The 134,342-nt window shown below is 63.7% G+C and overlaps 6 protein-coding genes and 1 long non-coding RNA gene across 45 annotated transcripts; 2 read left to right on the top strand and 5 right to left on the bottom strand.

Moving 5' to 3' along the window:
- Window positions 1-19,354: 19,354 nt before the first annotated feature.
- Window positions 19,355-25,412, bottom strand: MRPL23 (mitochondrial ribosomal protein L23). 2 transcript variants are annotated; one of them, XM_021082607.2, is made up of 5 exons: window positions 25,386-25,412; window positions 23,383-23,753; window positions 22,762-22,844; window positions 22,172-22,245; window positions 19,355-19,556 (listed from the first exon to the last, which is right to left on the bottom strand). In XM_021082607.2, the coding sequence occupies exons 3-5, from the start codon at window positions 22,841-22,843 to the stop codon at window positions 19,401-19,403; spliced, it is 312 nt and encodes a 103-aa protein (XP_020938266.2). In that variant the 5' UTR covers window position 22,844; window positions 23,383-23,753; window positions 25,386-25,412; the 3' UTR covers window positions 19,355-19,400. The 2 variants fall into 2 exon arrangements, with proteins under 2 accessions (XP_020938266.2, XP_020938267.1); XM_021082608.2 differs by having other exon boundaries at window positions 23,631-23,753.
- Window positions 25,413-29,822: 4,410 nt separating this feature from the next.
- On the top strand, window positions 29,823-38,073 carry LOC146405011 (uncharacterized). Its single transcript, XR_014836553.1, has 3 exons — window positions 29,823-30,047; window positions 34,379-34,423; window positions 34,735-38,073. It is a non-coding gene; the product is annotated as an uncharacterized LOC146405011 (long non-coding RNA).
- Window positions 38,074-53,968: 15,895 nt separating this feature from the next.
- On the bottom strand, window positions 53,969-71,043 carry TNNT3 (troponin T3, fast skeletal type). 32 transcript variants are annotated; one of them, XR_014836517.1, is made up of 18 exons: window positions 70,983-71,043; window positions 68,082-68,114; window positions 67,968-67,981; window positions 67,554-67,571; window positions 66,219-66,236; window positions 66,022-66,063; window positions 64,947-64,967; window positions 64,728-64,742; window positions 62,591-62,623; window positions 62,044-62,062; window positions 59,104-59,149; window positions 58,080-58,196; window positions 57,903-57,980; window positions 57,536-57,649; window positions 57,349-57,458; window positions 57,181-57,271; window positions 55,570-56,244; window positions 53,969-54,148 (listed from the first exon to the last, which is right to left on the bottom strand). XR_014836517.1 is itself a non-coding variant. In XM_085009732.1 (18 exons), the coding sequence occupies exons 2-18, from the start codon at window positions 68,096-68,098 to the stop codon at window positions 54,094-54,096; spliced, it is 849 nt and encodes a 282-aa protein (XP_084865858.1). In that variant the 5' UTR covers window positions 68,099-68,114; window positions 70,983-71,043; the 3' UTR covers window positions 53,969-54,093.
- A 1,879-nt stretch (window positions 71,044-72,922) lies between these two features.
- On the top strand, window positions 72,923-78,502 carry PRR33 (proline rich 33). The gene is made up of 2 exons (XM_021082606.2): window positions 72,923-72,989; window positions 76,177-78,502. Exon 2 carries the CDS (start codon window positions 76,186-76,188, stop codon window positions 77,572-77,574), a length of 1,389 nt encoding a protein of 462 aa, XP_020938265.2. The 5' UTR covers window positions 72,923-72,989; window positions 76,177-76,185; the 3' UTR covers window positions 77,575-78,502.
- Window positions 74,749-108,412, bottom strand: LSP1 (lymphocyte specific protein 1). Of its 4 annotated transcripts, none has more exons than XM_021082600.2 (11): window positions 108,303-108,412; window positions 84,823-84,960; window positions 83,212-83,721; window positions 81,729-81,903; window positions 81,317-81,406; window positions 81,058-81,101; window positions 80,849-80,930; window positions 79,563-79,697; window positions 79,190-79,267; window positions 78,975-79,077; window positions 74,749-75,145 (listed from the first exon to the last, which is right to left on the bottom strand). In XM_021082600.2, the coding sequence occupies exons 1-10, from the start codon at window positions 108,368-108,370 to the stop codon at window positions 78,988-78,990; spliced, it is 1,410 nt and encodes a 469-aa protein (XP_020938259.2). In that variant the 5' UTR covers window positions 108,371-108,412; the 3' UTR covers window positions 74,749-75,145; window positions 78,975-78,987. The 4 variants fall into 4 exon arrangements, with proteins under 4 accessions (XP_020938259.2, XP_020938262.2, XP_020938263.2 ...); XM_021082603.2 differs by having other exon boundaries at window positions 83,560-83,721; XM_021082604.2 differs by lacking the exon at window positions 108,303-108,412 and adding an exon at window positions 97,406-97,820 and having other exon boundaries at window positions 83,560-83,721.
- An 8,157-nt stretch (window positions 108,413-116,569) lies between these two features.
- Window positions 116,570-118,907, bottom strand: TNNI2 (troponin I2, fast skeletal type). Of its 2 annotated transcripts, NM_001032359.1 has the most exon segments (8): window positions 116,581-116,760; window positions 116,904-117,080; window positions 117,167-117,256; window positions 117,343-117,471; window positions 117,551-117,592; window positions 118,049-118,055; window positions 118,253-118,282; window positions 118,885-118,907. In NM_001032359.1, coding segments are annotated over 7 exon segments (549 nt in total). In that variant the 5' UTR covers window positions 118,261-118,282; window positions 118,885-118,907; the 3' UTR covers window positions 116,581-116,664.
- Window positions 118,908-120,281: 1,374 nt separating this feature from the next.
- Window positions 120,282-125,393, bottom strand: SYT8 (synaptotagmin 8). 3 transcript variants are annotated; one of them, XM_085009849.1, is made up of 9 exons: window positions 125,280-125,393; window positions 122,275-122,384; window positions 122,003-122,169; window positions 121,621-121,719; window positions 121,329-121,496; window positions 121,089-121,256; window positions 120,904-121,009; window positions 120,675-120,808; window positions 120,282-120,577 (listed from the first exon to the last, which is right to left on the bottom strand). In XM_085009849.1, the coding sequence occupies exons 2-9, from the start codon at window positions 122,366-122,368 to the stop codon at window positions 120,344-120,346; spliced, it is 1,170 nt and encodes a 389-aa protein (XP_084865975.1). In that variant the 5' UTR covers window positions 122,369-122,384; window positions 125,280-125,393; the 3' UTR covers window positions 120,282-120,343. The 3 variants fall into 3 exon arrangements, with proteins under 3 accessions (XP_084865975.1, XP_084865973.1, XP_084865974.1); XM_085009847.1 differs by having other exon boundaries at window positions 120,282-120,808; XM_085009848.1 differs by having other exon boundaries at window positions 120,282-120,808; window positions 122,275-122,380.
- Between the last annotated feature and the right edge of the window lie 8,949 nt (window positions 125,394-134,342).

The following is a 134,342-nucleotide window of genomic DNA, read 5'->3' as shown; positions in this document are numbered from 1 at the left end:
ACAGCTGCCCCTCCCCAGAGCCTGCACGGCCCTCCGGGTGGGGGAGGAGCAGGGGGCACCCCTGGGACCGGGCCGCACGCTGTCAGGGCACGGAACGTGTCTCTGGGCCCTGTCCTCAATTCCCGGTGCCCAGTGGCCCCAACTTCCCAGCAGACCCAGCAGGGCCCCAGCTTGTCTTGGCCTGGCCGCTGGCCCTGTCACCCCAGGCCTGGAGTTCTGGAAGATTCTGCTCCTGCTCCCGTGTGCACATACCACTCCCCGGGGCAGCCCTGCACTTCTGTTCCTGCTGGGCTCCCTGCCTGCATCCGTGAGGCCTGCAGCCCGCCTGATCTTCCAGGTCCTCCTCCGAGCCCCCGCCTCCAGGAAGCCCTCCAGGAGAGCTCAGGAGGGTCGGGTCCCTGCGCGCAGCTGTCAGACCCCTGGGCCCACCCCGCCGGCTGCTAGGGTCCAGGTTCCCCACAAGCCCTCGGGCAGAGGCTGGGCCGCTGGGTCCCTCGGAGACAACTGGCTCCGAGGCCTTGCCCTAGACGGGTTTCCGGGAGCCCGTCCCCAGCGGCACCCACTGAGTTTTGAACACTTGGCGCCACCCCCACACCCCAGGCGGTGGCCAGGAGGCCTCCTGGGCAGCAGACAGTCCGTGAGGTGGCCCTGGGGCGGCTCCTGACCTGGGCGCTGGCCCAGCCCTGGGCACAGCTTTCCAGATCTTGCCTGCCGCTTCCTCCAGGCTGCCTCGGCCCCTCCCGCCTGGGGGTGCCCAGCTTTTCCTGGAGGATGCCCACCCTTGCCCATGGTCAGGGAGGGGCTGAGAAACCCCACCTCGTGCCTCTGCCCGGCCTATGCCAGGGGAACCAGGTTCCCTCCCGCAGGAGGGGACCGAGTCCCTGACAGCCCACTGCAGAGGGGAGGAGGTGCCTGGCTCTGCCCCCAGCCCCACCAACCCCGTGGCTTCCTGTTTCGCAGCCCACAAAGCACTAAAGGCCGCAGGTCCTGGAACATCAAAGACCCGGGAAGTCCATTGTATTGAATTGAGTGTAAATGAGCCTGAGGCCTGTGGCTTGCGTTTCCCACAATTACCGCTGCCCGGGGAGGGCTCCAGAACCGACACAGCCCCCAGGGCCCCTTGCCCATGTGGGGAGCCCAGGCTGGCCTGAAGAAGCCCCATAAGGTGGACCCCACTTTGAGCCCCCACGAGAGTGGGCCAAGGACCAGGTCAGGGGCTGCCCAGGCTCTGGGCCTCCTCTGCCTGCCAGGTGGGCTCCCTCGGGGCCCAGCCTGGCCTGCAGGACCTTCCCACGCTGAGTTCCCCAGCCTGGTATGAGCGTAGTGGACGGCAGCCATGCCCAGCACTCAGGGGCCTGAGGGACAGAGCGGGAACTCCAGCCCCCGGGTCCTCGGCCCCTAGGATCCTTCTAGGTGGGGAAGCCCAGGGGAGCAGAGGGGTGAACGCAGCTGTGTGGGGCCCCAGGCTGCCGAGCAGACCCCTCCTGCTCCACTCCTCGGCCGAGTGGGCGCCGAGATGCCGGGGCAGTGCCATTTCCCAGGCGCCACCGGAGGCTCCCAGAGGGAGTGAGGCACGAGCTGGGAGGGAGGGCGGGGGGGCTGGGGAGGCAGAGAGCGGAGGCCGGAGGCCGGTGAGGAGGCCCGGAGGGGGCCTGGAGTCAATGACCCAGGGATTATCGTGCTGGGTCTTTGCAAAGTTGGCTGAGCAAACGCCGGAGCCAAGGGTCAGGGAGACGGGACTGGCGGGGCCCCGCGGCCCCCTTTCCCCTTTCTGGAAAAAGCCTGTTTCCCAGGTCAAAATCCAGCTCATGATCCGCCCCCTTTGGGACTGATGTTCAGAGGCCCAGTGGTCCCAGCACCTCTGTCCACCGCCCCCCCCACGCTCCCGGGGCCGCCAACCCCTGTGGGCTGCGAGGTGCGGGCACCTCTCCCTTCGAAGCAAAGCCCTGCCCTGCGTGGGCAGCGTGATTTCCTGCTTCTCTGGGGCTGCACTTTGACTGGGGTTGGGGGGTGGGCAGCTGCCACCTCATCATCTCCAATTAAGCCTCGGCCGGGCCAGGGAGGACCTGGTTATTCCAAGGTCACCAAAGCTCTGGCCGCCAGGCCTGGTTGGTCTACTTTGGGGGGCCCCTCCCTTGAGACCCCAGAGGGAGGATGGAGCGGGCCCAGCCAAGCCGGGTGAAGCCAACACCGGCAGGCAGGGTGGGAGGGAGGGAGGGGTGGGGGCTGGAGGAGGCGCCCCGAGCCCCTCAGCCCCTCAGCCCCTCCGAGCAGCTGCTGGGCTCAGCGGGCTCGCCCCCCGATGTGCGACCCTCCATAATCAATCATGGAGGGCCGGGCCCGGGGGGGGCGGGCCGACCTGTCAGCCAGCTCCAAGGGCAGGGACAGCTGCTGTTCCGGAGGGTTCCCAGGGGCCAGCCCCACCAGACAGCGGCCTCGGCCCCCCTTCCCCGAGGGGCACCCCCACGGAGGGCCCAGACCGGAGGGACTCGGGGCCCAGAGGCCAGGGCAAGAGTGAAGGCAGCGCCGGTGGGAGAGGCGGTCAGCGGGGTCCAGGCTTCAGTTCCCAAGGAGCCCCATGCCCTGAGCCCGCACTGGGCCCTGTGCAGCCTGTGGGTGCCGCCGAGGCCCGCCACCCTGCCCCCCACCAGCCTGGGGTCGAAGGAGGGAGGGGGTGGCCTGACGGATGGTAACAGCTGCTCCCCCCACCTCGCCGGCGTGGACAGGGCTCGCTTCTCCTGCCCGAGCCCCCGGCTGCCCCATCCGTCACGGCCCACCCAGGACTGTGCGTCCAGCCTCCCTCCCTCCTAATCCCCCCGCATTTTCCGAATTCTCGGGCCACTGCTGCTTCCTCCTCAAATTCCTGGCCCCCCTCGCCCCATCCCCGCCATGGGAAAGGGCCGCGATGCCAGGACACTTGCTCGTCTCGGCCGGGCGGGGGGAGGAGCAGCTGGCTGGGCCCGGCAGCTGTGAGGTGCGGGGGTGCCAGGGAGAAGGGCCCAGATTAGGGGGCGTCATGGGAAAGCTGGGAGGGAACGCTACCCAGAGCCCCTCCTGCCGCAGCCTGTGCTGCTCCCTCTCCGCATTTCTGGCCTCTGAGTGCTCCCTGGAGGGAAGGGACCACTGTGTCCTGCTGGCCTCAGGCTCTGCCAGGAATGTCCATCTGTCCGGGCCGGGTTACCTGGCTCAGAGCGTGGGTACCAGCTCATCCAGCCCTGACGCCTGCTCTCGGGAACAGTGGATGGGCCAGGCGCCCCCGTCACACCCCGCAGCTGGGCTCCACAGACGGGCCCGGGATGGCCACGGAGGTGGGGGGCGGCCCCAGGGCGAGGCTCCCTCCTGGAAGGGCTAGAGTGTGGGCTGCGCGGAGAGGGAGGCCGGACGGCCAGGCCAGGTGCAGCCCGGGGCAGGCGCTGGTGGGGGCTGTGACCCACGTGTGCAGCTCAAGGGTCCAGGAGCCCCAGGGACAGAGCCTCAGGGACAGACCCTCAGAGCCACAGCAGGAAGCCTGGTGGCAGTAGCTGGCGGGGCCGTGGGGTGCTCGGCCCTGCAGACAGAGGCAGAGGCAGGCTCCCTGCTGATGACAGGGGCTTTCTCTGTCCCCTGGGGGGCGGAGGGGGCCCGACCATGGACCCCGGGCCTCCTCTCGCACGATTCCCAGGCCAGCCTGGTCTCAGGCAGTCCAAGGTTGCACAATGGTCTCCATCGTCCAGAGTTGCAGAGCCAGCACTCTCCCACTGGACGGCGGCCCGGGGTGGGCTGCACCGCCGCTCAGGGCTCAGGGCCGCGGCCGGCCAGCCCCCCGCAGGCCTTGACCCTGGGCCTGGCTCAGCTGCGCGCCCTCCTCCTTGCAGCTCCGCCTCGACCCCATCCATCAGCCATTTTCCTACCCTTCCTGTAATAAAAAACCCGAAGCGGCGTGGCCCCGTGTCCGCTGGGGTGACTGCGGCCTGCCTGCTGGTGGCTCCCACCTGGGCCCGGCCCCCTGAAAACACACACCCGGCGATGGCTTGCCCGGGGCCCTGGTGGAGGGGCGGGGGGCCTCGCCTGCCGCTTGTCTGAAATTTTCGGTCCCACACGCCCAGACTCCTCTCCCGGCCCACCCTGCAGGCCCGGCCGGTGCCCCGGCCACTTTCCCGAAGGACGGACTCAGCATTTCCCAGGGCACCTGCTGATGGTGCCCAGACCCCGGGGGCCTTCCCGCCGGGCGCGGCCCCACGTCGCCCCTCCAGTGGCCACAGTGGGCCTGGGCCAAGGCTGGGAGTTCTGCACGGGCCTGGGGGAGGAAGGCGGGGGAGAGGGGACAGTCTCCTGGCGGGGACGAGGGTGGGGGCAGCAGGTGGGGAGTTCCCACAGCCGGGGCAGCGGGACGCCGCTTGGCTGCCCTGGGTCTCAGCCGGGGACAGTGCCCACCAGGAGAGAGACGGCAGACAGTACAGCCCACCCGTTTTATATCCTCTCAGGCGGTCTGTGCTTTATTGGGGTAAATATGCAGGACATAGAAACTCTGCCACTGGACCCCTCGGCCGGGGGACACAGCAGCAGCGTTGCATGCTTTCTGGGTGCAGCGCAGCCAGCACCACCGGCCAGAGCACCCCATCTTCCCGATCAACCGGACACCCCTTGGCTCATTGGCCCTGTCGGCCCTCCGTCCTGGGGGCAGATGGATGGCCGTCACCTCCTCAGGCTGCCTCCTGAGATGCAGAAACATTCACGGGTCTCGCGAGTCCCGGTGGTGGGTGTCGCGGCAGCCAGCCCCGGCTGGACAGACGAGGCTCGGGCCCTGCTGCCCACCTGCCGGCCGCAGCCCTGACAGCCAAGGGGGCTCTCACCCCCCAGCCTCTGGTTGTCATTAGCTGCTCCCGGGCGGGAGGTGGGTGCTGCAGCCAGCAAGGATCCAGGCTCACGCGGGGCCACCTGGGCCTCATTACTCTTAAGTGGTCGGGTCTGAGAGTGCCGGGGGGGGGGGGCTGCCCCCACTCTGGGCTAGCACCGTGGGGGCTTTGCCAGAGTGGAACTGAACTGGGTCCACCCCGGAGCCCAGAGGGCGGTGAATGGGAGGCAGAGCCCATCCTGGGAATGGACCAGAAGAAAGGGAGCGGGGGTGGGGGAAGGGGCATCAGATCCTGGTCCTTCCTTGTCGCCTGCGGTCCCTCTGCCACCACTCCCTGAAGCTGATCTGGAGCACACGCGTCGTTAAAGCCGCCATCGAGGCCCCACTTCTGACAGACGGAAGGGGGCAGAGTGCCTTCCTCACCGGCCTCGCCCTGGGAAGGCCCCTCCCTGCAGCCCAGGAAGCCAGCAGCAGGTGACAGAGCCAGGGGCCCAGGGCCCCAGGGACGGGCTCGCGCGCCCGAGCCGGGGGTCCCTTGGCGTCCCCATCCTCTCGTCCTGGAGCCCTCCTGGGTGACCACAGGAATGTGCAAGGCGGCAGCCGGGTGGCGGCCGGGAGGCGGGTGGGAGGCGGGCGGGGTGGCCTCTTCACGGGCGGGCCTGAGAGATGGGCGCCCGTCCGGCCCTGGCGTCATCGTCTCCGCGTCTCTACCCACTGAGCAAAGACACACGAAATGAAGCTCGAACGAGCACAGCCAAAGAACGGCCGTTTCTGTCCTTTCTTCTTAATCCCTTTGGCTTAGGGTTTCCCGGCCTGGACAGCCTGCCCAAGGGCACATGGGCATCCGTCCGGGGACATTCAGGCAGTGACCAATCCCAGGCCACCCAGGCTGCGCCCTGCGTCGTGGGCCATTTCCCAGCCGGCCAGAGATGGAGCAGCCACTGCGGGTCCCCGAGTCTCGGTGAGACAGTCAAGGATGGACCTTGGATGGAGACCGGCGTGCGGCCATGTCCGTGGGTGAAGGAGGCGTGCAGGCCGTGCTGGGGGACATGGTTGCTGTCCCCTCGGCCAAACCATGAAAAGCAGCCCTCTCCCCCAACCCCCAGCACCAACCCGGAGACCACCCTCGGCCGGAGCCCAGCACGGCCACCGTCACGTCTCGGTCGTCCAGCTTGGGACAGGTCAGTTCCCAGATGTCCAGGCTGGAGCTGGTCCTTGAAGATCCTAGGGGTCCAGCCCAGCACAGGAGGGCCAGGTGAGAGCCCCCTGTGGTTCTAAGGATGCAACCAGGGGCCGGCGGGGTGCCTGCCCTAGAGGGGGTAACTCGGCCCCCTGGGGACCAGTCACCCCAGGAGGTCCCCAGAGCCCAGCTCGGAGGGCCACAGGTGCCCAGAGTCCCACCTGGGGAAGGCTGCCCCTCCTGCCAGCCCCCGAGCCGGGCCCCTGGCGCCCGCGTCCAGCCGCGACCCCGGGGAGATATTCACCCCCTGCCCCCGTGAATCAGGAGGCCCCGAGCCCATGTTTTCAGTCCTTTTCCTCCCATCCCAGCCCCCAAGGAGAAGAGGTGCTGAACTGGGTCCCCTGGAGGCTCCTGAGCCCCAGAACAGTGCCCTCTGAGCAGACGGGCACTCTCAGACCAGCTCACGCTGGACAAGTCAGCTCCTGCCTGCCGCCTGATGGGCCCTTGGGAGAAGCAGACATGGTGAGGAAAAGGCCCCTGTGCCCTTCACCCTAATTCCCCAGCCCCAAGTCCCACTGGGTTGCCAGCTTCAACCTAAGCAAATAATTCGTGCCCTCTAAACAAACGCGCGGGAATCCCACCTGCCCTTCCCCCGCCCGCCCCCCCACCCCTGGCCTTGACCTCCAAAAGCACTTGAGGGGGCTTTCTCCAGACACCCTCCAACCCCGACCCCATGAAGAAGGGGTGATGGGGCTGTTACCCCAACAAGCAAGAGAACGAAGCCCAGAGAGGAGTTGGCGTGGACAGCAGGGGTCAGGCCCCTTTGCCCCGAGGGCAGGGCTGGTGCCACCTGGGTCAGGCGGCAGGCCCTGGAAAAGCACCGGAAATGAGCACACCTGGGTCTCTAGAAGGTTCTTCCAGACCTCTGGGGGCTGAGTCATTTCAACACTCCTGGGCCGGGCAGGGCTTCTTCTTGGCCCCGAGGGACAAGGTCCCCTTCGTCCGGGGGGTACGGCCCCTGGACCCCTGGACCCCTGTCCCCCGCACCCCACCCTCCGCCTGGTGAGGGCCGCGGCCAGCTCTGGACACAGATCCCTCAGAGCCCCTTCTCCCTCCCTGCTCCCTCGTCTTCCCAAGATGCCCCGGCCTCCAGGTGGGGCAGCCAGGCGGCAGAATGTGGTCCAGGCCTCTCGGCCCCACCCACACCCCCCTGCTCTGCCCTGACAGCCTCCAAGACGCATTCACGTCGCTGCGTTCTGCGTCCTGTCTCCTCATGGCACAAAACGGTGCCCGCCTAGCTTCCCCCAGAGAAGGGAGATCGTGCTCCCCGGACGGACCCTGCTCTGCCTGTCCTCCCGCCCGGCCTTCAGGGCCTCTCCCCAAGGGTGGCAGCGAGGAGGCCCTCGCCTCCGGCCACGGGGGCTCCATCCTCCCGAGCCCGACAGGCCTCCGCCTGGTGGTCCGACCTCTTCCCCAAGGCCCCGCCCACCCTCCTCGCGCTCCCCCAAACCCTGCCTCTTTCCCCAGCGCCCTCGTCCCCACGGAAGACCCTCCACCCGTGCCATTACACGCTCTCGCCCCACCCTCCCAGCCACCCCCCCTTCCCCATCCTCCTGGAAGCTCCCACTTCCTTCCCGTCTCCCACGGCAGCAGAGGGTCAGCAGCTCAGGGGTCCTGGGGCCGTGGAGATGGCCTGCCCGGGGGTCTCGCTGACCGCCTCCTACGGAAGCTGTGCCGGGGGGTGGGGGTGTCTCTGCCCGAACGGCTGGAGGACGAGCCACATCCCAGGGCAGCCGGAACCTGCGTCCTGGTCTGAGACGGAGAGGCTGGGTGCAGGTGGCTGAGGGGCCTGCACACAGCTTGGCCTGGGGTCCCCTAGGTGACAACACTGGCTGAACACTCATTGCTGCTCCCCTTCCAGGGTGACCCTGGGGTCCCCGTGTGGCCCTCAGGGAACACGGGGGCCCCACCAGGCCTCACAGAACCCCAGTGGGACTGCACCCAGGGCCCACAGAAGTGCGGGGGCACTGGGGGTCCAGAAACAACCCCACAACCAGGCCAAGGTGGCCAAGGCCTTACTCGAGCGGGGCTGCCCGTCCCAAGAGACTCTGGCCAGTCGTCCGGATCCAGCTTCCCGGGGCCAGGCCGCCCGCTGGGCTCCAGGCGGTTCTGGGGGGCCCTCCCCCGGGGGTTCGCCCTCCGCTCTCAGCAGCAGGAAGAGGAGCGCGGCCAGCGGATGGGGAGAAGAGGGCGCCCTGGCCATCTTGCTCCCCCTGGGACTTGAGGAGGGTCTCGGGCCGGGCAGGCGGGACCGGGAGCCACAGAGACCCTGGAGGAGGCAGCATGGCGGGGAGGTGACCGGGGAAGAGGGCCGTGTCCCAGGCTCACAGCCCGGCCTGGCCGCCCGGCCCTCGGGAGGCGTGCCGCTGACCGCCTGGCCGGGAGGTTTGCTGCGTGTGGGGTTTGCAGAAAGTGCTGAGCTGCTGAGCCCACAGGCCAGGCTCAGAGGGGACAGGAAGGAGGTTGCTGCCCAGCCTCGGGCACTGCTGACCCATCTCCCGTTTCCAGGGCACCAGAGCCACCTAATCTGCCGGCTCTGTGCCCAGGGACAGGCTTGCCTGATCTCTCAAGGCCGGGCGCTTCGCCTTCCCTGGGAGAGGGTTAAACATCCAGCCCCAGCCAGCATCTCGGGCAGGTTCCTGGCTCCCCCCGCTCGTGCCTCCTCTGAGACCCTGGTCGGCACACCTTTCCCTTGAGAGGAGGAGGAGGAGGAAAGCGGATGGAACCAGTGACCCTGCAGCCCCTGAGGGCACCTTCCCACGTGCCCCCGCCCGCCCCGCGTCCTCCGCCCCCAGTTCTCACGGCCCCAGTCCTGATGGAGGGAGGGCGACCTCCGGGCTCCCTGGCTCCCGCCGGCTCCGGAAGACAGGGCCGCTCGGCTGGGGCTGCAGGGAGGGGCCCGAGACGCAGGAGAGCAGCCCGGAGGCAAACCCCGCGGGTCTTCCAGAAGGAGGCCTGGCAGGGGGAGGGGGGTGCCACCACTGCTGTCCCTCTCGTGCCACAGTGGAGGGTGTGGGTGGGCAGTGCCGGGGTGGGAAGTGCAGAAAGACCCTGGACCGTGGGGCTGGGCCGCCACGGGGGAGCGGGGTCTGTCAGGGACCCTGGGGGAGGGAGGCGAAGGGCTGGGGCAGAGGCCGGATCACTTCCAGATTTGCTGTGGGACCAAGGGCCGGACCTCGGGGTGACTTCTTTTGTGTGCTGGCCACGTCAGGGGGGCCCCGGCGAGGTCACACGGAAGGGGGCTTCGGACCTGGCCTAACAAGCCCACTCCCGAGGAAGATGCAAGGGGAGGCAGACGGAAGGGCCGAAGGGGGCGATCGGGGGACACCGCGGCAGGGCCGGGGCAGGGCAGAGAAGGGAGGCAGAGGGGCCACATGCTTGGAGGGCCAGGGAGGAGCGGGAACGGCGTCCGGCGTCCAGCGCTGAATCAGGCCCGTCAGGCGGAGGGTGCGTGGACCTGCCTGGCCTTCACGAGCACAGTCAGCAGGTCCGGGAGCCCAGCTGGACTCGGGCGTGGAGGCCCAGGCTGGCTGCGCGGCGGCAGCAGCGGCCGAGGGGCCCATGTGCAGAGTGTGGGGCTGGAGGGATGCAGCAGCTTGCAGCCCCCCAGCTGCGCCCCGCCCCCACCTCCAGCCCCGAGCAGGCCTTCTGGGTTCCCTCTGGTGTCGCAGCAATGGGGCCGTGACCTAAGGAGGCAGGCCCAGGTCAGTGGGGTGACCTCTCGTGGCCCCGATGTTTGGAAATCCCCAAATCAAAATGACCCATCCGACAAGCTTGAGACCAGATTTTCCAAGTGGGCCCTTCCGTCACCCAAAGACACACGTGAACGGGCCCCTTCGATTCCTGCTCCCGCAGACAAGAATGCAGCCGGGTCCACAGGACCATCGGACACAGAGCAGGGTGGGGGTCCCAGCCCGGCCCCCTTGGCTGCCCTCTCCCGGGGGCGGCCGTGGGACAGCTGGCCATCCGCTCCCGCAGCTGTGAGAGGGTGGCCTGGGGCCGGCGCACGAGACAAAGACCAACATGTGACAGAGCACAAAGCGCAGTGACCACCTCACGCCACGCTCCACACCCGCCACGAGGTCCGGGGGCCGTGCAGACCCGGCCCGCTGGAGGGGGCCTGGCCGCAGCCGGGCCCAGGAAGAGGCTCGCGTGGCCGGAATCCGTAACTGCGTTTGGGGAGGGGGAGGCGCTGGCCTGGGCCTTGGGCGGTGGGCAGGGGGGTGGCGGGGGGCCCGGGACAGAACGCTCCCTCCCACCCCCAGGGTCACAGCCTGTGTGAGCAGACCTGACATCCTCCTTCTCTCTCCAGGTGTTGTTTGGAACAAAGCACTTTCCAAAGTCCATGCTGAAAACTTCAGCATGAAAATTTAACATCAGAAACCCGTAATCTCTTTCCCAGAGATAAGACGCAGCCCCGTGAGGTGGGGGGAACCCGATCCCTCGGCCTGGGGCGCAGCCGCTGGGCCGGAAGGCAGGGGCAGGGGGTCTGCTTAGGCTGGGGAGGGGGCTGGGCTGGACCCTCCCCGGCCGGGCGTCCACAGGGTGGGCACCCTCGAGCTTCCCGTAGATGCTTGTCGCCAGCCACCCTCTAGACAGACGGGCCCCTCCGGCTCCGGGACCGGACATTTTGGCTGCAGTGGCGGTTCGGATGTGCCCTGTGACGCCAGAGCCTCTCCCTCAGACCCTAATTTAGGCCCCGAGGCTCCCGGCCAGCAGGGAGGGTTCAGGTTGCTGACAGCTGAGCGGGGACCGACAGAGCGGCCGTCACCGTACCTGACCTCCCTAAGCGGCGTCCAGCTGCCCGGTGGCCGGCAGCGCCGCTCTTGGGGGACGCGGTGCATGCACATTTGTGCTTCCAGGCCTGGGTCCATGGGGGCACCGTGTCCCACCCAAGGCCCGGGGCTGGGTCCTCACCAGCTGTCAGCCCCGGGGGCTGGCTGCGCTGGAGGCTCTGGACAGCTCTGTGTGGCCCGGGAGCCAGCCTGGCTGGGGGCGAGTTCGTGCTGGACTGGTGTGCGGACAAAACCTCTCTAGGGGGCCCCTGACAGCCCCGCCTGGAGCAAGGCCTCCCCCCAGACCCCCGCCCAGGCCTCACCAGCCTGGGTCACCGCACAGCCTGCGCGAGCAGCCCATAAATGCGGCTTGGGTGCCTTTTGGGTGTGTGGGTGCCAGACCTGAGACGCCTTCTGGGGCTGCATTCCTGGGGAGGGGGTGGTGAGAAGGTGCCTTTTCTGGGGGCAGAAGCCACGGACCGCCTGTCACTGTGTGACACTACTGCCCCCGTCAGGCGGCCACCCCAGGGATCTCCCCCAGCGCTGCTCTGAACAGCCTGGGACCCTGGCCACCTGAGGGGCAGGAGGAGCTGCAGCCGGGCTCGCTGGTCCCTGTTTTAAGGGAAGGGCAAGGGGCGTGGTGGGAAGGGTGCCTGTCGCTGTGCTGAGAGCCCCCCAAACACGGGTCCCAGGCAGGGCCAGCCCCGCTCTCGACAACCCACACATTCTGGGGGAGACCTTGGCCCCAGGGGGCCTGGACCCCTCGAGCCAGACCCCACCCCGGTGCCCAGGCCCCTGCGGGGCCCCCTGGCCCAGGCGGGGAGGGGCAGGGGCGGGCCAGGGGCTCACACGTCCCGGGCAAGGCTGGCGCAGAGCCAGCCCGCAAGCTCCTGCCTCCAAACTTGGCAGCATCTCTCCAGTGTCCCACCCTCAAGGGGACGGTCAGGAGTCGGGGGCCACTCTGTTTGGGGCTGTTTGCAGGCCCCTCCCGGCGTTGCCGTGGCAATGACACGGGGCGAGGCCGGGGAGCCATACCTCAGAGGTGACTAAGTGTGCTGTGTGTCGCCCGTTATAGCGCCCGACACCCGCCCCCCCGGGACACACACACACCTCGGGCCCCGGCCCTGGCCCCCCACAAGAATGTTCCATGAGCCCCATGGGCAAGCATGTGGCCCAGCGTGCCAGGCTGAGCACGCCCCGCCGGCGCCTGCTCCCCTCCTGCCCCGGGGTCACCGCCCGGCCCGGAGCCTTCCGGCCGCGGCCACCCTGCCCGTCTGGAGCCTCCTCCTCGCTGCTCTTAGGTCTTCCTGGTGCAAGGAGCTTCCTGCACGCCTTGCCTCCCGCCAGCCCCTGCACACAGACCCTTGGTGACCCTTCCCTTCCTGCGGCCCGCCTGCCCCGCACTGCACCCCACACTCTGCAGGGAGGTCCAGCCGCCCCCGCAGCCCCCACCCCAGCTCTGCCCAGGACACCGGCCCAGACCCCAGCCTACAGAGGTTCCCCGGTGGGGAGGCGAGTCCAGGGGGAGAGATAGGCCAACATCAGGAGCAGGCCAGGGGCACAGCCAGGGCCGTGGAACTGCCACTGTGGCCACTTGCCCTCCCTCTGCTGGGGGCCTGGGGAGGGGGGCTTCCAGCTCGCTGGCTGGGGTCTGAGGAGCCCCCGTCAGCAGCCCCTGGAAAAGCCTGAGGTCAGGGCCTTTCGGACCTGCCGTTCCGGCCAGGGTCGCCTTTTGACTGATGGGACAGCTGCGTCCCACTTCCCACAGCTATTTCGGTTTTCGCAGGAGTCGGGAGGGCTGGCACGCGGGCAATGGGCTCTTTTCAGATAAAGGGCGTCACTCATCATCCCCTCGGGCAGCTGCCGGCTCCCCTTACCCTCTAAGCCCCAGAGGGGGCTCGGAACACAGAGTCTTCCTGTTTTGTACCAGCCGCGGGGCCAAGGCGGGCTTAGCCAGGGTGAGGCCAGGGGACCGGGCAGGCAGAGGATGTGTTCTGAGAGGCGAGGACAGGCCGGGACGGACGCGGCAGCTGGTCCTAATCCCACTGGCCTCCCCCAGGACGGGCCCCGCAGGGCCTCGAGCCCACTCTGTGTTTTTGGGAGACGCCCTCCGGAACCCGTGCTGCCTGTTCTCGGGGACACAGGACCAGCCCCGCACAGTCACGCACCAGGTTGTCCCAGGACCCAGGAGAGGCCCAGGGTAGGGGCTCTCGGGTCGTGCTCTCCAGTGACCAGAACCTTGGGGCTGGAGTTCTGGGGCCGTGGCCCCGCACACTCGGCCACACCTGCGCCCCAGCAGGCGAGGGACGGGGGCCCCTCCCGAGGGGTCTCAAGGCCCGGGGGGCCCCCCCGGCAGCACCGAGGGAGGAGGAACTCACGAGCCCAGATCTGAGGGGCACAGCCTGAGTCCCCGCCAGCCCAGCTCCAGGGCTGAGGGTCCTAAGGGCTAGGTCCCAGGGGCAGAGCCCTTCTTACCATGCAGCTGGTCGACCCCTGAGACCCACCGGGGCCCACAGCGCCCCAAAGCCACAGAAGCTAGGGGCCAGCCAAGCAGGCGGAGGCAGCGCGGGGGCGCTGGGGACACACATGAGGACCCTCTTCAGAAGGGCGGCTTTGCCCAGGGGCCGGCCTTGGACAGACACGCGGCCGAGGCCCAGCAGGTCCATCTCACGACCGTCCCGCCCGCGGTCGGGGGCCGGCGTGAAGGGCGGTTTCTGTCTGGGCCCAAAAGCACAGGGTGGGTGGTCTGATTTGGGGCTGCCAGACTGGGCAGCGACAAAGTGCCCACTTCTGCCCCCAACCCCCTCCCCGCAGGGTGGACGCCCCATAGCGTGGCCGACCGCTGCTCTGCCTTGCCCGCCCTGCCACACCGTGGCTGTGTAAGGGAGCGCTCCCCACCAGGGACCACGCCCGGCAGGGACAGCTGTGGGGACAGAGGCCTGAGCCGGGCAGGGGCTCCCCGGGCCTTGCTCGACGCCAGGGCACACACCTGGGTGGAGAAGGGGGCCGGGCGTCAAGGGGACAGGGTCCTGGTGAGAGTCGTGGGGTGCCTTCTGCCAGCCTGGCCCTGTCTCCGCCCTGCCCATGTGACCGGTGCCATATCTCAGACAAGAAAGAGGAGGCTGCCACTGGGCCCTCGTGACTGCGAGCAGCAGCTCGGAGTGAAGGGCAGGCCTGGCCCTCGAGGCCCCAGAGCCCCGCCTCCCTTCTGGAAGTCTCCGCAGAGCCCATGCTGCCCCAACAGATTGTCTTGTCCAGGTGGCCATGTCTGCTGGCCACCAGGAGGCAGATGGGCCCCTCACGTCCGTACACTGGCCTCTGGCGCCCAGGCCCGCCCTGCCTGCTCGTCCACCATGTCCTGGGCCCCACTGGGGGCTGGGGGCTGGAGCCTGCCCTACTCCAGCCAGACTTTCTTGTGGGTGGCTTTCCAGGGCCTTTGGTCTGGCCTTTAGCGACCAGGCCCCACGGGGAGCCTGTCAATGGCTAGTCCCTGCCTGGCGCCCCCAGAGGCCCTGCGTTGGGTGGGGGGGCAGGAAGACGCTCCTGGGGGCGTCCTGGGGTCACCTGGGCACCTCCCCAGCCTGACACTGGAAGAAAGGAACCTGCACTGCTTGTCGCCGGAGCTGGCTCGGAGCGCCGAGGGAGGGACAAGCTGCGGCCCTCCCTGCGGGGTCTGCGCGCCCAGTGGGGAGCAGGACACTGAGCAAGGCCGGGCTGCGGGGGCACCCGCGGCCGGACGCAGTCCCCTTCAGCACCCGGCCTTGGGCCACACTGGCGGCAGCCCCTGGTCCCCCCGCCTCCAGCGGGAGGGGCTGCACAGTCCGCCTGGAGAACGGCCCACCACCCAGCCGCCACCCAGGCCCGTGACTCCTGCAGCTGCAGCTTTAGTTAAAAAAGCGGGGGGTCGGCGGGGGCGGGGCTCGTGAGCCACGGAGTGAGGCAGGGCCCCCCCAGCTGCAGGAGCCCCGCTAGGTCACCCCTCACTCCCTCTTGCACGTGCACGCACACCCGCTGGACGGGAGGCCCCTGGCGCCGGGCTCCCCCCCGCCCCCCAGCAGCAGGCATGGGGTTTTATTAGGGCTACAAATCAGATATCACACAGTTTGGGGCTGACATGGTTTTTATAAGAGTAATTTAGGGCCCTGGCTGCCGTGAAGCCCCAGGGAGGACCTCCATCGCTTGGGCCGCCGGAACTGCAAGCGCCCCCCGAAGGGAGGTGCATCAGGCCACCCTGTGGCCCTGCGCCTGCGTGAAGGCTTCTGGGAGGGAGGCACCTCCCCCACCCAAGGGGACACGAGGCGCAGCCCCCTCGGTGGTCAGCGGGCAGTCTCACGGGTGGGCGCCGTCTTGCTGTTCCTGCAGCCTCTGCCCAGATGCTGGGCACCCCGTGTCCAGGCCGGTGGACCTGGAGGCCTGCAGAATGTCCTGGGGCGGGAGGAGAGACGGCCCAGGACATTCGGCCCAGGGCCCCTGCCTCTGCGTCCCGGAGGGCTGCCCGCCGTGCACGTCTGAGGCACCCACCATGTGCTCGTGCGAGCTCCCAGGCACCTCGGGTGCTGATTCCGAGGACACTGGGGCACCTCCCTGTTTGTCCTGACAGCAGCGTCTCCCCGATCCTTGGCTGCAGCTATGCCCACTGTTGGGAGGGCAGGCGCAGGACCCGGCATGGGGACCCAGCCGGCATGACTGAGGGATGGGTCACGCAGGTGAGCGGGGTAGCCACAGGGGCACTGGGCCCCAACTCTGCAGAGGGAAGCAGGGGGCCCCTACAGAGCCAGCCCAGGCCGCAGGCAGACGTGCGGGGAGAGGATGGGGTCCCTGGTCGGCCAGGCGTGGGAGGAAAGCGGGCTGGCCGGCCTCGCAGGCTCCACGTCCACCCGACGAGGCCGGGGCCAATCAAAGCCAGATGTGGGAGCAGCGAAAAAAAACACTGATGATTTTGACGAGGAAAAGCCCTATTTACAGAGAAGTAACGAGGTGATTTGGGGGGACTGGCGCTGGGGGTGATCTCAGAGGGTATCAGAGGCTGAACAGGTCGGCCTCGCAGCCCACGTGGAGAGCCGTCCTGGCTGGGGCTCCCCGGGCCGCTGTCCTCGTGTCCCCGTGTCGCCCTCGTGGTGTGTGGGCCGAGCCCTGCGGGGCAGCTCCCCCAGGTGGGTGGCTGGGAACCTGGGAGGGAGGCCCCAGTCCGGACGCCTCCCCCTTTCTCCCAGGAAGCCGAGCGCCTGGGCAGGGCAGGGGAAGCAGGCATGGGGCACTGGCAGAAATGGGGGGCTGCCCTGTGGCACCTGACTCTGGGAGGGCGGAAAACTTTGTCTCAGGGGGTGAAGATGGGGTGGGCCCCGTGCCCATGGCGACAGGCAGCCGTGCCCCCGTTTGCCGGCCCCCACGCCTGGGCCCTTGAGGGTTTCCAAGGGCCAGAGCCGCGTGGAAGGAGAGAGGCACGGGGTGGGGGTGCTGGGGCTGGACACCCTCTCCCCGTGCCAGCCTCACTGAAGTGGCAGCTCCCGCCGCGGCAGAGCCCCCAGAGTCCCGCGAGAGGCTGTGGAAGGCGTCCCCACGGGCCTCGGTGGCGGGCGGTACGGGAGCTGCCCGCCGCTCCGCAGCCGGCAGGGAGGGGCTGATACACACCCTTGTCGCCGGTGAGGCAGAGGCAGCACCCGCCTCGCACGAAACATTCCCGGCGAAGCACCCACCCCCCAGAGCGATGGGAACACACGCCGGGCTGTCAGCAGACAGACAGATTCGCGCCGCGTCCTGGGCACGGGGCGGAGTATTACTCAACCTGAAAAAAGAGGGGCAGCCTGACTCGGCAACAGCCCCGGGGGGACCTGGAGGGCAGGACGTGGCGTGACAGAAGCCAGACACCGACAGCCACACGCTGCATGACTCCACTTCCACGAAATGTCCAGACCAGGCAAATCCGTGGAGACAGAAAGCAGACGCGTGGTTGGCAGGGCCAGGCCGGGCGTGGGGGTCGGCGAGCATGGGCCCCGTGCGGGTGCTTCAGAATTGACCTAGGGATGGACACACAGCCCCAACCATGTGCTTTGGAGGGTGGGGGGGGTGGACAGAACCTCAATAAAGCAGTTGGAAAGCACAGGAGAACCCGCCTGGACCAGCTCTCCTGCCTCAGGGGGTGAGGCAGGCGACCGCGCCCTACAGCCCGAAGTCAGCCTCTGCGCAGACGTGGCGGGCCAGGCCCACCTCTCAGGCTCCCCGGGCAAGGCCGGCCAGGCTGTCCTGCGGGCCGAGTGGGGTGTCTCCAGCGGGTTATTCACAGGCACATGCTCGCTCACTCGTCCCCGGGCCGGGCCGAGAGCCCATGTTTGTGGGAGCGGGAGAGGAGCCCCGCAGCCCTGCCTTCAGGGGCCCGACAGCTTAGTTTCGTCTGTTTTACAACCTGGGAGGCGGGAGGGGCCGACAAGAACTGCCGGGTCCCTGGGCCTGGGTCCCCTGCTCGGGCCCAGAAGACGGAGCCCCCAGCAGGCAGGTGACCTCCAACTCAACTGGGGTCCCGGCAGCTGAAGCGAGAGGGGGCCCCCCCGGCAGTGGGGCCCAGCCAGGCGGCAGGTCACCTGCGGTCGGTTCCTGAAGCCGTGGGCTTGGAGCTGGGATGACAGCGTGATGCAGCCCCGGGGAGACTTTCTGGCCCTCGAAGAGGAAAACCAGATGCCGACGGAGGGGCTGTGGCCAGATGGGTTTCCGCTCCCTCCCGGCAGCCCTGGCGGCTGGGCCTCACCTGGGGCTGCTGGGGGGTCTGGGCCGCCTCCCCGTGGGCCCTGGGCCGGGCCTGCTGCAGCTATAACTCATCAGCACAGGCCTGCGGCTCTGAGCAGGGCCCGGCGCAGCCCCCAGCCCCCCGTCACATGCCGCACCGTGGGGCTCGCACCCCCCACCCAGCGTGACACGTGGCCATACAGACGGGGGGGCCGTGCGGTGGGCACTGGCCTGGGGTACTCCCAGCTGGACCGTCCCTGGGGGAGGGCGAGTCCCCAGTCCCCCCCCCTCGGGAGGCTGTGCAGCCCAGGCAGGCCCGCAGGAGTTCCCCCTGCAGCAGGGGACGGGCCTCTTGGATGTAAGGGGGAGGATGGCGCCCAGCCTAGGGGGCCCCACGGGGGGTGGGGAGCCGGGGGGCAGGGCTGCTGGGACGGGACTTCTGGGCCACCACCTTGGGAGGGGCCCATCGTCCTGGGCAGAGGCTCCCGAGGCACCGGCTCCAGCCTCCAGGCCGGGAGCGGTAGCAAGTAGCCCCCTCAATCCTCCGTGTCGGGGGTGGAGCCGAGGAGACCCCCAGCTGAAGCCCACTTGCTGTCCCCGCCTGCACACTCGGCTCTGCTGCCCGCGGGTGCGCAGGAGACTGAGGCTGCTGCCCCTGGCCGGCCCCTCCTCCTCCTGGGGCTGTGAAGGGCGGGTGCCAGGCCTGGGGGCGCTGGGGGCACAGCAAGGACAGCAGAGGGCCACTAGGTGGCAGGGGGGTGAGGGCCAAGGCTGGCGGAGCAGGGACCCATATCACGGGCATGCGGGCAGCTGGTGCTGGAAGGACGGACAAAGGATGGATTCCTCTCCCGACCTTGAGTCGGGGTCCTCGGGGCCATGGGGCCCCATGAATTATTTCTCTAAGGAGAATGCCACTGACTCCGTCCCCCCCACCCCCCCGGCAGCTTCCCCATCACCTTAAACCAACGCTGAAGAGTGGGGTTTCCCTGAACCCTCACCTCCAGGTGGAGAGGAGCTTCAAAGGCCCACGTCATGCGACGCCAGCGTCCCTCGGGGTGGAGGGGGACGGCTGAGCCAGCTCTCCACTCTGCCTCCCCTTGCAAGGCCCCTGGAGGTGGCCCCCAGCAGAGGGAAGGGCGGGGGGAGTCGGGGACCAGGAAGCCACGGAGGACACTGGCCCTGAGTGGTCCTGAGCTGCACGGGGCCGATACGGCCCGGTTCCCCAAGCAGGCCAGCAGCGCCTTCCCGCCTGCCCCCCGGGCCTCCAGGCCCGGCCCACGCACACGCTCGTCCAGCCAAGCCTGCGGGGCCTCGCTCACGCACTCGGCCAGCGCGCGCTGCCTTCTGGGGGCGCTCGGTAAGGCTCAGTGCCGAGCGTGATCCTAAGAGAACTCAAGCTGCAGGCAGATCCCAAGACCCCGAGAAGCAGGGGACCAGGCCACCTCCAGCCCCACTCACCTTGGGCGCCCCCAGACAGCCCCTCTTCCCCACCAGCCGCCCCCGCGTGCTGGCCACCCCTGGCCACACTCCATTTCCTATCCGCACGCCTTCGGCCCGGCCATCTCCCCAGACGTGGTCTGTTTCCTGCCTCCAGCCCTCTCTCTGGGTCAGCGGCCTAAACAGCACTCCCTGGACCCCCAGCCCAGACCGCGGCCTGCACAGGCTCCCTCCTGGAGCTGGCACCCCTCGCCCACCCAGCAGGCGCTCTCTCCCAGAGCGGCTCAGGGTGACCCACTGGCGGCCCTGCTCACGGGGGGAGGGGGACAGAGCCCTCAGAGTCCGGGCCAGTGTCCACAGGCAGCACTTTTATTCACGTTGTCACGGCCCCACGTCACAGGCCGAACCAGCCGGGGACACCCCCGCGCCGGGGGTCGGGGCTGTGCTTCTGCCGCTGGTCCTCCAGGACCTGGTCCCGGACGTCCACGTCCACAGAGGCGCCCTTCCTCTCGGGAAACAGGTCTGGGAAGGTGAAGGTCTGCCCGAGCGCCTGGGGAGGGAGACGGGGCTCAGCGCGCCGCACGGCCGGGGCCCTCTCCTCGCCCTCTCCTCGAGGTCAGCCCTGCCCGGCCCGCGGAGCAGCCCCTGCCCCAGGAGTCCCCAGTCCAGCCGGCCGGGGGCTGGGAGCGAGGATGGCACAGCAGCGGGCGCCTCGCTGCCACCGTGTCCACCCAGGGAGCCCGCGTGAAAGACAAACCCTGCTTGGGCTCAGAGCGGGCCGACCGGGCGTGGATGGTACGAGCCCCGCAGGCCCGACACCAGGACCGGCTCCGCCAATTAACTGCGTTCCCATCTTCCCCTGAGAGCTCAGAAGGTGTGTGTGCGCGCCCGCTGAGCCCCAGCCCAGCCCCCAGCCGGTGGCGGCAGGGAGGACGGCAGGGAGGACGGGGCCACCTCCGAGGGCCACACGCGCGGAGCGGCTCCGGAGGCGGGACACGGGCCGCTGCTCCCAGGGAGGAGGAGGACGGCGCCGATGCTGGAAAATTTGAATAAGTGAAATCGGTCAAGTGCACTTGGTTCTTGGAGACCCTTGTTTTGTCAAGAAATCTGGAGTTGGGCAGGCGGCCAAGCGCGCTCTGCAACAGCCCGCGGCCCCCGCCCCGCGCGGGGGGCCGTAAATCCGGCTCAGGGGTGCGGGCTGAGGGCAGCCCCGGGCGGGGAAAGGCGGCCGCGGGGCGCTCAGTAGCCAGCCTGCGGGGCGGGGGGTCGCGCTCCTCGGCTCTCAGACGCCGAAGGGCGACCGTCTGCATGCAGGGCGGCCTGCCCGGCACGGGGCTTTCTGTTTAATATTCCGAGGTGATGCTGCTGGTTTTCTGGGGGGGGCAAGACGACACTTCAAAGCATTAAGACAAAGATGGCAATCTGCGGCCCTCTGGGGAAAAACAGGCTGCGGCTGACAGGAATTCCTCATTCCTGCGGAGCCGGGAGCCCAGAGCCACTGCGGGCGCCGACGGCAGCCCCCGGGGGAGGGCGGGGGGTGGCCGCCGCCCGGACAAATTCGCCTCCGACTTTCTTTCGGAAACAAAAGTCCTCCATCCTTGCAAAGCTGATGAGCAGAGAAGAACTGGGAGGGAGGGAAGCGCCCCAGTGAAAAGGGAAGCCGCAGGCCAGCAGGGGCCAGGGCAGGGGCCAGCCTCTGTCACCAGCCGGCTGTGGCTCAAGCCTGGGGGCCGGGGCTCCTTGCTGGGGGGTGACTTACTGGCTCTGGACTCTGGGCCAAAGAAACGTTTATCAGGCTGTGGGGGGAGCCGCCCCCCCGCCCTTGTGGGACAAGCTTTCCTCAAGCAGCCAACTCCAAATAACCGCGGGGATTGAACTTGCCTGATGGACCCTCCGTGGGCTTCACGGTCGGCTGAGACCAGAAGCCCCGGGAACAGGGCCCCGAGGGACACACGGAGGACGCCCCAGCTGACGGGGGACAGAGAAGGGACCCCCCCCCCTTTCAGGGGTCAAGGGCCCAACCTCCCCGCCAGTTTCCAGGGTCTGCTGCAAGTTTGGTTTTGGAAGCGAGGGAAGCATGCCCGGCAGGGACAGCCTGTGCCCCCACTTGTGCCACCAATCTCACAGGGGAGAAAGGAGGCCGGGCGGCAGCTGCAGACCCCAGACCCCGGGCCCCTCGGCTCAGCTTCCGGAGTGCGGTGGGGCCCGGGAAACGCCGGGGCTCGGGTGGCTCAAAAGCCACTTGTAACTATGGCTCCTGCTGAAGGGCCTCGTGGCAAAGGCGACATATGGGATGTCAACCGGGGGCCGTGACAAAGACAGATGGCTGGCCTGCACACAGGACACAGGCGTCTTTATAAGGCCAACGGCCGCTCTCTCCGCCCGGATTGGCTGATTTCACGCACAGCAAATATTAGGCCAAATAATGGGGGGCTCTGTTTAGAACAACTGTGGCTGTTTTTCAGAAAAGCTGCCCTGCTAACCTGGTCTGTCAACAGTCGCCTCCTGAGGCCCAGGTCGGCCCTGGGGCCCGAGGCCCGTTTCACAATAGCGCTACTGCCACCTAGTGGCCGAGGCCCCTCGGGCTCCGGCTCCAGCTCGGGAGGCTGCGCACCCCCAACCCAGAAAGCCGAGGACGGACCCCCAGCCCCACCCAGGGTATCAAACAACAGGCAGTTAACGGACACCCGGCAGGTCCAAGGTCACCTGCCCATCGGAGGGTCCTGCCTGGAGCCCGCGGGGCCTTGGCACTAGTGGCCGAGGCTGCGGGTTCTGGGTCAGGAGCTCCCTGGAGAGGGAAGGGAGCCGGAGCCGGGCTGGGAAGGTGTGTGTCTCACTGTCGCCAGCTCTGGGTTTCGGGCCCCCTTCCCCAAGGCCCCGGCCAGGCAGAAGCCGCGGAAGGAGAAGCTGGCCCGATGCGCCATGCTGCGGTCCAGTGGGGAGCGGCCAGCCAGGACCCCAGAACACCGCGGCCAGGCCCGCCAGCTCTGATTTCTGTCTGAGCCCCCCGCCCCACCCAGCACTGCCGCCCGTTCCTGGCATGGCCACCCCGAGAAGGTCCCCACCACCCCCTCCCACGGCCAAGCTGCGCTCTGAACCCTGGCTCCGCCGGGGTTTCATGGGGATTAGAACCAAGGTCATGGCTGAGGTGAGGCGCAAACTCACCAGCTGCACATAGGCCACCTTGTAGTCTGGCTTTTTTATCCTGATGTTCCTGTGATCCCTCCTCCTGTTCGAACCTGTTGGGGGGGAGACAAAACTTCTTCCAGCACGAACTTTCCAGAACCACTAATCCAAGAACCCGCTTTCTAGAAAGGAGCAAACATGCAGGAATCTACGGTCTACAGAGCACAGCCCGGCGCCCGAGCCGACGGGCCAGGCCCGCAGCGCCAGGCGCCACCGGCAGCTCCCCCTCGGTGAACACCCCCCTCCACGGGTCTAAAATAACCCCAGAACCAGATTTCTCCTGTCGGCACAAAGGCTCTTGCTGCCTGACCTGGGGGTCGTCATATTTACGCCTGGGCAGCTGGGGGTGGGGACAGGGGGTCAGCAGGAAGGGCCGGAGCAGAAGCACTTTGCTCAGCGACCTTAGAGGCGGACGGGGGGGTCGAGGCCCCCCGAGTTCCAGCCCAGGAAGCCACACCAACCCCGAGGCTCAGTTTCCTCACACGCCAAGGACTAGAAGCCAGAGGGGCCCGAGCGGGACGCGGCCCTGCGCCAGCTCTGGGGAAGAGCCGCCCGCCTCGGGCACCCACCGTACTGCACCCTCGTCCGCACGGCGGCCACAGGCACGTTGTAAATGCGCTCGAGATAATTCCTGAGGTCCACTCTGGTCATCCTGGGGCAAAGGAGAAACGAGGGAGTCTGAACTGAGCCAAGGTCAAAAGCAGCCATGAGTGGGAGCAGGCCAGGGACACAGCCTCAGCCCCGCGTCAGGGAGAGGTTGGGCCCGAGGCCTGGCCCGGCTGAACATGGACGTGTGGCACTGGTTCATCCTTGACACGGCAGAGCGGGGGTCATGGGGGACCATCTACCCTCCTGGTCCCGCTCACCGGGGGCCTGAGCTGCCAGGGGGTGCCCCGAAGGGAGGGGCCCGTCTACGAGTGCCCCTGGCTGCTCAGGGCCGGCCCGCAGGGCACCATCCCAGCAGGCACCTCTCAGAAGTGACACTCGCGGGGACAGTGGGCTAGGCCCGTTCTCTTTTCACTTGCAATGGCCCTCCACCTCTGAAGGCTGGCAGCACAACCCTCAGCTCACCCAGAAGCTCGAGGCAACCCCCGGGGCCCCTGGCCTGAGCCGTCACATCCTCGGACGTCAGGGCGGGAGGCAGAAAGGCTGTGTTCCTTCCTTAACTGGGGCCTCTGTGAAGGACCCACCCCAGGACGAAGGCTCTGGAAGCCACGGTGAGTGGGGGCAGGAGCCCGGCCCAGCTTCCTGGGAAGGGCAGCCAGGCTTGATGCAAGAAAAAGCAGGGGGTCCCAGGCCGCGCCTCCTCCGTGGAACCAGAGCGCCCAGCACCCCCTCAGCGGCGCTCCGCACACGCCAGGCCTTGGAGCATGGGCTCCGGCTGGAGAACTTTGGTGAGGTGGGGGCCGGGCGCGCCCGAGCCCAGGGTGGGCCTTACTCCATGGGGATCCGGAACTGCACAGTGTCCTCAGGCTGGGCTGTGCCAGGCCGCACCAGCTGGATGAAGAAGTTGGTGCGGAAGACCCGCAGCTGGGGGTTGCCCAGCTGGTACAGAGGATACCTGCGTGGGGAGGGGGAAGAGGGGTCGTGTCAGAGGCTCCGAACACAAGGCCCCAGCCGGGTCCACAGGTCATCACGCCCACAGGCCAGGGAGCAAGGGGGCAGCTCCCGCAGGCCAGCCCCCCATCACCCGATGCAGGAGGCCTGTTTTCCAGCCCCCGGGCAGTGTGGGCTGTTGACCCCCATGGCCGGCCTTTGGAAAGGACCAGTGAATGATTCATAAACAGAGGCCAGCAGGGAGCACGCCCACCCCCCTGGTAAACAGGTCCAGAGACACGTGTTTGTTCAAAGTGCTGGTCCCGCAGGCACGCGGCCCCTGCATGGCTGTCACCCCCCCAGGAATGGGCCCCCAGGAATGGGCCCCCCCCAGCAATGGCCTCACCCACCAGTCCCTCCCACTCAGGTGAGGTGGAATCGGTCAGAACCGGCTTTGCTCAGCCCTGGCTCAACCCCTGCGGCAGGGACAGGGCTGCCCCCCCCCAGCGCTCCCAGGTCGGCAGCTCATCCTTGACAACAGGGAAGATCAAAAGATAAAAGAAGGCGGGGTGTGTGCAGCTCACCAGCTACAAGGTGACCGCCTGCCTCCCCAACCCCCAACCCCCAAAGGGAGCAGAGGCAGCTACAAAGGTGCCAGCAGCCCCCACCTGCGGCCTCTGCCCACGCACCCTGCCCACTGGGCCCACGCCCCCTGTGGGTCTGGTGGGCTTCAGAGGCCATAGTGCCGAATGGACCCAACTGGGCCTTGGGGCTGGAGAGGGGCCGAGGGCCCAGGGTCCGTGGGATCTACTGGGAGCCCAAGGGATGGCTCTTGGAAGGTGGGCACGGGGGCAGAGGAAGCCACCATGGGTCCCACCACACCGCTGGTGACCAGTGTGCAGCACAGCCATGAACCCCCATCTTGGAGGGCACTCCACACTATGCAGGAGGCTCAAGGAAGCCAGACCCCTCGCTGTCCCTTGGCCTCACAAGTCTGGGGAGCATGAGGGGGTCCGGGCCAGAGGACCTGGGTGAGGCACCCTGACACAGGGCACCTGCAGCAGCGCCGTGCTGGGCGCAGTGGCTCGGTAACGTCTACCAATGTCTACGGGGGTCTCCTGGCGACCCAGGCCCACGTGGCACGGCATCCCCGCGGGGTGGGTGCCTGCGAGGCTGGAAGGAAGAGGTTCTGCAGGTGCGGGGCCGCCCGGGCCCCGCCTCCTTCTACCCTCGCGGCGGGGCTGGCAGCGGGCCGCCCGAGGGGCTCGCATATCCCCTCTGGTGACCGGCGGCGGGCACTGCAGCGGGGGTCAGAGTCGCTCCCCGGGGAGCCGTGGGCGTGGGCGGGCGGAGGCCCCGGGCGGCCCGCAAACCTCCCGCCGCCTGGCTGAGCGTCGGGCCCCCGCCCCCAGGGCGGCCCGCGCGGCGCCCCCCACGCCCCGCCTCCACGGCCGCTCGGACATCGCACGTTCGCGCGCGGCAGACTCTCTGCCCGACCCCCGCCCGGGGCCCCGGCCCGGCCCCGCGCTCGTGCCCGCCGCGGGCGCGCGCCCCCTCTCCGACCCGCGGGGCGGCGCGGGGGGCGGGGCGGGGCCCCCGCAGCCAAGTCCCGGGCGCGGCCCCGCCCCCGCCCCCGCGGCGCGAGACCCCCACTCACAGCACGTTCCGCGCCATCGCCGGCTTCCGGGGCCGCGGGCGGAAGGAACGGCGCGCGCGGCGCGGGCCCCGCCCCCGCCGCAGCGCCCCCTGGCGCCCGGGAGGACGCGCGCCGCCGCCCGCGCACCCGGGCCGCACCTGGGCCTCACCTGCCGGCCACCGCCCCGCGCGCACCTGGGCCGCACCGGAGCCGCGCTCTGCCCGACACACACGCACACGCACGCAGCAGCTACTCCTTGCTCCCCTCGCCCCGCTTGTGTGCCCACACGCCTGGCCCAAGTGCCCACAACAGCCCTGGGTCGGGCCCACTCAGAGCCTGCCAGCCTTCTGGCTGCTGGCCAAAGTGGGAGACTGGGAGAGTGGGAAGGGGTGGGGTTGGAGGCCCCTCCCTCCCTAGTCTGGATCCCCACTCCTCTCCCCCACTCCCGCCCCAGCCCTTCTGCAAGCCCAGCTGAAGTCCCTGGGCCCCTCTCTCCACCCTTGAGACCACGGCAGGTGCCCCCAGCCATGCCTCCCTGTGAGGCCACTGGCCTGGCCAGGCCTTGCTGCCAACCCACCCTACTTCCAGCCTCCCACACAGCCCTCACTGGGGACCCCCACCCAAAGGGCCGACTCCCCTCCCCCGAAACACAGAGCTGTGGGGAGGGGGCAGCACCCTCCTCCCTCCTGGCCCCAGCCCCCGCTCTTCCCTGGTCCTCTCTGCTCCCGGCTTCCAGCCTCTCCCCCAGCAGACTGGTTTTCTCTGCACCCCCACAGCACCCCAAGTGCTCTGCGGAGCTGGGGGTCCTTCAGCAGGCTGCATGGAGAGAGGGGACCCCAGGAAGCAGGAGAAGATCTGAGGCTGCCAGAGGACCTTGGCAGGGCCCGAGGAGGAGGGGAGAAGGGTCCTGGGACCTGCAGGAGGGGGGGCTTTCTTTTTGTAAAGCGCGGGCTGAGCAGCGGTACTCCAACCACAAGGTTCTAATGTCACTCCGAGATGTGGCTGGAACTTGGGCTCAGAGCCACGGGTGGCTGATGGGAGGGCAGAGGGTAGGCGCTGTGCTGCATTTTGGTGGGTGGTGCTCTGAGCCGTGAGGCTGACAGGGCCAAGGTCCTCCTCAGGAGAGATGGGGTCTCAGTGGTGCTGAGCCCCCAACACTAAGACCCCGCTTCTCTGATCATCTGCCAACAGAATTCCTCCCGAGACCTCTGAGTGTAAGGTGGGGCTTCACCGCCTGGGGAACCGAGTGTGGCCCCTCTCGCCTCCTTCCTGGCCTGCGGCACCACTTGCATCCCATCACTGCTTCGGCTGCTCGGTTTGAGCAGCACGGCTTCAGGGGTCTGTTTGCCGGACAGAGTAGAAGCTGCCCGGTTACGTCGGAAGCTCTAGTAAAACAACCTTTTGTTTGTTTTTTAATAACTCTTTTTAGAGTGATTTTAGGTTTACAGGACATGGCTCAGAGAGTAAAGAGTTTCCACATCCCCCCTCCCGCTGCCCAGTCTCCAGGCCTGTTCACCCTTGCGCCGGCAGGATGCGTTTGTTAGAACCGAGGTTACGAGTCATTACAATACCGACGCCTTATTATGAGCTCGAATCCACGGTTTGCAGTCTCCTCGGCTACACTCTACAGGTTGTGGCCGAGGCACAAGGACGCATGTCCACCATTACGGCGCCACACAGAGCAGTTTCCCTGCCCCCACGTCCTCTGTGCTCCGGTGGTTCATCCCTCCTCCAACCCCTGGCAGCCACGAGTCTTGTTGCTGTCCCCATGGTTTTGCCTTTTCCAGAATGTCCTACAGCGAAGAGCCTGCAGTGTGTAGCCTTTTCAGACTGGCTTCTTCCCCTTAGTCATCTGCATTCCGTTTCCTCCGTGTCTTTTCACGGCTTGACGGCACACTTCTCCTGCGCACTGGATAGCACCCCGTGGTCCGGATGGACCACAGGAAGGTATCCCCTCGCCCCCGAAGGGCATCGGCTGCCTCCTGCACTTCAGCAGGTACGAGTAGGCTGCTCGCAACAGCCGTGCGCAGGTTTTCACGTGGACCTGTTTTCAACTCCTCTGGGCAGGGACCAAGGAGCCTCGCTGGATGGTACCGCGAAAGTGGGTTTAGTTTTGTAAGAAACCTCCGAGCTGTCTTCCAAGGTGGCCACCCCGCCTCACCTGCACCCCCCCCCCATTGCCCCGCACCTTCACCAGCATTTGGTAGTGTTGGGGGTGGGGGGTTGGCCCTTTCTAGCAGGCAGGCAGGGACGCTTTTATTTTTACAGACATTTTCATTTGCTGCATCTGACATACCTCCCCGGGGCCCCACCAGGACTCCTGGGCCTCCCGGGAGGTGGAGAGGGGGCTGGGCAGGTTACAGGCTCGGTCCCGCAAGACCCCAGCCACAGTCCAGGTTGTCACCTGACCCAAGAGGTGCCCACCACCCCCTCCTTGGGTTCGATTGATTTGCTAGAGTGCCTCGCAGAACTCAGAGAGGCATGTTCCGTATCTATTACAAAAGGTTTCTCCTAAAAAGACTGAGCAGCGGCCAGATCGGAGTGCTGCGTGGGGTGGGGTCTGGGGAAGGGGTGGGGCGTGGGGGCTCTCTGAGCATCACGCCCACAGAACCTCCTCAGGTTCACGACCCAGAGACTGCCCAAACCGCATCCTTCGGGGCTTGGGGAGGCTTCGTGGCAAAACCCAGTGGATGCAGTCAGTGGCCATTGATCAGCAGGTCCATCTCCAGCCCATCTCCCCGCTCGTGGAGGTGGGGGCCCTGGAAGCCCCCGCCCAAACTCAGGGCCGGCTCTCCTTAGGTGTTTCCCAGAGCCTCCTCCTCAGCCAGCCCAGCAGTGCTGCCAAGGGACTTGCAATGGATGTGATTTAAACAAGACACGTTCTTCACAGCCATGGCTCTGGAGTGGCTTCGGGAACGGAGGTCAAAACACCAAATATTATAACAAAAGATGCCCCCATTGCTCTCACCCCCAGGGAATTTCAAGGGTCTTGGAGGATGCCGGGAGCCAGGGATGGGGGACAAAGAGCAGGTGGCTGCTTCGTATGCGCCGCAGTCCCCCAGCCTGTTCAGCAGCACAGGAAACGCCCTGTCTCTCCCCAGCAGCCCCTTCCCCACTCCCGTGACCCCAGCATCCTGCTCCTCACTGCAGGGCTGCCTCTGCCCCCCCCCCCCACTGGCTCCCAGCCTCCCCCTGCCTAGGGTCCACCCGGCCTAGGGGCCGAGGGGGCACCCCCTATACCCCCCCACCTCCCTTCCGGACGCCACTGGCCCAGCTGCCTCCATCTGTTCTTTCTCAGACAGGGAGGCCCCTCCTTGTGGGGGTGCCCTGGGTTTCTCGTCCCAGGAGCTCCAGGGGTCCCCGTGCCCTTGCATTTTGCTGTCCTGCCTCAGCGCCTCACGTGTGGGAGGAGCGCTTCCGTCTGAATCAAAGGCTCAATAAATAATTGTCGGGCGACCCCGCACAGCGCTGCGGCCCGATCGTCACCAGCAACGGCGAGACAGCCCAGGGGCACCGCGCGGGGTCCCCGTCCCCGCTTGGAGACTCCGAGCAGATCGAAGTCACCTGGCCAGCGCAGCAGGAGTGACGTGGCCTGGCGCCCGAAAGGGTTGTGCTCACAGAGGATTAATCCCTAGTCCATCTATGAAAGAAGTGGAGACATTCGTGCCAGTGCCCCTGAGGACTCCAACCTTCCAGAAAGCTCTGGGACCTTCCGGAGCGGTCGGGGGAGGCGGCGGTCAATGTGTGTGATGCTGACGAAAGGGTGGGTGCGGCCGGGCACCCGTCTTGGTGGATGTTTTTAGTGCTTTTCTAAGGAGGAGAGAGGCGAGAACGTGCTTCCTAAAGTGTCCTCCTGGAGCCCCATCTGAGGGCCACGCTCCCCGTTTTCCCAGGTCGCCTCCTGGTCCTTGTCCCCAGCTCCTTGCAGGGTGGGCCGCGGGGCGGCGGCCGCGGGGGCGAATTCTCGTAGGCCTGGACGGCCCGCCGCATTCTTTCTTTTACAATCGCTTCCCTTCCTGCCTTCCTTTCAGCCGAGCCCTGGCAGGCGTTTGGTGACCTGCTTGTCTGGGGGGCGCTGGGAAGGCTCTCGTCCCCGCGTCAGGCGAGGATTCTGCGCGGGGCCTGCGCAGGGCCCAGTCACTGGGCACGCTTAAGCGTCGCCCCGAGCCTCTGGGCCCCCTGTCCCCCTCGTCTGCCAAGGTCCCCCGCCTCCTGCGGCTTCGTCCCACACCCCGAGTCCCACTCTTTCGGTCCCCGGTCTTGGGGCGCAACGTCCTTGATCCATCGTTTCAAGTCACCTCCTCGCCTTTCCTTGTTGTTTGGCTCCGTCCCCTGTTTGGTAACCTGCCAGAGACGGCAGCCTTGTCAAACGGGCGGAATAGGAGTCATGGGGCTGGTGACATGCCTCAGGTCACGAGTCTAAGTATGTAAGCTAAGGCCTTCCCTGAGCCGCGGCCCGTATCGCCCCAGGTCATCTGGCCGCTCCGTTGTGTCCCAGCGGCTCTATCTTGAAGGGAAATGATATATTGTCCTTTGCTCATAAAGTCCACCAAAGACGCCTGCACGTACGAGGCCAGCGGTGGGCCATCGTGACCCCTTGCAGGACCGAGAAAGGAATGTTATCTTTGAAAGGGCCGCACGGCTGACGTCAAAAGAAGAAAAATAGATTTTATGGGCGCGCAGGTATTTCTTTGTTGGTGGGTCTGGTTTATGCATGATGCCCACTGGGACGGGGTGGCGGGGAGGGGGAGGCCGGGGGGGGCAGAGGAAAAAACCTCAGGTTGAATGTTTCTGGTCTTGCCTTTGCCGTGGGAATCTCTCCTCAGGTATCTTCCATCCATAACCAGATCAAGCGCTGTGGGTTCTGGCCTCGCCTCGGCCCGACCGGAGGGCGCCCCGGGAGCCCCGCGGTCCCTCCCCAGGGGCTCCCGGCAGCTTTGTCTGGTTCCCGGCAGGCAGAGGGGTCACCTCAAGCCGGGGTCCCAGCACTGGGGCAGCCTTTGCAAACCAGAGCTGGGGAGGCAGGCGGAAGCCTGGGCATCTGATTCATTTGCATGTATGCTTTGATTAGACACCTTTTTGGTGCATTTATTGGTCATTTGTATTTCTGGACCTGTAACTTGTCTGGTTATGTCTTTTGCTCATTTTTTTTTTTTTCCCCTGTGAGCTTGTGCTACGGGCAGAACTGTGTCCCCAAATGCATATACTGAAGGCTTGACTCCCAGGAGCCCAGAACGGGACTGTGTTTAGAGACGGGTCTTTAAGGAGGCAAGTTAGGCCGAGCGAGGTCACCAGAGTGGGTCCTTGTCCAAAGTGACCGGGGTCCTGCGAGGAGGAGGAGGAGGAGGTCAGGACGGAGACACACACACAGGACGACCCTGTGAGGACATGGGGGTGGGGAGCAGACGGCCTGCAGCCCCGGGGAGAGGCCTCTGCAGGGACCAGCCCTCCCACCCCTGCGGCTCGGCCTCCAGCCTCCAGGACCAGCAACAATGACAGTCTGTCTATTCAGCCGCCCCGGGCCCTGGGCCTTTGCTTCTGTCCTCTAGCAAACCAACCGGGTGCTACTGTTCTCCTTGGGGGTTTTCAAGTGCCCCTAATGTCTTAGTCCTATTACCCCCTCGTCTGTCCTGTGTGACTCAAAATATCTCCCCAGTGTGGGCCTTTGCCTCTGAATTTTTAAAAATCGGCTCTATTGAGTTACGTGGCGTCGCCTCAGGACACACTGTCCTTTCTAAAGCACACAAGGTGACAAGGTCTGACCCGTGCGGACCCCCGGGAAGCCGTCACCACCATCAGCCTAGTGAGCAGGTCCAGCGCCCCCGAAAGCGTCACGTAGCCTCCATGCCACACCCGCCCCCTTCTCAAGCAACCCATGACCTAACTCGCTTGCATTTTCTAGCGTTTTCTGTAATGGAAGGACATAGCGTGCCTTCTTTTTTGGGTCTGGCCTCTCTCTCAGCTCCACTATGCTGAGGTTCGTCCAAGCCCTTGCGTGCATCAGGGCCCCTCTCCTGACGGCTGTGGCACGGGTACCCCGAGGACTTGTTTATCCGTTCATCTGGATGGATGTTGGACCTGTTTCCAGTTTTTGTCAATTACAAATAAAGCCACTATTTACGTTCCTGTGAAAGTCTCTGCAAGGACAAACATCTCCTTTCCTCGTGGGGAAATGCCTAGGAGTAGAATTATGGGATCACGTGGGAGGCGTGTGCTTCATTTGTTGGTGAGTTTTATTGAAGTAGAGTTAATTCACAGGGCTGCGGTCATTTCCGCTGGGCGGCGAAGTGAGTCAGTGATCCGTGCACACACAGCCATGCTCTCTCAGACGCTTTTTCCACATAGAGGGTCACAGAAGATGGGGAAGAGTTCCCTGTGCCCCACAGCGGGTGCCCACTGGCCAATCCCTCCACAGACCTCCGTGTGCTGATGCCAATCCCAAACCCCCAGTCCATCCCTTCCCCCTAATTTTTAAAGAAAAAAAGATGCCGCCGAACTGTATCCGTTTACAGTGCCGCCAGAGACGTGGCTTTCCTCCCCGTTCTGGCCTTTGGGGGATGGTTACGTCCCTGCGGTGCTGGCTTTTCTTACCGAGTGGGAGCCTGGCGTGTATTTTGCGTTTCCCCAGTAGCGGCTGGAGCTGTATGTCTCTCCACATGCCCGTTTATCTTGTCTAGTGAAATGTCTGCTCTAATCTCTTCCCCATTTTCAAAAATCCGGTTGTTTGTTTTCTTATTATTGAGTTTTGAGAGTTCTTTATATATTCCGGATCAGCCCTATACGAAATGCATGCTTTGCAAAGATTTCCTCCCAGTCAGTGGCTTGTTTCTCCTTCTCTTTACAGTGTCCGTTGAAGAACCAATGTTACTTTCCCACTGTGATCTGGGGATTAGAGGGACAAAGCCTTCGCCTTGTCCATATTCGCAGAGGTTTTCCCACATGCCTTTGCAGTTCTGGTGTTGCATTTAGGTCTGCGATCCACTTTGAGTTAATTTTTTGATGTAACATGAGATAAAATCCAAGTGTTCCTTCCCCCACTGCTGCAGCTTCGTCTTCTCCACCGCCCCCCTTCTGCTTCTCTGGCATGTGGGTATTTTCTTGCAGCATGATTTACTGGAAAGGCTGTCCATTCTGCCCGAACTGCCTCTGTGCCTCTGGAGGATCAGGTTGTCTAAGAATAAAGCCGTTTTCAAAGTTCCCATTGTGGCTCGGTGGTAACGAACCAGACTGGTATCCATGAGGATGTGGGTTCAATACTTGGCCCCACTCAGTGGGGTAAGAATCTGGCACGGCTGTGAGCTGTGGTGTAGGTTGCAGATGTGGCTCAGGTCCCACGTTGCTGTGGCTGTGGCGTGAGCCAGCCGCTGCAGCTCCAATTTGACCCCCAGCCTGGGAACTTCCATATGCCGTGGGTGCAGCCCCCGCCCTCCCCAAAAGAATTAAGTAATTTTCCTTGTTTCTCTCCAATCTGTATGGCTTTTTCTTGCCTATTTGCACTGGCAAGAACCTCCGGGGCAATGTCAGATGGCAGTGGTGAAAAGCAGACCTCCTGGTCTTGTTCCTTGTTGAAGTGAGAGAACATTCAGCATCGGATCACTCTCATCGGGCTGAGGAAGTGTCCCTTTACTCCTAGTTTGCCGATGGCTTTAAAAGAAAATTAGGGATGAGTGTTGAATTTTGTCAAATGGTTTTACTGCATCTTTTGAAATGATCATGTAGCTTTTTGGGTTTTGTTTGCTAATATGGTGAGTTACTCTGATTGCTTCTCCAATGCTGTACCCACCCCATATTCCTGGGATAAACCATTCTTGGTCATGATATATTACCCCTATGATATATTTGAATTTTAGTTGCAAAAGGATGTTTAGGATTTTTGTGTCTATATTTATGAGGCACAGGGGTCTGTGGCTTTTTTTCTCTACTGTCGTTGGGTTTGGTATCAAGGTAACGCTGGCCTCATGGAACGAGTCAATGTTTGGGTAGAATTTGTGTATAAGTGTTCTTATTTCTTCTTCAACTGTTTGGCTAAGTCCACCCGTGAAGCTGTCTGGGCCTGGAGCTTTCTTTGTGGGAAGGTTTTAAACTACACTTTCGAATCTTAAGTAGAGAGAGAGCACTATCCAGGGTTGTTTCTCTTCGCGTGGGCTTTGGTATACTGCGTTTTTTAAGAAACGTATCCGGGGAGTTCCTGTTGTGGCTCAGGGGGTTAAGAATCCGACTTTAGCAGCTCAGGTGGCTTCAGAGGCTTGGGTTCAGTTCCCGCCGGGTGCAGTGGGTTAAAGGATCCAGTGTTGCTGCAGCTGTGGAGCGGGTTGTAACTGCCACTCAGATTCAGTTCCTGGCCCAGGAACCCCCATATGCTGAGGGTGCAGCCATTAAAAAAAAGAGGAAGAGACTTGTCAATTTCTTCTAACCTGTCAAATTTATTGTTGTGAAATTGTGCATAATATTCCCTCGTTATTTTTGTAATAGCTACAATCTGTAGCCACGTCACTCTCCGCCTTCCTGCTATTGGTAATTTCAGTTCTGCCTCCTTCTCTTTTCCTGGTCAGATTGGTTAGTGGTTTATCAAGTTTTATTGATATTCTCAAAGAACTAAGTTTTGGATTGATTTTCCTGTTTTCTCACTTGCTTTTCTGTATTCTATCTCATCGACTTTTACTTGATCCTTTTTTTTTTTTTTTTTTTTGTCTTCTGCTTTTTCTAGGGCCGCTCCCACAGTATATGGAGGTTCCCAGGCTAGGGATTGAATCGGAGCCGTAGCCGCCAGCCTACACCAGAGCCACAGCAACATGGGATCCAGGACACCTCTGCGACCTACACCACAGCTCATGGCCACGCTCGGATCCTTAACCCACTGAGCAGGGCCAGGGATCGAACCCACAACCTCATGGTCCCCAGTCGGATTCGTTAACCACTGCGCCATGACGGGACCTCCTACTTGATCTTTATGATTTCCTCTCTCATGCTCACTTTGCGTTTTTAATTTGCGTGTCTGTGTCTCTTTTTCTTAGGCTGGAAGCGGCGGTCATTGATTTGGGACTCTTTCTTATTCTCCAGTACACGACCCGCTCCACAGCTGCAGCAGCGCTGGATCCTTTAACCCACTGCTCCCGGCAGGAATTGAACCCAAGCCTCCGAAGCCACCTGAGCCGTAGAAACATCACCCTAAGTTCTTCTCTAGCAGCTTTGCATTAGTCCCCATGTGTTGTGTTTTTATTTCCGTTCTGTTGAGACTGCTTCCTAATTTATTTTCTTATTTTCCCCTGACTCAAGGATTGTTGGGAAGTGTGTTCTTTAATTTTTTTTTTGTCTTTTTTGTCTTTTTGCCATTTCTTGGGCCGCTCCTGCAGCATATGGAGGTTCCCAGGCTAGGGGTCGAATCGGAGCTGTAGCCGCTGGCCTACGCCAGAGCCACAGCAATGTGGGATCCGAGCCGCGTCTGCCACCTACACCACAGCTCACGGCAGTGCCGGATCCTTAACCCACTGAGCAAGGCCAGGGATCGAACCCACAACCTCATGGCTCCTCATCGGATTCGTTAACCACTGCGCCACGACGGGAACTCCGGGAAGTGTGTTCTTTAAATTCCAAGCATTTGAGACCGTCCCAAGGATTTTTCTGTTATTGATTTCAAATTTAATTCCATTATAGTGGAAGAACATAATGTCTGCAACGTGAATTCTTGTGGACTTAGTAAGCCTCGTTTTGTGGCCCGGACGGAACGTGGTCTGTGTTGGCGACTGTTGCAAGTGCCCTTGGGAAGCATGTGTGTTTGGGTGGCGCGGTCTGTAACGGTCTGTCCGTCGGGTCGGTTGGCGGTACCGCTCGAGTATGCTGCGTTCTTGCTCCTGTTCCGCCCACTTGTCCTATTAATTATCGAGAGGGGACACGGCAATCTCTGACTTCCGTTGTGGATTTGTCTGCTTCTCCTTGCAGTTATATCATGTTTGGCTTTGTGCATATTTCAAAGGTCTGTTATTCCTTTTTTTTTTTTGGAAAATTTTTTTTCGGGCCACAGCCAAGGCATATAGAAGTTCCCAGGCTAGTGGTTGAATTGGAGCTGTAGCTGCCCGCCTGCACCACAGCTGTAGCCACACGGGATCTGAGCCCCATCTGCGACCTACACCACACGGATCCTTAACCCCCTGAGCAAGGCCGGGGATTGGACCCGCGTCCTCACGGGTACCAGTCAGATTCGTTTCCACGGAGCCGTGACGGGAACTCAGTGTTATTTCTTTAAATGCACGTGTCTCTCTGTACGCGCAGGGTGTCTCCCGTAGGAGCACTTGCTTGGGTCTTGCTTGTTAAACCGGGTCTGAGCATCACTGCCTCTTCGCCGCGGTGGTCAGACTGTTTACACTTGACGTGTTTACCCGGAGATGGGAGTCCTCTTCTCTCCTCTGCTTCCTCTCTGCCTTGTCGTCCGTCCTGTCCGTCCTCGTCCGTCCTGTCCGTCCTCGTCCGTCCTCGTCTGCATCCACCAAGCGTTTCGGGTCTTCCGCTCCGTCCTCTTTGCTTTGTTACTGTGCTGGCTGCTTAAGGGCTTTTCTTTTACGGAGTTATCTCTTCACAGTTGCATTTGATTGGTTGATTTTTCTTTTTTTTTCCTTTTCTTGGTTCACTCTTTCCTGCTTCTTTGCCTGTGTGATAATGTTGCATCAAATGCCAGACACTGTGGGTTTTTCCCCTCAGCCGGTGTGGGATATCTTTATACTCCTACCAATACTCTGGAGCTGTGTTCTGGGAGGCAGTGTAGTTACCCGGACAGGGTTTGATCCTTTCTGGCCTGTTTTTTCTGATTCGTGGGGTGGGTCTGGCCCAGCGCTCCACTCAGGGCTAATTGTTCCCAGGGCTGAGGACCCAAGGCCCCCCGGAGTGTCCATTTTTCCAGTCCGATTGGTGAGGACAGGTCCTGTTCGCTGCGGGCAGTGGGCATGGTCCCTCCAGTTCTCCTGGGGGTTCTCTCCAGAGCCTCGAATCATCTCCCCCTGGGCTCGTGCGGATCTTTCCGCGGCTGAGCGCCTGATGGGCCCCTCTGCCGTCTCCAGGGCTCGCTCTCTCTTTCTCTCTCTGCGTGCCCTGTTCTCTGGCTCAGATCATCTTACGCACTTGTGTTGAGGTCTCCCTAAACCCTCAGCTCTTTCTCATCAACCCAGGGGTTCTGCTGGCTCCCCCTCAATCCCCCCCCCGGCACCGAGGACAGGAAATCCTCTCAAGGAAGGAAGGTGGATGGTTACAGACTCGACGTGATGGTTTCTCGGCTCCTAGGGACCGTTGCTCCTCCCTGCCTGATGCCTACTTTTGCCCTCGTTGGGGGTCGGAGGTCTCCTGGCAGAGGTCAGGAGATGGTCACTCTGCATGCGGACGGGTTGGTTTGGCTGTTGGGTTTTTGGTGGTTGTGTTTGTGGGAGAGGGCGAGCGCCGCCTCTTTGTCCTCTGCCGTCCCGACCCCTGCAGTCTTGAATAACACATCATGTCACGTATCACATGGCTTTCCGTCGTCGTTTTCTGTTTTGGGGGGTGTTTCAGGCAGGAGGATAAATCTAGTCCCTGTGTCTCCATCTCGGCCAGAAGCAAATGTCTGCCTTTTAACTTTGATGAGTATTTTTTGACCTACAGAGACGTCAACATTTTAAGTAGTGAAATTTACTGAGACTTTTCCTTTTCTGCTACGATGCTTTCAGTGTAAGCTTAGGAAATGCTTCCTCAGCACAAGAGCCGATAAATAGGCACCTACATTTCTCTCTGGTTTTGTTTTCACCAATGTTTTTAACGTATTGAACTCTACTTCCCCGGGCATTTATTTTGATATTTGGTGAGGACCGAAAAATCCCACTGTCAACTTTTCTCCACCCATATACATTTCCGGTTTTCTCAACCTCTTTCCTTAAATATCCTGCCACTGTCCACCTTCAAATGAGATGCTCCGAGCTTCTCACATGGTCACGGCATCATGCTAACAAATGCTGCAGAATTGAAATATCTGCACACCCGACAAGAGCCGATGATGGGGGGTTAAGAACCCTGGGCTCTCTATTGTGGAGTCCACTGCTTAGAAGGTGTGCGAGGCTGGGACGCGGCGTTGCCCACTCTGAACTTCAGTTTTCTCTTCTGGAAAACACAGGTGTGAGAGTGTTTGCCTCCTTGGGCTATTGTGAAGATTTCAGGAGACGGAGGCAAAGCAGCCTTGCCTGACGACGGCGGGTCTGCAGGGACCACGCCGCATACATCAACTGTGTTGCGGTGCCGTCACTTTTGAAACCTGCTCTTAATTTTCAAGCTTTTCTTGGCTATTCCGGCCTCTTTTCCCCGCGTATGGATTGTAGATTCCCCTTGCCAGTGACCTCCCCACCCCCGCTCACCTCTCGCCCCCGAGTAAATCTTACCAGAATTTGGCAAACCTCTCCATTAAATTGGGAAGGTCTAATGTGTGTAAATGTCCTGCCCAAGGACATAATGTGTGTGTGTTTTTTTTCTTCTATCTTTCTTCTTTTGCAAATTTCATGGTTACATTTCTCATCAAAGGGTGTCTTTTTCTTCCTACTGATGCTAAACCTCTCTGAACAGGGTTTGGGCGAAGCAGTTTCATGTTCTTTGCTGTTGCTTTTTCCTTCCGTTTGAGAATGAAATGTTTTCAAATTCTGCTTTATCTTCTCCCTGCTGCTTGCAAGAAAATCATAAAAGCATTGATTTAAATTACGTGTTTTGCATCTGGCTGCTTTCCTGAATTCTCTCGCTTGTTCTGAAGGCTCTAGCGCCGACCCCCTCGGGGATCCCAGGACGGCGGTGTTTGGGACTCTTCCTTTCCAGAAGTTGTGCGTCTTGTTTCCGCTTCCCATTTTGGCATTGTCTTCGGGGTACGGACCAGGGCTGAACAGTAATGCGAAAAGCAGGCATCCTTGCTCGGTTCCTGTCTTGGGCGGCAAACGCCTCTGGGTTCCACCATCAAGGGCAGATAACGGACGGGCTTATTTATCATTTCCTACAGTTTATTGAGCTTTTGTTTGGTTCTGAGAAATAAGGACTGCGTTTCGGCAAATGCCCTTCCCCCAGTGTTTAACCGTCATGAAGCAGAAATCAAAACAGGAGGAGCCTGCATCGGCGGGCCCGCTGCTGGGCTTGGCTGAAGCCGCAGGACAGGAGGACCGACCCCAGGGCTCCCGGGACCCTCCCCCTGGAGCCCCTCCCCCTGCTGGAGGGGGCCCTTCCTCTGAGACTTGTTGTCACGTCCAGGCTGTGTGACTCAGTTCCATACGCTGAACCTCGATGCCAGCGGTGCTCTCCCTTGGGGGACCTTTCCGCCACGGCCAGCTTTGCCAGGGGATGCTTGGAGATGCAGGTTGCTGACCCGTGTCCATCCCACCTGCGAACCCACTTGGTGTGCCTTCTCTAGGAGAAGACTTGGAGCTGCTCTGATTTTTCTCTAATTGCCATTAGGGAGCTACACTCTGCAGGAACCGTCACGCCTCTTCCAGCTGCCCAGAGGAGGCCAAATGGCTCAGAGCTTCCCGACAGCAAAGGAAACTGTAAAAATTTAAAAAAAACAAAACAAAACAAAACAAAAACCCCAGGAAAGACAACCCATAGAATGTGAGAAAATCTTTGCAAAGGAAGCAACTGACAGGGGATTAATCTACAAAATATACACGCATCTCATACAACTTTATGTATATAATAAATACGTAATATATATAATATAATAAGAAATATCCAGTATATATACTAGATATGTATATTTTAAAAACCCAGTCAGAAAGTGGGCCAAAGATCTAAACAGACATTTCTCCAAAGACCCAAAAATGGCCAAAAAGCACATGGAAAGATGTTCAACATCACAAATTATTAGACGAATGCAAAGCAAAAGTGCAGCGAGGGGCCGCCTCACACCAGGCGGAGTAGCCGTCATCAAAAAGTCTACAAACACTAAGCTCCAGAGGGTCGTGGAGAATAGGGAACCCCCCACACGGCTGGTGGGAATGTGAATTAGTGCAGCCACTACGGAAAATAGTATTTAGATCCCTCAAAAAACTAAAAATAGTGCTACTGGAGGATCCAAAAACCCCACGCCTGGGCATATACCTGCACAAAACTACAGTTCAAGAAGAAATACACACACCCCGTTGCTCACTGCAGCACTAGTCGCAGTAGCCAAGACATGGAAGCAGACTAAATGCCCATCGACAGAGGAGTGGATCAAGAGGCCGTGGTGTGTGTATACACAAGGGAATACTATTCAGCCATAAAAAAGAATGAGATAGTGTCCCTTGCAGAAACATGGATGGACCTGGAGGTTCTCACACTAAGTGAAGAACGTTAGACACAAACAAATATCACGTGATCTCACTTATGGGTGGAGCTTTTTAAAATTTTTGCGTTTCATGGCCCCATCCAGGGCCTATGGAAGTTCCCAGGCTAAGGGTCCAATCGGAGCTGCAGCTGCCAGCCTACATCACAGCCACAGCCACGTGGGATCGGAGCTGCATCTGTGAGCTACACCACAGCTCACGGCAACACCGGGTCCCCAACCCGCTGAGGGAGGCCGGGGTTCAGACCGCATCCTCATGGTTCCTAGTCGGCTGCGTTGCTGCTGAGCCGCGACGGGAACGCCCTATACGGGGAATGTTTCAAAGGGTACGTCTACAAAACAGAAACAGGCTCACGGGCTGTTCCAAACGTGTGGTTACTGAAGGGGAGGCTGGGGGGGAGGGGGGCTGGGTTGGGGGTTGGCACTTTGGCACATGGAACGGGAGGTCCCCAGAGACCTCCTGCAGAGCGCCGGGCAGTCTGCTCGCTGGTCCGTGATAACCTGCGTGCGGCCGGATGCGGGTCTCCGCACGGCTTTGTTTGACAGCAGAAACGGACACGACATAGTAAGTCAACTTTAATCACGTTAAACCTTCAAAATCCCCACAGCGAACTGCTGCCCCAGCCCTGTCCCCGCCTGCCTCCTCCCGAGACGGGGGGCACCGGCCTCAGAGCACTGGCAGACCAAGCCCCCCCTCCACCCCCAAGGAAGATGCAGACGGGAGACCTCTGAGGACAAGGCCACCTCCTGGGCCACGTCTCAGGGTCACACCAGTGACTCGGGGGCTCCAGGCGCTCCATGCGGCTTTGTTGTCCTGCCCCGTTGTCTCCCTTCATCTGGGATGGGCCACCGCTTTTTTTTTGGCTTTTAAGTCGGGGACGGCTTTTTTTCTTTTTTCTTTTTCCTTTTTTTTAGGGCCACACCCACGGCATATGGAGGTTCCCAGGCGAGGGGCCCCATCGGAGCTGTAGCCGCCAGCCACAGCCGCAGCCACGCCGGATCCTTAACCCACGGAGCGAGGCCAGGGACGGCACCTGTGTCTAGTGGGGCTCGTCACCGCCGAGCCATGACGGCACCTCCCTGGTCAGGGACAGCTCTGTCAGTCCAGGCAGGGGTCTGGAAGGGGCCCGGCCATTTGAGTTGTTGGAGTTTGTTCCTGATCAGACCCAGGTTGAGTCTGGGGCCAGGACACGGCTTTGGAGGGGCTTCGTCCCGCCGCTGCTCACGGCCTGGCGCCAGTGCCCGTTGGTCTCGCCGTTGGCGGCGCTAACGCGGATCATTAGCTTACGGTGGCCACACAGTTCTCCGCATTTTCAAGGTACCATCTAAAAACAAAACCAAAAACGTGGAGCTCCCGTCATGGCGCAGCGGAAATGAATCTGACTAGGAACCATGAGGTTGCAGGTTCGATCCCTGGCCTCGCTCCGTGGGTTACGGATCTGGCGTTGCCGTGAGCTGTGTGGTGAGGTTGCAGACGCGGCTTGGATCCCTCGTGGCTGTGGCTGAGGTGGAGGCCGGCAGCTGTGGCTCCGATGTGACCCCCAGCCTGGGCACCTCCATATGCGGCCCTAAAAAGACCAAAAATTTCTTTAAAAAGTTGTTGGCGGGCAGCTGACTTACAACGTTGTGTTAGTTTTGGGTGCAAAGGTCCCCTTTTAACCTTGTAAACAGTGGAAGGGTTGTTGGCAGATTGAGGTATGGGGAACGTGAATTTTGTGCTAAGAAAACCAGCCTGTTTGTGGCCTCTCAGACTCACGTGGTACGTCTGCTTTAATCACTAAAGACAAGGACGCCGGGACCGAAATGTCCATTTTTGAGCATCCTCGTTCGAAACGAGTGATGCCTCCCTCTTCCGGGGTAAAACTCGCTTCTCGGGTGGTAACATCTGCTTCCCAGGCGCCCAGGCTGCGCCGACGTGCTGCGTACGTGCTGACCCATTTTCTGGAAACCTCGAAGGAGCGTCTCCCTGCCTCGCTGGACGGTCTTTGTTCTGACAGACGTAAAACTGTGCTGAAAACCGTGCTGCTCTGGAGCTGAGGCTCAGAGACATCTGAGAGGCTGCCTTCTGAGCTAAGTCCTCTGTTTGGCCCAAATAAAATGCTTGTCTCTAGATGGGGGGGGGGGTGTGGGTTTTTTTGGATTCTTTTTTGTCTTTTTGCCTTCTCTAGGGCCGCTTCCACGGCATATGGAGATTCCCAGGCTAGGGGTCTAAACGGAGTTGTAGCCGCCGGCCTCCGCCACAGCTCACAGCCACGCGGGATCCTTGACCCACTGAGCAAGGCCAGGGATCGAAACCGCCATCTCATGGTTCCTGGTTGGATTGGTTAACCACTGCACCACGACGGGAACTCCTCTAGATGGTTTATGGATGGTTTCCGTTGCTGCTGCTTGGGGTAGGTGGCAGGATATTAGAAACCCCGCCCAAGATCACGTGGCCTCTGCCTGGGGACCCAAAAGCCCTGGCCCTTGAGGCACCCCACCCCTCCCCCAAGCCCGCCTCACCGCGCCTGGCAGGTGCTCCCCTGCCTCCTTGAACCGCGGGCCCATCCCTCTACCCCAGCTGGGGCCCTAAGACGCGGAGTCCTGAGGGGCGCCAGAACCTTTCCAGGGTGAGAGGGACCGGGGGGATTTCTAGGCAGGAAAGGCCTGGAAGGAAATTTGGAGGGACCTGGCTTGGCTGACCATTGCGTTGCTGTTGTTGTTGTTTAATGTGCTTAAAATTAGCAAGATTTGTTTTGTACGTTCCAGTGAAATGAAACGAAAAACAAAGTGGGAAATTGTGCTTCTAAAGCCTCGAGGCTCCCAGGTGGGCAGCCACACCCTGGAAGGGCAGACAAGTACTCATCCACCCCCCAAATGGCCTGGACGAGTCATTCCAAAATGGGTTTTTTGCACATGCAGGTAACGAAAGCCACCTTGATAAAACGTCTTTCCAGAGTTCCCGTGCAGCTCAGGGGTAACGAATCCAACTAGCATCCGTGAGGATGCGGGTTCGATCCCTGGCCCTGCTCAGTGGGTCAAGGATCCCTCGCTGCTGTGGCTGTGGTGGAAGCCGGCAGCTGTAGCTCCGATTCAACCCTCAGCCTGGGAACCTCCATATGCCGCACGTGTGGCCCTAAAAAGACAAAGACAAAAAAAAAAAAAATAGTTTCTCCGCATTTTGATAACTTGAAACTTTAGTTTTGCCAAATTAAGTTAAACGATGTGAATTCACTGAAGATCCAAATCATTTCCAATTTCCTCTTCCTCTCCTGCTCCAGTTCCCAGGCCAGGGGTTGAATCAGAGCTGCGGCTGCCGGGCCTACACCACAGCCACAGCAGCGCATCTGTGACCTAGGCCACAGCTCATGGCAACACCGGATCCTTAACCCGCCAAGTGAGGGCAGGGATCGAACCTGCATCCTCCTGGAGACAGCATCGGGTTGCCAACCCACTGAGCCACAACGGGAACTCCTACTTTGTCTCCTTATTAGAGAAAAACTGAAAATGTTTGGGCTTGTCGGACACACGTCTTGCACAACATGGAGAGAAGAGTTTAAGCTGTGAGAAAATGTATGTTTCTCCAGGTCAAGGAACACGAGCATAAGTTGGCACATCTAGAAACACTGATATGACAAACAGGTCACACGTGCTGGCTTCTTAGTTTCTGCTAGAGATTCAGGTGTTTTAAGGGTTAAAAATTATATATAACTAATTCTACCAAAAATGATAAGGGGTATGTTTCATTACACAAGGAAAGTAAGATGTGCATTTTCAATAAAAAAGGTATGAGAAATGGAAACGCACTTTGCTAAGAGAAAAGAAAGCGAGTTTGCCCTAAAGCCTTTTTTCCTTTTTACAGCTGCACCTGTGGCACATGGATGCTCCCAGGCGAGGGGTCGAATCGGAGCTACAGCAGGTGCCACACGCTGCAGCCGCAGCAACTCTGGATCCTTAACCCCCTGAGAGAGGCTGGGAATCGAACCCACACCCTCACAGAGACCATGTCAGGCTTTTAACTCACTGAGCCACAAGGGACTCTTGGCCCTGAGGCATTTTAAAGAGAGCTCTTCAACAAATTTGCTGTATTTGGTTTGTTAAATTACATGGGAGGCACTGTCGAATGAAAAGTTACATTAAGCCTTCTTTGTGTTCCATCTATCTGTATATACATATAAAGCATTCGAGAAATGCTATGACATTCCTGGCTGTCTTACATGTCCTGACACGGAGTGTTGTCTGCCAGCCACACGGAAGCTCACGCTAACGGGACTGGGTATTAGGGAAACGCCCTAACGTTCACGCAAAGGCAGCAGCGGACTGAGTTACGAGTGTGGTACCTGTGGGTAAAGAGCCTTTTGTGTCTACAGAATTAACCCTGCGTTGTTAGATTTTGCCCTCCTGATGTCTTGAGGCCGTATGTTCATACGGCCCTTCTGCTCCCAAATCAGAGAAATGCGGGCAAGCAACGGCTGTGAGTTACCCAGGGCTGTAGAAAATTCGAGACGGCCTCTGGGTTCCTCCTGTCTCCGCTGGCAAACCACGCTTTTGATCTGATGGGTTTAAGCCTTCCGCTGCTGCAGGGCCGATGCCCTCACGATGACAGACATGGTTACAACCTGTGTTTTCTGCTTGCGATACACCTCCCGCAGCCCCCAGTGGTCAAGGCAGCCACTTCGGTGGCAAATCGTAGGAGCCTTAACAGCAGCAACAAAAGACGCGCGGCGTTCCGGTCGTGGCTCAGTGGAAACGAATCTGATGCGCATCCATGAGGACGCAGGTTCGATCCCTGGTGTGGCCCTAAAAAGACCAAAACAAAAAACACACCAAAAAACCCTCACGACCTTCTTGGAATGGTCACTGCCGCCGTCACCCTCGACAGGCAAGGTCATCCAAACTAAGGGAAATTCTGGACCCAAACAAAACAAAAACCCATTACACGGCATTAGAGGAACTGATTAAGTATGATTATAATTTTTATGACTTTTTGTCTGAAATGTTACTGGCGTTTAATCTTTGTTTTTCAGATATAAGGGAAACTTCCCCCTTAAGGTAATTATGACTTATAGAAATGCAGTAAATTATACCTTCATAAACAGAACTGAAACATTTATCTTTTCTCTCTGTCTGATCCTGAGAGACTTTGGAAATTTCCAGCAGCCTTTTTTTTTTTTCCTCCTTATCCTTTTAGGGCCAAACTTGCGGCATATGGAGGTTCCCAGGCTAGGGGTTGAATCGGAGCTTTAGCCACGGGCCTACAGCACAGCCACGGCAACGTGGTATCTGGGCAGCATCTGCGATATACACCGCAGCTCACGGCAACGCCGGATCCTTAACCCACTGACCAAGGCCAGGGCTCAAACCCGTGTCCTCATGGAAACAAGTCGTGTTTGTTAACCACTAGCCACAACAGGAACTCCCCGGCAGCCTTTCAGAGTGAATGAGGAAGACCCCTTCCTGGCAGGTGCAGGAACCCCAAGATGTTTCAGATGCTGCAAAGAGAGGAATCCACCTAAATCTGGAGACGTTGTGCAGAATTGGATGGAAAGTCCTTGGCACGGCTTTCCTGGCCAGAGAAGCCCTTTAAAATTCAAGCTGAGGAGTTCCCATCGTGGTGCAGGGGAAACGAATCTGCCTAGGAACCATGAGGTTGCGGGTTCAATCCCTGGCCTCACTCTGTGGGTTAAGGATCCAGCCTTGCTGTGAGCTGTGGTGCAGGTCGCAGACACAGTTCAGAACCCACGTCGCTGTGGCTCTGGTGTAGTCCAGCGGCTGCAGCTCCAATTCGACCCCTAGCCTGGGAACCTCCCTATGCTGCAGGTGTGGCCCTAAAAAAGCAAAAATACAAAATAAAATAAAATAAAAGTTGAGATTCTTCATAAATAGTTCCCGCACAGACAAATTTAAGAGAACCCATAACTGCAAAGAAGCCACACAGATGGCCAACAGGCACTTGAAGAGATGCTCAGCGCCACTCACCGTCAGGGATGCGAGTCAACAGCACGAGCTGTCGCCCCCGGTGAGACATGACCCATCACGGTGGCCGCCGCAAAAGACCCAAGTGGCCAATGTCGGTGAGGACGTGGGAAAAGGGAACCCTTGGGTGCTTCTGGTGGGAAAGTAAACGGTGCGGCCACTACGGAAGACGGAGTGGGGCTTCCTCAAAAACGGAAAACCGAATTACATGCGATCCAAAAATTCCGCTTATGGGTGTGTGTACAAAGCATGTGGAAACCTGCACGTGCCCCAGTGTTCTAGCAGCATCGTTTACAACATCCAAAACATGGACGTACCCCACGTGTTGGTGATGCATGAATGGATAAAGAAGATAAGTGTGTGTGTGTGCGTGTGCGTGCGCGTGTGTGTGTGTGTGTGTGTGTACACACACACAGTGGAGTACTACTCAGCCATGAAAACGAAATCCTGCCATTTGCAACGACGTGGATGGATCTAGAAAGTATTACACTTAGTGAAATGTCAATGAAAGACACGCTACATTATCATTTATGTGTATAATCTAACCGAAAACACAAATGACTATAACAAAACAGAGACAGACTCACGGATGTAGAGAAAAAACTAGTGCCACCAGTGGGAGGGGCAACGTGGGGCATGGAATTAAGAGACACAAACTGCTGTGTGTAGGAGAGACAAGCAGCAAAGATAGGCTGTAAAGCACGGGGAAATACAGCCACTATTTTGTAATAATGGTAAAGGGAGTATAATCTATAAAAACATCGAATCACCCTGTTGTATACCTGAAACTAATATCGCAATTGAGCGATACCTTAGTAAAAAATAAATAAAAGAACCCATATATTCAGTACACTCATGTAAGTGATCGAGTCAAGGTTCTTGGAATCAGACTTGTTTTGCAACTGCAACAGTCTTCATTTGACCGTATTTGTTAGAAATTAGGATGGTTTTAGAGAGAAAGCATTGTGTTTCAACAATAGACCTTTGTGGATATAAAGTTCTAGGGTTACTGTATTTGAGGTTTGGTATTTTCTTCCTGAAACTCACTTCCTAAATGGCTCCTGGTTACCATGTTACAATATTTTACAGTTTAGTTGAATCATTTTATGTATTTTTTCTAAAACACTGATTTTTTAAAATTACAATTGTAATTATTATTACAACGAAATGACCCCGTCATACATACATGTCTACATCCCAATGCATATACGCATTCTTTATCTCATGCTATCTTCCATCTTGTTGTATCATAAGCGGTTGGATAGAGTTCCCTGTGCTGTATGTACCGTAGGACCGTCAGTTGAGTTTTGAGTTGTGAACAGGATATTCTAAGCTCATTTCTGAAGCTTACCATAGCAATCTGTCTTGGATGAAGGTCAGATGGCCCACGACCTGCACCCCGAAGCCTGTGCAGGCTGGAGGGGACATCATTTGAAGGACCCTCTCTGACCCAGCAGGCAGGACCCTCACCTGGCACTCTTAACCAGCCCCTGTGCAGGGAAACCGAAGGGAATCGACTCCTGAATTCACATTTCCCAAATCTGAAAAGGGCCTCTGCATGGGATGGTCTATAGCGAGGACTGGTGGCCTCAAACTCACCTAGAAACGACCATCACACCTGGACGAGAAGAAGACAACAGCGGAGAGAGATGATCAACAATCCAGACCAGGTCTTTAAGACCCTTCTACTCACGCAGGTGTGCTGTTCACCCAAGGTCTCTCTCCCTGTCCAAAAGGAAAGGTACTGTTTTTGCGATACTTTGGCCCCATTGTTCAGGATGGAAAGAAAACTCTTTGATAAAGTTAAGCCACAAAATATAGCAATTGGGGATGTTCTAACCACCTGTTGCCTCTGTCATCAAATTCCTCGGTCAACACAAGATTGATGGAGGTCCCTCCGAATACCTGTCACCGACTTTTCAGATGTTCCTGATGTTACCACTCACCTAGACCAACTCCCTCTGGCCTAAGCTTTCAGGTTCAAATTCTTCAGCCTAGGAATGTGTTCCTCTACGGCCTGACATTCTTCTCTGCCCAAGCACAACTTGCCCTAGGACCCCACCCCACCCTGCTCTGTCCCTTACTTAATTAACACATGTCTTAAGGAGAAAAACACAAGTAAATTATCCCAGCTGCTCCGTGTCGAATAACACGCAGGTGGCTTTGGGGAAGCCTGCAGGAGAAATGACCCATGGCATAATATGTCTTAACCAAACTTCCAATTAATGAGGCCACCAATGAGAACAGTCTGGGAGGGAACCCTCCGCTCCCCCAGGTTTTGTCTTCATGTGTCGGGTTGGAACGGATCTGTCTTCCCGAGGGCGGGCACATTAATGTTTTAGCAGCTGGCAAGTAGATTTATGCTTACTGGGCCATTGTGTTACCCCACCGTCGGAACACAAGGAAAGAGATGGAACTCCTTTCTCTCCCCAAGACAGAGTTGAGAGGCCCATGTCAGCAGGATGCCAACATACCTGGGGACAAACTCTCAGCAATCTCACTTCCTAGTGCAGGCGTCGATGCGAACAGAGAGATGATCAGAAATCTATCAGCAACTGGTGGCCAAATAGCTGAGGGGGCTGCAAAAAGCAGACACCCCTAAACTCAGCCCGTGTCGCGTGAGATAACAGGGTTACCTTAGATTTTCTGCCAGCTAAACAAGGAAGTATTTGTGCTACTGCTCACACTACTCATTGCACTTACCTCTGGAGGAGTCGGGACTCATCTAAAAAGAATTGCCCAAAAGGCAAGTTAGTTATGAAAAGTGAGAAAAACCGACCCTTTAAATGACCTGTTTAGTTGACACTCTTCAGGAATAAGCAATTTCTTCCACTCTGCTTTAACAGATGATTATTTTTTTCAGAACATGTGTTTATCATTCTTCTCCTAGCTATCAATCTACTCTTGACATGTATTACTGCTTGCTCTACGTCTACTGCTACAAGCACATGTACAGTGTTTGTGCGAATTCTGTGTTGCTCATCAAACGTAGAGCCTGTGAAACATTTCTCTGTTCACATACCTCTGTGCTTGTTCATGATGTCTGATTAGTTTCCACCCAACCCGGATAACTAGGCAAATCGCTGTACACATGTAAACGAACAAACAAACCAAGGAGGCCTAGGGCAGAGGGACAAGATGGGCCCAGGGCAGAGAGCAACAACCTTGGCGTCAAGGGACACATATTTTGACCATCCACACTTTCCCCACAACCAAAGGGGAGACATCAGGGCAGAAAGTTTCACATATTCAGATATGGGGAAATCATTCCAGTTTATACGTGAACTAACTTGAATTTTATGCGAAGAAAAACAGCCTGTCTGTGGCCTACAAAACAGACATTGCACCTCTGCTTTAATCGTTGAAGAAAAGGGCGTATCGACCGAAGGAAAGAATGTCCAGGTCGACGATAAAGATCAATGCCTCCTCTTCTGGGGGCGCCCAGGCTGGTCCTCCGGTGATGATAAGACTCCCTTCGCAGACGCCAAGCCATCCCGAATCACTGTGGACGTGCTCATCAGTGTTTTCTCAGACCTTGAAGGAATGTCTCCCTGACTTGTTGGATGGTCTCTGTTCTGACAAGACGTAAAACCATGCTGAAAACCATGCTTGTCCAGAGCAGATCCTTGGAGTCATCTGAGGACAGCCATCTGAGAGGCTGTCTTCTGGGCTATCACCCTTACTTTGGCTCGCATAAGCTATTCCTATTGCAGATTGCTTGAGTGTTTCTGCCAAGGTAATAACTGGGCAGCTGTTCCTTAGACACCAAGTGTTCCGTATCCATGAACTTTCCATCCAGTCACATCAGCAGCCTGTGATGCCCATTGCCCTGGTCAAGTATCACTCACGGCCCTTTTCTTGTTCCATCACTCCCTCTGCATCTACTAGCTGCATTCTTCTGTAAAGACGAACTTTCCTTTCCCGCCACTGACATCTGTAACCTGCTCACGTCACGGGTCTAAACTGCCCCTGTGGTGGCTCAAGTTTGTTTTCCCACTGCCACGGTCACAGTCACTCAGGTTCTCTTCGCCGTGAACTGACTTCCACTTTCCTGCTCACGTGCTTGCTTTCCTAATGGTCTCCGAAAATTTCTCATGCAGCTCTCCTTGGTGTCTAAGAGGGATTTGTTCCAGGAGCCTGTAGAGACAACAATCCAGGGTTGCTTATGTCCCTTATATAACACAGTGAAGAGTTTGCATATAACTTGTGCACATGTTTCTGTACACTTCAAAAAACTCTGCATTTTAAAAAAATACCTAATACAGTGCAAATGCTATGTACGTACTTGTGAATACGACGTCAGTTCTACATGAGTAGCAGCTGGCATGCAGCAAAGGCAAGTTTTGCCTCTGAGGACCTCTTGGAAATTTTTTCAAGTGTTTTCAAGACTCATGTGTGGAGGGCCAACGGTACACACGGAATACTAATTCTTCATCAGTGATGTGTCTTACAAATATCTCCTCCCAAGAGACGGCTTGCATTTTCACGTGTGGCGACTTCTGATGCAGAGGAGTTTAATTTTTAAAAGATTGTATTCTGGTTGAATTTGATGCATCTTTTCTTTTATGATGTGTGGTGTGTATGCCTGGTTTAAGAACTTTTCCACGATAGAAGAGCGTTCTAATTCCTCTTCTAGTTTTTTTTTTTTTTTTTCCTGAAAATCTAATTATCCTCATTTTCAGGTTTCGGTCTTTAAACGACTGTGAATTGATTCGGTGGATGTGAAGGAGGACAGCACTTTGATTTGATTTTACCCTCAGTGGATACGCAGCTGTTTCAGCTGTAAAAGAATGTCGCCCAAGTTCTACCTACAACACGCCCTGAAAGGAATTCAGCACAAAGATCAGGAATGAGGCCCTCTGTGTTCTGGGAAAACAGGCAGAACAGGCCCTCAGATGGGTAGATGTTTTCAGGAGAAAATTTATGAACCCGGATTCTTGCTCTTCCCATACTTAGAAAAGCACTAAAATCATTAACCGAGATACCTGCTCCTCGTGACCAGCAGCAACTTTCCACTGAGCCGTGGGCTTGATTACACGTATCCCTTCACCCAAATCGTGTACATACACGATATACCCCACACCTCTTTGGAGCAGTTCCTCAGCACTGTCTGGGGGGCTGTCTCCCAGACCAGCGTCGTTAGTAAGACCCCAATAAAAGGGACACTCCCAGCGCTCAAGCTGTGCATCTTCACGGCAGCCCACCCAGTCCACTCTTTCCCCTGCTATTCCTGGCACCTTGTCTGCCCCCCACATCCAGCCCCCCCGGGTGTGGGGCTTCACTCTCCTTTCTGTGTCCATCTAGGAGCTCACATCCCAGCGGCTTAGACGCTGGCTCACGCGGGAGGGTGGCGGGTAGGACAGATCCCCAACGTCTGTCTGTCTTCCAATACTCAGGCCCCTTTCCTTCCATGGGAATTTTAGAATCAGTGTCAGTTTGCATGTGAACCCATATTAGAGTGGGTGAGTGGCCTGAATTCGCGGATTGGTTCAGAGAGAATTCGCAGCCTCCTGTGGGGCACCGTTACCTCTCCAGTGATGTATGTAGATCTTCCACCAGCGTTTTCAATAAAAGGATGTTGTGCTCTCTAGTTATCTTGCCTCCCTCTCGTTAGATTTATTCTTATCATAGGTTTTTTTACGTTTCTGTTGTAAATGGCATCTTTGAGCACGTCTCCTCACTTTCTTTCTCGTGCTCACACGCACCCGTCCTCCCTCTTATTAATTCTACAGGTTGAGAACTGCAGATTTTTCTGGGTTTCCTTATAGGCAATTATTCGGTTGGGAATAAAGGCAGTTTCTTTTAAGGGGCTAGTAGGCAAGAGACCAGGGAAGCTGACAAACCTTTACTCTTGATCTGAAAGATAACTTTCTAACCTTTCCCTCTTGGGATGACGCTTGCTGGAGGATTTTGAAAGATGCCTTTCTCAGGTGGAGAAACATGCCTTCTAGTCTCTGCTCACTAAGAATTCGTGGACTCTGTTCTGTGTCATCCAATCCCCCACCTTTAAACTCTGTGTCATGAATCACCGCTCCACGCGGTTTTCTAACAGGAAACTCCTTTGCACTAGATAGAACCCCCCGCCCCCAAAGAGTCCTGATGGGGGAACTTAAAAATCTTAGTATTTGGCGGGAGGGAGATGTTTAGTGGCTGGCTCAACATCTTTGAATGAACTGTCTGTTCAAGTTTCATACTTGAATGCAGTAATCCGCTTCCCCTGGACCCTGGGCCTCTTATCTGGCTTTCCCGAGCTTGCCGTGGCGTTGTCTGGGCTGCACCCTTACGGCTAATTCCATCTCTGCCGCAGTCCGGTGTTCTCTTTCCATTTCAAGGCAGCTAGCGCCTCCTCCCTTTCCTACCTGGTTTTCATGCCAGATGTCGGACTGTTTCAACATCCTTTTGAAGAACCAATTTTTCACTTTGCTCCTCTCCCCTGTTAATTGCGGCTTCCTTTATGTCATCGTCTAATTCTCTTTTCCTAAGTACCCCGTGCTCCTCTTTCCCTCTGTTTTAGGTTTCTGTTCTTTTTCTACCACTCATCCTTCCTCTTCTTCCTCTTTTGTCTTCTCCTCCTCCGCTGCTTCCTTCTTCTCCTCCTCCTTCTCCTTCTCTTTCTCCCTCTTCTTCTTTTTGGCTGTGCCATGCCACGCAGAAGGTCCTGGGGCCGAGGATTCAGCCCGTGACCTGCGCCACAGCAGTGACGACGCTGGCTCTTAACCGCCCGCCCGCCAAGGAAGTCCTCCTCTCACTTCGTGAATCGGATGTTCAACGTGCTAGCAACCTGCCCCTTCCCCTTTCTGATGTGCGCGTTCGGGCCCCGGAGTTTCCCTGAGGTCTTGGGGCCTGAGTTCGGCCTGTGATGACGTGTTACCCCTCGGCGGCGCCTCCCGCCTCCCACCCCGGTCTCCGCCGAGGTCCCTCAACCACCTCGGGCTGAGAAGCTCCCTGCCTTGGGTCCCGGCGGGGCGGCAGAGGGCTGACCATGGGCTGGGACAGTCCTACGCGAGTTTGAAACTTGCTCTAGATCCGCATCTCCGTGCAGCCTCTTCTGCGATGCTTCTCACGCACCCTCTAGTTTGGAGGCGCCACGTTCTCCCGTCAGCCTGACGGCTCTGTTGGAGTCTCAAGTGTCTGTCCCGCTGCCTTTGTCTCTCCTGACCGACCTGTGACCACGAGACTTGCTCGAAAGTCGCCCAGACCTGCTCACTCCCTGCGTCTCCCCCGGTTGAGATTCAGCTCCCCTTGCCCCGCATCTGCCCCATCCTGATGGGAGAATCCCCCCCCACGTGTGCTCACGGCCTCTCCCCAGGGTGGCTTTCATCCCGACGGCTCCGTGCGGAGGGGCGGTGCTGGGAGCCACAGACCCCACCATCCGTTACGTGAGGGGTGCATCCTGGAACCCCTGCAGGAAAGCGTGTGCGCTGGGCTCAGAGTATTTACACCAACTGCAAACAGCTGTGCCACACGGGGTGGGGTGCAGGCATCTGTATGGATGTTTGTGGGGTGGGGGTATGTGAGAGGGCACAGGCCCTTGCGGCGTGGGGTGCCCACCGTGTGTGCGCATGTGCCGTCGGGGTCCGTGACCTTGTTGTCGCCCCCCCCCAACCGTGGCAGACCAAACGGGGCTGGTCCCTACCTCCCCCCAGCTCTGCCGAGCCCTCCCGGGGGGCGGCTGCCGACTCGGGCGGCTTCCTCTGTGGATACTTGGCTGTGCGAGGCTCTATGTCTTGATCCAATTTTTGTGATTTATATTTTCCGTAATTCTGTTTGGTCAGGACTTGCAGACTTGCTACAGAGCGAGCACTGTGTTCTGGTATAATATAGAAAGAGCAGTCTGTGTGTGCTGGGCGGCTCTCTGGAACGTGCTTGTCCGCCCCTTTCCTGGGGCTGCGTGCACCCCTCCTGCTTCTGCCCCATTTCGGGGGGACGATTGTAAAGTGTCCCACTGTGCCTGGGCCTCCTCCCGGGCCCCCTGCAAAGGCCAAGCTCTTCTGCCCAAGCCGGCTTCAGAGCCGACCCGGGGCGGGGGCTGCTCCTGGGAGCCTCGACCCCGGCCAAGGTGGAGGGCTGAGTGGCATGTGGGCTTGTTGGATGGGGGCAGAAGGTTCGAGGGGTGAAAAGTTCCAGCGACAGAAGGGGAAGCCGCACGCAGAGCCGGCGGGGAGCCGGGGCCTGGCACCCGTGGCCCAGTAGAGCCACAGCCCGGGAGTCTCTGGACCTGACCCCCGGATGGGCGCCCAGTGGCCCCCGGGCTCCCAAGCTGCAGAGCAGCCACCGTGATGCTTCTGCCCTCGGGCAGCCGTCAGAGCCCCTCCCACCCAATGAGCCAGCACACATGTGGTAGAGGGGAGTCTGGTAGCTTTATTCACAGACCCCAGAAGGTGGGGAGCGAGGATAGAGACGCAGGGCTGCCGGGGCCAGATGCCACCGTGTGGGTCTCTGCCTCTGGGAATCTCTTCAGCCACGTTACTTCCACCTTCCGCCAACCTTGCCCTTGGGCGTCGTCCCGGCCTTCTTGCTGCTGTAAATGGGAAGCGAGTCGGTCTTGAGCCGGAGGCTGTCCGGGATCCTGGCCCCAAGGCCTTTGAACCTGAGTGGGCTGTGGGGAGGGCGAAGGCCCGGCCCCAGAAGCCCCGGCACACCCAGCTCCCATCCAGCAGCCATGACTCACCTGTACCTGCCCAACCGGGCTCGGGTGGCTTAGTGCCCAGGCAGTTAGTAAGCTTAAGGAGGGGCTGGGGGGGCCTGGTCCCCCCACCCCTACCCCACTGGGCGCAGGCGGCAGCGAGACCGCAGGACCTGAGCCTGCCAGCCGGCCGGGAAACCACCCTGAAGGCAGCTCTCTTCCCAGCTACTTTGTCTCGTGTCTGCTGCAGGGGAAGCTGGGCAGGGGGCTATTCTGGGCCCTTCCTCCAGGTCGTCAGTCCCAGCCCAATGGACTCGGGGCCCAGGAGGCCTCTATCCTGCTCTGGAGTTTCAGCCCCTTGGCCACTGGTTAGAATGGAGCCCTAAGAGGTGGTGGCTTCAGGAGCCTGCCCTGCCTCTGAGGCCCTGTGCAGGCCAGTGAGCCAGGCAAGAGCTGGGTGCAGAGTTAGGGTGAGGGGCTCAGAGCTCTCTTGGGACAATTTTGGGCTGGAAAGGGCCCTGCAGCTCCCCAGGCCTGGTGCGGGGGGCCATGGCCTACGTCCCTCAGCAGGAGCCAGCTGAGGCCCTGCCAGCCACACACACACACCCACACACGCATGCACACACGCATGCACACACACACAACTGACTGAATAGCCTGCTCCCAAAGGGGCCTGCAGAAACTCCTGCCCTGCACAGCGGAGCCCAGGAGGAGGGTGTCCCCTTCGCCAGCCCCGACTACCCTCCACGGAGGGTGTGCCAGCCCAGCCCACCAGGCTCGGAGACAAATTCCCAGAGCGGGTGGCCCCTGGGCACAGGCTCTCCGGGCCTCTTCCAGCAGCTGCTGCAGGGAGCCCCGGGGACCCTCAGAGGGCAGCCTACGGCAGACCCTTCGCTGCCCTGAGGAACAGTGATGTTCACCCAGTGATGTCACAGGGGCTGGGGACAAAACCCCGCCTCCCGACTCCTCTCCCTGGTCCCCTTTGACGTGACATGGTGCTGGGACGTCCAGGAACCAAGACTGGCTTTGCTAGGCCACTCTAAAGGCAGCGCTGGCGCCCTCGCAGAGGCCCCCCCACCCCTCGAAACCTGCCGTCCTCCTGGGCTCTGGGCGGGGGTGAAAGGAGGCTGCGGGTCCAGGGCTGCAGGGCCCCCACACGCTGGCCCACGCGGCCGGCCGGTTAGTCTGGTTACTGCTCTGCTGAGGGCCGGCTGCCACCGGCACAGGCTAAGGTCGCCGGGCCCCTGGTGGGGTGGTGGCGGCCGACCCTTGGGGCCTTGTGCCCTGCACAGAGCAAGGGACACGGGGCTACTCACTGCTTCTGGGCCTGGTCGATGCGGCTTCTGAGGTTGATGATCTGCAAACGACACAGACGACTTACCTGCCGCGACCGCGCAGGACCAGGCTGGGTGGCGGGCGGCCTCCCGCGCCGCCGGCCCCTCAGCAGCCTTGGCGGGCTCGGTCCTCTTACTGTGTCCCGGATCCTCCGGGCACGTCCTCTGACTCCCTCGTGGTGGCCTGAGCCTGAGACCTGGGCTATGACACACAGCAGCCCTGGAGCTGGCCACTTACCTTCCTGCCTGCGCGGGGTGTGGGGCAGGGGGCACGGCGGAGGGGAGGCTTAGTACTCAGAGCCCCTGCCTCTGGTGGCCCCTGAGCTCAGAGCCCGCAGCCTCTGGCTCCCTGGCCCAGCTGCTCCCGCCTGCTGCCTGCCGGGGAGGCCAGGGAAGGCCAGGCCTGGCCCTCGCTGCCCACAAGGACAGCAGGTCAGCCTCAGAAGTCGCCGGCTGCGGGCAGGGGGGAGGAGGCGGGCGGGAGGAGAGGAGGGGGCCTCCGTGGGCTCCGTGCCCCCGGCCGCCGACACCCGCAACGACCCAGGTGTTCGCCATGCGAGAGGCCCACCGTGCGTGAACACTCAAGCCCGGTCCACGGTGGACTCTGGCTACTTACAACTTGGCTAGCATCTCCACTCTGGCCCGGACGTTCATGATCTAGAAAGACCAAGACGGTTACGGGGCTGGTGGGTGAGGCGGAGGCTCAGACGCCCTGGCCTGCACTGCGCTAGCCTGGGCCGGGGCCCTGCTGGGTCCCCTAACTCCCGGGGACCCTCCGGGGGCCGTGCACGGGTGTGTCAGGAGGCGGCGCGCCCTTGGCTCAACCCATGGACACAATGGGGACGTCTGGCTCTGGGCCGTCAGGCGGCTTAGGGGGCCGGCCCTCCCAGGGCGCAACCGGCAGAGAGCAGTCCTGCCAGCTGTGTGGCCCTGCTGGCCGGCGGGTGCCCCTGGCGGCAGCCAGTCCTCCCTCAGTTACGGGAAATGGAGATGCAGAAGGACCAGGCAACTCGCCCTCGGGCCCCTGAGGAGGCATCAGGATTCACGCGGCTGTCGCACTGCTTGCCAGCACCCTCCGACTCGCTGGCCCGTAGGGGAAGCTGGAGGAGGCGCCCTGGGAGCAGACGGTCCCTCCCCAGGGACCCTGGAGCAGCAGGAAGCGTGGGCACCAAGCCTTTGTGGGCACCACACCTTTGCGTTGGCAAGGCAGGAGCGGGCCGGGTTTCAACAGGCCGATGAGTCCCCAGGACTGGCACCCACACCCCCAGGCTGGGGAGGACCCCCAGGGACAGAGTCTGCCCAGGGCTCTCGGACATCCCCGGCGCCCACCCCAGAGTGGGCATGGCCGGGGTGGGTGGGCAGAGCGGGCTCTGGGGAGGAACTTAGGGCCACTGGGTGGGTTCAGGACTCACACGGGCCTTCTAGGGCCCTGAGGACACTGGCCCGTGGCGCCCTCCCGCCGGCCCCAGGGCGGGGCTGAGGGGGAGGCCAGCCTGGAGGAGGCCCCGGCATGTTCCCGGCAGGCGGTGGGGGTCCCAGGGGCCTGGGGTGGGGGACCCCGCTGGCAGGCGAGGCAGGAGGTGCCCCACTCACGTCGTATTTCTGGCGCTTCAGCTTCTCCCCGTACTCGAACTTGTCAATCTCCAGCTGGTACAGGGCGTCCCAGAGCTCCTTGGCCTTGTCCCTGGGGCCACAGGGGAGGTTGGGGGACGGGCCCAGAAGCAGCCAGCGCCCCCCCCCGGGGGGGGGCGGGGGCCTCACCTCAGCTTGTCCTCACTGAGGTGGTCGATGTTGAGGGGCTTCCTCCGCTCGGCCAGCACCTTCTTCTTCATCTCCCGGGCCGTCTGCTTCTTGCCTCGCTTCTGATCGGCCTGAGGGGACACAGCGGAGGGCGTCGCGCCAGCAGCCTGGGCCGTGGGGGGGCGGGGGGCCCGCAGCCCGCGCTCACCTTGGCCAGGTAGCTGCTGTAGTTGGCGCCCATGGAGGACAGCGCCTTCTTTTTCTTCAGGTCGTCCTCCGCCCTTCTCTTGGCTTCCTCCTCCTCCCGCCGGGCCTTCTCCTCCTGTGGAGACCCCCCCCCCCGCCCCCGCGAGGCCTCAGGGATGCCCTGTCCCCTTCGGGGCCTGCCGGGCTTTGGCCCCTTCTGGAGGGTCCACGTCCTGGTTGGGTCTGCCCTCCCGCAGGGGTTCTGAGGGCCTGGGGCCCCGAGCCTGTGGCCCTGGGGACTGGCCAAGGTCAAGGGAGGGTCAGGAGAGGGAGGCCTGGGCCCCTGGAGTTTCTGGGGCTCAGGGTGGGGGGGTGGGCGCCGGCCTCACCGCCAGCCTGTTCTGGCGCTCCCGCTCCTTCTCAGCCCGGATCCTCTGCTGCTCGGCTCTCTCGGCACGGCGCTTCTCCTGTGGAGAGGGGGGGAAGCGGGTCAGCCTGGCCTTGCCAAGCCTGGCTGCCCCTACCAGTGCCCAGCAGCGCCCCCTCACCCAGGACTAGGGACTCACGATTCTCTCCTTGAGAGCGACCAGCTCCTCTTCCTCCTTCTTCCGAGCCTCGAAGTGGCTGTCGATGAGGGCCTGCAGCTCCATAAGGTCCTTATTCTGGCGCTTCTTCTGGATGTCCTGTGGGGGTGGGGGGACAGGCCCATCAAGCCCACCCTTCCTCTTGAACCCATTCCTCCTCAGGCTGCTGGCCCGCCTGTGCACCAGCAGGGAGCCCTCAGTTGAGTTGCTGCCTTTCTGGGGGCCAGGGGCTGCCTACTTCCTCAGCAGAAGGGCAGGAATGGCCCCCTAACCCCGGCCCTGGGTGAGTCCAGGCCATGCACAGCCCTGAGGTCGGTCGTCAGCACCCCTGGGATAGACCGGCTCTGATGTGGCCTTGTTGTCGTGCTCAGAGAAGCCCCACATGGGCCGGGCAGAGAAGAAACTGGGGGGCGAGACTGTGTCTTGAACATGGGTGAGTGGGTGAGTGGAGAAAGGGGGGGAGGAACAAAGTGAGGGGTGATGGATGGAGAAAAGGGTGCCTGTGTGGATGGATGGATGGATGGATGGATGGGTGGGTGGGTGGATGGATGGGTGGATGGGTGGGTGGATGGATGGATGGACAGATGGGTGGGTGGATGGATGGGTGGGTAGATGGATGGGTGGGTAGATGGGTGGGTGGATGGATGGGTGGGTGGATGGATGGTTGGATAGGGTGGATAAGCAGGTGGAGAGAGGAAAACACAGAGGGTGGGTGCACAGATGGGTGGGTGGGTAGGTGGGTGGAGGAAAGCAGGGGTGCACGATGAGTGGGTGGGTATCTGGATGAGGGGTGGAGAGACAGGCGGAATGAATGGGGGAGGAGGGAGACAGATATCATTACTGGAGGAGCCCCCTGTGGTCCAGGAATGAATGAAAGCAGAATGCCTGGAACCAGGAAGCCCCAGCTTGGGCTGCTCTGGAGGGGGCAGCCCTCTCAGGCTTAGTCTGGGGCCTGAAGGCGGGGGGCTGGGGGGAGACCGCATAGGCCTGGGTCCCGTCAACTCACATCAAAGTCGACTTTCTCCCCTTCCGGGATCTTAGGAGCAGTGAGTCTGAAGCAGAGAGAGAGAGAGAGGCTCATGAGTGGGGGCACATGGGGATCCCACCGGGAGGGCTGGCCTGACCCCACCTGGCCTGGCCCTGAGCTGGCCCTCCAACCCTCTCGCCCTGGCACCAGTCTGAGAGTACATGGCCTGAACTTTGTTCCTGTCAGATGCATGACCCACTGTCCCCAAAGTGGCTTGACACCAGGAGAAGGTGTCAACCTCTTAGCACCCCTCTGTCTTGCAACTTCTGGACCTCACGAGGGCTGTTGCCCACCCATCTGTCCAGGAAGGGTAGCCTTGCCTTCCATCTCCGACAAATAAACACATGTGGCCAGGTCACACCAGAAGGCAGGGGGGTGACCGCAGGCCCCCCAGGGCCTTTGGCCTCTGCGGGCAGGAACAGCCATCTCGGATGACACTTTGCATTTCCCTGGCTCTGCTTTGATCTTTCTTTCTGGGGACCCAGAGGAAGGGGGCTGCACAGAGAGCAGCGTGAAGAAGAAACGAGACCCCTCCACCACCACCCCGCCGCCGCCGCCCATCTGGCTACAACAGCCACGGTCCCGCGCCCTCCCTCAGGACATCCCAGATGGAGCAAAGAGTTAAATCAACAACAACAATGTCTTAGAACAAGAAGAAAGCGGAGTTGAACGTGGACCAGGATGCTGGCGCGGGAAAGGGTTTTCTAAGCTCGGAAGGTCCTGAGCAGGGAGCGATGCGGCCAGATGACTCCATGCAAATGAAAAACTTATGTATGTGGAAAAAGGCACAACGTGAAGGGGGGAGAAAACCAGACTAGAAAAATATTTTCAGCAAATACAGAGAAGACTTATATCCTTATGCAAACCGATGATTAAAAAAACACAGAGACGCCTCCGCCGTTAGATAAATGGGCAAAGGGCATAAACCAGCAGCCCCCAGGAAGAAAGACCGGCAGTCAACACACGCGGGAAAGGCTCCCAAGCCATCAAAGGAATGCGAAGGCAAACAAGCCAGCGAGGCCATTTCTCATCCCTCTGTCAGTGGCCGCGATGTGCAGGCACGTCGCGGTCCCCGGCCATGCGGTGTGGAGACCGCGCTGGCGGCCCTCGTGGAAGCCGTTTGGCAGAGGCTGTCAAAAACCCTTAAGAATGCTCCCACTCTTTGACCCAGTAATTCCAGTTCTGGGAACGCGGCCTAAGGAAATAACCCGAAAGGCAGAAAATGCTTTCCACCAAGCATTATTTATGACAGTAAAATATTGGGGGGAGCCTTAATATCCTGCACTAGAGGAATGGTTAGGAAAATTAGGGTTTGTCCGATTGATGGAATATTATGTGGCCATTCAAAATATTTAAGAAGACTATGTAAAAACATGGAAAAATACTTAGGAACAGCGCTGCATTTCAAAAAAGCAGAATTCAAGGCTGTATAGACAGTACGATGTTTGAAAAACAGCTCAGCGTTTCAATCTTTTTTTTTTTTCTTTTTTTTTTTTTTCCGAGCCCTATGCATGGAAAAAGGGTAGGAAGAAATAAGCCTTTTTATTTCTCTCTACTCTTTTCCGCAGTCTGGCTGGCGGGGTGGGGGAGTTAGAGATGACTTTTTTTTTTTTTTTTTTTTGGTTGGACTTTTATGTATTTTCCAAATTTTCTTTAATGAGGTGTTTTATTTTCATAATGAAAACACAAACATTTTTTTTAAACTAGAAAATATCTTGTGACCCGGCAGCTTTCTTTAAAATTGCTGAAAAATAAAGTCCCGGAGTCGGAAGGTGCTGGCTAACCCTCCGTCTATTTCCAGGCTTCTTCTGAGAATCCCTAGCGCTTCCCTCCGAGGGGGCGAAGCTGGACGTGCGCTGATGAGGCGTCTGGCTCTGTGGAGCTGAGGCAGCGCGAATGCCCCCTCCCCCGGGGGTGGGGGGGCCCTGTGCTGGAACTCATCAGAAACAGAAAAGGCGGGACAGTCGGAATATGGCAAAAAAAATCCCTCAGGGAGTTCCCGTCGTGGCGCAGTGGTTAACGAATCCGACTAGGAACCATGAGGTTGCGGGTTCGGTCCCTGCCCTTGCTCAGTGGGTTAAGGATATGGCATGGCCGTGAGCTATGGTGTAGGTCGCAGATGCAGCTTGGATCTGGTGTTGCTGTGGCTGTGGTGTCGGCTGGCGGCTACAGCTCGGATTAGACCCCTAGCCTGGGAACCTCCATATGCCACAGAAGCAGCCCAAGAAAAGGCAAAAAGACGAAAAAAAAAAAAAAAATCCCTCACTTCCTCCTGAGTGGGTCAGATGAGGGAATGGGGCCCTTTGGAACTCCTGGGGGCTCAGATGCCCTGGCACCGGGAAGGATCGAGGCTCGGGTCAAGGTTCTGTTCTGAAGTGGGTTTCGGGGTGAGACCCTCCCTCCCGTGGCCCCACTCCCACCTGTTTCGCACAGAGGGCCTGGGGGCTCCCTGGGCCTCCCTCTCTCTGCCCCGTCTCCCCACCTTCCCAACGTCCTTTCTCCACCCTTGGCCTCCTCCTGCAGGAAGCCCTCCTGGCCTGCACTGGATGGGCTGGGGCGGAGCCATGCCTGCCTGGACCCCAGAGTCATCTCTGTGCAGCCCCGGGGTAAAGCAGCAGGTGGTCTCTGACCCCACCTGGGGGGCTCTGGCTGCCCCTGTCACCCCATCGCACCACGTGCCTCATCAGAAGCTGGACTCTTGAACACCACAGCGAGGAGTGAGAAACGGCCGCTGTTTTGCAGGGGTCTGGGTCCCCGGGACCAACATGCTGCCTTCCTGTGGGGAGTGGTTCCCCCGGTGGACCCCACCCATTGAGACTGCCCTCTCAGTGTCTCCAAGCGTGGACTCCAGGCCTTGCCCTCTCACCCAGCGCCCGCCTGCCCACCAGGCATCCAGCCTTGCCCCCAGCCCATACTTACTTGGGTCTCGGCTTCTCCTCTGGGCAGCACAGCGCCGACATGGGGAGGGGAGAGGGGAGAGAGGCCAGGTGAGACGCCCGCTCCGGCCAGGATGGCCGCCTGCCCCTCCAGCGGAGCCCACCACCCACCCCTTCCCACCTGCCAGGGGCAAGAGGGTCTTGTCTGTGCTCCGGCCCACATGGGGACAGGGGCCAGGAGGAAATGGAGACCAGAAGTCCAGCAGCCTCAGGGCCAAGGGGCAGGAGAGGAGGGAGGGGCAAAGACTGGGGCAGGGGAGTGTCCCCCTGCCCACTGACCCCCCCCGCCCCGGCGTCAGGCAGAAGCTGGGAGCGGGCAGTGCCAAGACCCACCGCGGAGCCTGCGCGAAGCAGCAAGGCCTGGGCCTTGGAGGCCTTGTGCGGGAGATGAGGAGGACAGACAGATGGACGGGCGGCCACGGGAGAGGGATGAGAGCCCTGGAGACAGACCCCGGCAGGCCGGCCCTCTCATCTCAGGACGGTCCGGACACGGCCTGGAGCACTGCGAGCGGCCAGGGGCCCGGCCTTACCTGCCTCGTCCTCCTCCTCCTCCTCCTCCGCGTCTTCGGGGCATAAGCACACATGCAAGAGAAAAGCCAGCGAGGCTGCAGGGGAGCGTTGGGGGCGCGAGATGGGGCCACGGATGTGGGGCTGGGCGGGGGCCACCAGCCGAGGGACGCAGCTCGACCCCTCCTCCCCTGGCCGAGGGATGGCCGGGAAGCCACTGGGGACCCCAGCTGAAGGCCAGAGGATTTCTGTCTGGGGAGGAACTGGAGGGGCTGCGGGACCTGGAGGCCCCCCGGGGCTGGGGAGCCAGGAGGGCCTGTGGGTGCTAGTGGCGGGCTTCTTCAAGGCTTCCCCTGGGAGCAGGCAGTTCTGGGGACCTGAGACAGGGCTGGCCGATGACAGGTGGCCTGCGCAGGCTGCAGCTTCAGACCCGAGACCCCGCCCGCCTGGGCCAAGCGGGCCTCCCCTCTTGTGGGGGCTGCTCCCTCTGACTCTCCCAGCCTTCCTGGGCCCTGGACACAGCCCAGGGTGTGCAGCAGGCCTGGCAGTGCCTCGGCCCATCCCTCAGTGCCTGCTTGGGGCCCTGTGGTGGCGACGACAGGGCCGTCCACGTGCGAGGCCCTCGGCCGGTCTGAACCACGAGCGCCCCCACCCACCCTTGGGCTCACCCCAGGCCATCGGGGTGGGGAGGGCTCTTGGCAGGGTCTCCCCTCTGTCCTAAGCACCCCCCAACAAGGGCTGCTTGGGTTTCAGGGGGGCCGGCCAGCTCCCCGGCACATGGTGGGGGCAGTCTGTGTGGGAGATGGAGGGGTGGGCGCTGTGGGCGTAGGTGCCCAGGAAGAGCGGGGGCAGGGCGGGGGCAGCGCCGCGGGCACAGGGGCCATGCGGTGAAGCTCCCGCAGGCAGCAGGCAAGTGGGCAGTGGCCTGGCATCCCCACCCTGTCTGCCTGTCTATCTGTCTGTCTGTCGGCCTCAGGGCTGGATCCAGGGCCACCTAAAACCCTGGCCCGGACTCAGGTTCCTGTGAGGCCCGGTCCCCGGCGTCCACCCAGCACGTCCCTTCGGGCGAGACCAAAGTGGCCTCACTGAGGCCAGTGAAGGGGGGTCCTCTGGGGGCCACGCTCGGGATTCAGGCCCAGCCCCGAGGCCCCCCTGAAGCCCCTCAAGGCATGTGGATGCGAGGCCCTGACTGGAGCCTACAGCTCCCCCCCGCCCCAGAATGGCAGCAGCCCCGCTGTGCTGCGCGGAGGGCAGGCCCGCCGGGGGCGCCGCACGCTTGGGTGTGGCCGGCTCCAGCCCAGGCACGGGGGATTGCCCGGACCTGACAGAGTGCTGGTTGGCACGCAAGGCCCCTGGCTGTTCCGGGTCCCTGACGTGCCCACCTGGGCCTCAGCCTGACGCTCTGCTTCACCCCACTGGCCTCTCCAGCCCCCTCCTTCCCCCTCCCCCCACCCACTGGCTTTCTGGGGCAGAGAGGGGGCCACCCGCCCTGCCTCTGCTCTGCTCTCCACCCCGCCCTGCTGGATCCAGAGGGTCCCAGTGGACCCCAGCACAGCCTCCCAAGGCCTGCACCCTTCTCGGGCTCTACTCGACTCTGCAATTAGCCTCAAGGCTGGTGACCCTGTCTTCTGCCGGGAGCCCAGGAAGGGCCTTGTCCCCTCGTTCTGAGTGCACGGCCCATACCCTGAGCCAGACTCCAGGCCTTTGCTGTCCCCAGACTGTCCCTAGCCGGTCCCCACCCTGTCCCTAACCTGTCCCTAGCTGGTCCCCACCCTGTTCCTAACCTGTCCCAGCCTGTCCCTAACCTGTCCAAGCCTGTCCCCACCCTGTCTCTAACCTGTCCCAGCCTGTCCCTAACCTGTCCAAGCCTGTCCCTACCCTGTCTCTAACCTGTCCCAGCCTGTCCCTAACCTGTCTCCAGCCTGTCCCCAGCCTGTTCCTAACCTGTCCCTAGCTGGTCCCCACCCTGTCTCTAACCTGTCCCAGCCTGTCCCTAACCTGTCCCCATCCTATCCCCAACCCGTCCCTAGCCTGTCTCCAGCCTGTCCCCAGTCTGTCCCCAGCCTGTCCCCAGCCCACAGGAACAGCGGCGAGTCATGCCAGCTGGGAGCAGGAAGCAGCGGCGTTCAGGCCGTGGGACGGGGCTGGGGGCCCGCGTACCTTCTTGAACTTCCTCTGCAGAAGCAGCACCGTGGGGGGAGGGGGAGAGAGAACCAGCCGTGAACTTGGGGCTGAGATGGGGGAGGCAGCAGGCCAGCAGAACACGCCGTGAGTGGGTTACGCGGGCCCTCTTGTTCCTTCTCAGCCAGGCTGCGGCTCACACTCACACTCACCACGTGTGCACACGCGCCCACACGAGACTGAAGTCATGGCACATACCTGGTTCATGAACTTCATGGACTAAGGAGGGCCATGGAACAAGAGGCAATGCCCAGGTCAGAGGTCAAAGGAGAAGGGATCCGAGGTTAATGGAAACAGCAGGTCGCCACGGGCGGGTCAGTGGCCAGGCCGAGGGGTGGGCAGCGTGCGGGGAGTGAGCAAGACATGGTCAATGTCGGCCGGGGCAGCGTCCCCAGGCCTGTCCCTGCCTCGCACACAGGCTCTCCGGCCCAGGTCTTCCGTCCTGAGGCTCGTGCTGGTCTTGGGGCACCAGGGTCCTGCCTTCCTCTGCTGCCTCCCGCTTGCCGGCTTCTTTGCCCCCCTCCAGGACTCCACGTGGCCCGGCGGGGTGGCCCGCGGGGCCTGGAGGGACAGGGCCTGTAGCCCAGGACTCGTGGCCCAGCCCCAGAGTGGGGGACACGCTGGCTTCTCTTCCTGGCCTGCGACCCCGGGCGCCAGCCCTCAGCTGCTCCGACCGCTGCTCCGAGCCTGGCCTTCTCCCCTCCCGCCGTCTACCCGGACCCCACGGGGGCAAGCTGGGGGGGGACTGGGAGGTGACGAGGACTCAGCTGGGGGCTGACGGGCCTGGCTGGGAGCACAGGCTGCAGGGGCTGTTCCACCGTCGCCCCTCGATCCCCTGAGGTCTGGTCTGGGGCCCCACCCGACCCTGCCGAGGCGTCGAGCACCTCGGGGCTTTTACCCACCCTGGGGTGGACGGCTGGCTCAGCAATGTCCCTGGGGACAGCTGGGTCAACATCCAGTCCAGCAGCCCCCCACTGACCCCCTCCCTGTGCTGGGGGGTGGGGACCCCTATCTGCAGCCCAGCCCCCCACTGACCCCCTCCCTGTGCTGGGGGGTGGGGACCCCTATCTGCAGCCCAGCCCCTGTAGGGGTGGGTGCTGGCCCTCGAGGAGGCCCTCTCTGGTCAAGCATTGGCCACGGTTAGTGGGTTACGTTGGGGCCACATGGGGGGCCCCTTGGCTGGCTGGCACCCCACTGGCCCATCCTCCCCCACCCGGCGTGCCCAGCCAGCCCCGGGCCCCACATGGGCACCAGAAGTCCTGTGCCCTCATACCTTCTTCATGGACCTCATGGACTTCTGCAGGCGGGGGGGGCGCTGGGTGCGCGGGAGGCGGGAGGAGAGACAAGAGGTTAGTCTGGGAGCACGCACTGCACGTCCTTAGACGGGGTGGGGGCACGGGGCACCGGGAGGCTCTGTGGAGTCAGAGGGCTGGCCCGGGGTCCTGGGCCGGGGTCCCGGACCCCACTTACCTTCCTCCTGGGCCTCTTCTGAGGTGGCAGCCAAGGGAGCAGTAGGGAGGGAACGAAGACACACGTTAGGCTTAGAGGTTGGGGCTAGGAGTGGCAGGAAGGGGGCCCCTCGGGGGCAGAGGCAGCGGGCAGCCCAGGGACCAGGGGAGACTGGCCCTGCAGAGCCAGCCTGTAGGACCTGGGGCGGCTCGGGCCTGGGTGCTGCCTCTGCAGCAACTCGGCCAGGTCCTGGGGGCTCAGCCTGATGGAAGGCTCCCCTGACGGCAGGCTCTGTGCAGGGAGGGGCTCCCTAAGTCTGACTCTGAAGGTGACGGAGGTGAGGACAGAGGCCTTGTCCGTGGGTGACATAGAGGCCCAGCAGGAGGACATTGCGGGGACCCGCCCGGGCCACCACCTGCCCCAGGGAAGGGTGGCTCCTGGGACCAGATTTCCCGCCCCTCAGAAAGGAGTTATTCCACATTTTCAGCAGAAAGACATGTCTTGCTCACGTTGTTAGGGTAGCCAAGTGTTTTCAAAATATTGTCAAAACCTAGTGCTTAGAATGCCCCCAGGAGAGCCCTGCCGGCTGAGGTCTCCAGGCAGATGGCAGGGAACAGCCTGTGCCGCCTTCCAGGTAGGCTCCCACGCCTGCAGGCACGACCCCCAGCCTCCCACAGCCCCCAGGGGCCAGGGAGGGGCCTCCAGACCCCCGAGGGTGACAGCTCCAACAGGAAGGGGGAGGGGGTGAGGATGAGAGACACACAGACGCAAGATACGGAGAGACACAGAGACCCAGAGAGAGACAGAGACACAGAGAGAGACAGACAGAGACACAGAAAGGCAGAGACAGAGAGACTGAGAGACAGAGTGACAGAGAGAGGGAGACAGAGACACAGAGAGAGACAGACAGAGACACAGAGAGAGACAGAGACACAGAGAGCAAGAGACAGAGACACAGAAAGGCCGAGACAGAGAGACAGACAGAGAGAGACAGACAGATGCAGGCAGGGCTCACACACCCAATCTTGTTATTGATGAGGTGAGAGTTTTCACGCCCAAACCCCAGCTTACGACACACACCACTGGACACACGATGAGACTATTATGTATAAATGATACATAATAAGACAAAAGTGTTAGTGCGGGATTAGTGAGTGTTTTCTATTAATCGACTAACGAGGTGGACCGTTAGGGGTGATGGCAACGGATTAATGAGGAGGAGGTGGACGTTTATTGGCGAGCCCCGGGGGGGCCTGAGGCCTGGGGGGCCAGGCTGGACGTGCGGCGCGGGGTGGGGGAGGGTGGCTTGGGGGAGCCCTGGGGCACAAGGGCACTTTCGGGGGCAGCCACAGTTACCTTCCTCCTCGTACTCTTCTGCAAGGGGGTAGAACAGAGGGAGGAGCAGTTAGAGGCCCCAGGGGCAGCCCGGAAGGGAAGGAGGTGGCGCCCCATCCCAGGCCGGGAGGAAGAAGGGGTTCTGGCGGTGACACGGCTTGCGGGGAGGGCGCGGATGCCCAGGTCCTGCCATGGGGTGCACAGCCTGCTGCCAGGCTGGGTGGTGGAGGGCGGGTGCGGACGGTCCTGGGCTCGGGGACCCGTCCTCGGAGGAGGGGCGTGGGGCAGGAGCAGGAAGCTCATCTACGGAGGGGTCCGTCGGTTTGGATGCAGCTCCCAGCGGGCCCCCAGGAGAGGTGCTGGCAGCAGCGGGAGGGCCTCCCACCTGGGTTTGCTGCCCAGAGGCTGATGCAGAGACGGGGCCTTCACACTTACCCTCGACGTGTTCTCTGTGGGGGAGAGAGGGGGTTAGGGGCTTTCTCTCAGCGGCTCCTCTGGCCTCTGAGCACGGCTGAGGTCCGGGGGGCACGGTGCGGGGCGGGTACTCACACTTCCTCGTCCGACATGGTGGGTGGGTGGTCTCTGCGGGGAGGGGGGGAGACCAGGACAGACTCAGGAGCAGCCCTGGCCGGGGTGCGGGGGGGCGCTGGGCTGGGGGGTGCAGGCGCGTGGAGCTGGGCTGAGAGGGGCCGAGCGTGGACATGCCCGAGGGCCGGCTCTGGCCTTGGGTGGGCCCCGCCGTACAGGGGGCCTCCTCATCAGGCTGCCTCGTTTCCTCCACAGCTCCAGCCCCCACCAGCCCTCCTCGCCCCAGATCTGATCCCACTCGGCCCCCTCCCTGCCCTGGCTCCGGCCTGGGCCTTGGAAGCCGGGCCGGGAAGCTGGAAGGTCGAGGCGGGGCCGCCAGCCTCTCTAGAGCGTTCCCCAGGAGGGTCGTCCAGAAACACAGGCCGTCCAGGCCCCTCTGGACCCTGGAGCCGTCCTGCTGACGTTGCTCCAAGCCTCCGTCCTGGTGGTCTCTGCCCCTGGGCCTCGGGGCGGGGTGGGGGGAGGCTCGGGGCGGGGGTGGGGGGGGGCTTCCCTCCTCTGACGGAGGGTCTCCTGTGAGCACCCAGGTCCTCTTGTGGGGGTGCCCAGCGGCCCCCTCTGAAAAGGCTTCTTCCAGAATCCCAAGCGCACACGCGCCGTCCTCCCCCTCCCCCCACCCATCGGACGGTGGACGGAGCCCTAGCTCGGGGCGGGGTCTGGGCTGCTTCTCTGTGTGGTGCCCCCCGCGCCCCCGCCCCCCGTGCCCCTGCGAGGCGCTGGGCCCTGTGGATGCTCGCACTTTGTCGCCGTCTGTGGGGAAGCTCCGTGCCTGGGCCTGGCCGCACGCGTCCAGGCGTGGCTGACGCCGGGCCAGCGGCTCAGGCACTGCGATGCGTGAGCTGGCCACCGCGCCTGAGGCGGCCGGTGCCTGGGAAGGCTCCGAGCAGCTGCGTCAGAATGTGGGCCAGGGCTGGAAACGCAGAGCTCAGGACAAGAGGCTACAGCTCACTTGAAGACAATAGTTATGGCCCCTCCTGGGAGCTTTGCGTAAGAAAAACACAAGTTCATCACCTAAAGATGCATTCACGTCGCATTGCTAAGGTGGGAACAGTTTTCCGAAGCCTCTGTCAAGAATGTTAATTTTCCCAGAGCAATTTAAGCTCCGTGCAAAATTAAGCAACGGATCTCTGCTGACCCCTCCGGGAAGCCAAGCAGCCCGTTCCCATCCTAAACTCTCTCCCTGCGCCGCTGCTGCCCCCCCGCCCCAAGTTACAGCCTCCTGCTGGTCTGTAGTCGGGGTCTCCTGTCCCGTGCGTGGCCCAGACCCTCCTGGTGGGCCTGCCCCTGGACCCTGGCTCCCGACCCACCCCGCCCAGGCCACTCTCACTAGATGCCCCCCCCTCCCGCCCCACCCAGGCAGCCGGGGAGGGTCTGGAAGAGCCCAGGCCTCGCCCTCCCATGCCCACCTCTCCCCCTGGCAGGCCTGACACCTGTCAGCCGCCTTGAGAGGGGGTGGCCATGGCCTGAGTCCAGGGGTGGGTTATTTTTAAGGAGCCAGCAGCAGCTGAGGAGGCCAGGAATAGGCGCCGAAATCAGCCAAGACACCTCTGCCCAGAAATCCAAGACGGTGGCAGGGGGGCTGGGAGGGCAGCAGCCTGCTCAGGTCTCAGCCACCCCCTTCTCTCCCCTGCCCCCCCACCCCACAGGTCTCCTGCGCCCCTGAGCTTCCCTGTCTTGCCCCGTCTTCTGGGCCAGAGTCCAAGGGGGCACACGGGCGGCCCCCACACCCCAGGCAGGTGCCCCTTCCCTCCCCAAAGGAAAGCTGAAGCCCCTCTGGGTTCCTCTGCCCCCCAAGCCCTCAGTGCCCCCGCCTTCCATCCGTCCCTCATCGTCGTTGGGGAGGTGCCCTGGGTGGGCTCGGCTTGGGGGCAGGGAGGCATTTCAACAGCTGAGAAGGCCACCAGCTGTCCATTGAATGTTCTGCCCTCAGAGGTCACCACTCCTTGGGGACACTCCCCCCTCCCTTGCTTCCCAAGATGGGGGCGGGAGGCAGGGGGCCCGGTCGCTCTCTTGCCCTGGCCCCTGACGGCATTCCGTGACCCCGGCCCCTATCCCATCTGGCAGTGGCTCCTTGCCCGTCTCCTCCCAGGATGGTCATGGGCACCCAGGGCGGGCACCCTGGGAGCTGCCCAGGGAGGGCGCCCTGTCCTGTGATGTCAGATCCAGGGGCTCGGGCAGGGCGGGCGGGGCCTCCCGGGAGCACGTGCTTCTCCCGCCCAGGCAGAGGTGGGCTCCCCACCGCTCCTTCAGCCTTGCCCCCAGCCCAGGCCCCGTCCACTCTTGTCCTTGACCTCTAGACACCACCCCAAGTCTGCTGGGGTCCCAGCCACCCCTCCCCAGAGACCCGCTCCTGTGGGGGATCCGGCCAGCCCCATCTTAGTCTTTACAAATGGTGGCCTTGGAGGCAACGGCCCCGGGCGCCTGGGAGACGCGGACCGAGGCGCCCTCAATTTAGTCCAGTCCCAGGAAAAGGCCAAGCCAGCTACGGGGCCGCCTGCAGCGGGCGGCCTCAAAGCCCTGGGCAGTGCCCTTCCTGGCCTCCTCCCTCGCCTCTCTCCAGCCGTCTGCCATGGGACGGGCCTTCTCGTCCTGGGCCTTCCAGGGACCCCGCCTTCCTCCTCCGGGTCGGCGCTGGCCCTGTGTTCTGGCCTGGGGCAGCTGCTCCCACGTGCCAGGCATCACCCCACAATGCCAGCACCCCAGACCTTTGGGACCTGGGGTGGCTCCCTGGGTTCCCCAAGATGCTGTGCTTAGAGTGGAGAGGCGTGGCGTCCTGGAACAGGGTCCACCCTGGGACCCCGGGCCGCGCCCAGGCCAGCCCGCACACGGTGGGCCCCGGGGGCTGCTCGCAGCTGCACTGACCTGGGGCTGGTTCTGGAGAAACGGGCAGGAGCTCCCTGTGGACAGGACCGGCTCAGGCACTGCCCGCTCGGCCGCTCGCCCTCATGTTATAGTGACATTCGATCTTTGCTGGCAGCCCATTGGCCAGGGGCTGGATGGCTGGGCGCGTGGGGTGGGCAGAAGGGGGCCGTGCCATGAGGCCCCTTACCAAGTATAGGAATAGCAGAGGAGGAGGCCCAAGGAGGAGGATGGCTCGACGTGTCTGGAGGAGGCGAAGGCTGCCCTCCTCCCTGGGAAGTGTCAGCTGCTATTTTTAACGCCCCCCCCCCCCGACAGTGGGCACATCCCTGACAGGCTGAGGAGGGGCAGGGAGGTGTTGGGTGGCCCTGGGGGTGCAGCCCAGCTCTCTCCTTGGGCCTGGCTGGTGTGGGGTCCTCAGAGGCAGCTGCCCCCACCCCTCTGAGGGGGTCTGCCCAGGAAAGGGGTCCGCCCAGCCAGGCTGCATCCCACACCCCCCAGGGCCCCGGCCACCCATCAGAGGGAGCGGCCCCAGGTCGCCGAGACCCCCATGGAATGGAGAACCCTGCGAGTCCCAGCCAGGCCCTCTGAGTCCCACTTAGTAGCCAGACCTGGTTCCTGGGTGATGACGCTGGGACAGGAGCATAAACGAGCAAGAAAATTGAAAGCCAAGTCTGATGGCTGGATACCTGGCCTCCCCCCAGTGGAGCTGCTTCCAACACCAGGGGCCACACCTCTTCGGTCGGCCTGGGAGCTCCCTGTTTGGGGGTCCAGACCCTGCTGGCCTCTCTTGCCCCCAGGCAGGGTCCGAGTGCTGCCCACTGCCCACTGTGTGCCAGGGAGCTCAGTCTTTCTTTCCATAGGAATACAGGTGCCACCATCCAACCAGCAGACACCTCACCCAGGGCTTCCCATGGTCCCTGCGCTTCCAGGGAGGCCAGGAGCCCCTGCAGCCGCACCCTTTGGGTGAGGGAGACTGGGCAGCCCACACCATCCTCAGACCTGGAAGGTTCCAGGTGAGGTGCTGGCCGAGCATGGATAGTGGGTCCATGGACTGGCCTGATGCAGAGCCACAGCAGGTGGGCAGGGCGCAGGACAGGGGTCAGTCCTGGGGACTCTGGCGACTCCAGGCCCGGGTTATCGGAATGGCTGGCTCGCCCCCCAACCCCAGCTCCCCCTTCCCAGTCTCTGCGCCTGCTCTGGGCCCTCAGAAGCTTCTGGAAGGTTTCCCCTGGCACCTCGGCCAATTTCTACAGGTCAGAGATAAGGCCAGAGGGACCCCAGGTAGGCAGGGCGTGCCTGCCGTCACACAGCAGAGGAGGCAGGGCCCTGGGCAGGACAGAGCTCCCAGCCCGCCTCCCTGGGCTCCAGGCCGTTCCTGCCTTCCTGCACCTGTCCTCCCATCCTGGGCCTCGGTGGGGACAGGTCTGGGGGGGCCACATGCAACCCCGATCCTCGGCCAACTCTGACCAACTTCCTGTCCAGGGAAGTAGAGACACTTCTGAAAAGGGCCCCGAGCAGCACCTGGGCTGTCGCTCCTCTCGCGCTGTTGACGGAGGACCGCCCCCCACCCCCAGGCCCAGTCCTGCAACATACGGATGCAGGTACACAGGTGGGCCAAGCCCAGCAGGCAGCTTCTGGCCTGGGGAGCCCTGGGCGAGCCCAGCCCGCTGCCTGTGGATGTCACGCTCCTGGGGGCTGCTGGTCGCACCCCGCCCAGGCCCACGGAGTTCTTGGGGGCTGCGCCCACGGCTGGCACTCAAGAGGCCCTGCAGTGGCCCCGCTCGGCCAGCAGAGGAGGGTGGCTGCCTGCTCAGTGGCTTCGGCCTCTGGCAGGTGCTCTCCCCTGAGTGGGCCAAGCCAGAGAGAGGGCACTGAGGTCAGAGCGGGGCAGGTTTTATTTCGGGCATCGGCGACCTCCCCCCTCGGGGCACCAGGCCCGCGGTGCGACCGGACAGCATCGAGCCGGTGCTGCTGGACGGGCCACCGGCTGCGGAAGGCCTGCGACAGGTAATCCATACCCCGGTCCACCTGGCCTGGCTGGACTGAGGTGGGGGGAGAGGGGGGCAGGGCAGGAGCCTCCCCAGGGGCCGGAGGGGGTCCAGCCTGGCTGAGGGTGGGCACTGAGCTCAACCCCAGGAAGGGTTCGAGGGCTGACTGGTCAGGGCCTCTTCCCAGGGATCGGGGCTGGGGTGGGCTTCTCAGGTCTGCAGAGCTGAAGGGAGCCACAGAGCAAGGAGGCAGCCACCGGGGACCAGCCTCCAGAGTCTTGACTCCGGGTTTCTGCGGGGGGGACCCCCAGGGTGGTGGGGGAGGGCAGGGGCCCCTCAGTCTGGGTGTGCATGGCGAGGGGTGGCAGGGTCCAGGGACCTTGAACCTCGCCTGGTATCCCTGAGCTGACCCGGGCACCGGTGCTGGTGCCAGCCTGAGCTCCACGGCTCGGGCTCTGCCAGGCCGCAGATAGAAGCTGCTGGCGCAGCACTTTGAGGGTGAGCCTCTCCCAGCCCCACGCAGCTGCCACCACACTCGCCCTGCGAGCTCCTGCAGGGCTGATCAATCACCTGCCGGCTCTGTAAGGGATGGGCATTCAGTGCCCGGAGCCGGGGAGCAGGTGGGCGTCTGGCAGGGGCCCTCAGGCACCCTGGCAGGTGGCAGAGGCCCCTCTGGGCCTCTGCAGTGGCCAGGCCCCGACCCTCAGGTTCTGCAAGGCAGGGGCGGGATATCACAGCAGCTGACACAAACCCTCGGTCCTGGTCCCCGAGGCCAGGCTGGGAGCCGGGGACACTGAGAGGGGCTGGGGTGGCTCAGAGCTGCGTCACTGGCACCACCACACCCACACCTGCCCCCCGCCAGGGCCGTCCAGCCTGGTGGCAGCTCACCTCCCAGCCATGGACCACGTGGCTGTCTCTGCCTGCTGCTCTCGGCTGATGTCCCACTCAGCCAGGTGGGAGTGTGAGAAGACCTGCCCCCGGGGAGACGCGCCCCTGCTGGCAGAGTGGCCCTGGACACACCCCCGAGGTGGGCCACAGTGGACACAAGCTGCCCAGCTGGCTCTCCCCTTCTGGAGGCAGGCAGATGGCCCTTTCAGAAGCCGGGTTCTGAGCGGGCCCAGGTCGAGAACGCCAGGGGCCCGGGGGGGGGAGCCTGCTTTTGGGAGGGGGTGCCCCGACCCTGAGGGCAGCGGGGCCTGTCCACAGGCGGAAAGAGGAGGGCGGACTGGGGACGACGGCCCGGCTCCCCCCCGCACGCGGCCCACCCACCGGCCGCACGTCCACACTCTCCGCGTGCTCGCGGCCACGGCCTGGTCCCTCCCGGCCGCCCCCTCGACAGCCCTCTGCCCACCGCCCACGCCGTGCCTTGGTCCGACTGCCTGTCCGTGACCTTCGCCCGCCGTCCTCCTCTCCCCCCACCCGCTCCCGTCTCCCCACCACCCTCCCATCCATCCCCCACCCTCCGCCCGTCTCCCTGAGCACCTGGCGCAGGATGAGAGTGACTCCACGGGGGGTCTCGTCCCCCGAGGGTGCACAGTCTAGCGCCCAGATCAGAAGTGCACACTGTTCCAGGGTCTGTAGGGTTTATAATGGGCCTGGCGTGGGGGCGAGGGCCACAGACATCCTGGCAGAGAACAGAAACCCCCCGTCACTTGCACCCCAACCACACACCTCGGACCCCAGAGTCTCACACACAGGGGCCCCTGGACAGGGCAGAGGCCCGGGCCGCCCACTGTATAGGAGGAATGGCCCCCACAGGTGACCCCAGAGCCAGCATGTGGAGACACATGGAGGTTTACTGCGCAGATTGGAGGGGCTGTAAGCGGGCGGGCGGGCGGGGCGGGGGGGCAGCACAGAGGTTGGTGGCTCTTGACCCGGAGGCCCCGGCACGTGCCCTCCCGGGGGGCTCGTGGCTTCTTCTCTGGGGGCCGCCCCTTAGCGACCGGCAGTCAGGGTTCCTTCCTTTCCTGCGCTGCGAGAGGGTGAGGCTGGGAGTCCAGGAGCGAGAGGTGGCCGTGGTGGCGGCTGTCGGTGGGTGGCGTGGGTGGACTGGGCGGGCTGTGAGAAGCAGCAGAGCAGAGCTGGGGGCGTCTGGCCAGCCCCGCTCCTAGGCGCGTGGATCCGGAGTGAGGTGGTGCCGCCAGCCTGCCCGTGGTACCAGCGGTCTCCAGAAAGCTGGAACACAGGCATGGTTGGGGGGGGGGGGTTAGGCTCTCATCCGAGGAGGGTCCTGGTCTCTCTGGGTCCGCCACCAGCCTGGAAGCCTGCCTCCTGCCCTGGTGCCCCAGTGCCGGGCCCTGCTGGGGACGCAGGGTGCAGAGACACTGCCCACCACCAGTTTCCCTGCTAGCCTGGCAGCCCCCCAGGCTAGACCCAGGGTCCCCGCTGCTCCTGGGGTTGCGGCCCCCCCAGGGGTGGCTGCCGCCCAGAGCGAGGCCCACAGTCCCCTCGGGCCCCTCCACAGGCAGATCGGCCCCTGCCTGACAGGGCCGGCCCCCACGGCCGCAGCCCCAGGCCCCCTCCTCCCCCGACCGCCGGCCCCGGCTCGGCCCAGCCACCATCTGTCAACGTCCTTGCAAGCACGTGGCGCCCAGAAACCAGGGCGTGTGGCCTGGCCAGGACCACCCTGCCAGGATGTCTGCGGGAACCTCCCACTTAGCGGAGCTCAGCGAAAACCGCTCCCGCCTCCCCCCCATCTACCTCTGATGATGCAGCCCCAGCCCCCAGCCCCTGGCCGCCCCCTCGCCGCTGGCCCGCAGCGGACGCGCCTGTGGTCAGGCCGGCGACGGCCAGGCGGCCCTCACGTTTGCGGCAGGCGCTCTTCCTGTCCTCGCGGGCGGCCGGCCCAGCACGTGCCTCCCACTTGGCGCTCGCCCGTGGGTCTCCGGGCCGGCTCGGCGCACATCGGGGCCTGGAGCCGGGTGCCAGCCCTGGCCTGTCACCCGCCAGGCGCCTCGGGCCTCGGTGGCTCATTTCTAAACTGGGCGATGGCGGAGATGCCCCCGACCGTTGAGGACGCAGACCTAGCATGCACCTCGCAGGGGCCAAGCGCTCGGGGGCCGGGCTCCTGGGGCGGGGATCCTGAGGGTCAGGCTGCGGCCCCGCTGGGCCTTGGACCCCTGCCCCCCAAGGGGGCCGTGTGCCCCCCGTGGGGAGGCGGCCTGGGGGGGAGGAGGGCTGGGCTCACGCTGTCCCTCTCGCCCTAGGGCGCAGTGATGCTCATCTCGGCCGCCTCCGTGGCCCCTGAGACGGCGGGCCCGGGCCCCCAGGGCTCCCCCGGGCCCCCCCCGCCCCTGCTGCCCAAGCCTGGGAAGGACAACTTGCGTCTGCAGAAGCTCCTGAGGAAGGCGGCCCGGAAGAGGATGGGCAGGGCTGGGCCCGCTGCCCCTCCCGCGGCCTTCCGCACCGCCCTGTCCCCCGTGAGCGAGGCCAGCCACGACCCGGAGACCCCAGCCCCATGCCCAGCCCAGGCCCCGCAAGCGGAGGCCCCCCTGCCCCGCTCCCCCCACACCCCCGTCATCCACCACGTGGCCTCGCCCCTGCAGAGGTCCACCTTCTCCTTCAGCCTCACCGAGCGCAGGAGCCTGGCTTCTCACTTCAAGGCCGGGGGGCCCCAGCACGCGGCCCCGGCCCCAGAACCCGCCCGGTCCCCCAGCGGCCTCACCCAGGTGCTGGCCCCCGCCGCGAGGGGCACCCACATCAGCCAGGTGCACATCCGGCTGGCGCCATCCCCGCAGGCCCGGACTCCTGAGCTCCCCCAGACGGCCCTGGATGGGGGGCTCGGCGGTCGGGACCAAGACAACGACGCCCCGTGCCCTCCTGGGGCTCAGGCCCTGATCCCAGTGGCCCACATCCGCCCACTGCCCGTCGGGGCCCAGGCTGCCAGTCCCTGCCCTGAGGCGCCCCCTGTGCCCAGGCCGCCGCCCGGCTTCCAGGCCTCGGTGCCCAGAGAGGCCAGCACCCGGGTGGTGGTGCCCATCGCCCCCACCTACCGCTCTCCAGGACCCTCGCCAGACCGGCTGGCCCCTGCGGCCCCTGAAGCAGGGCGCCTGGAGGAGGCCCCCATGGCTGACCCTGCTGCTGAAGCCGAACAGGTCTCCAGCCCCCACGGGGCCTCGGCCCGTGCCCCACCGTCAGGCCCCCACCCATGCCCTGTTCCCAAAGTGGCGCCCAAGCCCTGGCTGAGCGGCTGGACGCGCCTCAAGAAGCAGCTGCTAGAGGAGGCGAAGGAGCCCTCCTTCCTGGGGCCGGAGCAGAGCCCCCCAGGGCCCCCACACCAGAGCCCAGGACCCGCGGAGCAGGGGGTAATGGCCCCTCCCAGACCGGCACCCCGGCCTCCCGCCTCCCGGGCCTCCAGAATGTGGGACGCGGTGCTGTACCGTATGTCGGTGGCCGAGTCCCGTGGCGCCCAGGCGGGGCCCAGGGATGGGGCGAGCACCCCGGGCGGCCTCGGCCGCCTGCCCTTCCTCTGTCGGCCGCGCTTCAACGCCCGGAAGCTGCAGGAGGCGGCCTCCCGGCCCCCGCCTGTGATCCACCCTATCCTGGACCTAAGCCCCCAGCCCAAGAACTTCAACCGGACGGCAGCAGGCTGGAGGCTCCAGTGAACAGACGGGGAGACCCCCAGGGCGCAGTACGGTGGGGTGGACAGAAGAGGGGCTGAGGGTCCAGCTGGGAAGCCACGCCGTTGAAGAGGGCCCCGGGGCCAGACAGAGGCTGTGGGGAGCCGGGGCGGGGCGGGCTGGGCAGATGGAGGCCTGAAGGATGGTCACGGCAGGTGGGGGGTGGCAGGAGCAGGTGGGGTTGAGGGGGAGCTGGGTGTGTCAGCAGGACAGGCTGAGAGGAGCCTGTGGAGGTGTGGGGCAGGGGGTGCTTGTGGGGTGAACCCCTGGGGAGTCGGGAAGGACATGAGTCTCCCTGCGGCAGGGAACGGGGTCCTTAACCTTGTGGGGCAGGGCCAGCCAGTGTCTCTGCTTGGGCTGGGGGCAGGGGTGCTGGAGGCGGTCCCCAGAGGGGCCACCCCTCGGGAGGGCCCGCCTGGGTCCAGGGAAGCTGCAGGCAGGGAGCAGCTTTGAGTCCTGACACTTGACAGGGGAGGATTCCGGGGCCCCCTCCCTTCTGCCAAGAAAGACTGCAGGTGACAGGGAGCTGTGCAGAGCGGGGCGATGGGAGAGGGGTGGGGTCTCCGTGTCGGCCGGGGCCGGGCTTCGGGGTGTGAAATGAGGGGTATCAGAGAACAGCCCAGCTGAGGGGACAGGGAGGGGCTGTGGCCTGGCCGGGGTGGTCAAGGGGACCCTGGGCCTCATGCAGCTTTGGGGGCCCCCATCTGCACCCGGCTGGGGTCGGACTCAGGACGAGCGCCAGGGCTGTGACGGGGCCAGCTGCCACGTGAGAGGGCCACGGAGGCGCTGGGGAAACTCTGGCCGCAGCCCCTGGGAGCAGGACTCGGGAGGGGAAGAAGGGGCTGAGGGTCCAGCTGCCCTGCCCAGGACGTTCTGGGGCTGTAAATGGATTTTAATAAAAGTGTGTATCGTCGCGGCCGTAGGTCACCTTTCCGACTCTTCGCCAGGAGACGAGACGGGTGGGGGACAAAGGAGAAGCTCCCCTTTGGGACGGCTGGGCCAGACAAGGTTCTAGCCCCTCTCAGACCCTCAGCACACCGCCAGGCAGCGCCCGAGCTCCCAGGCCTCCCTGCTGCCCCCTTCCTCCAGCACCGTCCCCACAGGGGCTGGGACACCCTCACCTGGCTTAGGAGCCCAGATGGGACCTTGGGGCCTCTTCCTGGAAGGATGCCTGAGCTTCCCATGGGGCTGGGAGGGGCTGGAGCCGGGGAAGGGGCCCGAGTCAGGGCAGGAGGGCAGGCCGGGCGGCGGAGGCAGGCTCTGGGCAGCTCCGAGGCTGGGCCTTCGGCCTCATGGGCCGCCCGCAGCCCCGTTTCGGCCGCCACATGCCCAGCGGCCAGTTTCACACACAACACCTCCTGCCCCAGCCGCTGGCCCGGACTCACCGAGAAGGGCCACTTAGGGCACGGAGCCTTCGTCCACAAGCACCTTCTCGTACTTCCCGTGTCCGGCGGCCACGAATTTGTACCTCTTCCCAGATGGGGTGCTCTGGGGGGCGTGGGGGCCGGGAGGGAAGGTGAGGGCCGGGGGCAGCGGACGGCCCCTCTGCTCTCACACCGGGACCCCCGACCCCCCTGGCAGGAACCGCTCTCCGACCTACCTTAACCGTCGACGAAGTCTTGGGGCCCCCTTTCTGCTCCCAGAGGCTCTTCTTGCTCATGTCTCCAGCAACAATATCCTGGGGCAGAAGAGGGCCAGGTCATGGGCAGAGCCCTGACCCGGCGGCTCGGAGCCCTGGGCGCTTCTGCCAGCCTCGCAGGGCCAGGGGCCCAAGGCCTGCCCACCTGCCTCCTTGGGTGAGAGCCCCGAGGACGAGGTGGGACAGGGAAGGCCAGGCCACCACACAGCCCTCTGCAGGGCCGGCCCGGCGGACCTGGCCTCGTGCCCAGCACTCGGCCTGCCCACCGTTCAGCCTGACAGTCTCAGGGCAGCCTCCCCAGGGCACTCAGCTCTGCCCCAGGATGGGGTCCTACCTTGCAGGAGGGGGGCTTGGCGGCGGACTGAGCCTGCACCTCGCCCGTCTCCCACCGGCTCTTGGTGCTCGCCACGGCCATGCTGGGCAGCTCAATAGACGGCTGGCGGGTCAGCTTGTGGGCCCGGCCAGCAGTCTGCAGAGGAGACAGAGCCCAGGACCACCTTACTGGACAGCCACATGGAACACATCTGAGAGGCCTGAGTGAGACCCTCCAGCCCACAGATGACACCCTCTGTACTGTGTTCCCCCAGGAGGGAAGGGAGGGCTGCAAGCTTGCAGAAGAAAATGGGGCTTCCTCCATCCGGGCAACTTGCGAAAGTCCCCTTATTCTGGAGAGCACAGGTGAGATGGTGGGGTACGAGAGGCATGCTGCTCATGGCACAGGGCTGGAGGAGCAGCAGGGCAGGTGGAAGGGTGTTGGTTGAAAGGAGCAGTGTTGGTTGTAGAGAGAAACATCAGCTGAACAAAGAAATATTGGTTGGATGGAGGGGTATTGGTTGGATGGAGGAGGCGCTGGTTGGATGGAGGAGGTGTTGGTTGGATGGAGGGGTGTTGGTTGGATGGAGGAGGCGCTGGTTGGATGGAGGAGGTGCTGGTTGGATGGAGGGGTGTTGGTTGGATGGAGGAGGTGCTGGTTGGATGGAGGGAGTGCTGGTTGGATGGAGGGGTGTTGGTTGGATGGAGGAGGTGCTGGTTGGATGGAGGGGTGTTGGTTGGATGGAGGAGGTGCTGGTTGGATGGAGGAGGTGCTGGTTGGATGCAGGGAGTGCTGGTTGGATGGAGGAGGCGCTGGTTGGATGCAGGGAGTGTTGGTTGGATGCAGGGAGTGCTGGTTGGATGGAGGAGGTGCTGGTTGGATGGAGGGGTGTTGGTTGGATGCAGGGAGTGCTGGTTGGATGGAGGAGGCGCTGGTTGGATGCAGGGAGTGCTGGTTGGATGCAGGGAGTGCTGGTTGGATGGAGGAGGTGCTGGTTGGATGCAGGGAGTGCTGGTTGGATGGAGGAGGTGCTGGTTGGATGGAGGGGTGTTGGTTGGATGCAGGGAGTGCTGGTTGGATGGAGGAGGCGCTGGTTGGATAGAAGGAGTGCTGGTTGGATGGAGGAGGTGCTGGTTGGATGCAGGGAGTGCTGATTGGATGGAGGAGTGTTGGTTGGATGCAGGGGTGTTGGATGGAAGACTGTGTATGGACAGCAACTGGTTGGCTGTAGGGACGCTGCTTGGATGGAGCAATGGCTGCATGACAGGAGGAGGGGGGGCCCTGCGGAGGAGAAGCGACCTACACACCTCGATGGCCTGGGTGTATTGCTCCAGGCGCCCGTCAATCTTGGAGATGGGCAGGGCTGGCTGGGACTTCTTCACACTGTTGCTGGAAGATAGGAGAAGGGTCATGGTTCACAGCCTCTCACTCAGCTTCCGCGCCCATCGGTGCGCTCTCTCGGGCACCCAGATCTCCACTTTTCGGGGTCCCCTCGCCGGGACGCAGTCAGACATACCTCTTCTGAATGGAGCGGTGCAGGGACTCGGTTCTGTCGATGAGCTGGGGGGTGGGGGGTGGGCAGAGACGGAGCCTTGGAAGCCAGAGCAAGATCCACAGCCCCCGCCCCCAGCTGCCCCCACCCACCCGTGCCATGGCCTGGCTTATTCATTGCACAGGGCTCTGCCCAGCAAGAGCTGCCCGGGGGCCCTCCCTGGGGCTGCCGCAGGCCGTGGGTCTGGGGAAGAGGGAAGACAAGGCTTTGGGACTTAACCTACTTTGGTGCTGGGGCTCAGGGGAGGGGAGCCCGGTGCGGTCCCCTCCAAGACAGAGGGGCTGGGGGTCCGGGGCTGCTGGCATCTCTGGGGCTAGAACAGAACACCTGGTGTTGTGGCATCTGGACGAGCACGTCTTTAGCGTCCCTCCTGCCTCCCCGGAGCCTCTTAGAGGAAATGCTTCCCCCCCTTCCCCGGGCCTCACTCAGGCCCCTTCCAGCCCCAACAAGCTCTGCTTCTGGAATTCTCTGCAGTAGGGACAGAGAGTCCAGGGACGCATCACTCCACCACGAGGGCCACCCACCCCACCGCCCCGAGTGTTCTGCGGGTGGGGTGCTGGCTCCCCCCGTGCTGGCCCCACGTGGCCCACAGCGCGTGCTGGCAGGAGAGACAGAACCAGCCTGGGGCCGCTGACCTGCACGTCCCCCTCCTCTGTCTCTGCCAGGCCTGGGCTGCCCTGCACGGGTCCCGCGGGGCCTCTGGGCTCTGAGGCCTCTGATCCCAGCTCTTCCTGAAGCTCTGAGTCGGGGCTCAGGCACAGCTCCTCCAGACACACCCGGGCTGGGCTCCCACAGACGTGCTGGCCGGGCCTGTGCGGGGAGAGGGGGCAACCCCAAGGGTCACTTGATTGTCTGGTTCTGTTTCCAAGCCTTGGCTTCCCCCGTCTGTAGGACGGGGCAGTCAGACAACTTGAGCTTCCTCTTTGGGGAAGGGACCCAAGGACCTCAGAGCCCCCCTCCGTCCCTGGGGTCTCTTGGCGAGCAGTGCCCACTGCCCCATTGCTTCTCTGGACAGAGGGCCCCCACCCACCGCGGCACATCTGTCTCAGGCCCTGGGACAAGCCCCAGCCAGTGTCTGGCTCGTGGGGGTCCACCTGCTGGCTGGTCCCCGAGCCTGCCTGGGCTCCCTGTTCCTGCTCTACCCCGTGTGGGGGTGGTGTGGGGGCTGGTCCGCAGGAGGCCAGGGGACTGGCAGGGGTCAGAGCTAGGACCGCAGCCCCAAGCAGAGGGGCTGATAGGCCGGAGGTGGGGGCGGGAGGCCAGCTGCTGGCAGTCTGCACGGTTCTGCGTCTGGGCAGGACTGAGCCTGGAGAAGAAGATGGGAAATCCTCGCATTTTCCATGATTTCAGGCCCCTTGGTGTCCGTGCCAGCCAAGACCCAGACCCACCACCCAAGGTGGGCCGGGGTCCGAGCCAGCAGCAGGCACACAGAGGGCCCATTCAGCCGTGGCGGTGGGGACGCATGGCCAGGCAGGTGCGGGGGGCAGGGAGGCCTGTCCGGAGCAGGTGGGTCCACAGAAGAGCTACAGTGCCCCCTGCTGTCGGGCGGCCAGCTGGGGACAAAGGGAACAGGGCTGGCAGGGCTGCGGCCACCCCAACACCAGTGGACGGGCCCGTGCTGATCCCAGGCCTATCTCAGAAATGCAGAGGGGGTGCCTGGACCCCCCAGAGGCAGACGGGGGAAACGGAGGCCTGGAGGCGGAGGGCAGAGGGCAGCGCCAGGGCCTGGCTGTGCGGCTGGCCGGGGGTGGGGGTGCTGCTGGCGGGATGGGAAGCGGTGAGGTCGGTCGCAAGGGTCTTCGCTAGAGCCTGGGGCTGCTTAGGGGCCTCGGAGGGGAGAGGTTTGGGTTGGTGACACTCACAGCCACAGGGTCTCCACGCTTGGAGCTCCTGAGCAGAGCTGGGGCTCTGGCCACAGTGGGCGGCGGGGGTGGGGGTGGGGGGCTGGAGAAGGGCCGGCAGGGTGCAGAGACCCTCGGAGGGGGTGGGGTGAGGCTCTGGGAGCAGCCCCCAGCCCCAGACCCCTCCCCCTCCGGGCCCGCCCTGGTTCAGGCGTCTGCACATCTGGAAAGCTTGTCCCCCCCCAAGGCCGACACGGGGCCACACATCTGGAAATACCTGCTCCCCTCCGTGGGAATGGAGCTGGGCCGCCCCGAGGGAGGAAGGGGCGGCGGCGGCGGCAGCGGCGGCGGCGGGCCGAGCGCCTCCCTGACGTCAGCGGGCTGCAGATGTGTGCTGATGTAGCAGCCCCCTGGCCGCCACAGCTGGTCTGGAAGGGGCCCGGGGCCCTGGGGAGCCCAGGAATGAGAGCCCTCCCCACCCCGCCCGCCGTCTCGTGCTCTTCCTCCTGCCCCCTCAGCCAGGGGGCACTTCGGGGGGCTGCGGGGAGGGGGAGCCCAGGGCGTTGGGGGGACCCCGTCCGGGGCCTGGAGAGAGCCCCCGCCTCCACTCCGGCCCCCCACTTGCCTGTCCTCCTCCTGCTCCCCTTCCGGACTCTCGCCCTGAAGGGGGTCCCCGCTGTCCGAGGTCTCCCCGGGCCCCCAGGGCTGCCGCCGCTGCTCCGGCTTCTGGGACCAGTCGCCGAAACCTTCATCCTCATCCAGCTCGGGGGCGTCGGGGGGCTTCAGGCTGAGGCCGAAGGGGAGGCAGGCTCTCAGGGCCGGGCTGGCCCCGCAGGGCAGGGGGCCCTCCCTCCCGTCCACACCCTGGGCGCAGACCCTGGGCTCCAAGTGTGGGAGACCCTGTCTGCCACAGGAGCAGCACCCCAGGGCTGGGCTGAGTGTCCCCGTGACACAAAGTCCCTGAGGTCAAGACTCTGCCACACCCTATCAAGCCAGGGCCCCCCGAGAACAGGGCTACTTCTGCCCCCTCGGTCTGGGGCTCCCCAGGGGCTGGTCTGGGCCTCCCCCTCAGTCTAAGGCCCTCCCAAAGCTGGGCCAGGCCTTCCCCCTCAGTCTAGGGCCCCCCAAGGGCTGGTCTGGGCCTCCCCCCTCAGCCTAGGGCCCTCCCAAAGCTGGGCTAGGGCTCCCCCCTCAGTCTGGGGCTCCCCAAAGACGGCTATGCCCCCTCCCTCGGTCTAGGGTCCTGCCACCCCAGCTGAGCGACCAGGGTTCTGGCCCCCAGGCTCCGTCTCCGACCCTGTCCCGCACTGCAGGCCTGTGGTCCTGGCCTGGAGGTCCCTGCCTGCACCCCCAGCCCCTGCCTGCTAGGCCAGGCACCTGGCCCAAGGGGCCTTGACCGCTACAGCACCCCACTCCACCCAGAGCTGCTGACTCGGAGAAAATGGAACCAAACGAGGCCGGGAGGAGGGGGCGTTATTGGAAAAACAGCCCAGCCGCAGCGGCCTCCTGGGCCCCCGGAGGGAGCGAGCCGGCCCTCGGCCCGCCAAGTTGGACGTGGCCACAGTGAGTCACCGGCAGCAAAGGACTAGGGCAGGGGGCTTGGGGGCCAGGGCCTCACAGCTGCACTCAGAGTCTCTCCAAGCAAGGGGGACCCTGCCTGGGGACCAAAGCCCGATCAGGACCCCAGGAGGCCGGCCGGCATGCAGCAGCTGCAGGCATCTCAGGCCGGGGGTCCAGCAGACTCCCCTGGCCCCCGGGGCCGTGACGACCCTCACCCCCACCTGCCCCTGCTCCGGGGCTGGGCCCCCACCCCGCCTCATTGGCTCTGGGGCTTCCTGAACCCCCTGCCCAGGCGTGCGGGGCAGGCCGGCCAGCGGGGTCGGCTCACAGCTTCTCCTGCTCCTGCTGCTCTGGGCCCGGGCCGCCTTCATCCTCGTCCTGGTCCTGAAGCTGCCTGTCCCTCTCGCGCCGGCGCCGCTCCCGGGCGGCCTCCTCCTCATCCTCCAGGCTCCACTGAGCGGCGAGCCTGCGGGACATGGGACGCCGTCACACCAGGGCCCGCCGCCCCCTTCCCTGTCCACACACGCCTCGCGGGGCCTCTGTTTCCCCGATTTAAAGCAGAGGTCATGAGAGCGGGTTGTGATGTGGCCCTCGAGCCAGGGAGGTCCCAGGGCTCCACAGTGTCTGGACGTCCTGTGCCTCCTGGTGACAAGGGGCTCTAGGGTCAGGCCAGCAAAACCCCAGAATGGTGGACCCCCCAGCCTCCTGTCGCAGCCCGGCTCCCTGGACCACCTCAGGGTCAGGGATCCAGTCCCTGTAGCTCTGGCTGCAGGCAGGACCCCAGAGGCCAGAAAGAGAGGCTGGAATGGCGGTGGCTACGGACACTGGTCAGCTGGTGTCACTCGGCCTACAAGTCAAGTGGCTGCAGCCTTGGCCACGGGGCACTGGTGGCCTGGGGTGGGGTCAGGCCAGAGGTGGCCCAGCTGGGCAGTCTCCCTCTATAGCCTGACCACCCCGGCCAAGGCCCTGCTTCCTGCCCCCTGGAGCGCAGCCCATGGCAGGGGGTGGCCCCATGAACATAGAGAGGAGCAGCCCTCAGCCAGACCCACATGGCTCACCCAACGCCAGCTGCCACCCCCTCTGCGCAGCGTCCCTGGGCTGCACCTGCCATGGGGAGCCTGAGACTGCAGCGCAGGGCACGGAGAGCTTCCTCCCTCAGCACGTGCGGCACCCACACTTCTCGAGGGTCCGTGCTGGGGCTCTACAGGTCGACCCAAGACCGAGGGTCCAGGGCCTGGCCACCCTGGGCCACCAGTGTCCCTCAGGCACCGCAGACCTCGGCCCGTCGGCCGAGCCCGGCTCCCCCAGCTCTCCCAGAGCGCAAGAGAGGGTCCTGGGCCTCCGCGGCTGCAGCGCCCACTGCCCCAAGCTGGGGTCTCAGCCGCTTCCGGCGGGTGTCCGCCGCCTGACCCCGCAGCCCGCTCCTTCAGGCCCCAGCCCCTGGCCAGGGTGGGCCGGCTCTGTGGTCTCGCGGTCCTGCCAGCACATGATCTAATCTCTCCAAGGTCTCCTCGGAGCCTCTCAGACAGAAGCCAGGCCCCTGCACAGCCCCAGCGCGAGGCCCGCTCCCCCCGCAGCCACAGGGGACTCCAGCCACGCACACAAGCTGCCTGCTCAGACCCCCGCACCCCGGGCTGCCGCCCCCATCTCCGAAGTGCCTTCCACTCCCCCCGCCCTCTGTGCCCCAAGGAGCCACTCCACCTACACCGGGCTGGCATCACGCGGGAGCAGCCTGGCCTCCCACTCCAGGCCTGCAGTGGGGGCTGGGGGGCCACGACCTCTGTGGGGAGGGAAGAGCCTGGGGTGATCTGGGGGCTGTTGGGATCTTCCCGCCGCAGGCACCACCAGTGCCTGCACACGGAGGGCGGGGCCCAGCAGGGCTGAGGGGACCTCGGTGCCGGTCCCGGCTGTGGGTGGAAAGACGGCGCCACGGGCACCCATGCAGGCGTCGCCTCCCCTCACTCCCGTGTTCAAGCGGCACACGCCCACGGGTGTGCTCATGTGGGGGTATTTGGGGATTTGGGCCAATGTCTGGTGCTGGGTCTGTGTGGGTGGGCCCAGGCGGGGGGGTGCCTGTGGGCCCAGGTGAGGGGTGCCTGTGGGCCCAGGCGGGGGGTGCCTGTGAGCCCAGGTGAGGGTGCCTGTGGCCCCAGGTGGGCAGTGCCCGTGAGCCCAGGCGGGGGGTGCCTGTGGGCCCAGGTGTGTGCCCTGGGCCAGGAGGGCCTCTCTCAGGACTATTGCTCCTATTGCCCGGATGCCCGCAAGCCCTGGGGACTCTGCACAGGCACAGCGGAGGGCAGAGACCACACTGCCCAGTCACCCCACCGTGTGTCCCGGGCACCACAGTCCCGCGCAGGCCAGGCCTCAACTCCAGGCCCACGACACCCAGCCGGCCTCCCCTGCGCACACGCGTGCACATGGGGCAGGAATGCGCACGGGTAGTACACGCTTCCCCCTGAGTGTGACCCTCGGGTCATGCCGGCACACATGCCGCACGTGGGTCCCAACACCCCCCCCACCAGGCACGCTCGTGCACACGCACATGCACACAGATGTCCACGTGCCCGGCAGGCTCAGAAGGGGGAGGGGGCGAGGGCAAGAGGGCTGCGGCCAGGGTGCCCCCGCGCCAGGCGGTCTGTTTTCCTGCCACCGGCCCGACAACGGCCCTGGCTCGGGGCCAAGGCGTAGGCTTTCTGAGACGATCCCCGAGGAGCCAGCCCCTCTGAGGGTCACCCTGAGCCCTCGCGGCAGGGGGGTGGCGGGCAGCGCGGGGGTGCCGGGGAGGGGTCTCCCCACAGCGCCACGCCGGCCCCACCCCGCCCCAGCGCCCCCGGCCCAGGCGCCGGCTCAGCCCCTTCCCCCGGGCCTCCTCCCTTCCCGCCGCTGCCCCAGGATGTGACTCATGTGTGGCCCTCCTGGCCCCTCCCATGACCTCACCCCGCACTGTTCCACAGCTGGGTTTCGTTCTGGGAACCGAGAGGGGGGCGGCTCTCCCGGGGTGGGGTGGGGGCCTCTGGCCTGGGAAAGGCGCCCCGGCCAGCGGCCCAGACCCCTTGGCACGCTCGGCGGGGCTGTCAGGATGCTGGCGTCGGCCGCCCGCCCGTGGCCCTGGCTCAGCCCGCGTGCAGCTGCGAGGGATTTGCTGTTCCTGCACAGATGCAATTATCTCTTTCCTGCGTCTGCTCTGGCTCCGGGCGCGCCCAGGGCTCAGCCCGAGGGGCTGCGGAGTGGGGCTCTGCCCCCAGTGTCACGCTCCAGCGCGGGGCCTCCCCCCAAGCCCTGCGCCAGGGCCAGGGCGCGCAGACCCCAAAGGGGTCCCTTTCCTGAGCAGGGGTCTCCAAGGCCAGCGGCTGCCCTGCGTGCCCTGGCGGCCACGTCCACCACTCCCAGCCCCCTCTTCCCTTCCTCGGCAGCCCCCGTCTCCACCGAGGCTCCAATGGTGCCAGTCCTGGGCCCGGCCCCGCCCTCCCAGCTGTCCGACCTCCTTCCTCCCCTGCCCGCCTGGCGGCTCCAGAAGGTGCCTCAAGCCTCCGTCCCATCTCAACTCTGCCCCCTGCAGGCAGCTCCCAGGAGCCCCACCTGCCTCTCGGCCCTAAAGCTTGGCTCAGAGCCCTGGGAAGAGCTTGGGGGCTCAGCTGGGGGCCGGGGCCCAAGGCAGGAGGGCCAGGCCAGGCCCCACGTGGGGAACTCTCCCTTTCGGCCCCCAGGGCGCCCTCCTGGTCACGGTCCCCTGCAACCGCCAGGGTATGGGGTGTCCCGGCCCGCCCCATGCCCGGGGGACTGACAGGCGGAGGTGAACGCCTGCAGAGCGACCAGCCCTCAAGGGAGCAGGGAGCTTGAGAAGGCACAGGGCGTGGGGGACTCGGGCCACAGAGAGGCCACTCGGCCTGGCTTCCAGGGTTGATGGCACAGTACACATCCCCGGCCGCTCGCTGAGAGCACCCCCCCAACCTCCCCTTTCCCTCGCCCCCGCGCAGGGCCTCGGCCCGCTGGGCTCAGGAAAGGGCACCACCCATGCCCCACAACTCGAGGGGTGCCCCTCGATGGTGGATCTGTGGTGGCGCCAGCGTGCTGGCTGTCACTCACCCTGGCAGAGCGGCTGCTGGGGAGGCAGCTGTGAGGGCTGAGCCAGCAGCACAAAGATAGCCCTGAGCGAGCAGGTGGGTGGGGGCGGCAGGGGCTGTGCACGCTGCCCCTGGCAGGGGTGGGGGCCCCAAGCGGCAGCTGCGGGGAACCTGGCCCCCCACCCTCCTGACTGCCCTGGCGCAGGTCCAGCCCCCTCCTGCCCACTCCCGCCCCTCCAGCAACACTTTCCTGGTGTGTCTGTGCCCTGCCGGGCCTTGGGGGAGACACCCCACAGGGCAAGCTGTCCAGGGAAGCTCAGGAGACCACCTCGCACTGGCGTCTGAAAGATGAGCAAGGGTCTGTGGGAGGGACCCCAGAGGCTGAGGGCAAGAGCAAAGGAACGGCCACTGGGCAGGAGAGCTCAGAGAGGCCACGGCCAGGGAGGGGGCCCTGGACAGGTGCCTGGGTCCCTTGGGGGCAGCCCTGGCCAGCCCACGCCAGCACAGGGGCTGTCAGGTCAGCATTTGAGAAGAAGGCCCAGCAGGGACATGGAGAAGGTGTGGGGGGGTGTAGGGGTGGGAAGAAGCCACAGGCCAGGGACACTGCTGTGGGCAAAAGGACAGGCCCTCAGAATGCCCCCCGGAGAGGTGCAGCCTGGGAGGGGGTGCAGAGAGCAGGTGCACAGGGACCTTGAGGATACAGCCGGTAGGGAGGAACTGCAGTGGGGAGGGGCCGCGGCGAACTCAGAAGGAACAGCCCCTGAGGGAGCAGCGGGGATGGGAGGGAAAGGCTGGGGGGCACCAAGCCCCAGGGGCTCCGGGTCTCCCTCCCTCCTGCCCCCCCCAACAAGGCGCCTCCAGGGAGAGGGAGCACAGAGCTTGTAGCCTCCGCTGGGGGCCTGGGGTCCCACCCGTGCTGGGGTACCAGCTGTCACTCCCAGGGGCAGCACCAGGGGGCAGGACTCAGGGGCCTAGGGCTGGCATTAGGTCCCGGGACGGCTCAGTGCAGAGACCAAGCCGTGGGCTACAGGGACCCTGAGGGTTCCAGGCAGGGCCGGGGGAGACTGGGGGGACCTGGGGTATGGAGCCCCTCGTCATCCCCGGAGGTCAGAGGAGGAGCTCCGCAGGGGCGGGGCACAGAGGGGCGGGAGGACCAGCTGGAGGCGGAACTGCCCCGCCCGCCAGGCTGGCTGTCAGTCACCCTGGAGGGGGCGGGCCCAACACCCGGGAGGGCGGGGCCGGAAGCAGCCCAGCCCCTGCCAGGGAGGAGAGGCTGGTGCCCAGCCAGGCTGAGGCCCTGGCCCGTCTGTCAGGCCCTCCTCCTTCCCAGAGTGCCACCTCAGGCCCAGCCTCAGCCTAGCTGGGAAAACTCGGCAGGCGGAGAACTGAGACCCCCCCACAGCCTCAGCCCAGCTCGGCTCCCGCTTCCCCATGGCGGGCGCTGCTGGCAGACCTGTGTCCCCAAGAAGGAGCTGAAGTCCCATCAGGGGCAGGCCTGGCCCTCACCCCACACCATGTCCCTCTTGGCCCGTGGGCAGGTCACATCTGGGAAGCCTCCCTGGATGAGGGTGCCTCTGCCTGCAAAGCGGACTTTCCCCACAACCTCAGAGAAGGCACCCTTGGGGCGCAGGCTGGCCCTGAGCGGGGGGAGGAGGCTCCGAGCAGCCTGCGCCCCCAGGGCACCGGGTCCAGAGCTCAGGGGAGGGGCACAGCCGCAGCCTCAGGAGCCCACGTCTGGCAGGAGAGCCAGCCCTGGAAGGATGCCACGTGCCACGTGCCCCGAGGCCAGAGCACCCCAGGGCAGCCAGGAGACGAAGGGCTGAGCATCCTTCCCAAGCCAGGGCTGGGGCTCCCCAGCCCCCAGGCAGGGGAGGGGGCCCTGTGGCCCGGGCAGGGGACTTCCAGGAACGGGCTGGAGCGGGTGCTCTTCGCCCACAGGGCCGTTAGCCCGGAGCCCCAGCCAGCACGGTTTTCTGCCCCGGGCGGAGCCTCTGCAGGAGGGGCCACCCTGGTCATCCCACACCCGGGCAGCACTGGAGGGCCTCTCATTCTGGGGGAGCCCCTCACTGCCCCACCCAGAGCCCCCAAGACCAGGACCCACTTCTCCACAACCCCCCAGCCGCAGGGGCAGCCTCTGCCTCGGCATTCCAGCCACCGGGGGCTCCCGGGCCCAGCCCCTGCCCTTGTCTCCTCGGGGCCTTCACCCCACTGGCCCCGGCGGCCACGTCTGCCGCTCCAGACCCCACTCGGCCCGGGACGGCCCACTGCCCACCTCGGGGCCAACTTGGCACCCCCTTCACAGCTGAGAGACGGTGGGATGCTACATGCCTGAGGTCCCCCCGCCCGGGGAAGGGGAGGCAGGGAGACCACACCCACCGGATCACCATCCCAGCCTCCCTCCCGGGGCCTGCTCCCCAGATGACACCCCGGTATCGGCCCCCTGCCCCATAACCTCCCAGCCAGCACAGGTTTGTTCCCGCTCCCCCCTGCCTGGGGTAACCCCCATCCTTGCTGCTCCTCCGCCCCCAGGGCCTCCGTCTCCCCCCCCCCCCCCGCTCCGTCCTCTCCCCACTCCTTGCCAGCACTGTATTTTGTCGGGTGCTAGGGACCCACAGATGAGAGGGTTTTCCTCCCAGGCCTCAGAGATCTTAGAAGCTGCCAAGAAAACCAGCTCTGACCCTATGGGGTGGCTCGAGGGCCACAGAAAAGGACCCTTATTCGAAGCTTCGCTGCCCCCTGCCCAGAGGGAGGAGGGATGTGGTGGAGAGGCAGGGGCAGCAAATCCGCAGCCTGGGAGACTTGGTGAGGGGACCGGGGCCAGGGTGGGGGTGGGGGACAGAGGTGACAGCGACGGAGCTGGGACCCCTCCCTTCTCCCTCCATCCTCCCCCAGCCCACATGCCAAGTCCGCCCCCTCCTGGGCGACCCACAGTGCGGCGCCTCCCACGCAGGCGCACCCTGATCTCCCGCCCCCCACCTGGGGGGTGGGAGGGCATCTGTTCCCTCGGACCCGTCCCCTACATCCTGCTCCAGACCCGCCCGGCCCCACACCTGCTCCAACCCCCTTCCTCTGGAGCTGCTGCCTGCTTTCCCGGCGCTGCCCACACGTCGCCCGCCCCGTGGGAGCCGCCGGGACCAGAGGAGCGAGACCTCAGCCTGGACTCCGGTGGGGCCACTTCCCTCCCTTGGTACTGCTGCCCGCTGTGCGGTGCCCGGCCCTTGGCTCCTGCGCCATCCTCGTCCCGGTCCTGGGACGAAGCGGCTGCCTCAGGACCCACGCAGCTAGGGGACAGCGGGCTCTGCACGCTGCTCAGGGCGGCCGCAGCGCAGGCCTGCCCATCACACCTCTGGCCCCAAAGGCGCCCCGGCTGGTTGGGCAGCCAGCCAGGTGGGAAGGGTGTCGCGACGGCGGTCCCTGCCACCCACGTGCTCACGCGCCGGCAAACGGCTCTGGCCTAGGGGAGTCCAGGAAGGTCCTCCCGGGGGCGTCAGCCCCTCTTACACCCTCCCCTGCGGAGCCCTGAGCCCTGGGCCTTGGAGACCTGCCGAGACTGGGACGGGGGGCCCCTGGGCCCCTGAGCCACACTCTCAGGCTTCCCCTTGCTCCTCAAGGCTGGGTCCCCAGAGCGGGGTCCAGAGCCGAGCCTGACGTCCCTCTGCCCAGCCCAGCCCCTCCCTCTGCTGGGTGTCCTACCTCTTGCGACGTGCTCCACGGTCAGTACCTCGCCTTGTCACCGAGGCTCTTCTATTTCCGCCCCCATTTGCTCAGGCCAGCCTGCCGGGCCAGGCTCGGGCAGGTGAGACGTCAAGGCCTTGGGGTTCGTCCTGCCTGCTGGATGCCAGCATGGCTGTGGCCCGTGCCAGCCCTGTGCTCGCCGTTCGCCCCTCTGCCCCACGCACCTCACACGAGGGTCTTGCCTTTCTCTTCCAAGTCACGGACCCCAAGTGGGCCAAGTGCCGAGGCAGCCCGGGAGAACTCCGGGGAGCCCCCGCTCCATCCTTCAGCTCAGGGAGTCACATCAGCGTGCCCACCCCTCTGCTGACACATGGCACGCCCGGGGCTGAGCCCCCCATGACTGGACAAGGGCTGACCACACAGCACTCCCACCAAGCTGCAGCCCTGGCTGCATCTCCAGGTCCGGCCCAGTCCCTTCTTGGCGCTGGACGGCCCTCCAGGGGGGCCGATCGCTCCCTCGCCCGGCTGGGACTGCCTGGCACGGTCCTCGGAGCGCTCACGAGGCCAGGCTTTGGCACGCTCCGGGACACGCGACTGGTGGCTGGCACCGGCTGCGGCCTCTGCCATCCCCTCCCCTCTCCTCCTGCGCCGGCCCCGGCTCCACCTCCCACTCCTGAAGGCCCCTTGCATGGCTCTGCCCAGGTCGGTGCCAGAGCCGCTCTCCTCCCAAGTCCAGTCCAGGGTCTGCGCATCGTTCAAACTCGCGCCTGCCCACCTGGGCAGGAGGTGCAGCCTGGTGCTTGAACACCTGTCCGTCAGCTCCTGGCTCCACCCCCCCCCCACCCAGAGAGAGCGCCCCAGGCCCCCAAGGGCAGGTGCGGCGGGACCCTCTGCCTAAAGTCTCCACTCCATTGCTGCTGGAGCCCCAGGTGCCCTGCTTGGCCCCCAACCCCTCCCCTGAAGACCCCAACCCTGCAGGACTGGTCGTTCTGGGAGTGCAGGGGCTCTGCCACTGAACCGGCCCTAATTCAGTCTTCACTGTGCCACCCTGGCCACGCACCCTCTGACTCTGCAGATCCCGGCTTTCCCCCCCCGGGGGGGGGGGTGCTGGAGGTGCTGTGCTCCCAGATAACCCACAAGCTGTGATCAGGAGGCCCCTGCCCTGGTCTTCTGCCCCCCGCCCCCCGAGGTCTCAGCCCAGAGCCGGGATCCGGACAGAAAACAGCCCCACTTGCGGGGCAAAGTGACCCGCTCCAGCCAGCACGTGACTTCTCACGGTCCTCCCTCGTCACTGCTTCCATGAGGAGGCGACGCTCAGAGGCACAGGGTCTCACTGGGGGCTCCCCCGGGCCCAGCAGACACGGCCGGGGTTCCAAGCCCACGGCCCTGAGATCAGGGTGGGAAACAAAGCAGTGGTCCACGGGACCCCATCCCGAAGGCCCAGCCCAGGGCGGGGATGCCCCCCCCCAGGCCCCGTGCCTCCTCCCCTGCTGAGTTCCCCACTTTCTAAGCTTCTCTCTCCTCCTTCCTCCTCTCAGCCGCCTGCCTCTCCCACCTTCCCAGGGGGGCCTGGGGCAGTCGCTGGGCAGGGTGGCCCCCGCCTCCCATATTCAGTGCCCACCCCACCTGGCCCTGGGTGCCCTTCCCTCCCTTGCAGCTGGAGGGTCCTGAGGCCCCTCGAGCATCCCCGCCTCCTGCCTCATCCACCCCTGCTCTGTTGCATCTCCCTCCTCTTGACCGTGGCCCTGTGCCCCTGCCGCCCATCCCGGCCTGTGCCCACCTGTCCTCTTTCTCTTTGGGGAGGTCCCTCTGCCCCTCACCCTCTCCACTCCCGCTCCCTCCTCCCACCTCCACCTGGTAGGACACACCCCAGCCAAGAGCCTGGGGACCTGCCGGGCACATGCCCAACTGCGCAGTCTCACCTCCACAAGCCTGAGGACCCCCTGCCTGCGGTGGGCAGCTGCCGTTCCACCCATCCCCAGCCTGCACGACTTCTGATCCCACTCCGTGCCCAGGGCCAAGGCCCCACACCCTTCTCCCTGCCCCTCGAAGCCACCCGGCTTCTCACCCCTGGCTACCAACCTGTGCTGAGCCACTCTGAGCCCGATGAGTATTCCTGGGAGCCGCGTCCCCTCCAGCCATCCCTCGGGGCTGGGGGCAACAGGGCACCCTCCTGAGGCTCCGGCAGGGGCAGGCGCACCAGTCCCAGGTGCCTGGTGCACCCTGGCCCCTGCTCGCTGGCCACTCTGTCCCACTCTGGTTTGCGGGCTGGGGCTGGAGCCTGGCCTGAACCTCAGCGCTCTGGGCTCTGGCCCTGACACCCTGCCCAGGGGGCTGGGCCACTTGGTCCCTGTACCCCCTGCTGCCGGCCTGCCCGGGGTTCCCAGGGCAGCACCCACTCCAAAAAGCAGACCACCCAATCCCATGGCAGCACCGCCTACCAGACACCCAGCCCTGCCCGGGCAGGGCTATCCCACCCCCGGATGCCGGGCCTTGGGTGGGCCTGAGGCAGCCACGCCCCTCGGACACTGTGGTTTGCAGGCCTGGCTTCCACAGCCCCCTCAGGCCAGCCCGGCAGGCAGCCGGTCCCACCCCGGGCCCTGCTGGCCACGCCGAGGTGCCCAGAGGCCTCCCTGGAGTGGCTGCCCAGGGTGGGAGGGCTGGGCACAGAACTTGCCTGTGTCCGAGGTGGACGTGCATTGAGATGGGTGGGCAGAGGGCTCTGCTGGCCTCCAGAGTGTCCCCTGGGGGGCCCAGAGCCCCCTTGCACTGCACCAGCTCGGCCCCCACCTTCCAAGGCCAGGCCCTCAGAGACGGTGTGACCAGGCAAGTGGCACAGAGTCCAGGCACCTTCTGGAAGTGAGGGGGCCCAGGGACCCCTCACTGGACCCGACTATCCCTAACCCTGGCCGGGTGGGAGAGGGGCCTGGGGAGAGCAGCGAACCCCCCAGGGGCAGCAGGAGGGGTGGGGAAGTGCCCCCCAGCCCCCTGGGGGGCGCAGAGCTCGGCAGGAGGAGGGGTCAGCCAGGCTGAGGGCCTGCCAGGGCAAAGCCTCCTGCAGCGTCTGGGTGTCCCCATGGCCGCGGCACCAGTGGGTCCAGACAGGCGAGGAACACCGGTGGGCAGGCGGGTCGAGTCTGCTCCTGGCCCCAAGGTGTCTTTAATTGCTTGAACTGGATTCAATCTATACCCGGTAGGGAATTCAATCTAGACCCTCGGGCACCTGTCACAGAGAAGACCATGCTCTCTGCCGCCCCCCCCAGGTGAGGGACTGGGACCAAGGGGGCCAGGGCGAGGGGTGGGGTCCCCACTCCCAAGGGGACGTGGGCCGAGTCATAGCCTGAGTGATCTTCTGTCCCCGGTTGGGGACAAGGAGCTGGCAGACCCCTGAGGCTCAGGGGAGAGGGTGGCAGGAAGCTGTGTCCCTTGGTGGCGTGTGGGACGTGGAACCCGCCCGCCCCGGGTCAGAAGTTGGAAGGGTTGTGTCAGGAGCATCACCATGCCTGCTGACAGGGACAGACAGACACTCCCTTGCCCCCTGCCCCGCCCCCCCATGGCGGGAGTTCCCAGGGATGCTTCCTTCTGTCCCTGTGCTGGCCAGCCACCTGCAGGCCCACCTGCCCCTGCCCAGGCCCTCAGGGAACACCCAAGCCCATCCCCACCCTCGGAGCCTGTTGTGCCCTCCGAGCCCTGGTGGTGCCTCCAGTGTGCCCCCTGCTCGCCCGGGGCACTGGGTTTGGGGAGCGAGCCAAAGCCACACCTGGACAGATGTTTGGGACAAGGGCACTGGCGCAGCCAGGCCCTGGGGCTCCCCGCCGTCCCCAGAGAGTTCGGCAGCTCCCCCCGTGGCCTCAGTTTCCCCGTTTGGCGCTGGTGACGCTGGGGATGGACCCAGCGACTCCTGGGAGGACACGCCCCTGCTGGTGGGGACCAGAAGTTCCCGGTGACTCCCGTGGCCCTAGGTGAGAAGCACGGGGCGGGGGGCAGAGCCAGGAGAGGACGGGTGTGAAGCCCAGGAGACGACACACGGGGTTGGCCTTACCAGCGGGCAGAGCCGGGCTGCTAGGGGCCCCGCCCAGCCCAGCAGGGCCCCTCAAACCCTCTCACTGGTCCTGACCTGGAGTCCCAGCCCTTGGGCCAGGGTAGGCAGGGGGAGAGCCATCATTCTGCGTCTGCGGGGACCCAGTGAGCCGGAGCTGGGTGAGCCCGGGGCTGCCCTCGCTCTCCCCCAGAAGGCCGCGGGGCCACCTGCACAGCTGGCCCCTCCCCTCCCAGAACCAGGGCGGGGGTCGACCTGGGGTGTGGAGGGAGGCCCTGCACCTCCAGGAGCTGGCGGTCTGCTCGGCACCTGCCCTGCCATCAAAGGAGGCAGGAAGCAGGCTTGCAGGCCTGGCGGGAGCCGAGGCAGGCTCCACGGAGGAGGCGGTGTTTCAGCTGCACCTGTGATGTCTGGAAGGGCGGCCGGGGAGGAAGGGAGTTGCAGGTGGCTCAGAAGGAGGCGGTGAGGGGCCCGGCCACGGCCCTGCGGCTCTGCTCTCTCCACGACGCTGTGACTCAGGTGCCGCCACACCCCACCTCACAGGGGAGGAAACTGAAGCCCAGAAAGCACATCCCGAGGCCCGAGGATGCAGGAGCCGGGAGAGCATTCCGGCAAGGCCTGACTCCGGGCCCCAGAGCGCGCGTGGCCCGCAGCGCCTTGCGCAATGGGCTGGCGAATGTGGTGGCCGAGTCCAGTTTCATCGTCTGTAAAGTAAGGGGTGACTGGAAGGTCCCCAAGAGCCAGCGGGACCAGAGGAGGCCTCGGAAGCCGTGAGGAGGATGCACTTTCAACAGGGGACCACAGGGTAGGGCAGAGGCCAGGGCCAGGGAAAGGTCCTCCGGCAGAGCGGCCGCTGCCTGAGGCCTGGCCGTGCAGGTGGGCGAGGAGGACATGTGCCCGGGGCACAGAGGAGGGGACAGGCCCGCACCCACGCACGTGCGCACGCCGGGTGGCCTGGCGCACCCCTCACCCTGCCCGCAGCCACTGTGCCACAGAGCCACGGGGCTGGGGCCCGGCTCCTGGGAAAGACTCGAGGAGCCCAGCGCCCGGGGCAGCCCAGCTCGCCGTGCCAGTCCTCCGTGGGCAGCGCCCTGCCCGGCCCTCCGTGCCCCAGCCTGGGCGGAGGGACCTACCTCAGGAGGCTCTCCAGGCCCTGTTTGCTAGAATTCCTTCTCAGGAGCGCCGGGCTGCTCATCATGCCGGCGGCCGCCCGCCTGGCTGGCGACCTGGCCTGACCCCAGCCCCGGGGACGCTGCGGCCGCTTCTTCAAAGGCTGCTGCCCGCGGCCTGTGTGGCCGGCCGCCTCCCACGGCTCCTCCTGCCTCTGGGACCCTCGCCCCCTTCCTCTCTGCCTCCTCTCCCGGCCACGTCCCTCCTGGCTCGGTCTCTCCCGTCTGGCCGGCTGGCCTCTGGCTCTGCCACCCCTGTCTCCTCTGTCTGCTCCGTCCTGGCCCCTGTGGCCGCTGGGGGTCCCCTGGGATGGCTCCCACGGGCTGCCCCCAGGCTGCCCGAGTGCCCCTCTGTCCCTGTCTCTCGGCCCCTCTCCTCCTCAGGACGCCTAGCAGCTGCTCCCCGTTGGTTCCCCCCCAGCCCCCTCTCCGCCCCCCGCTCCTCCACCCCCTCCCCGCCTCTGAGACTAGTAAAACGTCAGAGAGAAAACCCTCGCCCTGCATGCAGCCCAGCAGCCTGGGGGCTTAGCAGGACCTCGGAGGGAGGCTGTGATGGGCAGCTGGCCGCCCCTCCCTCCTCTCTCCGCCGCCCCCCTCCCCTGCCCTCGCCACCTTGGCCGCCCTCCCTGCCTCGGGCTCCTCCCTCCCCCTGCCGCCCATCTCCATCCGCCCGCTGGGTGCCTGGTCCCCACATCTCCCTCCCCAGGCCTGCCCGCCTCTCCCCATGCTGGGCCCTGGCCTGGCCCCGCTCCGGCATCTCCCCGGCCCTGCCCGGAGGGGTCCCACCTTCAGCCCCTCTCTCTTGTCTTTCCCTCTCTCTCTATCTCTGCCTCCCTCCTTCCCTCCCCCTCCCCCTCCCCCTCCTCTCCCTCCTTCTCTCCCCCTCCTCTCCCCTCCCCCTCCCCTCCCTCCCTCCTCTCCCTCCTCCCTCTCCCTCCTCCTTCTCCACTTTCCCTTTGTTTCTTTCCAGCCCTCTGCTCCTGTAGTCCCCCCAAGGCGGAGGCCAGGGCACCCCAGGAATCCTCTCTGCTGCCCTCCCCAATCCCTGCCAGCCTGCCTGCAAGGTCCGAGCCCCAAGGCCCCGAGAGGCAGAGGTGACCCCAGGCACTCCCGTTGGTATCGGAGAGCCATGCTCCCAAAAAGTGGCCAGTGGGACAAGGTCAGCGCGGTGCCCTGACCGCCCCCTGCCCCGAGCTCTGGCCAGAGCCCTGGAAGGAGCAGCCCAGCCCATGGTTCCTCTGGTTGGGCTCAGTCGCCCCCGTGACTCACTGGAGAACACCGAGGCTAGTGGCCTGGACGAGGGAGGGAGCGGACCGGACGCGGGCTGGCCGGGAGTCACCCAGCACCAGCTCCAGACTGAGCCGTCCTACGTCCAGGAGCTCCCCAGGCTCACTGATGCTCACGACTGCCCTGGGAGGCAGACGCCACTGTACCCGTGTCTGCCACGGGGAAACCGAAGCTCAGACTGGGGCCCAAGTTCGGACAGCCAGCACTGGCAGAGCTAGAACCAGCCTGTTCTGCTGCCTGCCAGCTGCCCCAACACTGGCCCAGCTGCCACCCTCACTCCCATTCCGCAGAGGAATGGCCCGCTCGCATCCCCAGCTAGTCTGACTAGGCTGTGCCAGGAGGTCAGGGCCGGGAAGCACCTGGGGATGGGAGCGGACGAAGGCGAGGTTATGACCAGACATCGAGGGGGCGGACACGGGGGTCAGTCCCCGTGTGAAGGCGGTGAGTACTGGAGGTGGCGGCAACCATGGGAAAAGTCCATACGGCCCACAGGTCCACAGGGCCCCGGGGGGTGGCTGGCTGGCTGGCGAGGACTTTGTGGGGGTCAGGCGCAGACTCCCCCCAAACATATCAGGCTGCATCCCACGGCCAGTCTAGAGGGGAGCCCACAGCTTCCTCCTCCCCTGCACAACCCAGGGGGAGCCAGGGAATGTGGGGTGCGCCTCACAAGGCCCTTGCGCCCACTGCGCATCCTCAGCCTCCAGCCAGCACTGCAGAGACGTGGGAGTCTGGCGGAAGGAGGGAGGAGGGCGGCAGGGCCAGGCCCCGGGCTGAGCGGATCCCCCAGGGGAAGGAAGGCTTCGACCTGCCCATCTCGGTGCCTCGTGCTCTTAGTTCTGGAATCCCAGTCACCGACAGCCAGGAGCGAAATGTGCCAAGGTGTATTCAGTTCAAAAGAAGGAGAAATACTTCCACAGGGGAGAGGGCTGCCTCGGGATGGCAGAAGTTCCCCGTCTCTAAGAACTTAAAATAGAATCGCACAATTTTTTATCGGAAACTGATGGGTCGGAGGCAGCAAGAAGAGAGCTTTAATGCGGTGGCCAGGATTCACAGTTTCACAACGAAGGCATGTCCTAACAGGAACAATAGGGTCGAGTATCTGATGTCATCTCCACTTCTACTTGTCCGTACATCTTCCACCCATGCATCCCTCATCCATCATCCATTCTCCATCCATCCATCCATCCATCCATCCCCTATCCATCCAAACAGGCGCCATTCTCCATCCATCCATCCAACCTCCATCATCCGTCCATCCATCCAGCTTCCATTCTCCATCCATCCATCATCCATCCATCCATCCATACACACACACATACATCCGACCCACCTCATCCATCATCTATCCATCCATCCAGCTTCCATCCTCTGCCTATCATCCACCCATCTATCCATCCATCCATCCATCCAACAAGCCTCCACCCTCCATCCATCCACCCATCCTATCTCCGTCCTCCATCCATCATCCATCCATCCATCCAACGTCTATCCTCCACCTATCATCTATCCGTGTATCCATCCATCCATCATCCATCCATCATCCATCTACCCATCTATCTATTCATCCATCTGTCATCCATCCATCGGTCTGTCCATCTATCCATCCATCATCCATCTGTCCATCCATCCATCTGTCCATCCAGACATCTATCCATCTATCCATCCAACCTCCATCCTCCATCCATCATCTATCCATACATCCAACTTCCATTCTCAATCTATCATCCATCCATCCATCATCCATCCTCCTTCTTCTGTATACAGTCATCTGTCTTTCCATATGTCAACTATCAATGCACCAATTTCTCGATATACATCCATTCAATTATCATGTAAACAATAAATTCTTCCATCAGTTCATTCAGTCCATTCAAGCATCCATCAATACATATACACCCATGCCCATCCCTCCCTCTTTACATCTCTTCATTGAGAAAATATCCACCCACCCACTCATCTATCCCTCCATCCAACATCCATCCATTTATTTAAATGTCTTAATGCATGTAAAACATGTAAAACACTTACGTCCATCCATCCTAAACATCATAACTACATAACATATGTTAATTACTATTATCTATGTATTCATCAATTTGTAGATCTATCTGCCCAGGTGTCCAGCCAGTAGTGAACTAGTTACTCACTCTTGAATCCATCCTTCTATCTCTCCAAACGTTGTACTATCTCTACATCCAAACATTTTACAATGTATCCTTCCCATTCTTACCTCCATTTATATATATGCCTGTCCATCCATCCGTGTATCCACCCATCTTCCCACCTAGAGAGTCAGGCATCCAATTGTGCATGAATACATATGTTTGTCCTGCCATGTACATATTTGTCTATCATCTGCCTTGAAGGCCATCCAAATGAGTTAATACTTAAAACAATTGTTGGAACACAGTAAAATATCAATAAGTGTTAGTTACTATTATTTTCATCCATCTATTCACTCATCCATGCCTCATCTAACCAACTACATATTTATTCATCTATCTATTTACCTTTACATATTTGTCAACTTTTTTTTCTTTGTTGGCTGCCCCATGTCACATGGAGTTCTCAGGCCAGAGATCAGATCCTAGCCACAGTGGTGAGACACTGCAGCTGCAGCAATGCCAGATCCTTAACCCAATGTGCCAGTCTGGTTATCGAGGCTGCATCCCAGCTCCAGAGACGTTGCCAATTCCATTGCACCACAGCAGGAACTCCACTTCTCTCTATCTTTTTTCAACACATATATTGAACATTTACTGTATTCACTTTTTAAGCACTGGAGTTCAGAATTAACAGTCTCTGTTCTCACAATGATATTTCGTAGGTACGAAAAAGCCCAAATATATGCTATAATGTATGACATGAAATTTCCTTGCTATCTTTCTGTTCCTCTATCCCTTTCCATATCTGCCCACCGGTTCACCTAACAATCTACCCATTATCCATATCCGTCTATATGCACATCTATCCTGAAAACCTTCTACTCATCTGTCCAGTCATCTACCTGTCTACATTCCATTTATCTACCCATCCACTACTCCATCCTTCCACTCCATGTGTCCATCCACCTATCCACCCACCCATCAGTCATCCACCAATCCATTCACTCATGTATCTACCCGCCCTCCCATACACTCAGTAATCCACCCATTCATCCACTCATCATCCATCCATCCACCTATTCACTCGTCCATCCGTCTACCCAACCATCCACCCATCTTTTCACTCATCCATCCATCTATCCATTCACCCATTCATTCACCCATCATTCATCATCTATCCACCACCCATACACTCATGGATCTACCCATTCCTTGATTCATCATCCATCCATTCATCTATTCACTCACCCATGCACTCATCAATCCACCCATCCATCTACCCAATCATCCACCCATCTTCTCCCTCATCCATCCATCCATCCATCCATCCATCCTCCAATTATCCATTCGTCCATTCATCTACAAGCCATTCATCTACCCATCCATCCATATATCTACCCATTATCCATCCACCCATTCACTCATCAACCATCTATCCACCCACCCATCCATTCACTAATCCATACATCAACTCCTCCATCTAATCACAACCTATTCATCCATCCATCATCCAGTTGTTCCCGCTTCCTACCTTTCTTCATCTATTTTTCTTCCATTCATGCTTGTCTCTCTTATTGAGTCTTTCATTTTCTTTTTCTTTTTTTGTGACATAGTTTATAAGCATGTGGCTGAAGAAGAGAACAGACCCTCTCTCCAGTAGGTCCGCTGCCCCAACAGAACTTAAATAGAGGCTGGAGAGGGAGGGGTCTGTCTTCTTGTTCAGACATTCTCAACACACACACACAGGCACACTCACAGAACAGCTGTATCCCAATAAAAGGTGCAACAAGAAGTGAGACCCCACAGGGCTGGCGTGTAGGATGGGGTCAGGGTTGGGGGTCTCAGTGGCTCCTGGGTGACTCTGAATAAAGCAGTGTTTCTGAGCCCTCCTCTGTCTTACGTGTGCCTCAGTCCAGCAAAGGGAGAGGGGCCACGGTGGGTACAGTGATGACACTTGGATCTTGGGAGGGGCTGGGACCAGCAGAAAGGCTGAAAACTTCTCTCCAAATCCCTCTGGGGTCAGCTGACCAGATCCATTCGTTCCAAGTCCCATTCATCTTTTGGGAGAGGAGGAGAGGGTAAGTAGGCAGCCTTGGGTTAGCTCAGAAAGGAAACCATCAACAGAGCAGGTTCTGTCTAGGGAGGAGGGGGCACGGGCACCTTTGGAGCGAGGGGCTCATGTTTTTCCCTGGGAGCAGGAAGGAGCAGCATCTGAGATCCCACCTGCCAGGCATAGAGCAGGGATCCCTCCTGGTCCTCACCCATATCCTGTGCAACGGCTGGGGAAGCCAAGGCTCCAGAACCCACCACACTACCCGCCGCTTACTGTCATGCCCCACCTCCCTGCCAGCTGTGCTGCTGATCTCTGCATGCCTCCCCTCCCCCACGCTGACCCCCTCCAGGCCCCGACCAGAGGTCTGAGTCCCTCCCACTCCTGCAGGGCAAGTGGCTGCCTCGGAGGGGAACACAGGCTGCTCCTGCCTTCCCAAGAGAGCCCCTCCCTGCTGGCCAATGCGACAGACATGCTCCTCCCGTCATCCCACCAACTCCCAGCTTCCCAGCTCGGCGGCAGTTAGCTGATGGAGTGTGGACAGACAGGCCTGGCCTCAGGAAAAGGCCAAGCCTTCCTCTCTCACCGCACCCCCGACCTCACCATCTACCCCTGTCTGGCACTGCAGGGCGCGCTGGCTGGGCAATATCAGGAGGCATGACTTTCTCAATCCCCTCATCTAGAGACTCCACACCCTCACAAGCCCCCGCCTGCCCCTCTCTGCAGGCCCCCAGTGCTGGGGAAGGAGCGGGGGCTGGGCTGACTTCCCTGGCCCTGCGCCGCCCCCCCCCTCCCCGCCCCGTGCTCTCTGCCTGCTCTCCAAGCTCTCCAGTTCTGACGTGTGATCAAGTTGAGTCTGACTGTCTACCCTGGGGGCACTCAGGGTTTGGAGAGGTTTGGGAACTCCCCCCGCTGGCTGTCTTGTGGCCCAGGACCCCCAGTCTCCAAGAAGGCCTCTTCAGGAGCCCCTGAAAAGGGGACCCCCAGCTTCAAAGGGCAGGGGCCTGGGAGAGAAGCTGAGGTCTCCTTTCTAGGCCCCATGGGGGGACCAGCTCATGCTGGCCAGGCCGAGTCCCATTTCTGCTCTGGGGACAGTCCCTAGGGACATCTTCTGATCTTTGCCCCATTTGGCAGGGGGGAGCCTCGAGAAGGGCATTCTTCCCCTTCAGGGGGACCTCAGAGAGCAGTGGTGCGTGGGGTTACTGAGTGCCTGTAAGGGGCAGCCCAGCCACCCAGAGTCCTTGCAGGGTCCCCAGGGGCCTGTGCTCCCCAAAGAGAGCCCTTGCTGGGAAGCAGGGAGAGGAAGCCCCAGGCCCAAAGCCAGCAGCCTCCAGCAAGTTTGGCCCTTACGCGTCTGCCCTTGGAGGCACCGGCCTCAGGCTGAGCCACGAGAACCCTGGTCTGAAGCGGCTGGCGTGAGGCCTGGGCGCTGAGCGCCCGTGACGGTGCCCACAGAGTGCCAAGGCCTCGGGCCAGGCAGAGTCGCCCCAGGAGCACCAGGCCAGGTGTGGCAGGTGCAGCAGCCACACGCTCATGCCCTGGACTCGGTGCCCGACGCCTCCTCCCCTGCACTCAGAGCCAGGAGAACAAAGGCGACACCCCGCCCCACCCTTGCCGGCCCCTCTGGTCTCTGCCTGTCGCTCAGGCACCCTCTGAGGGATGCCGAGGCAGAGGCAGGCCGGGGCTCCGGGGAGGAGCAGGCAGCACTGCCCCCACCCACAGTGCCACCCTGCCTGGGGCCCGCCCGTTCCGGCCCCAAGACCCTCCTGGTCCTGCCCGTTTTATGCTCCAGGACTGTTTTATGAGGACGCAGATGGGAACCCGGAAGGGAAGGGGGTGGGGACGCAGGGAAGGGTTTCTGCTTCCCTCCCGAGTGAGGGGGGGGGGGCCTATAGCCACCTCCCCTCCCCCGCAGGGGGGGGCTGCGACGGGTCCAGATGGCGGGGGCAGGAGGAGGCGCAGGAGGAAGGCATCCATCATCTGGGCTGAGCTGAGCGCCTCCTCTCCCGGGGACATTTCCGGGCGCCCGAGACCCCCGACCTGAGGGAGGGGAGATGAGGCCCACCTGGGTGTCCAGAGGCCTGACCTGGCTCTGACTGCCACGTCCGGGCCTGGACCCCATGCAGGGCTGGGGAAGGAACCCCAGGGTGTGGCCCCAACCCCTCCGCCCCATCAGCCTGCTGCCTGGTTTTGCCTGGCTCACCCTCCTAAGTGGACTTGGGCACTGCCCACAGCTCCAGGGCCGCATGCCCGGCTACACCAGGTGGTGCTGGAGCTGCCGGAGAACAAGAGGCCAGGAGGGCCACCGGGTGCCTGGCTGCTTGGGGGGGTCCAACCTGAGGGTTTTGCCCCTCCCATCCCAGGCTCCTGGCGCCCGTGGCGCCCTCAGCGGGGCGGGAAGAGAGCGTTTCCCAGGGTGTGCAGGTCTCTGGGCCGGCTCCGTCCCTGCCTCCAGCTGCCAGCTGCCCGCAGCCCACGGGGACCTGCGGCCTCTCTCGAAGTTCCTGGAGCTAGAGGGCAAGGCCGAGAGAGCCTGCAGGGACAGACCGCCCAGGAAGGGACCCTGCTCGGGGTGGCCCTGCAAGCTGTCCCTGCCCTGCCCTCCCCTTAGCTCCACATACGAGCAGTGATGGAAGCGGTGTCACCTGGAACAGGGGCCTGGGCCTGCCTGGTAGGCAGTGGGGGACAGGGAGACCCTGCTCACCTGGTCCCACCCCAATCAGGGTCACCGGGGGCCCTGCGGCCCAGGCCTCCCCCAACCCCTGGGTTAGGGGGAGAGGACTAGGGCTCCAGTGGCAGCAGCAAAGGGGGCTGGGGAGCGGCCACCCGGGAGGGGGGTAGCCTGCGAAAGGGGTGGGGCAGCCAGGTCAGTGGAGGAAGGGCCTGTGAGGAGTCTGCAATGATTCTGGCACCTTCCAGAACTGGGAAGAGCTGGGAAGGCCAGACCCTGGGGGGAGGCGAGGTCAGCCTGGCCGTCCTGGGGCGGTAATTGGCTGCTCTGTGGGGAATGGTCCACGCGTGGGAGGACATGGTCGGGCAGCTTCGCGGAGAGAGGGGGTCCTGGCCCAGCAGGGAGGGGCTGGGCTGCGGCCAGGGAGGCCGGGCCTCTGGCCAGCCTGTCTGCAGGTGGCAGCAAGACTTCTGCATATGGTACTAATGCAGGGAAGACCCAGCAGGGCTCTGGGGGGGGGGGGGTCAGGGTGCCTGGGGGCATCCGAGGGCCTGGGGCAGTCTGAGGGGCTGGCCCACCTGGCCAGGTGGAGGGGCACAGCCTGCCCTGGGTCCGAGACCCAGACGCGTCCGCCCCCCTCCCGCCCCGGGGCAGTGTGCCCAGGGCTGGGGTGGGTGTCCTGGGCTCCACGCCAGCCCCAGCAGGCCCTGCTCATTCCTGGCCGTCTCGGGGGCCCCAGGTGGGACTTCCCAGGCCGCAGGTCCCTGCCTGGGCATCGGGGATGTCTCCCCCGCCTTTCTACCCAGGAAATTCCCCACTTCTCTTAGTCACCTTGTGAAACGAGAACCCTGCCCGCCCTGGGTCTCAGTTTCATTCTGAAAGGTCAGTGCCGCGCCCCGCACCGTGGGGTGAGGTCGGGGTGTAGGGGGGAGGCACCAGGCTCCAGGGGCCAGGGGTGCATCTGGCCGGCTCTCCAGGCAAGCTCCAGACGCACCCTGCAGGTGCAGCCCGAGCCCCCAGGACAGGCACCAGCCACCCGCCCGGACCTGGGCTGGTGACCGTGCCCGCCACCGCCTGCTCTGTCTCCTGGGCATGTGCGACAGCTGGTAGGGATGGGGGCAAGGATGCGGCCAAGGCAGGGGAAGGCCTGGCCAGGCTCCTCAAGTCGTGCCCTATTATGGGCAGGAAATGACTGGAGGGGCCCAGGGCTCAGACGGCGCTGACGTGAGGCGCCATTTCTGAGCAAGGACACAGCTGTTGCCCAGTCACCTGCTGCACATGAAGTGACCTGCCTGCCTGGGAGGACGAGGCCACCTCCTTGGGGCCCACAGCCCGGCCGTGCTGCCCTCCCTCCCACTCAGCCCCCGACAACCCTTAGGGGGCACACTCAGCCCAACCAAACCCCAACTGCCCAGCCGCTGCCCGGCCTCCCCCGCCCCGGCACTCAGCCCTGCATCCCCCACACCAGCGCCCCACAGGGGATACAGCAAGAAGAGGGCCTCCCACCTCAGCCTCTCACACGCACGCAGGCACACACACAGCACACACGCAGGGACACAGGCACACAGAGCCATGCACACAGGGACACACACAGCACACACAGAGGCACACACACGTGCACACACAGAGGCACACACACACACACCCCTCCCCCTGCAGGCACCTGCATCCTTCCCCTAGACATCACAGAGTCAAGGACCTCCGGCAGAAGAGCTGGGGTCAGAATCCACTTTTCAAGTCAACTCCGAGGCTGTGCGGAGCCCTCCCCACATGGCCGCTCAGGCGGGGGTCCTGGTGCGTCCCCCCTCCCCCAGCAGCAGCTCTGGGGCAGGTGGGAGTCGGCCCTGGGTGGCCCGTCTCCATCCTGTGGGTGTCTCACCCCTCCCTCCGGTCTTGGGGCCCCTGCTGCTTCCCTTCCATCGCCTGGGCAGCAGCGCCCCCGTCCTGCTCCGGGGCCGGCGGCCTCTCTCTCCAGAGGGCTCCACATCCCTGTCACGACATCTGTCCATCCCCAAGTCCAGCTCCGCCCAGGGCGAGGCTCAGCCTGGGCACCTGCCCATCGCCAGCCCTTCCTCCAGCCAGAGACCTGTCCCTCTGCCCCTGCACAGGCTCGCAGAGGCTTCCCGAGGAGGCCTGGGTCACACAGTTTCTCTGCCCAGCTCTGGCCGTGGCCACACAGGTGACCCTTTTCACTGGCCACCCACACATGGCCTCAGCTGATGTCCACTCGCGTCCCGCAGCCGACCAGCTGTGCCCGCCCGCGCTCCGCGCCTGCCCTCCTCCTCAGCCTCCGCCCTCACTGCTGGGAGGGCAGCCTGGGGGAGGGGCCAGCTGGGCCTCAAGCACAGGCTTTGAGGGTCCCGAGGCCACGGGTCCGCTCTTGGCCAGGCTTCCCCAGCTTCAGCCCTGTCTGCCCAAGGCCTGGCCTCTTCCCCGGGTGTCCAGGCTGTGTCCTGGGCTCCCTACCAGGCGTCCCGGCCTCTTTGTCCTGGGTGTGCACCCCACTAGCTGGTGGGGAGCCCGGCCTCTCCCAGGGAGGCCCAGATGCAGGGGCAGACAGAGGAGACCTCTCCCCGGCCTGGGGTGAGACAGGGTGCCAGGACGGGGCCCTGCAGCCTGCGTGCCTCCCCCGAGCCCCTGGGGTGCCGTCGAGGGACCTCTGGTTTGCGCATCCCTCCCCCGCCCCCAGGGTAATTACAGAGACCGCGGCAGAAGGCGGCCCGCCCGAGGCCTGGCCGAGGGCCTTACCCTGAGCCTTCTTCCACCAGCAGCTCCTGCTGCTCCTCGGAGTCGGGGTGGCTGGGCGCCTCCGCCATGGGCTCGGCGTCCGGCGGGCCTCGGCCTTGCGTGTGCACTGCGGCTCGCGGCGCTTCCTGGGGCGGCGGGCCGGGCCCCACCCCCAGCAGGTTTCACTTCCCCCTTCCGCAGCAGGTTGACGTTTGGACCATCTTGGGGCTTGGGCTGGGGTGTTGTTTTCTAATCTGTTGCTGCAACAGGAGAGGAAAAAAAAAAAACAAAAAACCAGCCATCAGGAAGCATTAGGCAAGTCGCCGGGGCCTGGAGGGCAGAGAGGGACCTTACAGAGGCAGGGTTGGGGGACCCGCACCGCGAGCCCCCCCACGCTCCTCCAGGGTCCCTGTGGCCCCAGCCTCAGAGTCCACCCGTGTGAAGCAGGTAGAGTCCCAAGCACAGGACACTGTCTTGGCCCCGTAGTCTCAGCATTAAGCATGGCGGCCTCCCCAGTGGCGGTGTTCTGGGAGGGCTCCCCAGGCGGTGGGCGGGTACCCAGCCCCCCTCGCAGGTCCCTGCTCTCTGGGCGATTTCTGGGGCCCAGCATGAGCAGCCCCCCACCTGCAGGCCTCACCTCCATTCTTAGCGCTCTCTTTACTCTTTGCAACTGTTGGGGTCCCTGGCCTTTCCTCTGTCCCTCGACTTTGCCACCCCCCGCCCCCTGCCCCCTGCCCCCTGCCATGCTCAAGCAGCTCAGAACTGACCACACGGGTGGTTGGTCACCAGGCTCTGGAGGGCAGGGGCCCAGGAGCTCCCCAGGAGGCACCAGCAGGATGGGGGACAGATGGAGGCCATTTCGTGCTGCGTGGCCCCCCACTCTGGGAGCGGCCGGACCAGGGGCTGGGAAATCGGGAAGGGGAGATGGGCCGTTGGGGGGCCAGAACCCAAAGCTGGGGGCCCTGAGTTGTCACCCTTAATTCAAGCTGGGGGCAGCCGTGGAAGTAGCAAGATGCAGGTTAATCCCCAGGCACATGAGCAGGGAAGGGGGAGGCCGGCCAGCCTGCCAAGCCCTGGCCCGCAGTGGGCCTGAGGCCCCCCGGAAGGAGGCCCTGAGGCCCAGGGCAGTTTGTCCATCAGGATGAGCCCCACCTGGGGACAAGCCGACCTGGGAGGTGACAAGCCCCTCTTCCCTGACCACAGGCACCAAGGAGCCTTCGGCTCACCCTGCAGGAGAAGCTTGGACGGCCAGGCCAGGCTGCATCCAGGCCACAGAGGGGCCCCTCGGGCCTTGTCCCATGAGCTCGGGTTTGCTGCCCCTTCTACGGTTCCTCGGGCCACCCGCTGTCCAGCTCGGACATGGGGTTGGACGTCCAGCCGGGCGGGGCCGGCATCTCCAGGCATCCGGTCAGCGGGTGCGACCTGGGTCCACCTGCCGTCCAGGACCGTCCTCTGGCTTTGGGTGAGGTCAGCCCAGCATCACAGCTGGGAAGTTCCGGGGCCTCACGGGGTGGGGGAGAACAGGCAGGGGCTGGGTGGGCTGGGTGGCCTGGGTGCCCCCGCCCCACGGGTGAGGCCCCGTGTGAGACGAAAATTGGGGACCTCTGGTTCAGAAGCTATTAGGAATTCCAAGAGGGAGTCAGTGGGGCCTGAAGCCAGGTGTGGGGCCTTCCAGGCCCGCAGAGCAGGCTCTGCCTGAAGGGTAAACTCCGAGGCCCTGGACGGGCCTCGAAGGCCTAGCCCGCCCGGCCAAGCACCTTTCCGCTCTCCTCCTGAGCCCTGCAGACGCCCGCCTGATCCCGGGCTCGAAGCCGCGCCTCTCTCCCCGGGCCCATGGTCACATCCTCCCAGACCCAGAAGCCCCTGGTCCTCCTGTTATGAGTGAACTGTGTTCCCCAAACGCACAGGCTGTCCCATCGCCTCAGAACGCAACCTTATTTGGAAACAGGGGTCGAGGCAGAAGTCCCGAGGGGAGACGAGGCCACTGGGTGGACCCTGAGCCGGCGTGACTGCCGCGCTTATGAAAAGGGGAAACCTGGAGACAGACGTGCGTGCGGGAGACGCCGCGGGAGGATGGAGGCAAGATGGGGCGGTGCTTCTGCAAACCAAAGATCCCCAGGAAACCACCAGAAGCCGGGGGAGGGGCCCGGAGCGGCCTCTCCCTCCTGCGACACCTGGGCCCACTTCCGGCCTCCAGGGCCGCGAGGCCTGAGCAGCGGCTGTTCCAACCGGCCGTCTGTGGGGCTTTGCTGTGGCTGCCCCGTGACCCTGAAACCCTCCCTCCTGCTGTGGGTCCTGCAAAGAGCCAAAGAGTTGGGGATGCCCGTTCTCCAAGAGCACAGATGGCAGCGTGTGGCGGCCACGCCCCAGGGGGCTCCAGGGGACCCGAGGGCCCCAGGGAGCTCAGATGCAGCTCGCATGGTCACCCCGGGGCTCCCCCCCTCATCCTCACCCGCCTCATTCCTTCTCAGAGGAATCGTCCTCTCTCGGTCTGGCCCCGTCCCCCCTCCGCCAAGTTCCAGCGCCTGAGCTGAGGTTCGGTTCTCCCCAGACCCCAGGGCCGTCTCGCTGCCGTCTCCAGCCTCCCCGCCGCCACCTGCCCCAATTTAACCTGCGACCCAAAGACTCTTACACCTGAGAACCAAACAACGCCCCCCGGCCCCGCCTGTCTCACAGGGCCCCGCCTCTCCCTCCGGTCGGCGTGGACCAGCAGGCATGGGCCGAGCCTGAGGCATCGCTGGGAGAGCCAGCACCCATCCAGCTGCGCAGGGCACGGCGAGGGCCCCTGTGCCCCGCTGGGCGGCAGCTGGAGCAGAGCAGGGCCTTCCTCGGGGGCACCCAGGGCCCCCCCAGGAAGCAGGCACGCACCCTTGGCCTCCGTCACTTGAACTTCAGGGCGGCCCTTGGAAGGGCGGAGACCACTTCATCCCCGCCTTGGGCCCAGGCCCGGTGCCACGTCCAGCGACACAGCAACGAGCTGACCGGAGGCCAGGACGAAGAAAGCTCTGCGGGAGGACAGCCGGGCGCTTCCAGCCCTGGGCTCAGAGCTGAGGGGCGCAGGCCTGGGGCGCTGCGAGGAGGTCTGCGCAAGGCAGACGGGGACAGAGGGACAAGAGACACACGGACTCTGGGCTGCCTGTAGGACATTAAGGTGGACAGTCCAGGGGCAGCTGGGTCCAAGGACAGGTGGCCTCAACAGGGAGAGTGGTGTCGGGACCCCAGCCTTGAGCGACACTGGGTGACCGGATGCTGGGGGTGGGGTGGGAGAGAGTGGGAGGAGTCAGGAACAGGGAAAGGTGGGCACCAAGAGGCCAGGCCGGAGGAGAGGCCTGTCCGAAGGGCTGTGGCACTGAGGGTTCCCGTCGGCCAGCAGAGGCCTGAGACCAGCGGGCAGCGGGAAGAGGTTGGGTGGCCAAGGGTTGGAACGCGGAGCGATCTGGGGGCTAGCCGGGGTCCCTGCGGGTTGGGAAAGGCAGACAGAGGACGAGGGCACCTGGGGGACCCAGGAGGGAAACGCTGAGGGTCTGAAGATAACGACGGAGCCGCCTGGGGAGCGCGCAGGGCCACGGCCTCGTGGTGTCCCCACCAATTCCCAGGTTCTGCGACCTTGTTAAGAAATAGGGTCTCTGGAGTTCCCTGGTGGCTCAGCAGACTAAAGACCCAGCATTGTCCCTGCTGCGGCGCAGGCTGGGTCCCTGGCCCGGGAATTCTGCATGTTGCTGGCGTGGCCAAAAAAAAAAAGGAAGAGCAACTTTGCAGATGATCAAGATGAGGTCGCCGGGGTGGGACCCTAATCCTATATAACGGGTGTCCTTAGAGGAAGAGGTCGGGACACAGGCACGCACAGAGGGACGGCCCTGCGAGGACAGGGGGGCCGACGGCCGTCCACACGCCCAGGAGAGAGGCCTCGGGAGGGGCCAGCCCTGCCCACCCCTGGGGCTCGGACCCCAGCCTCCAGGACAAATGAACCTGTTGTTTGAGCCGCCCCACCTGGGTCGCTTTTTGGCGGGTGTCCCGGCCACTGATACAAGGATGGCGCTGCTCAGGGAAGGAACCCCCAAGCAGCACCTAGGGGCCTTTGCGCAAGGAAACTTTGTCCTCAGCCCAGTCGGGGCCACGGGGCGCGGAGGGACAGTGGAGTCCCTGATGGCAGCGCGGGGCGGGGGGGAAGGACAGGGAGACCCTGAGGGAGGCGGGGGGAGCGGGGTGCACAGCCTCACCTGTCCTCAGACTGTGTGCCCAGGAGGACGAGGGAGGCGGTGGGGTGGGAAGCCAGCCGGTTCCCGCCACCGCGAGGTGCAAAGACCAGGGAGCGAGAAGTCGGGGCCCCCAGGAAGCGCTGGGGGTCCAAGGGTGGCATCCGCAAGTGCGGGCACAAAGCAGGAGGTCTGGGGCATGAGGGGAGCCAGCCTGGGTGCTCCGGCGGCAGACGCGGTGGAGGGAGACGGTGGACGGGCCCCGGCCTCAGCCTCCGACCCCGACCTGCGCCTGCGCGCAGGCTTCCGCTGGATCACGCCGCGGGCACGTGCCCGTGCCATCGGGCTTTGGCTTGGCCCTAAGGGGGCCGCACATGTAGCCAGGTTCTTGCTTCCCCATCAGGTGAGCTGGGACCAGGACCCTGGCCTGGGAGCCGGAGGATCTGCAAAGGAGGCGGGGCAGGGCGGGGCGCAGACCCGGGCGGGGGGCGGGGGGGACCACCGGGGAGGCGGGGAGCAGCCGCCCTGAGCACATGCCGAAGCAGGTGAGATGGGAGCCCAGGGACACGGGTGGATTCCCGGAGCCCCAGGGGGACAGGTGAGCGAGGAAGAGATAAGGTTGCAGAGAAGGGTGGTCCGGGAGTGGTGGCAGACAGCGGGGTGGGCTGGGCCCTGTCTGCGCCCGGCTCTGTCTCCCTGGCAGGGGCAGCTGCAGTGAGCTGAGCCTGGAATCTTCAGGAGCCAGGGGGCAGGCCCAGGAAGCAGGGGAAGCTCCCAAGAGGGTGCTGGGGGAGGTGGCCTGGGGATAGGCAGGAGGATGCTTCCGGGGCTGGTGCCCAGTCGGCTGTGGGGTGCCTGAGAGGCTGGGGACAGCCAGGCCCACTCCCAAGGGTGCCAGAGCCCCTGCTCAGCTGTCCATCCTGCGAGGCAGGTGTACACACACACACACCCATTTTGTAGTCAGGTAAGCTGAGGCCCAGCCGCCGGCAATCTGTGCCTGGAGGAGGAGTGAGTGGCCTTCGGGGAGGAGGGTGACAGGGATGCCTTTGGCTTATTGTTGAAGCAGAAGCAGTCTGGGCCCAGATGGAGCTTGGGGACCAAGGGGACAGCTGCGAGCAGGCTGTCAAGGGTCAAGCTGGAGAGAGAGTGGGGCACTGGGCAGGGGCACACGTGGACACTTGCAGAGGAAAAGTGCCCGGGTCGCTCTGGCTTCCCCTGGGCCACATGGGGGGGGGCTGTCCCACAGTTGCCAGTTGCGGGCAATGCAGGACCACACCCCACTGCGGTCCTCGCAGCCCCGCCCACTTCTAAATGGAGGAGGCAGTGTGGCGCCCTGCACCCGCTCTTGGCCCAGGCACTCCCCTAACGCAGCTGGAGACCAGCGTCCAGAACCCACCCGAGACCCTCTTTGGGTCCCCCGCCCCCCCACAGTCAAGCTGCTTCCCTCGTCCTCAGTCCCCACCCCCGCCGGGTCGCTGAGCTCTCTGGGCTCCTTCTGCCCACACCTCTACGTCTGGGAGTCTGGGCGAGTCATCTCTGTTGATTTTGCTTCTTCTATTTTGTGGTTGCATAAGAGTGTTTTGTTTTGACATTTAAAGAAAAGTTTAACTGCGGGGAAATAATTTCAAACTTACAGAAAAGTTTCAAGATTATGCAGAGAGCATCTGCACATCCATGACGCCGTCTGTCCGTCTTCCCCCGCCCCAGGCCTGCTCCTACAGACCCCCTGGTGTCCCTCCTAAAACAGGAGCCGTCCCCCTCTTCCCTGACCGCGGTGCAGACACCAACCTCAGGCCGGTGACTACGAAACGCCCCTGTCATCCGCCTGGCCTCCTGAGTCCTTGTGACCAGCTCCCTGGGGTTTCGTTGCTTTTGTTTCATCCTGCCCCTTGCCTCTGGCTCACCGAGACGGTCCGGGCTACCTCTGCACCTGCTGCCTTTGCACTCGGATCCCTGGTCCCTTCCTAGAGGACTGGGTCAGGGACCAAGGCCCGGGCCGCGGCACACCCCTTGCTGCCTGACCTCGCAGGGGCACGGCAGGGAGGGGGCTGCGGGCCCGAGCCCACACTCACCCCGCACCAGGCAGGTGCTCTCCCACCAGGCTCGCCTGCCACCGCAGCAGGGTGGGCCACGTCCCCTGCACCTTTGCTGCCCACCCCCTGCCGTCAGGGGTCCGCCAGAAGTTGCTGTCTTCCCCTCCCCCCACTGTCAGGGACGCCGCCTTGCTTCTGATGACCCCCAGACCCCATCTCCAGCCCAGACCCCTGCACCCAGCCTGCCGTGCCTAGAAACTGCCGTGTTCCCCCGCTCCCAAGTCTTATGCAAGGCCAGCCCCGCACCGGCTCCGGTCTCCTCCCCAAGCGCCGCACGCCCTCCTCCCCCCTCAGCCTAAGCCGGGGTCTCCCTGTCCACCAAGTCCTGGGGGCTCTGCCTCCTGAATCTTGTCACCACCGCCCGCCCTCCCAGGAGGTGGCAGTGGCTGCTCTTGTTCCTTCTGGCCTTGCCCATTCCCCGCCCTGTAGAGATCTTTCTAGAGAACGCAGCACCCTCAGCATGCAGGTGTTGGATGCTGCACTACACGCTTGTTGCCCGGGATTGCCCCGTTCGGCCCTCCCTGCCGCTGAGTGCAGCGGCGTGGCCCACCAGGACAGTGGCAGAGGGGTGTGGCACTGTTTGGATGTGTGCTGGCCTGGTTGGTTTGCAGGGTTCTCTTTCTTCATTCATTCACTGGAAAATGTGACAAGGGCACCCGTAAACCCATTGTCCCCCCCCCAAGAATTACAACATCCCCAACCTGCCTCCCCTTTGGTGCTCCCGCCCCCTCTGCCCCTGCTTGGCCGCCGCGCCCGGGGGGTCACCGTCGGGAGTTTGTGCTGGACATTTCCTTGCGTTTCCCTGCCCACAGTTGCATCCTGCTGTGGGAGCCCAGCCCTACAGCCGGCCCCCAGGATGGATTCACGGCCCCTCTCCTGGTGGGCACGGCCCCAGCCCAGCTGCCCCATCCCTTTTGCCAGGTGCAAGGAGGGTACCGCTTCCTTCTCTCTGCACTGTGGGCGCCAAAACCCACCCCTTGAATCCACAGCCCGCCCGGCCTGCTCGGAGCTCCACAGGGATGACCCGGGCCCTACACCCGCCTACGGGAGTGGGAAGGGCAGCCCAGGCACCAGGCTGGGGGCCCCGAGCTGCAGGGTGGCCTGAGCCCGGTGCCTGGGCTGGAGCGGGGGTGGGGAGCCGTACTTGTGAAGGCCAGCCGGGCAGGCTGACGCCTGTCCCTTGAGGCTCAAGGCTGAAGGCAGCTGCCCGCCGCATCTCCAGCCCTGGCACGCCAATCGATGGGACCTCCACAGGGCAAGGGTAGGCTGGATGGCCACTCCGTTACGGCCACGCCCAGCATCCCGGCTCCCCACCAAAGACCTGAGCGCCGGACCTGAGCATCATCCCTCACGGAGGAGGCTGGCGGCGGCCTTGCCATGACAGTCACGTCTGGGCCTGTCGGGCACATCGTCCCTTGGTGTGTGAGGTCGGCGAGGGCTGGGCAGAAAGAAGAGCCCCCCCCCGCCGCCGCCCCCACTGAGCCCAGCCTGGGGCCGGTTGGCCTGTGGTGTCTCTGGCAGGAGCGCAGGCCCCAGCCCAGCGTACGCCTGCGTTGGGGGTTCCAGCTGCTGGGAGGGCCATCTGACCCAGGACGGTCCCCACGTGCCCTGCGGGAGGCTGGGGTCTGGGGAGGAGCAGCCTGGGAGGAAGGCTGGGGTGGGGGGCTGCCCACATAGGCTCCTGCCTTGACTTATGCCACAAGGGCAGGCTCCGGGACCTTTGCAATGACAGCGACAGTGGACAAATGGTCGTCTGGAGAAGCATCTCGGACAGGACCTGGGCCACCTGTGTCTGGCCTGTGGGGTCTGCCCGATGTCGCCAAGCAGGCCCCCCCGGGGGGAGGGCGAGTGGGGGAGGAGGGTTCCCTGGCCTGGACGCGGCCCTCGGGCCCAGCCGAAATGCCCCGAAGCCCACCCCGGCTTCTCAGCGCCGACTCAGGGCTCAGGGGCCCCCCCGCAGACGGCCCGCGGGCAGAGAGGACCAGGCCAGACGCAGCAGTCCTGGGGATGGGAAGCCTTTATTGACCACGAGGCCGAGCGGCCTCCAGGGGGCGCGCGGCTGCCGGGAGCGCGGGCGGCGGGGCCCCCGGGGGCCTAGGACTCCGTCTCGAACATCTTCTTGCGGCCCTCCATGCCCGACTTCTCCTCGATGTTCTTCCTCCAGTCGCCCACGTCGCGCAGGTCCCGCTCCTGCCGCGCGCGCGCGGGCACAGGGCTCAGCGCCCGCTCCCTAGACCCCTCCCGGGGGCCGAGCCCAAGCCCCCCCCCCACGCCGCCTGCCACTGCCGCCCCCGGGCGAGGGTCCCTGCCGACGGGTCCCGAGCCTGGCCTACCTTCTCCGTGTCCTCCTTCTTGACCTGCTTCAGGTTGGCCCGCAGGTCCATGCACACTTTGTGCTTGGAGCCCAGCAGCGCCTTGAGCATGGCATCGGCCGACATCCGCACCCTTCTCAGCGGGGGCCTCTTGAACTTGCCTCTCAGGTCGAACAGCTTCTGGTTCATGTCCTCCAGCTGCGGACGTGGGCGACGGGCGGGGAGGCTCGGAAGCCAGGCCCGTGGGGGGCGCGTCCCGCCCCCGCCCCCGCCCGACCTCTCACCTCCTTGGTGCTTTTCTGGACCTTGATCTCCATGTCGTACTTCTCCTCCTCGGCCGCGTCGATCTTGGCGTGCAGCTGTTTGCAGAGCTCCTGGGGGGGGGGGCGTGGGTGGGCGGGGGGCCGGCCCCACCCTTGGGCCTCCCTCCGCCCTGACCCCGCCCGCCCTCCCTGGGTACCTGGACCTCCGACATGGAGCCGGGCAGGTGCAGCGGGGGGCAGTGCTCAGACAGGTAGTTCTGCTTCTCCGACTCCCGGCGGCCCACCTCCTTCTCCAGCTCCGTGGCCGCGATCTGGAGCATGACGCTCTGGGCGGGGAGGCAGCTGGTGAGGGGCGGCAGCAGGCCCTCGGCCCCCTGGGCGCCCCCCACCCAGGCCCGCACCCACCTTCAGGTGCTGTCTGCGGGCCGTGATGGCCCTGTGGCGCTTCTACAGGGCAGGGGAGAGGAGACAGAGTCAGGGCCGGCCGGGCTGCCAGCATCCTGCATCCTGTCTGGCTCGTGCCGCCCAGTCCGGGGTCCACTGGGCCTGGTGGGGAGGCTGGGGCCCGGACATGGTGCAGCACAGTGACCCTCTGCCCAGATGTCCCTTCAGGTTAGGTGGAGTAGGTGTGGCTGTGCCTCAGAGGCAGGTGGGGGGGGGACGTGCTGGCAGGGCCCAGGAGGTGGGGGAGGGGATGCAGCCATCAGAAAGAAGAAGCCACTTCCCGGTGACGGGGCCAGGCGGCACTTCCCCTGTGCCGCGCCACCACATGGAGCAGACACTTCCTCTGGGGGGGGGTTGCCCTTTCACGGGGAAGGGAGGGCTGCCTTGAAGCTCCAACCTGTCCTGATGTGTGGGGGGTGTGCCATCCCTTCGAAGTCCCACCCCAGGGCAGGTACTCACCTCCTCACTGTCCCAGGAGGGCAGGTGGGGGGAGGAGAGAGAAGAGAAGTTAGGGCCATGCCGTGGGGCTGTGTGACGGACGGGGTGGGCGGGCGGGCAGTGGCCAGGGTGGGGATGCAGAGCCCCTTGCCCAGCGAGGGCGGGGCGGGGGAGGGGTGTGGGCCGGAGCGGGGCGAGGGCACCGGGCTGGGGGGCTGCACTTACTCCCCCATCTTGAGCTCCTGGACTTAGAGCCTGTGGGAGAGAAAGGTCAGGGCTGTTAGGGCCCTTGCCCCGCCTTCCCTGGACCCCAGCTGTCCAGAGGGTTCGGCCCTCACACGAACCCCGCCCCCTGCAGCCCCGCCCCCCCACCTCCTTGGAGGGCTGTGTCTTGGAATCCCGGGGGGGGGGGGGGGAGTAAGAGGAGAAAGTGTTCCCAATATGTCCCAGGCGGGCCTGGGGGGGGGCTGCAGCTGTCCCCAAGGGAGGGTGGGTCCGGCCAGCGCAGGTGGCCGCCAAAGCCACCAGTTATTTTTAGCTCTGCTCCTTCAGCTTCTGGCCCCAGTGCACACAAGAAACGGCTCCCCAGTTGGGCCTGGGGTTCCTTGACCCGTAAGATCCCCTCCCATGTCCCAGAGGTGAGGCCTGGCCGTCGGGGTGCTGCCCAGGACCCCTGGCCACCCTGGCCCACCTCCAATGCTTCTCTCTCTTGCCCCCCCTCCGCCCCCGCTCCCTCTCTGTGGAAGCCCCCCGAGAGGCTGCGGCCCCCGCCTCTGGCCCCCCAGCCCTGGGAAGCCCTCCTGTGAGCTTGCTTGAGCAGCGCCTGTCCCTGGCGTCGGCTGGCAGGGCCACCTCACCTCGCGTCTGGGCAGCAGCACTGGGGCTGAGGTTAGGCCGGCAGCGGCAAGCTGGGCTGGTGGGCCCAGGGGAGGGATATAAATGGCCTCCCCCAGGCTGGGCCCCCGCTCAGAAAGGGCATGGAGCCCTCTTCAGACCAATGGGGGCACAGGGACCTGCCCACCTGCCCAGGCTGCCTGCCCGGCCCAGCTGCGTCCGCGTGCTGCCGTCCAGGCCAAGGAGTCTTGGGGACGGGAGGTGGGGGGGCCGAGGTTGGGTGGCTCTATTTAGGGCTCAGTGACGACTTCGAGATGCTGCCCTTGTTCTTGTGAGAGGCCTGAGGACAGTGTGCCAGCCTTGCCGGCCACAGTGCGCAGCTCAGGTCAGCCGAGGGGTCACTGCAGCCCAGCCCCACCTGCCCTGCCTCAGGTCCCCGCCGTGGTCAGCTTCCCCAGGGCCCAGGGCCCCCCTGGGGACAACAGCCCCTCTCCATGCTCACTGGCCTCTTTAGCTTGGCCAGCTCCAAGCTGGACTGGGACAAGTCGGGACCCCCAAACGCAGCTTCTGGTGCCTGTGGCAGCAGCCAGGGTCTCTGCGGTGGGGGGCGCCCTCCGCGGGCGTGGTCCCTGCTTCTTGCTGGGGAGCAGGCTGGGGGCCCCGGGACAGAGGGACGTGCTGCCTTGCCTGGAACGCCCTGCCTGCAGGCCAGTTCCCTGCACGGCCTGGAATGTGTCTTTCAACCCCCAGATTGCGGACTTCGGCACCACCCACCTGGGAACCTCTCCCTGACCCGAGGGGCCTGGGGCCCGGGCCTGTGCCCCCGGCCCGGGCCCCCACCCAGCGGAGGCATGGAGACCCCACCAGGGCCTGGCACCCTCGGAGCTGGGGGCGCGCGGCCCCAGCCCCGCTGGCCTCTCAGCGTGGGGAGGGTCAGGGAGAGCAGGAGCCGGCCAGATGTGCGGGGATTAGCGCCGCTTTCCGGGCCAGGCTGAGCCCCCAAAGGCCCGGGGCGGCTTCGGAAGGCATCTACTGCCCCCTGCTGCTCGAGCAGGGGAGGCCTCAGCCCGAGGCTTTCGGGGCCTGGCAGGGGGCTGGGGTGGTCCTTGGGGCTGAGGTCCCCTCCAACACTGTCACCGCCCCCAGATGTCTCCCCGTTGCCCAACATGTCCGCGTGGGGCCACCCCATGGGCCCCCAGCCCCCGCAGCCAGGGAGGGCTCCCCATCTCCCAGCGCCGTCCCCACTGGGCCCGAAGGGGCCCCTTCGCCCTCACTCAGGGTCAGGCACTGGTCAGAGGCCGCAGGGCCTGGCTGAGTCTGGAGGGGAGACCCCCCCCCTTGTCCTTGGAGGGGTCCGGGACGTGTTGGTGGAGCCCCTGACCCTACTGTGTCCTCGGGCTCAGGAAGGACACACAGCAGAGGCGGGAGAAGGCGTTTATTGTGTGGCGCCCGGGGCGGCCTGCACCCTCGAGGACACTGCTTTCAGGAGCCTGGCAGGGGCAGGCGCAGGCGGGGCTGCAAGGCCAAGGCCCGGTCCACCTCCCTGGCCGGACGCAGGCGGTGCCACTGGGCAATGGGTCGCCGGGCGTGGGCCAGCATGTCCGCCCAGTGCTGTAAGGGCTGACCAGAGGCCCGGGCGCCCAGCAGAACCTTGCCCACGGGCTCGGCCCAGAACTGAGGGCCCCGGGCCCAGACGGCCAGCACCAGATCCACGCTCTGGGTAGAGGCAGGCAGGGTGCGGTGGGGGGAGAAGGACAGAAGTCAGGTTGGCCCTGAGCCCGGGCCCACTGTCCCCCTCCTCCAGGCAGCCCACCTGGATCTGGCTGAAGGGCACGAGGAAGGTAAAGGCCTCGTTGAAGTAAGGGGCGGCCGTCCCTTTCCTGGTCGACGTCTTCCTCTTCTTCCACTTCCTCTGATTCAGCACAAGCTGGACCTTCACGAAGGGCTCTGGGCAAAGCGAGGGAGACCAGAGGGCGGTCTGGGTCTGAGGCCCTAGCCCAGGCTCCCCTCTGGCCCCGTGGAGGGGCCGGCCTGGCTCTCACCTGCCAGCCCCGGGCTCAGGCCTCGGGCCTCCAGCACCACCACGGTCAGCCGGCCGGAGCCGGGCACGTACCGGAGTGAGACGCACAGTTCACCCGTCTGCTCGGGCTGCGGGAGGGAGGGGGCCTCAGCTTCCCCAGCACAGCGGGTGGGGCACAGCTGAGGCCCGCGATCAATCCGATCTCACCTCGGGGGCGCTGGGTGGGCCCAGCGGGTGCCAGAGCTCCAGGACGTGCTGCAGGTCCACGGTGCCCAGCGGCAGGCTGAGCGCGCCCAGCGGCTCGGGCGGGGAGACGCCCCGGGAGTGCAGCACCTGCACCTGAAGGCTGGTCCGCGGCAGCTCTGCCGGCGGCACCTGCAGGAGAGCGTGAGGCCCAGAGCCCCTCCGCCCGCCACCCCCTCAGCCTGCCGCCCGGCCCAGACTCACGTGGAAGGAGCAGATCTCGTCGAACACAGGGCAGCGTGTGCCACGGTGCACCTTTGTCTCGTGCGTGTGCCCAGCGGGGGGGCAGAGGCTGACGCGGGCGTAGGGGTCTGCCGTGCCGCCTCTGCCCCCAGCCCGTAGGTCTGCTGCCTGCTTGAGGCCCACCCTGATCTAGGAGCCAGGGGTTGGTTCAGCCAGGGGCCCCTCCCCAGTCAGCATTCTGCTCCACTCCACCCGGCACCCACCCTTCACCCACCCCGCCCCCCCGCCCCAGGTCTGCCAGCGGGTCCCTCACCTCCTGGCTTCTGAAGTCATACGCCAGGGACAGCAGCAGGCGCCCCCACTGCTGGGCGCCCCCGGAGTCAGCCTCCAGGTTATCCACATCGGGCTGCACCTGGGTGGCATGGCAGGGGCTGGTGACAGGCGCTGCGGGGACCGTGCCCCCATCCGAGCCCCGGCAGCGGGTCCAGGGCGGGTCAGACCTCCAGGCCAGGCAGCCAGAGGGCTCGCACCCTTGGCCAGGCTCTAGTCCCCGCTCCGCCTCTCCCACCACCGCCTCCTCCAGAACCTCTGTGGTTCCCGTGGCCTGGCCCTCCCCCACCTTTGTCCACGGCCCCCCTTCCTGCGGCTGAGCGCTCCCCCAAGCGCGGAGCTTGAGCTGCGTGCCTGCTTCTCACCAGGTGCGTGGTGGTGGTGCCACGGGCACTGCCTAGGCCCACAGCCTCCTTGTCTCTGGGCTTCTTCCTGTGGCGGCCGCGGTGGCAGCAGCAGATGACACAGAGCAGGCAGGAAATAACAAGGACCCCAACCACTACGGCGGTGGCAACCAGTGCCCAGCGGGGCCCTGGGGGTGGGGCGAAGAGACAGGCCTGAGTGGCATCTGGGGGCAGCAGCTGCCTCCCACCGGCCGGGCCACCCCCACACACCTCCTGGAGGTCCCGAGACTCACAGGGGATCCGGGCAACGAGGTCTGGAATGAGCCCGGGTACAGCCGTGGTGCCCGCCGGGGCTGGGGCGCTGGGGGGTGCTGGGGGGGGCCCCATCTCCCTGCCCTGCTGGCTTGGAACAAATGGCCGGGGTGGCCAGGTCACTGGTGAAGCCGGCCCCGGGGGCCCCTGCCCACCATCCCACCTGCCCAGCAGCAGCTCTGGGTTTGCCAGAACCAGGAGGCAGCCTGGGGTGGCCGGGGGCGAGGGTTCTGAGCGGAGCCAAGGTGAGGCTGGGCGCTGGCCCCCTCCCCCAGCCCCTGCACAGCCCAGCGGGTCCAGCCCTCCCTTGGTCCTCACCACAGGGCCTCCTCCTCCAGGAAGCCCCTCCCACCTGGCCTCCCCCCACCCCTGGGCCCTCCTGGGGGTCGCTGCTGGAGTCTCAACCCTGCCCCTGACCTTGGGCACACCGTGGTTTGCCAGTGACACGCGTGGCTCAGGTGCACACCTGTGGGTCCCGGGGCCGGAGGGACCAGGGAGTTTAGGGATGGGGGGGGTCTGCTGGGGTCATGGGGGGTGGGCGGGCGGGGAGTTGGGGGTGGCGGCCCGTGGGAGCTCGCCTGGGCAAGTCGGGGCTGAAGGCACCTTCCCCGTGTGGAGGAGGAGGTCGCGGTGGGGGCCCGCAGGGGGAGGGTGTGGCTGGGAGCGGCCGGAACGTTCTTGGCAAACAGAACAGTCCTGCCTACCTGCCTCGCCACGCTTCCCGGCTCGTGGGAGGGAGGGTGGGCCCTGCTCAGCCCACCTGCCTGGGGCCCGAGGAGGCTGGCTCTTCCCTCCCACAGCAGGGCCCCAGGGGTCCACCGCCCTGGGACCCCAGGCCCACGTGCAGTCTCTGGCTCAGCCCCTCCTGGCCTCCCGACCTCCTGGGAGCATCGGCAGCAGGAGTCACGGTTCCTGCAAACCTGGGGCCTCCCCTGTGTCTCGAGCCCGCCCACCCTTTCCAAAAATAATCAGGCATCCAAGCCGTCTCCCCTCACTCTGCAGCCCTGCCCATGCAGGTGCCGAGCATGGGGAGGGAGAGGAGGGAGCCCCCCCGTGATCTCAGAGATGCCCCCCACAAGGCACAGGTTTCAGAGTCCCGCTCCCAGCTACCCAACCGGCTCCGAGGAGGGCCACGGCTCCAAGTGGGTGTCCAGGCCCCGAGGGCTCTGCCTCCCAGGCCCTGCTCTGTCCCCCCACCCCTACCCTGGTGTCCCTACGAGGTCACAGACCGATGAGAGGTCTGAGGCTGGCAGCGAGGCAGAGGCCAGGCCTGGGGAGACACACCCCGAGGAAGGGACTTTGAGGCAGCCGTACACCGGACCCCGTGCTCAGGAGATAGGGCCCTGCTTGCTTCCGAGCGCCCGCCGCTGCCGACTTGCAATTCTAACCACGTTGGAACAAGAGGCTGCTTGGTTTCCGCACGGGCCCCGCCAGTTACGGAGCTGGTCCTGGGCGGGGAGTTGCTGGGTGAGACCCCCCAGAAATGGAGGTGGGGCTGCTCAGGGGACCCTCACAGGCCTTACACCCCCTCTGACCCCGGCCCGCTCTCCTGCCTCCACGACCTCCCAAGGTCACTTCCAGGTCAGCGGGGCGGCCCATGTGGCTGGCCGAGTGCCCCTGGTGGCAGCGGATGGCACAGGCTGGCCGGAGAGCTGAGGGTCCGTCGGGGTCCCTGGAGCAGCACGGGTTTGGGGGCAAATTCAGAGAGGCCTGGCTCCCGTGTGGGACTTAAAATCATTGACTGTCAGAGCCTCCGAGGGTTCTGGAATTAAAACAGCTTCCTTGGAGACGTTTATGGTTGAAAGGGTGGGATCGGCGGTCAGCGTAGAATTTCCACCTGTGTGCGTGTGTGTGTGCGCGCGCGTGTGTGCAATCCTGCTCGTGCGCACGCGCCTGTGACTGTGCGTGGGTGCCTGCGCGGGCCTCTCCCCGCACCCCTGCTTCGTTGGCCTCTTCATCTGGGAGTTTGCCGGGCGTAGGATGAGCGTCACGTCACACGGACTGGGTGCTGCTGGCCTGGCAGGTTCCTGGGTCAGCCTGGTGAAGGTTGAGCCCAGAAGCACAGGGGCGCCTGGAAGCTGGCCTGAGAGGTCCCGCGTCCCCAGCACACCAGCCACCCGCGACGGGGCCCCTCGGGACGGTGGTCTGGTGGTGGTGAGGGTCCCGGCTGGCACACAGCCACCAGGTGGCGCCATCTCCTCCACTGGCCCCAGCTAGGCGTCTCCGCCCTGGGCCCAGGGTGCCTGGGCAAAGCTGGCAGGAGCCCCAGGTGGGCAGGTGGCCCAGGGGCGGCCGTCCAGGCCTGTGCGGACTGCCCAGTTCTCCCTGCCCCTATGCCATGCCTCTGGAAGCCTGGCTGCCCCTGGGCGGGACCTCTGCCCACCTCTCAGAAGGCAGGAAGTCCCTCCAGGCGGCTCCCTCTGTGGCCCAGCTGAGGAAAACCCTCTCCAGGTGCTAAGGCTGTTTTCCCAGCAAAAGGGCACAGGCGTCCTTCCTAAATGGAGTCCTGGGCCCCGCCGCCTCCCCGGGGCCCCCTCCCGGCCTTGCTGCTCCCGTCTCCCTCCTTCCGGGCAGGACACCTCCTTCTCACCGCATCCTGCACGGCCAAGCCCTGCCCCTCCTCCGGGCCCTCCCCGACCCCATTCCCATCCCACTGGGCCTTCGAGACCTGGGTGAGCCCCACCTCCTCCAGGAAGCCCTCCCTGGTCACTCCCGGCCCTCAGAACTGCGGGCAGTGGTGCTGGATTCCACCCTGTGCGCCCCCACCCCACCCCAGTCAGAAGGCCAGCACTCCTGGGGGACAGGCCTTCCCTGTCAGCCGGGGGGACAGGCGGCCCTGAAAGCCGGGCTAATGGACCCCTCCCACCTGTGGTTGAACTGGAACTTTCCATCCTTCGATGGGCCAGGGTTTCTCTGGGCCTCCCCCCGAAAAAGCAAGATCCCCCCAGGGAAGGAGCGGCAGCCCCCAGGTGCCACACTCTCTCACCTGATGCCTGTGCTTCCTGAAGCCCGCCCGCTGCCGGGCCTTCCCTAGGACCCTGGGCACTGGAGCCCGCGGCCAGGGCAACTTTGCTCAGCCTGCGGTGACCGGGAGACTCTCCCTGGAGGGGGAGGGGGTGCAGGAGGCAGGGCTTCGGGGAGCCCCACCTCAGCCCGGAAATGCTGGCCCTTGGGAGCCGGGAACTCCCCTCGGGGAGGGATCCCCGAAGACCCAGGTGTGAGCATCTGGGCCCGGGCCCACCCGCAGGGGCGGCCGCAGTCCTCCCAAGGCCTTGCCAGACGAGGTGCTGGCCCAGCTGCACTGACCCTGGATGGGGGCAGCGGGAGGGAGGCAGGCCGGCCTTGATCTGCAGAGGCTCTGCACCCCCCGAGGGTGTCCTGAGTCACCGGACGTCTGGGTCGGGGGGGGGGGGGGAACCACTGGGACAGCACCCAGCAGGGAGTGTGTGCCGGCGGGCAGCCTGGCCGGGCGCCACTCTCAGTGGGCAACGACCTGGGCTTCCGGAACCCAGAGAACCTTCTGGAGGTCATCTGTCCACGCCTTTGCCCGTGGCTGGTGGAGCCTGTGGGCGGAAGTGCTGCTCTGGTCTCCCCTGAGTACCTCTTGCTTCGGCGGGCCCAGCAGGGCCTGTAATCCAAGCTCCCCCCGCCTTGGGCCAGTTTATCTGGTCCGGTCACTCGGGATCCGGGCCCTCCCCTGGGCCCAGCTCTGAGTGGCCCCCCCAGGCCGGGGTGTCTCTCCAAAGCCATTCTCATTATCGTGGAGGTGGTTAATGCTTAGCCAGCCCGCTGGGCTTGTTGGGCCGGACTTCCAGGAGACCGGGCCCAGGTTCGGAGGCTGCTCTGGGGACCCGGCAGGTGAGATGTGTGCACACGCATGTGGCCGTGTGTACCCAGGCTGGTCACGCGTGGCTCTGGAGGCTCGTGGCCCAGAGGGAGCGGGCCTGTCCCTTTGGGCACATGTCCTCCTGCACAAGGCGGGGTCCCACCCAGGGATGGGGGTTTGGAAGAAGCCGTTCTGGGGCCACAGAGGAAGCCTGTTGGGGGGCAGCAGGGCACACAGGCTCACGAGGTTGCGTGGGCGGGCGCGATGTGGGTACACGTGGGGCAGGGCCAGACTGCTGCGTGTTTGCCCAGCGTGCGGGTCTCCCCAGCCTGAGTGTGAAGGGCCTTGGTGCCTTTCCCAGGCTACGGGTGCCTCCACAGCGAGACGGGCGTCTGAGGCTCCAGGGCGGGAAGGGGAAAACCAAACAGAGCTGGCAGCCCCTGGCCAGCCCTGCGGCCCCTGAGACGGCAGCTCGGCAGCCAGGAGCCACGTGGAGAGCTTGGCGGGGCCCCTGGACAGGGCTGCTTCCTTTGAGGTTGCCTGGGAATGTTTGAGGTTGGAATTCGTGGCAGTCGCCGGCCTGGGGGGCTCTTGAGGGAGCCAGGAGCTGCTGGCAGGGAGCCGTGGGAGGTGCCGGGACAGAACACGTGCACCCTGCCTGTGTGGACTGGCTGCTGCAGGCAGTTCGGCTGGGCCCACACTGAGGACCGGGTAGGCACTCAGCACGCCAGTCCTCTGTGGACTGGGTACCCCGGTCATCCCGCCTCTTCATCTGGATGTCTGCACCCCATCATCTGAATATCCAGGGAGCCTGCACCTCATCCTCCCTGCGTTGGGGGACAGGAGCCCCCGAGGAGCCTGCATGCTCCCCCAGCAAGCGCGGCGCTCTGTGCGGCCCCTCTGAGCAGCAGCACCATGGTGACGGCTCCTGGAGCTTCTCCCCGACGTGTGAGCACGTGCATGGCGGCTGGAGGTCGGACCGCGCTGGGATTCGAAGAGTCGGCTTCTTGGAGTATCTGGGTGAATTATACCCGGTTCACAGAGACCCACTGGAGACCGCGGGAACACACACCGTCCCTGATGGCACCTGTCGTGTGTGATCCACTCACCAGGCCTGTCAGAGAACACTGGAGGACAGGTGTTCTCCGGGACCCAGGCATCAGGGGCCGCTTGCCCCCAGGCCCGTTGACCGCATCTCCGGGGGCCTCTGGGACCCCGCTGGCTGGGACCTGGCTCCTCTGCTGCTTTGGGGCCGCTTCATGTCCTCTGAGGCACCTGTTCATCAGGGAACCCCTGCCGTCCTGGCCTTTCCCCATTCCTGCAAACACCTGGGGACACACCCGACCATCTGAGGTTCCGGGCAGCCTCTCCCCTCACAGCCAAGCCCAGGCGCCCGCGTCCCACTGGTCTGGGCACCGGGTCTCTGTTCTGTGCTCGCCCAGTTCCTGGAAAGCCTGTACCCATTTGTTGGGCCCCTGGGGACCTAAATCCCCCTCGGGCATGGGTCACACAGGCGTGAGTGCCAGGCCAGGCCCCATGGCCCTGCTCCGGCAGGCCTGGTGCCCCACTGACCCCTCCCCGCCGGCGTGTGTCCCATTCACCCATGTCCTAGTTCTACGAGCTCCTCACTCCCGTGCCAGGTCCCTGCCCGCCCTGCCGCAGGTGTCTGGGGCAGTACCCACGCTTCACTGGAGCTGGACCCCAAACCAGACGTGCGTGGGTCCTGCAGCTCGTTAGTCTAGGTGTTGGGCTATACCCATTAGGATGAGTGTCTGGTCTTGAACCCTGACAATGGAGGGTCAGGGTCCTGTACCCCATTATTCTGGGTGCCTGGGCCCTGTACCCCACTTTTCTGAGAGTCCGGGTCATTAATCTGAAGGTCTGGGTCCCCGAACCCCTATTCCACGCCTCTGGAGAGCTGAGTTGTCCAGCCCACATCCCTGAGCGCGCCTCAGCCATGGAGCCCTTGCAAAGTCTGTCCTTGGGGTCCTGGGGCCTGCACCCCATTCCCCGGAGAAGAGGGTGGCTTCTACGTCGCCCAGCGCTCTCAGCCTCTGTCACCTTGATAGCTTATACCCGTCAGGCTGAGAAACTGAGGGCCTGGCGCCCCTCTGCCTGGCCCAGGGGCAGCTCAGCTGCAGCACTGGCATCAGGGTGCCTGGGACCCTACAGCTGGGACTCTGGGTTAAAAGAGCCCATGTCCGGGGGACAGGCTGACTCCGGCTCCTGCACCCGAGGGTCTTCTCTCCTGCACCTCGGAATCTCAGCGCTGTGCACCGAAAGGGACCCGGGTGGGAGGTGACAAGATCGGTCAAGGGTCCAGCCAGCCCCTGGGAAAGCAGGGGACGTCGCCAGAACGTAGAGGCAGCTCCTGCCACATGGAGTTCACGCAGGCCAGTGGAGAGGCAGACCGGCGGCCCCGGAGGAGGCTCGCACTGGCTCTCACCCAGCACCCTGGGCCCCATGTCCTAGGGTGACTGTGGCGAGCTCCAGGGCCCACTGGGTCTCTGGGAACAGGGACAGTGCCCCTTGAGATCACGCGGAGGGCCAGGGTCTCACGGCCACCGACAGTCCCGAGACGCACGCTGCCCCAGCTCAGAAATACTCAGCGCGTCGCGAGGATCCCTGGATCCTGGCTGCCCGCCCAGCGGCTGGCCCGCAGCGCGTCCTTGCTGCGGTTCCCCTGGGGTCCCAGCTCCCCCGCAGCTCCCAGGGCCCCTCCTCCCCACCCAGGCCTGTCCATTTGAAACCTAGGCTACAGTCCGAAGGTACCTACGAAACCTATGGGACAATCGGAAGGCGGCTGTCTTCTCAGCCTGGTTGGGAGAGTTCTGCCCAAGTCCAAAAGCACAGAGAGCGTTGTGACTCCTGCCCGCATCTGACGTGCACCCCCAGCGGCCAGTCTCACATCTTCTGCGCCCACCCTAACTCGCTCTCTGGATTACTGGAGGCGATCTCACCCAGGAATGCTTCATCTTTCAGTGGTGTCGGCGGCCCCGTCTCTAAAAGACACGAAGTCTTTTTTAAAAGACCCACGCCACTGCCGCACCTAAAACGGTGTCCCTGGCTCTGTCCCATCATCAAACATGCAGGCAAGGCCCACGTTTTCCCAGCAGTCTCGGAAGTGGATTTTACGGGTGACTTCCTCCAGCGGAACCACACAGAACTCACACAGGCATCGCTGCTGTGTCTGAAGCCACCCTTTTAACGCTAAGTACTCCCTAATCCTTGCAGTTTTCTGGTGAAGGATTAGGTTGTCTCTTTCAGGGGATATCATGCTTTTCCACGCTCTGTCTCTCTCGTTAGACCTCGCTGGTCTGAGGTCGAGTCTCTGGGCGAGGTCGCTTTGCAGGTGGAAATGGCGCGTCCCGTGGCACTGGGGCTGGCTGGCATGACCTCCCCGAGAACTGGTCAGCGGGTGGGTCAGTGGATGGGTGCCAGCCAGGGCCACCTGCCGTCAAGGTCCCCGTGCTTTTAGGTCCACCCTTGCTAGACTGGCGTTGGCAAGCCACGGTGACCCAGTCGCCACCTGCTTCTGTAAATTAAGTTGCACTGAAACACGGCCTATCCTTGGTCCACGGACTCTCTGTGGCTTCTTTCGTGGTCTGATCACCGCGGTGGGATGGAATCGAAGAAACCCCGCCTGTCTGGGTCTTCTGCCCTCGTCCCCAGAACCGGGAATATGCAAAAGAGATGGGTGACTTTCCTGCAAGAAGGATCCCGAGGGTGAAACTACGGCTACTCATCATTCGGCTCTAAAATCGACAGAGGCCCGGGTGGGCGTAAGCGAATTCCAGCTGGTGTCAGCGAGAGAGAGTGGAAGCGAGAGAGGTCTGGCGGGAGGGAGGGCTCTCACGGCTGCCACAGGGGTCGCGTGGGAGGCACCAAGAGGGGCCCCGCTGACCGTGGCCGAGCCCGGAGGAAGGGACCTCGGTGCTGCCACCACAGGGCGCTGAGCTCTGCCAGCCGCCTGGATGGGCCCTGAGCCCTGAGCCTGCAGGGGCGCCCACCTTGACTCCAGCCCCTGAGTCCCCGGGCGGGGATCCTGGCAGAATGGCCCAGACCTGGGTCCTGCGAACCGCGAGCCAGTTAACGCACACGGGTTGTTGGGCTGCTGGACCCCTGGTCGTCTGCCGGGTGATGGGAGAGAGGCAACAGCGCGCCCGGCCGAGTTGTCGCAACAGAGTCCGTGTGGCCAGCAAAGCCGGAGGTGTTTACATCCGGCTCCTGACAGAAACAGCAAATCGCTGGAGACCAGTCTCAGCCTCAGCACGAGCGGCGGGCGTTTGGGGCCCGTGTGTGCGTTTTCAGGGTGAGACAAACCACGGCACACTTGGTGGCTAAGAGCTCACACGGGCGGTTCTTGCGCACGGACCCTGTGGCTCAGCTCGACCTGGAAGCTTTGACGGGAGAGGGTCTACCTCCGTGTCCCTCGTCCCCCGGGGTCGCGGGAGGAGGTCCTCGCCTCCCCCGGGCACCGGTCCCGGTCGCATGGCCCCCCACAGGCCGCCTGCGAGGCTGGCAGGAGAGAGAGTGACCCCAGTGCCTTCAGGAGTGAGACCGGGTCGCAGGAGTGACCCCATCCTCCAGCCGCTCTCTGTTGCAAGGAGAAGGTGAGGGGTCCCTTCCCACGGGGCGGGATTGCAGGCGGCGTCAATGACAGGAGGCGGGGTCAGGAGTGGTCTGGGACCCGCCCACCACAGGGCACATCGCTGTCTTCCCTGGTGTCCATCGGCACCCCCGCGCCCCCGTGCCAGGGGCACCCCCTCTATTGCATCAGAAATGTCTCCCGCGTTGATCGCTGTCACGCTGGGGACAGAATCGCCGCAGCCTGCCTACTGCGGGCGTACACACCTTACATCCTCAGCCTGCAGAGGGCAGTTTTCTTTTGTTCTTTTTTCTTTTTTCTTTTTGTTTTAGAGCTGCACCTGCGGCATTTGGAAATTCTCAGGCTACGGGAGGAATCAGAGCTACAGCTGCCGGCCTACAGCACAGCTCACGGCAACACCGGATCCTTAACCCACTGAGCAGGGCATGGGATCGAACCTGCGTCCTCATGGACACTGCTTGGATTCGTTCCTGCTGCCACAGCGGTAACTCCAGGGCAGTTTTCTAAACTGAGCAGCTCTTCCATACTTCTCTGTAAGTATTCTTCTGTAGGAGTTCCCGTCATGGCTCAGCAGAAACAAATCTGACAAGCATCCGTGAGGTTGCAGGTTCGATCCCTGGCCCTGCTCAGTGGGTTAAAGATCCAGCTGTGGCATAGGTTGCAGACGAGACTTGGATCGTGAGTTGCTATGGCTGTGGTGCAAACTGGCAGCTGTAACACCAATTTGACCCCTAACCTGGGAACCTCCATATGCTATGCCTGTGGCCCTGAAGAGACAAAAAAGAAAGAATTCTGTAAAGACGCATTTCCCCACATGGCGTATTTGGAACAGAGACGGTAGAAAAAGTAGAAAAGTATGGATCATTTATATATAGAGAGAGAATTATGAACTCGTTATTTAAATATGTTATTTAAATATGTCTCACACATGGGGTGGTTTTATCATGAAGGCTCAGCACAAGCTTAAAGAACTAAAACCACACGCCTTTTCGATCGGGTGTTTCTGTGGGTCAGAGGCGTGACTTAGGACCCCGTCCGCCAGGCCTCCCAGGGCGAGGTCCAGGTGCGCGAGGGCCGGGCCCTGGTCTGGCGGCTTGGCTGGGCCCAGTGGCGGCAGAGCTCCCTCGAAGCCAGCCCCAGAGAGACGTCCACGGCCTTGAGTCTCTGAGTCCAGGGGAGGCCTGACGCCCAGACCAGCCAGGCCACCAGGAGAGCTGCCCTGGAGGGGTCACGGGATCCCCGCTACCTCGAGAATCCCACGCCCCTGCCCTCACCGGCCAGTCGGAAGCGAGTCACAGGCCCCCGGGCGGGCTCCCGCCAGGTGCCCCTGCCACGACGTGTTTCAGCTCCTCGTGCGCGGCACCCCACGGCGACCGGGCTGTCACGTGTTGGACCCGGGATGTTCCCGTGTGTCACACAGGCCCTGAGGTCGCCTTCAGCTTCGGTAGGTCCTGCCCCAGCCTGTTCTCAGGATCCTGGGCTCCTTCCTGGAGGGACTTTGCTGGAAACGAAGGGGCAAGCGGCTCCTGCAGCCGGCGCGGTCGTCCCTGCCAGGCCTTCTCAGTGGACAGAAGCAGCACAATCATGATTTTCAATTATTTCTACCACGGTAAAATGTGGGTAAAATTCACCAGCTTACCCATTTTTAAGTGCGCAGCTCAGGGGCTTTCCGTACATTTCCACCACCGCGCCCCCGTCGCACCATCCACTCCAGAAATTTCCGTCTCCCCATGGAAATTCTGTCCCCACTGAACCGTCTCTCCCGGCCCCAGCCCAGCCCACCGTCCGCTTCCTGTCTCTGGATTCAACGACACTCGGAACCCGCTTGGTGAAATCGTGCAGATTTGGCCTTTTGCGGCTGACTTAGGAAATGCGTATTTCTTTAAAGGACATCCCGCCATCGCACTGAATTTCCAACTCTGGTGAAGGATTCCAAGGATGCTTCTCAGCTCCTTCAGCTACGTATGTGTGTCTTAACTTGGAAATTGTGCTTCCCAGTGGCAGTCTACACAAGCACACACACGCCACCTGTAAACATAAGCAAACTACACGGACACATAAACACACAGACACACACACACCACTTATAAACGGAAACACACACAGGTAAGCGTGACCGAACACGCACAGTCCGCCACACGTGACAGATACCCTCAAATTCCCATGCTTTGAACTGACTTGAAATAAGTCCTTCCGGCGGTGACGTCGCCGCCTTGACGCGCAGCCAGGCTCAGCGCCGTCTCCTCCTCCCCTCTGGGGGCTGGTGCCTCATTCTGACCCCGCTGGGTTCACGCTCCGTCCCACGTCACTCATAGGAGGGCCCCTCCCTCCTGGCCTCGCGGGCCACCTCCTCTGTCCCCGTGGGTCCCCTCCTTAGCGTTGCTTAATTCGCCCGCCCGCTTAGAGTGCCTTGACTCACACCTGACCCTTTCTTGAAGGATGGACCCCCGGCTCCCTGCAGGCACCGCTCCGTCAGGTGGCTGCCCTGCTGTTTGTCCACCCAGGCCCCCCGCAGGGACACATGTGAGACCACGCGGCACCGCCCTGCAGGTGTCCAGGCAGCGTGGCGTTGTCCTCTGCTGCCGAGGACCTGGCTCTGGACAGCACCTGTGTCCCTGGGGTCCGCAAACGCCAGTCTGGGCAGCGCACTGTCCAGGGAGCACCCACGCAGCTCTGCGGTCGCTCCCTTTCGGAGCCTGGACGGACCGCGGTCCCCTCCCAGCGGGACAGAGCCGTGGTCCGTGGCGAAGGCTCTTAATGCCTGGGGCAGCCCCGAGTTTCAAGGGATGCAGTTTTGCCTGTTCCTTCTGGGGGTCGAACCCGCGTCCCAGCGCTCCCAAGATGCCACGCACCCCGTTCCGCCGCAGCGGGAAATCCAGCCCCACGTTTCAGATGACGGATCATTCCCAGGCAGGCCCGGGTTCCTCAGCGCCTCCGGACGGCCCACCCTGGAACACAACCCCGTCGGCTCACGGACGGACGCTGCTGCTGCGTCCCTCCCCTCCAAGGCGCGGCCAGCGCGGGGTCCGGGCCTCTCTTGGCCCCTCTCCTGGGTGCTGGCCAGCCAGGAGGTGACAGGGCTAGCTCAAGCCTGGGCCACCTGTGCCCACACCTCCCAGCCTGGCCGCTGGCCCACAGCCCGAGGGCACCTCCAGAGCCGCCTTGCCCCACTGCCCTCGGGAAGTGCCAGCATAACCATCCTGGAGCCCGGGCGGCAGAAGGGCCTCTCCAGTCACAGTGGGGAATGGCCCCCAGGCACCCCGGGCGGAAGGAAAGGAGGGCGTGAGGTGTGAGGCGGAGGCAGAAGCCAGAAGGAGCCGCAGGCGCAGGCTAGCGGGGCAAGCCAGGCTCCCAGCGGGGACGAGGGCCACTGCCTCCCGGGCCCCCTGCCTTCCTTCCTTCCAGACCCGCACGGGGAGCAGGGCCAGCCCGGGCTTGGCAGGACCCGAGGCGGCCCCGTGGGGGAGGGCTCTTTCTGGCAGCGAAAGGAGGTCTCTGTTTCCAGGGGCTGCGACAGAGGCTGTGGCAGGTGTGCAGGGAACCGACCCCTCACCGGGCGGCTTCCTGGGCCACGGGGAGGCTGGACCCTCGCCTCGCAGCGACTGCCAGGGCCA

Source organism: Sus scrofa, chromosome 2 (genome assembly GCF_054392235.1).
Source record: "Sus scrofa isolate SSC_HxYL_T2T_F1_AM1 chromosome 2, Sscrofa_HxYL_maternal_Yorkshire_Landrace_v2.0, whole genome shotgun sequence".
Classification (NCBI taxonomy): Eukaryota; Metazoa; Chordata; class Mammalia; order Artiodactyla; family Suidae; genus Sus; species Sus scrofa.
Note: the sequence above shows the minus strand (reverse complement) of the source record. Positions and strands in the feature narration are given on the sequence as shown.

Bases quoted from the DNA above. Each gene is read 5' to 3' on its own strand.
- PRR33 (XM_021082606.2), top strand. From the start codon at position 76,186: ATGCTCATCTCGGCCGCCTCCGTGGCCCCTGAGACGGCGGGCCCGGGC.
- MRPL23 (XM_021082608.2), bottom strand. The intron at 22,246-22,761 runs GTGGGTGCCCGA...CCCCCCCAACAG, and splicing joins GCGGACGAGGGTGCAGTACG to GTTCGAACAGGAGGAGGGAT. The intron at 19,557-22,171 runs GTGAGTTTGCGC...CTCCCTCCCCAG, and splicing joins AGGTGGCCTATGTGCAGCTG to GCGCTCGGGCAGACCTTCAC.
- TNNT3 (XM_085009732.1), bottom strand. The intron at 57,650-57,902 runs GTGAGGCCGGCG...GGGTCTCCACAG, and splicing joins AGCGCCAGAACAGGCTGGCG to GAGGAGAAGGCCCGGCGGGA. The intron at 57,272-57,348 runs GTGAGGCCCCCG...CTGTGGCCCCAG, and splicing joins CTCAGTGAGGACAAGCTGAG to GGACAAGGCCAAGGAGCTCT.
- TNNI2 (XM_085009779.1), bottom strand. From the start codon at position 117,465: ATGCTCCAGATCGCGGCCACGGAGCTGGAGAAGGAGGTGGGCCGCCGG. The intron at 117,257-117,342 runs GTACCCAGGGAG...CCCCCCCCCCAG, and splicing joins GCTCCATGTCGGAGGTCCAG to GAGCTCTGCAAACAGCTGCA. The intron at 117,081-117,166 runs GTGAGAGGTCGG...CCACGTCCGCAG, and splicing joins TCCAGAAAAGCACCAAGGAG to CTGGAGGACATGAACCAGAA.
- SYT8 (XM_085009847.1), bottom strand. From the start codon at position 122,368: ATGGGGCCCCCCCCAGCACCCCCCAGCGCCCCAGCCCCGGCGGGCACC. The intron at 121,720-122,002 runs GTGAGAAGCAGG...CATGCCACCCAG, and splicing joins GCACCACCACCACGCACCTG to GTGCAGCCCGATGTGGATAA. The intron at 121,010-121,088 runs GTGAGATCGGAT...TCCCTCCCGCAG, and splicing joins GCCCACCCAGCGCCCCCGAG to CCCGAGCAGACGGGTGAACT.
- LSP1 (XM_021082600.2), bottom strand. From the start codon at position 108,370: ATGGCGGAGGCGCCCAGCCACCCCGACTCCGAGGAGCAGCAGGAGCTG. The intron at 80,931-81,057 runs GTATGTCTGACT...CCTATCTTCCAG, and splicing joins CACCGCTCCATTCAGAAGAG to CAACAGTGTGAAGAAGTCCC. The intron at 79,078-79,189 runs GTAGGTCGGAGA...CACGCCCCCCAG, and splicing joins AGACTTCGTCGACGGTTAAG to AGCACCCCATCTGGGAAGAG.